Genomic DNA, 144,179 nt, shown 5'->3' with positions numbered 1-144,179 from the left:
AAACTGAGGGTTTCTGGAGGAGAGGTGGTGGGGGGGATGGGGTAATTGGGCAATGGGCATTAAGGAGGGCACATGATGTGATGAGCACTGGGTGTTATATGAAACTGATAAATTATTGAACACTACATCAGCAACTAATGATGTACTATAAGTTGGCTAATTGAATTTAAATATATATATATATATACTTGATGGAATAAATAGCAGAGTTATGAATTAATGAACTAGAAGACTGAGTAATTGAAAGTAATGAATCTGAACAAAAGAGAGAGAAAAGAATTATGGAAAATGAGAATAGACTTAGGGAATTCAGTGACTCGAATCAAGTGTAATAATATTCACATTTTAGTGATCCCAGCAGAAGAGAGAAAGTGGGGCAGAAAATTTATTTGAAGAAATAATAAGTGAAAACATCCTTAATATGGAGAAGGAAACAGATGCCCAAATCCAGGAGGCACATTGATCACCCATCAATATCAACAAATAGAGGTCCACACTAAGACACATGGTAATCAAAATGGCAAAACGTAGTGATAAAGAAAAAAAATTAAAGCAGCAAGACAAAAGAAGACAGTTACATAGAAAGGAAACCACATAAGGCATTCAATGGGTGTTTCTGCAGAATCTTTGCAAGCTAGAAATGAGAGGCATGATATATTCAAAGCCCTGAAAGAGAAAAATCTGCAGCCAAGAATACTCACTCTATCCAGCAAAGCTATCATTCAGAAAAGGAGAGATAAAGAGTTTCTGAGACAAACAAAAACTAAAGGAGTTAATGATCTCAAAACCAGCCCTACAAGATATATTAAAGGGAACAATCTGAGTTGAAAGGAAAGATCATATGTGAGAATATGAAAAGCAGGAAGCACAAAAGCAGTAAAAATAATATTTCTGTAAAAAATCAGTCAAGGGAATTCACAAAATAAAAGGATGTAAAATATGGTACCATATACCTAAAATGTGAGGAGTAGAGGGATAAAGAATGAGTTTGAACTTAAATGACCATCAATAATATAGACTGCTATATGCAGAAGATGCTATATACACACCTAATGGTAATCATAAATCGAAAACCACAAAGGATAAAGAGAAAAGAGTCCAAAATAAAACCAGCAAACCATGAAAGAGAGAAAGAGAAAAAGGGATCAGAGAAAAACTATAAAAACTACCACAAAACAAGTAAAAATGACAATAAAAACGTATCTATCAATAATTACTTTGAATCTAAATGGACTAAGCCCTCCAATCAAAAGACATAGGTTGACAGAGATTAAATGCAAGACACATCTATATGCTGCCTATAAGAGACTCATTTCAGATTGAAAGATATCTGCAGATTGAACATGAGGGGATGGAGAAATATTTATCACACAAATGGATGTCATAATATAGCTGGAGTAGCAATACTTACATTGGACAAAATAGACTCTACAACAAAGACTGTAACAATAGGGAAGGGAGGACACTACATAATAATAAAGGGGACAATCCAACAAGAAGATATAACAATTGCAAATATTTATGCAACCAAATGAGAGCAACTGAATACATAAAACTGTTAATAATAAACATAAAAGAACTAATTGCTAGCAATACAATATAGTAGGGGACTTTAACAACCTGCTTATATCATTAGATATATCATTCAAAGAAAAAACCAACAAGGAAACAGTAGCTTTGAATGACACATAGAAACAGATGGATTTAACAAATCCAGGACCTTACATCCAAAAACAGCACAGTACACAATCTTTTAAAGTTTGCAGGGAACATTCTCCAGGTATATCACATATAGGGCCACAAAACAACCTCAACAAATTCAAGAAGACTGATGTTATTCCATGCATCTTTTCTGAGAACAAAGTTATGAAACTAGAAATCAACTAAACACACACACACACACACACACACACACACACACACACACATTTGGAAAGACCAAAAATACATGGAGGTTTAATAACATGCTACTAAACAATGAATAGGACAACAAAAAAATAAAAGAAGAAATTAAAAAAAAAAACATTTGCAGAAAAATGAAAGTGAAAACACTCTGGTTACAAACATTTGGGATGCAGTAAAAATGATTCTATAAGGAAAGTTTATAGTAATACTGGTCTACTTCAAGAAGCAAGAAAATTCTCATACAAAAACCTTAAACTTGCCCCTAAGGAGCTAGAAAAATAAGAATAAACAAAACCCGAAACCATCAGAAGGAAGGAAATAATAAGGATTAGAGCAAATCAAATGATTTACAAACTAAACAACAACAACAACAACAAAACCAGATCAATGAAACCAGGAGCTAGTACTTTATAAAGTTCAACAAAATTGATAAAGCTATAGCTATCAAAACTAAACAAAACAAAAAATGGAAAGAACTCAAATAAACAAAGTCACAAATGAAAGAGGAGAAATAACAACCAACACCACAGAAATAAAAACAACTGAGATAGAATATTATGAAAATCTTTATGCCCACAAATTGGACAACTTAGAAGAAATGGTTAAACACCTAGAAAGGTATAACCTAACAAAACTGGAGAAGGAAGAAATAGAAACTTTGACACACCAATTATATGCAATGAAATTGAAGCAGTAATCAAAAAAACTCCCAACAAACAAAAGTCCAGGATGAGACACCAACATATAGAATTAATACATATTCTTCTCAAATTATTCCAAAAAGTAGAAGATGAAAAACTTCCAAATTCATTCTATGAGGACAGAATCACTCTGATACCAAACCAGGTAAAGACGCCACAAAAAAAGTGGACTACAGGACAATATCTCTGATGAGCATAGATGCAAAAATCCTCAACCAAATACTAGCAAACCTAATCCAACAATAAATTAAAATAATCATTCACCACTATCAAGTAGGATTTATTCACTGGATACAAGGATAGATCAATATTCACAAATCAATCAACATGATATATCACATCAATAGAGAAAGGATAAAAATCATAAAATCATTCCAGTAGATGCAGAAAAGCATTTGACACACTATATCCATTCATGTTAAAACCCTCAACAAAGTAGGTTTAGGCTGAACATACCTCAACATAATAAAGGCCATTTATGAATATCTAATGTCTAACAAAAGGGAACATAACACAAGAAAAACTGAGAGCTTTCCCCCTAAAGTCAAGAACAATTCACAGATGTCCACTCTCATCACTTTTATTCAACATAGTACTGGAATCCTAGCTACAGCAATCATACAACAACAACAACAAAAACTACAACAACAACAAAGGCACCCAAACTGGTAAGGGAAAAGTGAACTTTCACTATTTCCAGATGACATAATATTATACTTAAAAAACCCAAAGACTTGGGCTGCCTGCGTGGCTCAGTTGGATGCTTATCTGCCTTTGGTTCAGGTCATGATCCCAGGGTCCTGGGATCGAGCCCTATATCCCCATATCTGGCCCCATATTGGGCGATCTGCTCAGTGGGGAGCCTGCTTCTCCCTCTCCCTCTGTCTGCTGCTCTGCCTACTTGTGCTCTCTCTCTCTCTGCTAAATAAAAAAATATTTTAAAAAAGAATATTATGCAGCCATCAAAAGGAATGAGATCTTGCCATTTGCAACGACGTGGATGGAACTGGAGGGTATTATGCTGAGCGAAATAAGTCAAACAGAGAAAGACATGTATCATATGACCTCACTGATATGAGGAATTCTTAATCTCAGGAAACAAACAGGGTTGCTGGAGTGGGGGGTGGGGTGGGAGGGATGGGGTGACTGGGTGATGGACACTGGGGAGGGTATGTGTTCTGGTAAGCGCTGTGAATTGTGCAAGACTGTTGAATCTCAGATCTGTACCTCTGAAACAAATAATGCAATATATGCTAAGAAAGAAAAAAAGAAGAAGAAGAATGTAGCAGGAGGGGAAGAATGAAGGGGGGGATTCGGAGGGGGAGAAGAACCATGAGAGACAATGGACTCTGAAAAACAAACTGAGGGTTCTAGAGGGGAGGGGGTTGGGAGGATGGGTTAGCCTGGTGATGGGTATTGAGGAGGGCACGTTCTGCATGGAGCACTGGGTGTTATGCACAAACAATGAATCATGGAACACTATATCTAAAACTAATGATGTAATGTATGGGGATTAACATAACAATAAAAAAAATTTAAAAATGAAAAAAAAAAAAAAAAAGAAATGCAACTGATTTCTGTGCATTGATTTTGTATCCTGAAATGTTGCTGAATTGCTGTAGAAGTTCTAATAATTTGGGGGTGGAGTCTTTTGGGTTTTCCACATAAAGTACCATATCATCTGTAAAGAGAGAGAGTTTGACTTCTTCTATGTCAATTTGAATGCCTTTTATTTCTTTTTGTTGTCTGTTGGCTGAGGCTAGGACTTCCAGTACTATGTTGAACAAAAGTGGTGAGAGTGGGAATCCCTACTGTGTTCCTGACCTTAAGGGAAAAGCTCTCAGTTTTTCCCCATTGAGAATATTCACTGTGGGCTTTTCACAGATGACTTTTATGATATTGAGGTATGTTCCCTCTATCTCTACATTTGAAGAGTTTTAATCAGGACAGGATGCTGTATTTTGTCAAATGACTTTTCTGCATCAATTGAGAGGATCATATGGTTCCTGTCTCTTCTTTTGTTAATGTGGTCTATCACGTTGATTAATTTGCAAATGTTGATCCACCATTGCATCCCAGGAATAAACCCCACCTGGTCATAGTGAATAATCCTTTTAATGTACTGTTGGATCCTATTGGCAAGGATCTTGTTGAGTATATTGGCATCCATGTTCATCATGGATAGTGGTCTGTAATTCTCTTTTTGATGGGTTCTTTGTCTGGTTTTGGGATCAGGGTAATGCTGGCCTCAAAGAACGAGTTTGGAAGTCTTCCTTCTATTTCCCTTTTTTGGAACAGCTTCAGTAGAATAGGTCTGATTTCTTCTTTAGATGTTTGATAGAGTTCCCCTGGGAAGCCAGCTGGCCCTGGACTCTTCTTTTTTGGGTGGCTTTTGATTACTGTTTCAATTTCCTTGTTGGCTATTGGTCTGTTCAGATTGTCTATTTCTTCCTGTTTCAGCCTTGGTAGTTTATAAGAGTCCAAGAATGCATCCATTTCTTCTAGATTGCCTAGTTTGTTGGCATATAGCTGCTGATAATAAGTTCTAATAATTGCCTCTATTTCCTTGGTATTGCTCGTGATTTCTCCCCTTCCATTCATGATTTTACTAATTTGGGTCCTTTCTCTTTTCTTTTGGATAAGTCTGGCCAGAGGTTTATCCATCTTATTAATTCTTTCAAAGAACCAGCTTCTAGTTTCATTGATCTGTTCTACTGTTCTAGTTTCTATTTGATTGATTTCTGCTCTAATCATTATTATTTCTTTTCTCCTGCTTGGTTTATGCTTTCTCCAGGTCCATTAGCTATAAGGTTAGCTTGTTCATTTGGGATTTTTCTAATCTTTTGAGAGAGGCTTGGATGGCTATGTACTTCCCTCTAAGGACCATCTTTGCAGTATCCCATGGGTTCTGACCCGATGTATTTTCATTTTCATTGGTTTGTATGAACTGGTTAAGTTCCTCTTTAAGTCCTGGTTGACCCAGTCATCCTTTTTGCAGGATGTTTTTTAACCTCCAAGTGTTTGCATTCCTTCCAAATTTTTCCTTGTGGTGGAGTTCCAGTTTCAATGCATTGTGTTCTGAAAATATGCAGTGAATAATCTCAATCTTTTGGTATTGGCTGAGACCTGATTTTTGACCCAGTATGTGATCTATTTCTGGAGAAAGTTCCATGTGCATTAGAGAAGAATGACTATTCTGTTGTTTTAAGATGGAATGTTCTCTATATATCTATAAAGTCCATCTGGTCCAATGCATCCTTCAAAGCCCTTGTTTCTTTGTTGATCTTCTGCTTAGATGATCTGTATATTGCTGTGAGTGAAGTGTTGAAGTCTCCTACTATTAATGTATTATTATCAATATGATTCTTTATTTTGGTTATTAGTTGGTTCATGTAGTTGGCTCCTCCCATGTTGGGGGCATAGATATTTACAATTGTATTTTTCTTGTTGGATAGACACTTTAAGTATGATATAGTGTACCTCTACATCTCTTACTACAGTCTTGATTTAAAATCTAATTTGTCTGGTATGAGAATTGCTACCGCAGTTTTCTTTTGAGATCTGTTGGCATGATAAATCATTCTCTATCCTCTCACTTTCAATCTGGAGGTGTCTTTAGGTTCAAAATGAGTCTCTTGTAGACAGCATATGGATGTTCCTGCTTTTTTTTTTTTTTTTCCAGTCTGAAGCCCTGTGCCTTTTGATGGGAGCATTCAGCCCCTTCACTTTGAGAGTAAATATTGAAATATATGAATTTAGTGTCATCGTATTGCCTATAAAGTCTATTTCTGTAGATTGTCTCTGTAAATATCTGGTCTATATTACTCTTGAGGTCTTTCTTCTTTTATAGAATCCCCCTTAATATTTCTTGCAGGGCTGGCTTGGTGGTCACATATTCTTTCACTTTCTGCCAGTCCTGGAAGCTCTTTATCTTTCCGCCTATTCTGAATGACAGCTTTGCTGGATAAAGTATTTTTGGGTGTATGTTCTTCTCATTTAGTACCCTGAATATGTCTTGCCATCTCTTTCTGTCTTGCCAGGTCTCCGTTGATAGGTCTGATGTTATTCTAATGTCCCTCCCTCCATACATGAATAATCTTCCCTCTAGCTGCTCTCAGGATAGCTTCCTTGACTCTAAGATTTGCACGCTTCACTATTACATGTCAGGGAGTTGATCTATTTTTATTAATTTTGGGAGGATTTCTCTCTGCCTCTTGGACACAAATTCTTGTTTCCTTCTTCAGATTAAGGAAGTTCTTAGCTGTGATTTACTCAAATATGCCTTTTAGTCCTCTCTCTCCAACCCCTCAGGGATCCTGACAATTCTGACATTGGAATGTTTCATGTCTTCATTGATCTAAGTCCATTCTCATGAGCTTCTAGCTGCTTACCCCATCTTCTTTGACTTCCTTCCTTTCTATCAGCTTATCTTCTAAATCACTAATTCGTTCTTCTGCCTCATTTACCCTGGCTGTTAGAGTATCCAGTTTAGACTGTATCTCATTCATAGCATTTTTAAGTTTGGCCTGATTAGATTTCATTTCTGCCCTTAGAGATTCTATATTGTCTCTGATGTTTTTTTTCAAGCCTAGCTATTAACTTCATGATTGCTATATTGAAGTCTATCTCTGACATCTTGTTTATATCCATATCCATTAGATCTGTGGCAGAGAACATTGTCTCTGGTTCTTTTCTTTGTTGGGAGTTCCTCCTCCTAGTCATTCTGTCGAGGGATGGTTGAGCAAATGAACAGAGTCTGAAATACCAACAACAACCCAAGAAAATGCATCTAGGAAAAAATCTGAAGTGGTCAAAAGGTACCACAGATTCGCAACCAAAGCCAAGATGATCCAAAACAGTAAAAAAGAAAGAAAAAAAAGGGGGGTGGTGGGGAGAGAGATTATAATCTCTTAGGTCGGACAAAGCAGGGTGATCTGTCTGTTCCTGATAGATTTTTGGTCTGTGTGTTAGAAGACACAATATCCCAAAATTGCACAGAAATCATAACATATATATATATATATATATAAAGATAAAATTGAATAGAGTGAAAAATGGGATAGTATGGGGCATAAATCTATAAAACATATATGTGAAAAAAAAAGTTAAAAACATAAGTTAGGAAATAATCTATTTGAAATGGGAATAGGGTAAAAAAAAAAAGAATAAGAAAAGAAACTAAAAAAGAAATGTAAAATTTTAGCTGGAAGTATATATGAGCTGTGAGGGAACACCTGGAGCTCCCTATATTATTTTCCCCTGGTGCTGGAGTTTTATAGTCCTGTGGGAAATAAGTTCATCATTCACCTGTTCTTCCAGTCTGTCTTCTGGAGGAGGGGCCTGCTGCTGGGCTTCTCAGACATCTTTGCCTAGGTGGAGTTGCCCTACCCCTTGTCAGGGGGATGGGCTTTATGTGAGCTGATTGTCTGTGTGGTTTTTATTCCCTGGCATCTTTCAGCTTCTCTTTGGAGGGTCAGAGCAAATATGGCCATGTAGGAATCTCCAGCCCAGAACCACAATGTCATAGTCCCTCCCCTCAACAAATCCTCCAGGTCAAACCTTCTCCACCTCTGTGTATACCAAACTCCAGAGACATGCAATTCATGCCCACTGCATCTCTCCCAGGGGAGTCACCAGGACCCACTGAGCATCTCTGTGCTTTGTGACTGCAATTGCTAGCGGCTGTGGGCTTGCACATGCACCCTCTTCTACAGCTCCCAGGTCATGCTGGGTGCTGCCCCAGTGTCCCTTCAGGGGTTACACCACCCTGAAAGCTGTTGTACAGTCATGGGTGTGGGCTCTTTGTGTGCCAAACTGCTGAATCCCACAGCTTCCACTGACTGCACTTCTCCTGGTTGAGTTACCCTCGAGTGTCTCTGCACTTTGTGGTTCTGCAACTGCTAGTGGCTGTGGGCTCACATATGAACCCTCTTCTGCAGTTCCCTTGTCACACTGGGAGCTGCCCCAGGGTCTTTTTGTGGGCCACACCACCCTGAGAGCTGTTGCCTTGTCATGGGTGCAAGCCATTTTATATCTCCCCTAGGATGTTAAACAGCCTGCACCTTCTAGTCTTTTTCAGGGTGTCCAGCAGTGGGTGGTCTCTCTACTGGCTTGGCTCATGGTTTAAGGTGACCAGAGCTGAGAGTCCCTTCTGGGCTCGCTGACCATAACCAGTCTCCCTGCTCCACTGCTTGGGCACTATATCAGTTCCTAGCATCCTGAGACCACAATGATCCACCTAGAATTCTGCCCTATTCATCTCATGTGCCCTTTTCAGAAGGGGGTGCTTCTCACTAGAGCAGATTTCCACAGGTCCCAATTTTTTGCTCTGGTGTTATATCACTTTCTAGTGGCTGGCTTATGGAGGCTCCCTCCCCCCTCCGTTTATCTTCTGATATTTCCCCCAAAGATTCAAGGTTCTGCACCTTCTACCTTGCAAAAAGTAGTAATTTTTCTGCTTGTGGAGATCCAAATAAATCTTACATCTCAGGTTGAATTTGTGTGTGTTCAGAATGCTATATAAACAATTGGACAGAGCTCTTGGAGAATTCAATTCCAGCTGTTTTAGTTTATTTGCACTGACACCAGGAAAGGAGAGGACTTCAATAATTACTTGAAAAAAAATTGGCTAACACTAGCTACCATAACAAATGAGTCCACATCTCAATGGTTTAGAAAAATAAAGAAGTTTATTTTCATTCACACTAGATTCCATTCAATGGTTCTCTTGAGATGTCCTTTTCCATATGGCAACCAAGGAATCAAAGTTCCTTTCACTGTGTAGCTTTATTATCTCAGAGTCCTTTGATTCTAGTTGCACAGTTGGAAGAGAGAAAGATGAGAAGGATCTCATTGGGTATTGGCCTAGAAACACCTTATATTGCTTCCACCTAGATTCCACCTAGACATGGGAACTAGTCATTTGACTTACTTCAATGCAAGTGAGGGTGGGAATTGAAAAGGCTCTAATGTATAAATAAGGAAAATGAAAACAACATAGCAATATGCCTGTCAGACACATTAAGTTAAAGAATCCCTCTCTCCTAGGTTGCTATGAAAAATGCAATTCCTCCATCTCCTGCCCACAACTGGAGATGAAGCAGGTATAGTCTGTGTAACACTCTGAGTTAGGCACTGTTAGGTAACACTCTGAGTTAGGCACTGTTCTAGACTCTTGGGATTCCGGATGTGAATGAAACAAAGTTCCTGCCCTCATGGAGCTTATATTCTGCTAAATATACTATGTCAGGTGATTTTAAGTTCTATAGAGCAACACAGAGTAATGTGAATAGATAGTGAGTGGCTGAAAGATATCATTTGATATTGGGCTTTTATGGAAGTCCTTTCTTATAAGGCAACATTAAGCATATAAGGAAGAAAATGAGAGAATAGCACTGTGAATGAGGAGGAGGAATATTTAGGCAGGTATCAAAGCAAAGAGATCAATAAAGTGGGTACTGTAATAGTCCAGAGAAAACTGATGATATCTTAGACCAGAGTGATAGTGATAAAGGTGGTGGGAAGTCATGGGACTTGGGAGACATTTTGAAGGCAGAGAAGACAGAATTTATTGATTTTTGATGTATTGACTGTAAGAAGTGAGAAAGACACAAGTCAAAGATGACTCTAAACTTTTTGACCTAAACAACTAAAAGGCTAAGATTGGCATTAAATAAGGTGAGGAAACTGGAGGGAATATTAGGGGATATGAAGATATTATTCTTTGATATAAGTATGAGATGTCTACTAGACATCCAAAAGGAGATTTAGAGTATACAGTTGGATATTGCTACATAGTTTGTAGGAAGGGTTCTGGCTGGAGATAAAATGTGGGAGTATAGTGCACAGTATGTATATGTAATATCTTTTACTATACATATTTTGTATATATGTGTGTATATATTTACATATACATAAACATGAATTTAAATACATATATACATATATTAATTTTATGTACATATTTATGTATATACACATACATGTATATGTCAATGATATACTGATGAAAATGATGCAGCAGAGAAGGGAATGTGGGCAATGAAAGAGAGGGATAATTGCTGGATAAATGTCCATGAGTAACTAGGAGGGTGGGATTTAGTGTCTTTTGGTTTTTGGTTTTAAAGAAAAGGGAATGTTCAAAGGGGAATTTGGGATATCACATACTCTCAAAAGAAAGACCACCATTCCAACTGCCTGTGACATTTCTGAGAAGCTTTATCTAGAAGTTGAAACTGCTATGGATGAGATACCAATAAAATAATGATTTGTGTGAACTAGTACAAATGATTTTTTTTAATTTAATGAATAATTGCATATTAAAAGCAAAGATATACACTGGGATCAACACACTTCCAAAAGGGGTGTGTTTAATGAATATGGAATGAGCATCAAAACACCTGGAATCTAGTCTCTATTTTGTAACCTTGGATGAGTCTTTTTCCCTCTGTAGGCCTCAGTACCCTCATTTGCTGAGTGCAGATATTTGACTATAGGGTCTGTAAAAGCCCATCCTCCTCTAACATTCTGAGGATAATGTTATGGACTACATGTTTTTCTCCCCCTCAAACTCCACATGTTGAAGCCTTAACCCCCATTTTGATGGTATTTAGAAGTTGAGCATTTGAAAAGTAAATTTAGATGAGGTCATTGGGGTGGTACCGTCATGATGGAAATAGTACCTTTATAAGAGAAACAGACAGAAGAGCTCTCTTTTTTTCTTTCCATGCATATGCACTGAGGAAAAGCCATGCAAGCATATAGCAACAAGGGGGCTGTCTACAAACCAGGAAAATGTCCCTCAACAAGATCTAAATCTGCTAGCACCTTGATCTTGGACTTCCTAGCCTCAGACCTAGAAGAAATAAATAGCTATTGTTAAGGACACCCCGTATGTGCATTTTGTTATAGCAGCCCAAACTGACTAACACCAATCCCTGGTTCCATCCTTCATGTAGAGATGGTATTATTTGAAGCACACAGTATTTTAATTTTGAAGAAATCCAATTCATCCATATTTCTTTTGTAATTTGTGCTTTTGGTGTCATAATTAAGAAGTATTTGTCTAACAAAAGTCATAAAAATTTATTGGTGGTTTCTTTTAAGAGTTTTATGGTTTTTGCTCTTACATTTAGGTCTATGATTCATTTTTAGTTAATTTTTCTGTATGGTGTGAGCTTGGGGTCAGACCTCATTGTTGCACAAGTGGATTACCAGTTGTTCCAGAATCATTTGTTGAAAAGACTATTCTTTCTCCTTTGAGTTGTCTTGGCACCAGTGTTGAAAACCAATTGACCATAACTGTGAGGGTAAGTTTCTTGATTCTAAATTCCATTCTATTGATTTATATGTCTATCCTTTTGTCATTATCACATTGTCTTAACTATTATAGTTTTATACTTGAGATTGGAAAAAATGAATATTCCAACATGTTTCTACTTTTTCAAGATTATTTTGACTATGCTAGGTCCCTTGCATTCTCATATGAACTTAGATCTTATAAATTTCTGCAAAAAAAGAATCAAGCTGGAATTTTGATAAAAAATTTCAGTGAATATGCAGATCAATTTGGGGAAGTATTGCCATTTTAATGAGATCATTTTCCAATCCATGAACATATGCTGTATTTCCTTTTATTTAGTTTTTTTCTTTTCTTTCTTTAAAAAAATGTTTTACAGTTTTCAGTGTACAAGTTTTGTGCTTTTTTTGATTTTATTATTATGCTTTTTATTCTTTTTATCCTATATTTAATAACAGATTTACAGGCTTACAATTTATGTAATTCACCCATTTAAAGTCCATGATCAAATAGATTTTAATATATTCACAGAGTTTTGCAATCATCACAATCAATTTTATTTTATTTTATTTTAAAGAGTGAGAAAGAGCAAGCAGGGGAGGGGCAGAGGGAGAGGGAGAGAGAGAATCTCAAGCAGACTCTTCACTGAGTACAGAGCCCCACACAGGGCTCAATCTCACAACCCTGAGATCATGCCTGATCTGAAATCAAGAGTCCAGTGTTTAACTGACTGAGCCACCCAGGAGCCCCCGTCACAATCAATTTTGAAACAGTTTTATCATCTTGAAAGGTACCACTGCATTCATTAGCAGTTACTCTCTATTTTCTCCTCATTCTTTCAGCCATAGGCAACCAACAATATTTTTTTCCTTCTTTTTTCTATGGATTTATCTATTTTAGCATCTCATATAAATGGAATTAGACAATATGTAGTCGTTCATGATTAATTTCTCTTTTACTAATATAACATTTTCAAGGTTCAGCCATGTTGTAGCATTTATTAGGACTTCATTTGCTATATTGTCAAATAATATTTCATTGCATGAATAAACTACATTTTATTTATCCACTCACTGACTGATGGTTATCTGGGTGACTTACACTTTTTGGTTATTATGAATAATACTGTTATTAACATTAGTGTGGGATTTTTGTGTGGACATATGTCATTAATTCACTTGGATACATGCCTAGCAATGGACTTGCTAAGTCATATGGTAACTCTATGTTCAATCTTTTGTGAAACTTCCAGACTCTTTTGTAAAGTATAAATCCCATTATAAAATATTATGAGCAATGTATAAGGGTTGTGATTTATCCATATCCTCACCAACATTTGTTAATGTCTGTTCTCTTATTATTACTTATTTTAGAGATCATTAAGTGGTATTACAGTATGATTTTGATTTACATTTTCCTAATGACTAATGATTTTGAGTATCTTTTTGTTCTTACTATTTGTATATCTTTACAGAAATCTCTATGTAAGTCGTTTGTCCATATTTATATTGGGCTATTTATACTTGAATTGTTTAGTTGTAAGAAATCTTTGTGTATTCATGCCACAAGTCCCATATCAGAGACATGACTTGCAAAAATTATTTACCATTCTGTAGGATGTCTTTACATGCTATTGATGTCCTTTGAAGCACAAAAGTTTTACATTTTTATGGGTTTTTTTAAAGTTTTTTTTAATTTAAATTCCAGTAAGTTAACATACGGTGTAATATTAGTTTCAGGTGCACAATGTAGTGATTCAACACTTCCATACAACACCTAGTGCTCATCACAAAAAGTGTACTCCTTAATGCCCATGACCTATTTAACCCATCCCCCCACTCACATCCATTCTTTTTTTTTTTTTTTTTGATGAGGATTTTATTTTTTAATTGTTTTTATTAACATATAATGTATTATTTGTTTCAGGGGTACAGGTCTGTGATTCATCAGTCTTACACAATTCATAGCACTCACCATAGCACACACCCTCCCCAATGTCCACCACCCAGCCACCCCATCCCTCCCACCCCCTTCACCTCCATTCTGTTAACCACCAGTTTTTTCTCTATAGTTAAGAGTCTGTTTCTTGGTTTGCCAATCTCTCTTTTTTTCCCTTTGCTCATGTGTTTTGTTTCTTAAATTATACATATGAGCTTTCTACAGAAGATGGTGGAGTAGTAGCGGGACCCTGAGCTTGCCTAGTCCCTCAAACACAGCTAGAGCAACAACTAACTATTTTGAACAACTAGGAATATAAGCTGAGAATTAAGAAAACAACCTGCACAGTTGGAGGGAGAGAACATGGCAGATGCAAGGTTCAGAGCCATGAATTGGGGGAGAGAAAAGCCGCAGGGCTGCCAAGGGGAGTAAACCCTTTTTGCAGAGCAAAGTCAGGAAGAGGGAGAGAGCAAGAGAGAGAGCACAGCAGGTAAGGATTTCACAATAAGCCATGGTGAGGAGATCCCCTGGGTCTCACTGGGAGAGATTGCTACCCTTCTCAGAGCACATTTGGAATAGCATTATTTTGCCTCTCCAAGGACAAAAGGCCAGCTGGGAGCCATTGAGCAGCACTCAACAGCAGGGACAGAACTGTGTACAGAGGTCAAATAACCTCTTAACAGCTTTTCAGCATGAGCCACAATAGGCTTAAACCCCTGTGTACCCACCAAGTGGCTGCTTTTCTGGGACAGAACTGAGCAGAGAGCAGAAATGTAAGAAGACTGCTGATAACCTGGCCACTGCTTGTTGCTGTTTGCCGCAATAGATTCAAACCTCTGTGCAACTGCTTTTCTGGACAGAATGGAGTAGGGGACTGAGTTGCTGATTCCTGCTTTTCACTGAGCATTATAATAAACTCTAGCCTCTGTGTGCAAACTGTGACTGCTTTTCTGGGACAAGATGGTGCTGGGTGCACTGTGAGCCTCTCTTCTGGGGGCAGGGGAATGGGTCCACAACTTGACAGGCCCTTTAAAACTTGGAGTTTTGAATCCCAGCCATGGGCCAGAGATAAAATATAGGAGATCTGTGGTGCTGGGTGCACCAACAGCCCAGGAACATACAGGTTAAGGGAAGGGAACTAATGAAAACCCAGGATATAGGAGATTGTTTGCTTTTCTGTGAGGACCTCCTGAACAGCAGTGGCCAAGAGTTCCCTTCACTGGGAACAAGAGGGAGGGGGAATACCATATTTTTCCTCCTCCACCACCCCTCCCTCACCCCAACTATTAGTACAGTCTGACTTCAGAGAGAAACACGTGGAGGCTGGAGTCCCCTACACTAAACCCTGTCCCCCTGTGCCTGAGAGGGGCATCTTTACAAGGGCAAGTCAGCTTGTGAGCCAGCCCAGCAGTCCTATCCCACATAAGAACACAGCCACCCTCCCCACATTTACTAAGTCTACTGATTAAAGAGTGCTCCAAAATGTCAGTTTCTGTGGGAAAGAGGATGAGGTTTGCTTCTCTTTTTCTTCTTTTTTTTTTTTTCTTAATTTTTAAATTTTTATTTTTTTCTTTTTCTTTTTCTTATATTTTTATTTTTTATCTTTATGTATATGGATATATATATCTATCTATATCTATATCTATACTTTTTTCTTTTTCTCTTTTCTCTTCATCTTTTTTTTTTTTCTTTTTGGTATCAGGCTTATAATTTTTTGTTCATTTTTGGTTTGTTTCCTTCTCTTGTTTTTCAGATTAAGCTTAATTTTTTCTCTTTTCTTCTTTCCTCACACTTTTTTCCTTCTTTCTTTCTTATTCTTTGGATTCAGCTTATAGTTTTTTGTTTCTCTGTTTGTTTGCATTTTTGATCTTATTCTCTAGTCTTGGATCAGGACTTTTTTTTCCTTTTTTTTTTTTTCCCCAGGCTTATCTTCACAAACAAATCAAAGCACACCTAGTTAAAGATCCAAACACTCCCCACTACCAGGAAGAAGGACCTCTATAGATGACGGATCAGTGGGAAAGAGCAGCTAAAATGCAACAGCAGAGTATATACAGCTTATGCCAGAAACACTTCCTGAAGTTTTTGTTGTTGTTATTGTTATTTTACTTTTTTCTTTTTCTTTCTTCTTTTCTTCTCTAGACAAAATGAAGAGAAAGATAAACTAACCCCGGGGCGCCTGGGTGGCTCAGATGGTTAAGCGTCTGCCTTCGGCTCAGGTCATGATCCCAGGGTTCTGGGATCGAGTCCCGCATCGGGCTTCCTGCTAGGCGGGGAGACTGCTTCTCCCTCTGCCTCTGCCTCTCTCTCTCTCTGACTTTCATGAATAAATAAATAAAACATTAAAAAAAAAAAAAAAGATAAACTAACCCCAGAAGAAAGAACAGGATGTAGTACTTACTGATGAGGAATTAATTAATATGGATATAAGTAGGATGTTTGAACTAGAATTTAAAACAATGATTATAAATATACTAGCTGGGCTTGAAAAAAAAGCACAGAAGACACTAGAGAATCCCTTACTATACGGATAAAAAAACTAAAATCTAGTCAGGCAGGAACTAAAACTGCTATTATCTAGATGCAATCCCAAGAGGAGCCTTAAAAATTAGGATGAACAAAGCAGAAGAGTGAATCAGTGATATAGAAGATAAAATGATGGAAAATAAAGAAACTGAAAAGAAGAGGAAAACAAACGTTTTAGATCACAAAAGGAGACTTAGAGACCTCAGTGATTCCATAAAGCAAAGTAACATCCACATTATAGGAGTCCCAGAAGATGAGGAGTGGGAGAAAGGGGCAGAAGGTTTATTTGAACAAATTATACCTGACAAATTCACTAATCTAGGGAAGGAAACAGGCATTTAAGTTCAGGAGGCACAGAGAACCCCCCCACAAAATCAACAAAAATAGGCCAACACCTCGACGTATTATACTGAAGTTTGCAAATTACAAAGATAAAGAGAAAATCCTGAAAGCAGCACAGGACAAGAGGTCCTTAACTGACAAGGGTAGACAAATAAGGCTGGCAGCAGACCTGTCCACAGAGACCTGGCAGACCAGAAAGGAGTGGCATGATATATTCAACATGCTAAATGGGAATATATGCAGCCAAGAATACTTTATCCAACAAGGCTGTCATTCAGAATAGAAGGAGAGATAAAGAGTGTCCAGGACAAACAAAAACTAAAGGAATTTGTGAACATTAAACCAGCCCTGTAAGAAATATTAAAGGAGATCCTTTGAGTGAAGAGAAAGCCCAAAAGTAACAAAGGCCACAAAGGAACAAAGACAATCTACAAGGACAGAAACTTTACAGGTAATACAATGGCACTAAATTCATATCTTTCAATAATTACTCTGAATACAAATTGATTAAATGCTCTAATCAAAAGACATAGGGTATCAGAATAGTTTAAAAAAACAAGACCTATTGATATTCTGCTTACAAGACACTCATTTTAGACCCCAAGTCACCTCCAGATTGAAAGTAAGGGGGTGGAGAACACTTTATTATGCTAATAGACATCAAAATAAAGCTGGAGTAACTATAGTGTTATTAGACAAACTAGATCCTAAACCTAAGACTGTAATAAGAGATGAAGAAAGACACTATATCATAATAAAAGGGTCTATCCAACAAGAAGAGCTAACAATTGGAATATTCCTGCCCCTAACTTGGTAGCAACCAAATAATAAACCAATTAATAACAAAACTAAATAAACTCATTGATAATACTGCAATAATACTAGGGGATTTTAAGATCTCACTCACAGTAATGGACAGATCATTGAAACAGAAGATCAAAAAGGAAACAAGTGCTTTGAATGACGCACTGGACCAGTTGAACTTAACAGATATATTCAGAGCATTTGATCCTAAAGCAGCAGAATACACATTCTTTTCAAGTGCACATGGAACATTCTCCAGAAGAGATCACATACTGAGTCACAAATCAGGTCTTAACTGGTACAAAAATATTTAGATTATACTATGCATATTTTCAGAGCACAATGCTATGAAACTTGAAGTTAACCACAAGAAGAAATTTGGAAGGACCACAAATACACAGAGGTAAAAGGACATCCTACTAAAGAATGAATGGGTCAACCAGGAAATTAAAGAATTTTTAAAAAAATGAAATGAAAACATGAAAGTTCAAAACCTTTGGGATACAGCAAAGGTGGTCCTAAGAGGGAAGTATGTAGCACTACAGATCTTCCTCAAGAAACAAGAAAAATTCTCAAATGCACAACCTAATCTTACACCTAAAGGACCTGGAAAAAGAACAGCAAATAAAGCCTATATCCAGGAGGAGAAGAGAAATAATAAAGATTAGAGAAGAAATCAATGATATAGAAATTAAAAAAAAATAGAACAGATCAACAAAACTAGGAGCTGGTTCTTGGAAAGAATTAATAAGACTTAGAAACTCTTAGCCAGACTTAACAAAAAGAAAAGATAAATGACACAAATAAGTAAAATAATGAGTAAAAGAGGAGAGATCACAACAAACACCACAGAAATACAATTATAAGAGAATATTATGAGCAATTATATGCCAACAAATTAGGCAATTTGGAAGAAATGTATAAATTCCTAAAAACAAACTATCAAAACTGAAACAGGAAGAAATACAAAACCTGAACAGACCCATAACAGCAAGGAAATTAAATTAGTAATCAAAAATCTCCCCCAAAATAAGAGTCCAGGGCCAGATGGCTTCCCAGGTGAATTCTACCAAACATTTATTATTATTATTAATTTTCAGTTAGCCAGCATATAGTACATCATTAGTTTTTGATGTAGTGTTCAAAGATTCATTAGTTGTGTATAACACCCAGTGCTCATCACAACACCTGCCCTCCTTAATACCCATCACCCTGTTACACCATCCCCCACCCCCTCCCTTCCGTAACCCTCAGTTTGTTTCCCAGAGTCCAGAGTCTCTCATGGTTTGTCTCCCTCTCTGATTTCTTCCCATTCAGTTTTCCTTCCCTTCCCCTATGGTCTTCCGCGCTATTCCTTATGTTCCACATATGAGTGAAACCATATGATAATTGTCTTTCTCTGCTTGACTTATTTCACTTGGCATAATCCCCTCCAGTTCCATCCATGTCGATGCAAATGGCAGGTATTTATCCTTTCTGATGGCTGAGTAATATTCCATTGTGCATATGAACCATATCTTCTTTATCCAAACATTTAAAGAAGAATTAATACCTATTCCTCTACAACTGTTGCAAAAAATAGAAACAGAACAAAAACTTCCAAACCCATTCTACTTCCACATAATAAAGGCCATATATGAAAGACCCACAGCTAATATCACACTCAATGGGGAAAAATTGAGAGCTTTTCCTCTAGGGTCAGGAACAAGACAGGGATGTCCACTCTCACCACTGTTATTTAACATATACCTGTAAGTCCTAGCCTCAGCAAGCAGACCACAAAAAGAAATAAATGGCATCCAAATCAGCAAGGAAGAAGTCAAATATTCACTCTTTGCAGACAAATTGATACTCTGTTGAAAACCTGAAAGACCCCACCAGAAAATTGCTAGAACCGATACACGGATTCAGTAAAGTTGCAGGATTCACAATCAAAGTACACAAATCAGTTTCATTTCTATACACCAATAATAAAGTAGCAGAAAGAGAAATCAAGGAATTGATCCCTTTACAATTGTGTCAAAAATCATAAGATACCTAGGAATAAACCTTACCAAAGAGGTAAAAGATCTATACTCTGAAAACTATAGATCACTTATGAAAGAAATTAAAGATGACACAAATAAATAGAAAAACATTCTATGCTTATTAAAAAAATATTGTTAAAATTTCTGTAGTATCCAAAGCAATCTACACATTTAATACAATCCCTATCAAAATTCCACCAGCATTTTCCACAGAGCTAGAACAAATAATTCTAAAATTTGTATGGAGCCACAAAAGACCCCAAATAGCCAAAACAATCTTTAAAAAGAAAACCAAACCTGGAGGCATCACAATTCTGTTCTTCATGCTGTATTACAAAGCTGTAGTGATAAAGACAGTATGGTAGGGCGCCTGGGTGGCTCAGTTGGTTAAGCGACTGCCTTCGGCTCAGGTCATGATCCTGGAGTCCCTGGATCGAGTCCCGCATCGGGCTCCCTGCTCGGCAGGGAGTCTGCTTCTCCCTCTGACCCTCCCCCCTCTCATGTGTTTGCTCTCTCATTCTCTCTCTCTCAAATAAATAAAAAAAATCTTTCAAAAAAAAAAAAAAAAGACAGTATGGTACTTGCATAAAAACAGACACACAGATCAATGGAATAGAATAGAAAACCCAGAAATGGACCCACTAATATTCCATAAAGAAAATCCAAAGGAAAAAAAAGACAATCTCTTCAACAAATGGTGTTGGGAAAACTGGACAGCAAAATGCAAAAGAATGAAACTGGACCACTTTCTTACACCATACACAAAAATAAATTCAAAATGGATGAAAGACCTAAATATGAGACAGGAAACCATCAAAATCCTAGAGATCAGAGGCAGCAACCTCTTTCACCTCAGTTGTAGCAACTTCTTACCGGACACATCTACTGAAACAAGGGGAAAAAAAGCAAAAATGAATTATTGGACTTCATCAAGATAAAAGTTCTGCACAGTGAAGGAAACAATCAACAATACTAAAAGGCAACCTTCAGGGGTGCCTGGGTTGAGCATCTGACTCCTGTTTTTTTCTGCTCAGGTTGTGATCTTGGGGTCATAAGATGGAGCCCCAGGGTGGGCTCTGTGTTCAGCACAGAGTCTACTTGTGTTCTCACCACCTCTCCCTCTGCCCCTCCACCCTGCGCCCATATGTGCTCCTTCTCTCTCTCTCTCTCTCAGATAAATAAATAAATCTTTTTTTTAAAAAAAGGCTTCAGGATGGGAAAAGATATTTACAAGTGACATATCTGATAAAGTGTTAGTGTCCGAAATGTATAAAGAAATTACCAAACTTAATACCGCCAAAACAAATAACCCAGTTAAGAACTGGGCAGAAGATATGAATAGACATTTTTCCAAAGAAGACATACAGCTATACAGCTAACTAACAGACACATGAAAAGATATATATATATCTTATATATATATATATATAAGATATATATTTTATATATATACTTTATATATATATAAAATACATATAATGTGTTACTACTCAGCTATAAAAAAAAAGAATGAAGTCTTGCCATTTGTAACGGGATGAATGGGGTTACAGTATATTATGCTAAGTGAAATAAGTCAGTCAAAGAAAGACAAATACCATATGATTTCACTCATATGTGGAATTTAAGAAACAAAACAGATTAAACAAAGAGGAAAAAGAGAGGCAAACCATAAAACAGACTCTTACTTATAGAGAACACACTGAGGGTTCCTGGAGGGGAGGTGTGCAGGGGAATTTGTTAAATGGGTATTAAGGAGGACACTTGTGATGAGCACTGGGTGTTGTATTAAAGTGATGAATCACTAAATTCTACACCTGAAACTAATATTCTACTACATGTTAACTACCTGGAATTTAAATAAAAACTTGAAACTACAAAAAAACAAAAACAAAAAGATCTAGCGGCAGTTTAAAGAGCATTCCGTGCCATCTCTCCCTTGTTTGAGGCTTGAAGACTTTGTGTAGCATCTCTGGTGGAAAACCATCTAGCCTTTATGTACAGACCTCATGTACCATCTCCCAAGGTATCCAAGTCCATCTTAGGAGCTCAGCATATTGGATAGCACTCCCTTAGCTGCCACACTAGGACCCCGCAGAATCCATATGCTTCTTCTAAAGACAGAGACCAAGTGCCCCTGAGTCCATAGTGAGTCTCAGGCCCTTCCATTGTATTTTATTATCTGTTCCCTCTATATCTACTCTCTGCATAAGTGATCTTATCCAAACTCTTGGCTTTAATGATCATGCATATATTGAAATTCCCAGAATTAAAACTCTAGCCAAGTTATTCTTATGAACAGCAGACGTCTATATTCAACTGTCTACTTGGCTTTTCCACTCAAAGCCCCAAAAGCACCACTATCTCAATATTGCTCAACATGTTATTGCTCTCTAAATCTGTTTCTTTTCTAGAGTTTTGTTCAGTGAATGGATCCACCATCTATCTAGAGACCTGAAAATTATTCTCCAGATTTTGCTCTCCCTTACCCGCATATAATCTATCACCATATCCTGTCAGTGATACCTAACTCCTAAATATCTCTTAAATATGTTGTTACTATTTTGAATAATATTATTTCCAATTGCACTGGCACAACCTTAATCTCGTACTTTAATTAATAGAAGGACCTTCTACTAGTTATTTCTGAATTCATACTCCACATGTTCTCCACACTGCAGCCAAACTGGCCTTCCCAAAACATGAATTTGATCATTTCACACAACCTCGTCTTTTCCTAATAACACTTTAATGCTTTCTTCCTATTACTCTTAGAATGAAGACCAAAATCTTAACAAATTGCTACAGGCTCTGAGTGGTATGGCCTGACCCATTTCTCCAGCTCCATTTTCACCATATTTTCCCTCACTTAATTAATTACAACCTCATTGTCTTTATTTCAGTTTCTTAAATCGATTGTGTTCTTTCCTGCAACAAGGCCTCTGCACATGCTTTTCCATCTGGAAAAACTCTCTCCCATACATATCTTCCTTACCTTTGCTCTTTCTTGGGATCACAATATGTGCCACTCTCAGGGAAAACTTCCTTGACATCCTTGACTAAAAAAAGTCCCACTTTTCCTCCTGCCAAAAAATTCTGTACATTATTCAGTGTTCATTAGGACAGGTGTACTCCTTTTTTTAGACATGTTTTATTTATTTATTTATTTGTTTGTTTGTTTGTTTATTTATTTATTTATTTTTAATTTTTTTTTAGTTAACATATAATGTATTATTTATTTCAGGGGTACAGGTCTGTGATTCATCAGTCTTACACAATTTACATCACTCACCATAGTATATACACTCCCCAATGTCTATCACCCAGCCACCCTATCCCTCCCACCCCCCCTCTACTCCAGCAATCCTCAGTTTGTTTCCTGAAATTAAGAGTCTCTTATGGTTTGTCTCCCTCTCTGGTTTCGTCTTGTTTCATTTTCCCTTCCTTTCCCCTATGATCCTCTGTCTTGTTTCTCAAATTCCTCATATCAGTGAGGACACTTCTCTTTGTCTGATTGACTTATTTTGCTTAGCATAATACCCTCTAGTTTGATCCACGTCATTGCAAATGGCAAGCTTTCATTTTTTTGATGGCTGCATAATATTCTTATATGTATATATGTATATGTATATATATAGGTATATATATATATATATATCTCACATCTTCTTTATCTGTTCATCTGTTGATGGACATCTAGGCTCTTTCCATAGTTGTGCTATTGTGGACATTGCTGTTATAAACATTGCGGTGCATATGCCCCTTCGGATCACAACATTTGTATCTTTGGGGTAAATACCCAGTAGTGCAATTGCTAGGTCATAGGGTAACTCTATTTTCAACTTTTTGAGGAAACTCCATACTGTTTTCCAGAGTGGCTGCACCAGCTTGCACTCCCACCAACAGTGTAGGCAGGTTCCCCTTTCTCCACATCCTCGCCAACATGTGTCGTTTCCTGACTCAATTTTAGCCATTCTGACTGGTGTGAGGTGGTATCTCATTGAGGTTTTGATTTGAATTTCCCTGATGCCGAGTGATGTTGAGCACTTTTTCATGTGTCTTTTGGTCATTTGGATGTATTCTTTGCAGAAGTGTCTGTTCATGACTTCTTCCCATTTCTTGATTGTATTGTTTGTTCTTTGGATGTTGAGTTTGATAAGTTCCTTATAGATTTTGTACACTAGCCTTTTCTCTGATATGTCATTTGCAAATATCTTCTCCCATTCTGTCTGTTGTCTTCTGGTTTTGTTGACTGTTTCTTTTGCTGTGCAAAACTTTTTTATCTTGTTGAAATCCCAATAGTTCATTTTTCCCCATGCTTCCCTTACCTTTGGCGATGTTTCTAGGAAGAAGTTGCTGTGGCTGAGATCGAAGAGGTTGCTGTCTGTGTTCTCCTCTAGGATTTTAATGGACTCCTATCTCACATTTAGGTCTTTCAACCATTTTGAGTCTATTTTTGGTGTGTGGTGTAAGGAAATGGCCCAGTTTCATTCTTCTGCATGTGGCTGTCCAATTTTCCCAACACCATTTGTTGAAGAGACTGCCTTTTTTCCACTGGACGTTCCTTCCTGCTTTGTCGAAGATTAGTTGACCATAGAGTTGAAGGTCCATCTCTGGGCTCTCTATTCTGTTCCATTGATCTAGGTGTCTGTTTTTGTGCCAGCACCATACTGTCTTGATGATTACAGCTTTGTAATAGAGCTTGAAGTCTAGAATTGTGATGCCACAAGGTTTCCTCTGGCTATGCGGGGTCTTTTCTGGTTCCATAAAAATTTTAGGATTATTTGTTCCATTTCTTTGAAAAAAGTGGATGGTATTTTAATAGGGATTGCATTAAATATGTAGATTGCTCTAGGTAGCGTAGACATTTTCACAATATTTGTTCTTCTAATGCAGGAGCATGGAATGTTTTTCCATTTCTTTGTATCTTCCTCAATTTCTTTCATGAGTATTCTATAGTTTTCTGAGTACAGATTCTTTGCCTCTTTGGTTAGATTTATTCCTAGGTATCTTATGGTTTTGGGTGCAATTGTCAATGGGATCAACTCCTTAATTTCTCTTTCTTCTGTCACATTGTTAGTGTATAGAAATGCAACTGATTACTGTGCATTAATGTTATATAATGCCACTTTACTGAGTTCCTGTATGGGTTCTAGCAGTTTTGTAGTGGAGTCTTTTGGGTTTTCCAAATAAAGTATCATATCATCTGGATAAGGTGAGAGTTTCACTTCTTCTTTGCCAATTCAGATGCCTTTTATTTCTTTCTGTAGTCTGATTGCTGTGGCTAAGACTTCTACTACTATGTTGAATAGCAGTGATGATAGTGGACATCCCTGCTGTGTTCCCGACCTTAGGGAAAAAGCTCTCAGTTTTTCCCCATTGAGAATGATATTTGCTGTGGGTTTTTCATAGATGGCTTTTATGATATTGAGGTATGTACCCTCTATCCCTACACTGTGAAGAGTTTTAATCAAGAAAGGATGCTGTACTTTGTCAAATGTTTTTCTGCATCTATTGAGAGGATCATATGGTTCTTGTTCTTTCTTTTATCAACATATTGTATCACAGTATTTGATTTGTGCATGTTGAACTGAACTTGCAGCCCAGGAATAAATCCCACTTCTTCGTGGTGAATAATCCTTTTAATGTACTGTTGGATTCTATTGGCTAGTATTTTGGTGAGAATTTTTGCATCCATGTTCATCACGGATATTGGTCTGTAATTCTCCTTTTTGCTGGGGTCTTTGTGTGGTTTTGGTATCAAGGTAATGCTGGCCTCATAAAATGAGTTTGTAAGTTTTCCTTCCATTTCTATTTTTTGGAACAGTTTCAGAAGAATAGGTATTCATTCTTCTTGAAATGTTTGGTAGAATTCCCCTGGGAAGCCATCTGGCCCTGGGCTTTTGTTTGTTGGGAGATTTTTGATGACTGCTTCAATTTCCTTAGTGGTTATAAGTCTGTTCAGGTTTTCTATTTCTTCCTGGTTCAGTTTTGGTAGTTGATACATCTCTAGGAATGCATCCATTTCTTCCAGGTTATCTAATTTGCTGGCATATAGTTGCTCATAATATGTTCTTATAATTGTTTGTATTTCTTTGGTGTTGGTTGTGATCTCTCCTCTTTCATTCATGATTTTATTGATTTGGGTCCTTTCTCTTTTCTTTTTGATAAGTCTGGCCAGGGCTTTATCAATCTTATTAATTCTTTCAAAGAACCAGCTCCTAGTTTCGTTGATCTGTTCTACTGTTCTTTTGGTTTCTATTTCATTGATTTCTGCTCTGATCTTTACTATTTCTCTTCTCCTGCTGGGTTTAGGCTTTATTTGCTGTTCTTTCTCCAGCTCCTTTAGGTGTAGGGTTAGGTTGTATATTTGAAACTTTTCTTGTTTCTTGAGAAAGGCTTGTATTGCTATATAATTTCCTCTTAGGACGCCTTTGCTGCATCCCAAAGATTTTGAACACTTGCATTTTCATTTTCATTTGTTTCCATGATTTTTTAAAATTCTTCTTTAATTTCCTGGTTGACCCATTCATTCTTTAGTAGGATGCTCTTTAGCTTCCATGTATTTGAGTTCTTTCCAACTTTCCCCTTGTGATTGAGTTCTAGTTTCAAAACATTGTGGTCTGAAAATATGCAGGGAATGATCCCAATCTTTTGGTACTGGTTGAGACCTGATTTGTGACCCAGGATGAGATCTATTCCAGAGAATGTTCCATGTGCACTAAAGAAGAATGGGATGGAATATTCTGAATATATCTGTGAGGCCCATCTGGTCCAGTGTGTCATTTAATGCCTTTATTCCCTTGTTGATCTTTTGCTTAGATGATCTGTCCATTTCAGTGAGGGGGGTGTCAAAGTCCACTACTATTATTGTATTATTTGTCAATGTGTTTCTTTGATTTTGTTATTAATTGGCTTATATAATTGGCTGCTCCCATGTTAGGGGAATAGATATTTAAAATTGTTAGATCTTCTTGTTGGATAGACCTTTTAAGTATGATGTTGTGTCCTTCCTCATCTCTTAGTATAGTCTTTGTTTTAAAATCTAATTTGTCTGATAATAAGGATTGCTACCCCAGCTTTCTTTTGATGTCCATTAACATGGTAAAGGGTTTTCCACCCCCTCACTTTAAATCTGGAGGTGTCTTTGGGTGTAAAATGAGTCTCTTGCAGACAGCATATCGATGGGTCTTGGTTTTTTTATCCAATCTGATGCCCTATGTATTTTGATTAGGGCATTTATCCCATTTACATTCAGGGTAACTATTGAAAGATATGAATTTAGTGCCATTGTATTGCCTGTAAGGTGACTGTTACTGTATATTAACTCTGTTCCTTTCTGGTCTATGTTACTTTTAGGCTCTTTCTCTGCTTAGAGGACCCCTTTCAATATTTCTTGTAGGACTGGTTTGGTGTTTGCAAATTCTTTTAGTTTTTGTTTGTCTTGGAAGTTTTTTATCTCTCCTATTTTCAATGATAGCCTAGCTGGATATAGTATTCTTGGCTGCATATTTTTCTCATTTAGTGCTCTGAATATATCATGCCAGTACTTTCCGGCCTGCTGCCAATCTAATGTTTCTACCATTGTAGGTTACAGACCTCTTGTCCCGAGCTGCTTTCAGGATTTTCTCTTTGTCTCTGAGACTTTTAAGTTTTACTATTAGATGTCAGGGTGTTGACTTATTTTTATTGATATTGAGGGGAGTTCTCTGTGTCTCCTGGATTTTAATGGCTGTTTCCTTCCCCAAATTAGAGAAGTTCTCTGCTATAGTTTGCTACAATATACCTCTGTCCCTCTCTCTCTTTCTTCTTCTGGGATCCCAATTATTCTAATGCTGTTTTGCTTTATGGTATCACTTAACTCTCACATTCTCCTCTTGTGATCCAGTAGTTGTTTATCTCTCTTTTCCTCAGCTTCTTTATTCTCCACCATTTGGTCTTCTATATCACTAATTTCTCTTGTGCCTTATTTATCTTAGCAGTTAGAGCCTCCATTTTTTATTGCACCTCATAAATAGCCTTTTTGATTTCAACTTGGTTAGATTTTAGTTCTTTTATTTCTCCAGAAAGGGATTCTCTAGTATCTTCTATGCATTTTTCAAGCCCAGCTAGTATCTTTATAATCATCATTCTGAACTCTAGTTCTGACATCTTACTAATGTCTGTAGTGATTAGGTCCCTGGCAGTCGGTACTGCCTCTTGTTCTTTTTTTTTGAGGTGATTTTGTCCGTCTTGTCATTTTGTCCAGAGGAGAATAGATGAATGAGAGAACAAAATGCAAAAAGGGTAACCATGACCCCAGAAAAGTATATACTAAACAAATCAGAAGAGATCCAAAACCGGGCGGGGGGGGGGGGAAGAAGGAAAAAGAAAAAAAAGACTATGATCAGGTTGGTGAATAGAACCCCCAGGCGTCCCAAGAATGTATTTTTCAAATTAAAAAAAAAAAAAAAAAGAAAAGAACAGATTTTGCCAGCCTGCATTCCTCCCAAGAAGTCCTTGGGGACTAATTCAGCACAATGGAATGTTTTATGTTTACTTTCTATTTCAATTGAATATAGTTTGATAAACATTGAACATTTTTCTCATACAGGGCATGTGCCAAGAATAGAGGGAATACAGAGAAGCAGCAGTATAAAAATGAGCAACACCCAGGCCCTGCCCTCCAAGAACTAAGACTCTATTGTAGAACCAGCATGAAAAAAATTAGCCAACGTAAGCGATAAATGGACGTACATTTGCTGCTGGCTGAGCTCACACTGAGTCCAGTGTGGGTGGGCATGGCTACTGAAGGGAGGTGGTAAAAGGTTCATTATGCACCACAGAAGAGGAGCCTCCATGTACCAGTTTAACTACTGGTGTAGAATGGCTTTATTATGACTATTAAACTGACCCAAGCAGTAAATCACATAGGTAATTAATTCTACTTGGGACACCTGGGTGGCTCAGTCATTAAGTGTCTGCCTTTGGCTCAGGTCATGATCCCAGAGTCCTGGGATCGAGTCCCATATTGGGCTGCCTGCTCTGCAGGAAACCTGCTTCTCCCTCCCTCACTTCCCCTGCTTGTGTACCCTCTCTCACTGTATCTCTCTCTGTCAAATAAATAAATAAAATCTTTTTAAAAATTCTGCTCAATTTACACTATCCTTTCTAGGCCAGGGACTAACTCCTAACTTTCAAATATGCATGTGGGGGATGGGTAGGAACTAAGTAACAAAGGAAAGACCCTTTTTGCCCTTGAGATTTTAAATATTTTGCATTTAACAAGTGCTCTTTCTGGCACTTTTACTTTAAATCCAGAATTTTCTCTATGCATTTTTGCTTCTTAATGATTCTGTAATGTTTTTTCCTAATTTTAATGAAATCATTCTAACTATTCTAACTAAAACAAGTATTTTTCATACTCATATGGACCACTTTCAAACAGTGGGTCTCAAACATTGCAATGGGTTCTCAAACTTTGCTGCATGCTAGAATTACTTGAAGAGCTTTTAAAAATTCCTCAATACCCAGAGGCCAATTATATAAAACACTTTGGAGTTTGGACTCAGACATCAATAGTAGCTAAAGCTTGCCAGCTGATTCTTATTTGTGGCTGTTTAAAAAACAGTGGGATAACAACTATTTGCAAGGCTAATTGCCTTCCCATTTACTCCAATTAGAACAAGCATTTAAAAACCACAAATGCCACATTTAAACTTGGGAGCTATTGCAGTGCTTCTCAAAATTTATGTGCATATCAGTAACCTGGGAATCTTTTTAAAATGCAGATTCTGATTCAGCAACTTTGTAGTGGGACCTGAGGTTTTGCTTTTACAATGAAACCCCAGGTAATGTGGGTCCTTCTAGTCTAGGAACCAAACTTTGAGTTGCAAATGTCTAGTGCAAGGCGAGTTCCCTGAGGTAAAATGGGAGTGGAAAGAAGGAATTAATCACTGTCTTTGTCTGCTAGTAATCTTTCTTTTACTGTCCTTCATTTGGATCCCAGGTGTGAAGAGTTGAGTTCAGTCCAAGGCAGAGCCATTTCCATTATCAATAGCTCCCAATGGTTACTTAGAAAATAATTTCTGAAAAAAAAAAAAAGAATTTCTGAATTAAAAAAGTTGAAATGCTCATGGCAGAGAGCTGAGCATCTGAGAAAGAGAGTACAAAAATCAGACAGATGCTGAGCAATGGTCTGAATGCACAACAATAATAATGCCGGATCATTAAAAATTGTTTTTTTTTTTCTATATAGAAACATACATGAGCCTCACAGCCATCCTATGAGGCAAGGAAGACATAAATTATTATGCCTACTTTACTGCTACGGAAACTGAGACAGAATGCTCAGTGACTTGTCCGAGCTTGTCCCACCCCACCCCCCACTCCAACAACCCTCAGTTTGTTTCCTGAGATTAAGAATTCCTCATATCAGTGAGGTCATATGATACATGTCTTTCTCTGTTTGACTTATTTCGCTCAGCATAATACCCTCCAGTTCCATCCACGTCGTTGCAAATGGCAAGATCTCATTCCTTTTGATGGCTGCATAATATTCCATTGTATATATACACCACATCTTCTTTATCCATTCATCTGTTGATGGACATCTTGGCTCTTTCCACAGTTTGGCTATTGTGGACATTGCTGCTATAAACATCGGGGTGCACGTACCCTTTCGGATCCCTACTTTTGTACCTTTGAGGTAAATACCCAGTAGTGCAATTGCTGGATCATATGGTAGCTCTATTTCCAACTTTTTGAGGAACCTCCATACTGTTTTCCAGAGTGGCTGCACCAGCTCGCATTCCCACCAACAGTGTAGGAGGGTTCCCCTTTCTCCGCATCCCCACCAACATCTGTCATTTCCTCACTTCTTAATTTTAGCCATTCTGACTGGTGTGAGGTGGTATCTCATTGAGGTTTTGATTTGGATTTCCCTGATGCCAAGCGATATTGAGCACTTTTTCATGTGTCTGTTGGCCATTTGGATGTCTTCTTTGGAAAAATGTCTGTTCATGTCTTCTGCCCATTTCTTGATTGGATTCTTTGTTCTTTTGGTGTTGAGTTTGATGAGTTCTTTATAGATTTTGGATACTAGCCCTTTATCTGATATGTCATTTGCAAATATCTTCTCCCATTCTGTCAGTTGTCTTTTGGTTTTGTTGACTGTTTCCTTTGCTTTGCAAAAGCTTTTTATCTTGATGAAGTCCCAATAGTTCATTTTTGCCCTTGCTTCCCTTGCCTTTGGCGATGTTTCTAGGAAGAAGTTGCTGCGGCTGAGGTCGAAGAGGTTGCTGCCTGTGTTCTCCTTTAGGATTTTGATGGACTCCTGTCTCACATTGAGGTCTTTCAACCATTTGGAGTCTATTTTTGTGTGTGGTGTAAGGAAATGGTCCAGTTTCATTCTTCTGCATGTGGCTGTCCAATTTTCCCAACACCATTTGTTGAAGAGACTGCCTTTTTTCCACTGGACATTCTTTCCTGCTTTGTCGAAGATTAGTTGACCATAGAGTTGAGGGTCCATTTCTGGGCTCTCTATTCTGTTCCATTGATCTATGTGTCTGTTTTTGTGCCAGTACCATACTGTCTTGATGATGACAGCTTTGTAGTAGAGCTGGAAGTCCGGAATTGTGATGCCACCAGCTTTGCTTTTCTTTTTCAACATTCCTCTGGCTATACGGGGTCTTTTCTGGTTCCATACAAATTTTAGGATTATTTGTTCCATTTCTTTGAAAAAAGTGGATGGTATTTTGATGGGGATTGCATTGAATGTGTAGATTGCTCTAGGTAGCATTGACATCTTCACAATATTTGTTCTTCCAATCCATGAGCATGGGACGTTTTTCCATTTCTTTGTGTCTTCCTCAATTTCTTTCATGAGTATTTTATAGTTTTGTGAGTACAGGTTCTTTGCCTCTTTGGTTAGATTTATTCCTAGGTATCTTATGGTTTTGGGTGCAATTGTAAATGGGATCGACTCCTTAATTTCTCTTTCTTCTGTCTTGTTGTTGGTGTATAGGAATGCCACTGACTTCTGTGCATTGATTTTATATCCTGCCACTTTACTTGGCCTCCTGGCAGCATAGACTGTTATTTTCACTAAACAAAGAGATGATCAACAATGTGAGATAGGGAGGGAGACTGTTCCCAATATAAGTTTGGTAAACATTGCCTATTTATATTACAAAAACATACAAATTTTAGGATTGTTTGTTGTAGTTCTGTGAAAAATGATGTTGGTATTTTGATAGGGATTGCATTAAGTATGTAGATTGCTTTGGGTACTATGGACATTTTAACAATATTTGTTCTTCCAATCCATGAGCATGGAATGTCTTTCTATTTGTGCCCTCTTCAATTCCTTTCATCAGTGTTTTATAATTTTCAGAGTACAGGTCTTTCACCTCCTTGCTTAAGTTTATTCCTGGGTATTTTATTATTTTGGTGCAATTGTAAATGGGATTGTTTTCTTAATTTCTCTTTCTGCTGCTTCATTATTAGTATATAGAAATGCAATGGATTTCTGTACATTGATTTTGTAGCCTGTGACCTTATTGAATTCATTTATCAGTATTATTCAGCTATAAAAAGGAGTGAAATCTTGCCTTTTGCAACAACATGGATGGAGGTAGAAAGTATAATGCTAAATGAAATAAGTCAGCCAGAGAAAGAGAAATACCACATGATTTCACTCTTATGTGGAATTTAAGAAACAAAACAAATGAACAAAGGAAAAATAAGAGACGAACCAAAAAACAGAGTCTTAAATAGAGAACAAACATACGGTTGCCAGAGTGGAGGTGGTTGGGGGGATGGGTGAAATAGTAAGAGGGATTAAGAGTACACTTATCATTTTTTAAAGTTATTTATTTATTTATTTGAGAGAGGGGAGAGGGACAGAGGGAAAGAATTTTCAAGCAAACTCCCCACTAAACACAGAGCCCTATGCAGGACTCAATCTCATGACACTGAGATCTTGACCCAAGCCAAAACCAAGAGTCTGATGCTTAACCAATGAGCCACCCAGGTGCCACAAGAGTACACTTATCTTGATGAGCACTGAATAATATATGGAATTGTTGAATCACTATATTGTACACCTGAAACTAATATAACACTGTATGTTAACTACACTGGAATTACAATAAAATAATAAAAAATAAAATAAAATACAGAAATAAAAGATAATAACTTGCTTAAATCTCCATTTACCAGCTAAGGGAAGATGATGGGTAGATGGCTGTTTGGTGATCTCTCGAGCAAAGAATATGAATTATGTTTCTAAAGTTATTTGAAATCTTATGCTTCTGAGAGAGAGACTGCCAAGCACACTGCCCTCTCTGGACAGCACTCAGGTTGCTGCCTGAATCCATAACCACGTCTTATTTTCATCTAACCTCTCTCACCTGTCTTGATGACCCATGTCCTACCTGCAGCAATAAGGACCACCAAGATCAATATGGGTTGAATGCCCTAACATACACAAAAAGCCCACTTAACCAGTGCAGAAATACCTGGCTATGCTTTTTGCCTTACTGATCCCTTCAAGCTCCCAGCCCCACCTGCCTTTTAATTGGCTGGGTTTAGGGGGAAAATGTTGCAACATTACATGCTGCTGGAGGGGAGGAATATACCAGGCTATAGTGAAAAAGAATATGAGGCTATAAGGCAAAACAAAACAAACAAAACAAAAATTTCCCATGTTTTGGTAAATCCTGATGGTGCAAACAAGTGCATATCGCTTTCATATTTTTGAGTCTCACTTGCCTTGTCCGTGAAATGGGGATAACCTTATATGCCTGAAAAAGTCTCACTTGCCTTGTCCGTCAAATGGGGATAACTTTATATGCCTGAAAAAGTTGCTCTTAACATCATATAAAGTAATGATTAAGAAAGTATACTTGGAGGATTCTAAGATGCTCTACAGTGGTAAGGGCCTGCTATTATGATTATTTTTACCATTTGATAATGAGAAGAATTACATAAAGCCACTTTTCTCTTTGTTTATCACATTCTGTCCCTATGCTGGAAGACTGTCTCTGTGTTTCTTGAACACTTCAAACTTGTTCTTATCTCAGGACCTTTACACTTGCTCTTCCTTCTGCCTAGTATGACTCTCTGCACCTCCGATTTTTACTTGATTGGTTCCTTCTCATCAATTAGGTTTCAACTCAAAGATCACATTCCCAGACAGGCTTAGTTCATCCAATCTAAAGAGTTATAATAACCCTAGTCTCTCTCCTTATCACTTCAATCAATTGTATTTTCTTCATAGCACTTGTCATGATGAAATATTATTTTGTTTATCTGCTTTCTTATTTATTGTCAGTTATCCCCCACTGGAATGTAAGTACCACAAAGATAGGGACTTTGTCTATCTTGTTCATTGCTATGTCAGTATTACACAAATAGTGCCTGGCATATAGTGGATACATGTATAATGGAAGTTTGGCAAGTTATGTAGCCTTCACATTCAAGACAAAAGGGAGATAATGTGTTTGAAATTTTCCCAGACCTCATCCTAATTTTCCAATATTTCTGCCCTTCTATGCATCCTTCCAAAAGTGGATCCTATGCAGGGACTTTGTTTGCAGAGACAAATCAGAGAAAAGACTGGGATGCTACTTCCAGTTGCTATTATCATTGTTTCAGTTACTATTATAAGTATTTTTATTAGACACAAGATGCCTCAAAGAAACCCCTTTTCATATCAGGTACACTTTTCATATCAGGTACACTTTTCGGGGTTAATGATAGAGATGATTTCCTACATATTTGATTATTTTTATACCCTGTCTGCAGTTTGAAATATAAAAGTGAAAAATAGCTTAATTGTATGTAATGATAGTGATGAATATCACAAGATATTTGAGTTAGAAGGGCCCTTAGAAGATTGAATCCAATCCCCTCATTGTATAGATAAGAAAGAGCCCCAGAAAGGAGAAATGCTCACCCAAGATTATACTGCAAGTTAGGGAGAAAACAGGATTCAGAAGTTACTGTTCCAACTCCCAGCTGTGAAAAAACACAATTTGGGAGCTTCAGTTATTTCTACCAAAGAAATGAGTGGATTGATCAGATATCTCTCAGGAACTTTCTGGCTTAAATATTCCAAAATTATATGGCTATGAACAAGCATTCATTTAGCCATTTATTCATTCAAATTGCATTTATTGAAGCACTACACTGTGCCAAAGAAGATTATACAATGCCCACCAGCAAATCCTTCTCCATTTTCAGAGAAGGAGAAATAAGGTATGGAAAATGAGACAGAGTCCATAGTTATGGGATGGCATACTTGAGAACCTGAAGGCAGAGAAAAGAGCCCTGGGGTAGGCAGCAGTCATAAGACAGGAGTTCTAGTGCTGACTCAACCATCTCGTCTATTGCCCTTCCCTCTCTTGTTCTTAGTGTCTGCATCTGTGAGAAGGTGAGCTTAAAATGTTCTGTTTTTGTTCATGTGATTTAAATCCTGTAGGAGTACAAACATAATTATGAGTCAATGAACACTATCATGTCAAATAACTGATAGATCATTTGCTGAATTCCAGTTTAGTGGAACTGGGGAACTAAGAAAAAAGAGAACAGGATAGGGAAGCAACAGAGGACTAAGTTCACTAGATCTGGTCAGAAGTCTTCCTGAGCCTTGGTTCCATTACATTAATATTGAGAGGGCTGGATTAGCTGGTCTCTGAACACTTCTTTCCATACCTACTGTATCAACTTTCTCAGTATTCTATTATTGCTATGACTATGACCACAACTATTTGTGAAAGTATACAGGATTAACCTGCAGGAAGAGGCAAGAGACTTAGGTGGGAATCAGATTTTTATCTTCAAAAGCTAAAAGATTGTCATGTGGAAGAGAGATTGGCCTAATTGTAGTAGACTCTAGGAAAGAATTGTGACCATCAGTGGGAGAGAGGCAAATTTCAGCTCTTTAGAAGACTGCATTTGATAACATAAAGAGATGTTCTAAGTCTTAAAAGAGAATGGGATGGCTCTACAGTTAAAGAGCTCCCCATTACTGAAAGTATACAAAAAAGGATCAGAGAAAATCCCCAGGAACAATGATGAAACAAGTAATAAAATGGCAATAAATGCATATCTATTAATAATCATTTTGGGGGCACCTGAGTGGCTCAGTTGTTGGGTGTCTGCCTTCGGCTCGGGTCATGGTCCCGGGGTTCTGGGATCGAGCCCCACATCGGGCTCCCTGCTCGGCCGGAAGCCTGCTTCTCCCCCTGCTTGTGTTCCCTCTCTCGCTATGTCTCTCTCTGTCAAATGAATAAATAAAATCTTTATAAAAAATAATCATTTTGAATGTAAATGGACTAAATACTCCAATTAAAAGACATAGGGTGCCAGAATGGATTAAAACAAAAAACTCACCTATATGCTACCTACAAGAGACCTATTTTAGACCTAAAGACTCCTGAAATTGAAAGTGAGGGGGTAGAGAAATATTTTCATGCAAATCGATGTCAAAAAAAAAAAAAAAAAGCTGGAGTAACAATACCTATATTGGAAAAACTAGACTTAAAAACAAAGACTGTAACAAGAGACAAAGAAGGACATTATACTGGGCTCCTGGGTGGCTCAGTCAGTTAAGTGTCCAACTCTTGATTTTGGTTCAGGTTATGATCTCAGGGTCGTGAAATTGAGCCCCCCATCAGGCTCTGCATTAGGTGTGGAGCCTGCTCAAATTCTCTCTCTCCCTCTGCCCCTTCCCACTCTCTCTTAAAAAAAAAAAGAAGGGCATTATATCATAATGAAGGGGGAAATCCAACATAAAGATCAAACAATTGTAAATATGTATGCACACATATGGGATCACCCAAATATAGAGAATGATAAAAAACATAAAGGAACTAATTGATTATAATACAATAATAATAGGGGACTTTAGCCCCCACTTACATCAATGAGCAGGTCACATAAACAGAAAATAAACAAGGAAGCAATGGCTTTGAGTCAAACTGGGCCAAATGGACTTAACAGATATATTTGGAATATTGCATACTAAAACAGCAGAGTATACATTCTTTTCAAGTGCACATGGAACATTCTCCAGAATAAATTACATAATAGGTAGCAAATCAGGCCTCAACCAATTCAAAAAGATTGAAGTCATACCATGCACCTTTTCTGAGCACAGCACTATGAAACTAGAAATCAATCACAAGAAAAAATCTAGGAAGACCACAAATACATGAAGGTTAAACAACATGCTACTAAACAATGAGTGGGTCAACCAAGAAATCAAAGAAGAAATAAAAAAAAATACATGGAAACAAATGAAAATGAAAACATGATTGTCCAAAACCTTTGGGATGCAGCAAAAGTGTTCCTAAGAGGGAATTAAATAGCAATACAGGCCTGCCTCAAGATGCAAGAAAAATCTCAAATAAACAACCTAAATTTATACCTAAAGGAGCTAAAAAAAGAACAAAAAATGAAGCCTAAAGACAGCAGAAAGAAGGAAATAATAATGATTAGAGCAGAAATAAATGATATTGAAACTTAAAAAAAAAAAAAAAAAAACAATAGAACAGATCAATGAAACCAGAACTGGTTCTTTGAAAAAAAGAAATAATAAAATTGATAAACCTCTAGGCAGACTTATCAAAGGACCCAAGTAAATAAAATCCCAAATGAAAGAGGAGAAATAAAACCAACATCACAGAAATGTAAACTACTCTAAGAGAATATTATGAAAAACTATATGCCAACAAACTGGACAATCTGGAAGAAATGGATAAATTCCTAGAAACATAAATGGCCAAAATTGAAACAGGAAGTTTTCTATTTGAAAACTTGAACAGACCCATAACCAGTAAAGAAATTGAATCAGTAATCAAAAATCTCCCAACAAATAAGAGTCCAGGACCAGATGGCTTCATAGGCGAATTCTACCAAACATTTAAAGAAGAGTGAACACCTATTCTTTTCAAACTATTCCAAAAACTAGAAAAGGGAGGAAAACTTCCACATGCATCCTATGAGGCCAGGATTAGCTTGATACCAAAACCAAAGACACCACTAAAATAAGAGAATTACAGGCCAATATCCCCGAACATAGATGCAAAAATTCTCAATAAAATACTAGCAAACTGAATTGAACAATACATTTAAAAAATTATTCACCATGATCAAATGGAATTTATTCCTGGGTTGCAGAGGAGGTTCAATATTCACAAATCAATCAGTGTGATACACCACATTAATAAAAAAAAGGAAAAGAACCATGTAATCCTCTCAATAGGGGCGCCTGGGTGGCTCAGTCAGTTAAGCGTCTGCCTGTGGCTCAGCTCATGATCCCAGAGTCCCAGGATTGAGCCCTGCATCTGGTTCCCTGCTCAGCTGGAGTATGATTCTCCCTCTGCCTCTCCCCCTACTCATGCTCTCTCACTCTCTCTCTCAAATAAATAAACTCTTTTAAAAATTCCTCTCAATAGATGCAGTAAAAGTAATTGACAAAGTATAACACTCATTCATGATGAAACTCTCAACAAATTCGGGTTATAGGGAACATACTTCAACATAATAAAGGCCACATATGAAAACCCCACAGCTAATATCATCCTCAATGGGGAAAAACTGAGAGTTTTTCCTCTACAGTCAGAAACAAGACAGGAATATTCACTCTCACCACTTTTATTTAACATAGTACTGGAAGTTCAAGCCTCAGCAGTCAGACAACAAAAAGAAATAAAATGCACCCACATCAGCAAAGAAGTAAAACTTTCACTATTTGTAGATGACATGATACTATATATAGAAAATCTGAAAGACTCCACCAAAACTGCTAGAATTGATAAATGAATTCAATAAAGTCACAGGATACAAAATGAACATATAGAGATCTGTTGCATTGTTATACACCAATAAAAAAGAAGCAGAAAGAGAATTTAAGGAATCAATCCCATTTACAATTGCACCCAAACCAATAAGATACCTAGGAATAAACTTAAATAGATAGGTAAAAGACCTGTACTCTGAAAACCATAAAACACTGAAGAAAGAAATTGAAAAGGACATAAAGAAAGGGAAAGATATCCCATGGTCATGAATTGGAAGAACAAATATTGTTAAAATATCTACCCAAAGCAATCTACATATTTAATGTAATCCTTGTCAAAATGCCAATAGCGGGAACCCTCCTACACTGTTGGTGGGAATGCAAGCTGGTGCGCCACTCTGAAAAACAGTATGGAGGTTCCTCAAAAAGTTGAAAATAGAGCTACCCTATGACCCAGCAATTGCACTACTGGGTATTTACCCCAAAGACTCAAATGTATTGATCCAAAGGGGTATGTGCACCCCAATGTTTATAGCAGCAATATCCACAATAGCCAAACTATGGAAAGAGCCAAGATGTCCATCGACAGATGAATGGATAAAGAAGATGTGGTATATATATATACAATAGAATATTATGTAGCCATCAAAAAAAAAAAAAAAAACACGAAATCTTGCCATTTGCAATGATGTGGATGGAACTAGAGGGTATTATGCTGAGCGAAATAAGTCAATCAGGGAAAGACAAGTATCATATGATCTCACTGATATGAGGAATTCTTAATCTCAGGAAACAAACTGAGGGTTGCTGGAGTGGTGGGGGGTGGGAGGGATGGGGTGGCTTGGTGATAGACACTGGGGAGGGTATGTGCTATGGTGAGCGCTGTGAATTGTGTAAGACTGATGAATCACAGACCTGCACCTCTGAAACAAATAATACATTATATGTTAAAAAAAAAAAAAAGAAGATTGTAGGAAGGGAAAAATGAAGGGGGGGAAATCGGAGGGGGAGATGAACCATGAGAGACTATGGACTCTGGGAAACAAACTGCGGGTTTTAGAGGGGAGGGGGTTAGGTGGATGGGTTAGCCCAGTGATGGGTATTAAGGAGGGTACGTATTGAATGGAGCACTGGGTGTTCTACGCAAATAATGAATCATGGAACACTACATCAAAAACTAATGATGTATTGTATGGTGACTAACATAACATAATAAAATAAAATTTAAAAAATGCCAATAGCAATTTTTACAGAGCTAGAACAAACAATCCTAAAATTTGTATGGAACCACAAAAGACCCTTAATAACCAAAGCAAACTTGAAAGAAAAGCAAAACTGGAGGCATCACAATTCTGGACTTATATTACATTATAAGTTATATTACAAAGCTATATTAATCAAAAGAATATGGTACTGGCACAAAAGTAGACACATAGATCAATAGAACAGAATAGAAAACCCAGAAAGGAACCCACAACTATATGGTCAATTAATTTTCATCAAAGCAGGAAAGAATTTCCAATGGAAAAAAGAGAGTCTCTTCAACAAATATTGTTGGGAAAACTAGACAGCAAAATGCAAAAGAATGAAATTGGACCACTTTCTTACACCATACACAAAAATAAATTCAAAATGGATTAAAGACCTAAATGTGAGACATGAAACCATAAAAATCCTAGAAGAGAACACAGGCAGTAACTTTTCTTTGACATTGGCTGTAACAACTTCTTACTAAGTACATCTTCTTGAGGCAAGGGAAACAAAAGCAAAAATAAACTATTGGGACTATATCCAAATAAAAAGCTTCTGTACAGAAAGGAAACAATCCACAAAACTAAAAGGAAAGTTTTGGAATGAGATGAGATATTTGCTAATGACATATCTGATAAAGTGTTAGTATCTATAATATATAAAGAACTTACAAAACTCAGCACCTAAAAAACAAATAATCCAGTCAAAAAATGGGCAGAAGTCAAGAATAGATATTTTTCCAGAGAAGCCACAGACAGTCAACAGATACTTGAAGAGATGTTCAACATCACTCACCATCAGGGAAATGTACATCAAAACTACAATGAGATATCACCTCACACCTGTCAGAATGGCTAAAATCAAGAAGACAAGAACCAACAAGTTTTGGCAAGGATGTGAAGAAAAAGAAACCATCTTGCACTGTTGGTGCAAACTTGTGCAGCCACTGTGGAAAACGGCATGGTGTTTCCTCAAAAGATTAAAAATAGGACTACCCTATGATCCAGTGATTGCACTGCTAGGTATTTACCCAAAGAATACAAAAGTATTAATTCAAAGGGATATGTGCACCATGATGTTTATAGCAGTATTATCTACAATAACCAAATTATGGAAATAGCCCAAGTGTTCATTGACTGATGAATGGATAAAGAAGATTTGGTGTGTGTATATACAATGGCACTTTACTGAGGCATAAAAAAGAATGAATTCTTGCCATTTGCAAGGACATGGATGGAGCTAGAAAGTATAATGCTAGATGAAAAATGTGAGTCAGAGAAAGACAAATACCATATGATTTCACTCATACATGGAATTTAAGAAACAAAACAAGTGAGCACAAGAGAAAAAAGAGAGAGAGAGAAACCAAGAATCAGACTCTATCTTATAGAAAATAATGTGATGGTTACCAGAAGGGAGGGGTGGTGGGATGGGTAAAATAGGTGATGTGGATTAAGGAGGGCACTTTTTGTGATGAGCACTGGGTGTTGTATGGAAGTGTTGAGTCACTATATTGTATACCTACTGTAACACCTTCTATGTTAACTAACTGGAATTAAAATAATAACTTAATAAAAGAAGACGTCATTGAAGCTGTGGGTAGGGATAACTGAGAATGTGAAATTTGGATTAGAATAGGCTCCTTAAAACCTTTCTTCTCTGTTAAGGACACTTGTAGGACTCTATTAACTACACTGAGAGCAAAGGAACCAAGGTTGGACCTGTCACCAGGGGTCTGGTGAAAAATGTAGGTCCTTTATGCCTTACATATGTATAGTTTTTGGTTGATTGGTTGCTTGTTTTTATGTGTATATCTTAGAAGATAGAGTAGGGAAGTGGTGACTTTAGAGGAGAGAGGAAACTCAATGTGAAATGTAGTTGTGTAGAAAATGAATGGTCTACAGTGGCTATGACTGAGCACCTCCAGAGGGGCCAAGTTGTAAGAACTGGGGGCCATTTTGCCTGAGCAAAGCCAGAAGCTAGATGGACAGATAACTTGAAATGATCACATCAACTAATGCACCTATTCTGGCTCTTAATGTGCCAAGGAGTCTGCCTTCTTCCACTAATAATAGTAAAACTAGTTTCCTTAACTTTTAGTCACTCCATCTCTATGGAAACTCCTTAGAAAAGCCTGCAGTACTAGAGAAATGCATAGGAACAGCAACTACTAAGCTCTCCACTCAAAACTTTTTTTTTTTCCTTGTCTCTAGAACAAGCTACGAGCCTTTCCCCTCTTTGTGGCTTTGCTACTGCCTTCTGGGGGGTCAAGTTTCACCACCCTCTCTCCCTTCTCTCTGCTAATTTCTGCCCATCTGATAGTTTAAACCTCAGCTCAGATACTAGCTCCTCTACAAATCCTCCTCAACTGCCCAGCCTACACTACTTGCTCTTCCAGCACTGTTCGCATATCTTGTGCCTGCCTATTAACCATTCCTGAGTATGGATTCTTCTCTTTAGTGCAATTGTAAGCTGCTCAAGAAGAGATACTGCATTGAGTTCCCCTTCTTTTAATCCCTGTACAGTGCTTATAACCCAAGGATGGCCAGAAAGCCTCCTCTTCTCCTGATGAACTTGGTGCAGGAAGGAGCACCAGGCTTTCCTCTGTCTACTGACTAAAGATGTCTTGCAAGGTTTCAGGTAGCTCATGGGCTTTGAAGACATGTGGGTCAAGAAGTTCACATGTGCATCAGGGCCTGAGATGCAGAAAGAGAATGCAGTGGTGTCAAAAGTTTGAGGATGCTAGTATGATACAATCTGCATCATTTTTCCCTTTGTTGAATGCAGTCTAGCAATGCTGTTACATGGAACCCTCACTTCTCTGGGACCTAAGTATTTCTAGCCCTGTTTGGACAGATGCAGGAATTCTGGCTCAGAGAGGCCAAAGAGGATAAGGACCATAGTTAACAGGCTGGTGGAGGCCAAGGCCATGTCTCAACACTTGAAGTCTGCCTCTGCCTGTTTGAGCCTTCTACTCTGGCCCCTGCCACAGAACCTCCGCACTTATCCGGTTAGATTTTAGAAAAGTCTTATCTTTGACTAAGTGTCAATACATCCAAATATGGAGCCTTTTTGGGCCCTTGGGAAGCCAGCCCAGGTCCAGGCTCTAGGAGACATCCTCAGGGCCAGGCTGGAGGAGACATCCCCTGAATGTTCAGTTGATTTATCTTGGCAGTTTTCCTTTGGAAACTGTTGCAGAGGGATCAAACTGGAGATCAATAATTCCCAATTCCCAACTCAGTACCTGCTCTTGGGTAGATCTACATGGTAGAGCAAACATTTATTAACTCCTTCCCATCTGTTGATTTATGTCTCCCTGTTCTGTGTGCCATCCAAATAAGACACAGCTTTTTTTCCCCCTTTTCCTTTCCTCTTTTTCTGTCTTTTCCTTCCTTTATTTTTTTATGAAGTTACCCTACGTCACACCCAGCGTGGAGCCTAATGCAGGGCTCAAACTCACAACCCTGAGATTGAGACCTGAGCTGAGATCGAGACCTGAGCTGAGATCAAGAGTGGGATGCTTAACCCACTGAGCACAGGAGCCCCTATCATATGGTTGTGAAGTTGGTGGTTGCATATTGGAGAAAGCAGAGTATCAGCATGCTGAACTTGTCCCCTTCCAGGTGACTCCGGCCTGGGCTCATAGAGACTCTTGTTCAACCTCAAAACATGTGCAGGACATTCCTGGAGACCACTCAGCCACCAAAGTTGCTGTTACCGAATGAGGCATCGGGCTTCTTGGTCAGACCATGGTCCACTCACTACTACAGTATCCATAACCCCCTCTCAGTTTCTTGTGCCACAGCTCCTAAGCCAGTATTGTGGGCACTGGTGCAGAAGGAAAAAGGAGATTAAGGGAAAAGAGAGGTGATCAAGGCAGATCTTGGGGGTTGCAGGAAGAAGAGTGTGTAAGTCTGGGCTCTCTATTGTAGCAAAATGGAGGAGGCGGAGCCAAGGAAAAGCAGCAAAAGGAGGGGGGCTGAGACCGGAACCGCAGAGACTTTGCCAACCCCTTTGGCTCCCAAGCCTGGATAGACAGGGCGGATGTTCAGCTGCAGTTTCCCATTGTCTCTCATATGGGCCGCTCGACTTTCTATAAAGGGCAGCTGCAAGAAGTGCCGCCAGCACTGACTCAGAGCTAGTGGCAGAGCCTGGCTCCGCCCTGCCTGCAGCGCCGGCTGGCTTTAGAAACACGGATTTATCCACTGCGACACAAATTTACTTGGAACGACCCGGACTGCGTGGAAAGAGGAGCCATGCTGGAGTAACACTAGGTGCTGCTGTCCCCAGTTCGGAAGAGACGCTGTCTGTGCTCCCCAAGCTGCACAGCATTTGGAGCCCGCGGAGTTCGCCCGCTAGACTGCCGAGCTCAGTTCTGCACACTTGCCCACTGTGAGACGGTCCAGCAGTTTGGTCTTTTTGCCTTCCTTCTTGCCAGTGTCCCCGCGCTACCTCCCTGCCCACCCCCCACCATCTCAGGTCCTTGTTCCTGGACCCTGAGCAGCACTGGCCCAGCGCTCGGTGGAGACCCTGCCTTCCCTCACTCTCTCTTCCCCAGGCACTCCCTGACACAGTAGCTTCAGGACTTTGAGGTTCTTTAGAGGTGTCAAGCTGGATGTTCTGATTACAGAATTGCCCCAAGGGGCTTTCCTGAACCCCAGCCTCAACACTGTGAGCTATGGGGACAAGCTGATCTGAGAAGCTCTAAGTGCACAGAACTGCTTTGATGACCTAATCACCTCCATCACCTCCCAGGTTGTGTGGGCTATGAGCAATGCCACATCTGATGTGGGTTGCTCAATTTGGAATAATGTGCTCTCCATGATCCACAAGCTGCATGACTACATCCTGAACATGGGAAATCTGGCTGACTTAGGTCACATGGCTTCAGAGATGGTATTCCAGGAGGAGTGGGTGCAATTCTGGCTAGTAATAGGGTACACTATAACTGATTTGCTGGAATTTGGGCAATTGGGTCTCAAACCATGTGATTATGAAGTACAAAAAAGTGAAAAAGCAGTGCTTGGACAGGAAGGTGGTTAAGTTTTTTTGTGATTTGGGGTCTGAGCCTTCAACCTGGACCGTTTGTGTGGGAAGAGATGGGAAAGGTATGAGAGCTGCAGTGTGAAAATATTTCTTTGGTATTGAGACAATAATCTCAGCAGTTTGGTGAAACAAGGTTTTTACTTGTGTTTCTGGACTTGTAGGAGGGGAAAACTCAGGGCTAAGTTCCTGTGCCTCACTGTGCCCTTTCTATCACAGGTATGTTATCTGTGTAATTCCTTGGTGTTTGAGAAGATGACATGACATCTCAGTCATTTTGCTCTGTACTATTGTGCCTATGTAACTATGATAACTATGGCTGCTATTTCCTTGGACCAACATTGAGTATGTGTTTTCCCAGGCTCTTCAGGTCTTATGAAAGGGTAAGTTCCTCTTCTAGGTAGATGGAAACAGCTAAGAATACAAATGATCTAGTAATATTCTCTGAGTTCCTTGAAACAATCTATGTGAATGTATATGTATAATTTAGGAGGATTGCAAGATGGTAAAATGCAAACCTTCACCAAATCAAATCTTACATAATAAAAATGCCACCATATTTGATATGGTATTATGGGAACAGAGATGTGGCAGTAAGAAAGTGATTTATTTTTAAAAGTGCTCCTCTTCTCCATTGGATAACATTTTTTTTTTAATTTGCTGTATTGCAGGACCAGCTAAGGGAAGAAAGAGGGAAGGGAAGAATCAGATGAGGGTGTGGCTTCAGGGCTGATGGTGGGTTGAGTCTGGGAGGTGGCTGTGAAGTCTGTGAGTGAGGGCTGAGCAAATGAAGTGTGAAGATAGGGAGAGATTTGAGGAAGAAGGAGTTGGGAGGAGGGCTGGAAGTGATTTTAAAAAGGAAGGAGGTAGGACAGAGGGTAAGAAGCTGGGAGGGGTTACATTGTTAATCATTTGAAAGGGAGCCAGAAAACAAATGAGGTGGGAGAGACAAGGAGGGAAATGAAAGGGGGTGTGACTGGAACCAGATAAAAGGGGCCTTGGAGGGATCTAGGTGATAGGAGATGGGAAGGGGCACAGGTGAGGAGGAAGAGAGGGAGGGAGGAAAGGAGAGAAGAGCAGCCATGGAGGAATCAAGATGGGAGAAGGTTGAGGGAGAAAAAAAAGGGGGCATGCAGAAAGCCAAGTGGGAGGAAGAATGGAGGAATATGGGGATGCTTACCTATCCATATATGATAAAGGAAAAATAAGTCATGCTTTTGGGCATCCACCCCTTTTCTCCATTGAATGCCCTACTCAGAGACAGAAGTTTTTGATGTCAGTCCACTAGATTCCTGTCTTCCCACTGAAATATTTCTCTAAACACTAACTAATGTTGCTCTTTCATAAAATAAAATGACACTCATTTGTCAACTGAACTAGTTGGGCACATTACTCATCCACTTACAAAGTTTTTGCACCTTTACAAAAGAATGTCAGTTGATGAGTGGCTAATAAGTAACCTTAATTTGAATTGTGAAATTGGGCTGGGGTATTTTTTCTTCCAGGTGATGCTCTATCCCCTGAAGTCCCAAATTATTCTGATGTGAGGCAATCATTCTTATTTGGATTGTGACCACCTGTGCTGCTTTGCCACATGCCATTTTCCAAAAGCTTTACCAACTGGAGATTGGGTAAGAGGAACACAGGCTGGCCAGTGTTTGGATTTCAGCAACCCATGACCTTGGAAGCCTCATGGAAAAACTTATGGAACAGGGGCTCCATTTCAAAACATGGGTACAAAAATAAATTTCTCCAAATTGAAATGTATTGAGAGTACCCAAGAACTCTCATGACAAGTGGTCGCTAGGCATAGCACTTTCTGTTTGGGGTCCATGGTTTTCCTATATGTCATGCTCGAGTTCTGGGAAAGATGAAACTTAAAGCTTCCTACTTTATAATTCTAGTCTTCAGGCCCAGTGCAGACACAGAATAAATATGTCTCTTCCTTAAGGCCTGTCATATAATACCTGTCTGTGGGACTCAGGGAAAAGGCAAATAAAGTTTTTGTTTTTTTTTTTCTCTTTGACTCTTATAACCTAGAAACGTAACTGAAGAAACTGTCTGCCTCTTCGGTTTCCTGTACACTTCAAAATCCATGTGGAAATATCCTGACCTGAGTACATTTTTGCTCTTCTTTGTCTTGCCATTAATGGTGCTGGTGGTTGTCTATGGTCATGTGGCCTAGAAGCTGTGGATCCATAATGATGTGGGAAACAAAGGCAGAAGAAAAATTATTAAATTTTCTTTCTACCTATAGCCCATTGACAAGTCCTTGAAACAGGCAAAGTGACATTCCTCTAGGGATTCAACTGCCTTAATGTTAATACTTTGCTAAGAGCAAAAGGCAATCCTAGCCTGACCTCTCCCCACCAGTATCCTGTAAGTCTACTTTAACATGTAAAAATTCCTTTGGAAACTTCCTTTATCTCTAAACCCCCCAACATATGCATTGGAAATCATCCCCCAAGCATATGGCCCACTGATATACATCTGAAGGGTCTCATGACTAAGGTTTTACTGGATGGTAATAAATGACTTTTCTTTTTTTTTTTTTTTTTTTTAAAGATTTTATTTATTCATTTGAGACACAGAGATACACAGAGAGAGAGCATGAGCAGGGAGAGAGGCAGAGGGAGAGGGAGAAGCAGGCTCCCTGCCGAGCCAGGAGCCCGATGCGGGGCTTGATCCCAGGACTCCGGGATCATGACCTGAGCCGAAGGCAGACGCTCAACCATCTGAGCCACCCAGGCGCCCCAATAATAAATGACTTTTCCCAACAATACCTAGCCCCCTCAAGGTCCTGGAAACCTGGCTTCCAAAATTCCTTAGAGACTTACGCTATCCCTAACCCCCTCCCAATTTGAAAGTATATAATGGGCCACTCCTCATGACCCCATTACAGCTCTTTCTGTCCACGGGTCCTGTGGCTTAATAAAATCACCTTTTTGCACCAAAGATGTCTCAAGAATTCTTTCTTAGCCTTTGGCTTCGAACCCTAACATTGCCTTTCCTACATCAAATAATGCTGTTGATGACATAAATATCCACACCTACATCTACCAGTGTGGGAAGAAGCAGACCCTGAAGATGCTGATGACAGTGGTGCTTCTCTATACCATCTGCTGGCTTCCCCTCAACCTCTATTTGATGCTATTCAAGGAATCCATTGCAAGTTGCAATGGTCTCTACTTTTTCTTCCACTGGCTGGCTCCTGCTACAACCCCTACATCTACTGCTGGCTCAGGGATAGCTTCCAGATTGAAATTCAGAAGGCCATCATGGAAATCCAGAAGATGCTGCTGGATGGAATGGATGGAATCAGCTTCCTGAGAGGGAGCATCACCAACTGAATTCTGCCCCCCACCTCACTGCACTGCTTGGGGGGATCCTAATCCTGGAGTGCCCAAATTTCCCATGATTCAAATATTTCAATGAGCTACCCAGTCTCCCTCCCTTCCCAGAGGTGGAAATTTCTTTTCTCTACCCCCCAGTGCCTAGAGTTTAAACTGCCAAGATCACAATAGGTATCCATCTTCAAAATCTCTGAGATAGGGTGGAACCAAAATACTTAGATTTCATTCATTTTTCATGGTGGGGGTGATGAGGGAGCAAAAGGCAAGCTGAGGGCAAAGCACAAGCTGACACCCTGCAGCCACTCCCCTGGACTCCTGGGTGGGATATGTGTGATATTTCTCAGGCACTCCTGGCTGCCTTAAAACTAAGGGAAGGGGAAAACAAATGGTTAACTGACAAAGATCACAGTCCTGCAGGACACAGTCTCTATCAGTTTACAGATGTCTTAGTGATTTACAAGAAAAAAGCACTCTTATCAATAGCCTAACTCAGAAACCCGTAGACTCAATTTCCTGGAGCCCTAACATCAGGGCTTCCATAGTGATGTGGGCAACAAAGCAGAAGGAAATGTAAATAAAACTGAATCTCCTTATAACCTACAGCCCACTGACAAATACTTGAGATAGGTAGGGTATAACATCCCTCCAGGAAACTCCCAACTGTCTTAATGTTAATGCCTTCCTAGAAGGAAAAACAACCTTAACTTGACAACAGCCAGACCTCCAGTATCCTGTGAGTCTTCTTTAGTATATGAAAGTCCTTTGGGAAACCTCTCTTTTGCTTTATCTCCCCCAACTCCAAAGTATACAATCAGCCATTCCTCACAAACCCAGTGGAGTAGCTCTTTCTGCCCATGGTTCCTTTCCCGTGCTTTAATAAAATCATCTTTTTGCACCAAAAAAGTCTCAAGATTTCTTTTTTGGCCATAGGCTCTGGACCCCATCAACACTCCAAAACCACATTAGAGGGAATTGAGGGAAGGGTTGATAACTGAAGGATGATGACCTTGTGAAATACCATATGTATCTTACTTGCTCTCATTTTCTTCTCTGCCTTTTCTCTTGCCCCCCTTTCCTACCCTTTTCTCTCTCCCAGCTGTAAGTAAACTGAAGATATTAGATGTTTCTCCATCACTCAAAGGAAAGTTACACTTTAACTTGGGTCTCTTGAATTCCATCTCTGATTCTGGCCATTGTTGCCTTCTCCATTCTTTGTGTGCCCACCTGGCCATGGCACTTGTCTTCTGATATCATAGACATTGTCTTAGGAGCTGCAAGAGCCCCCAGAGGTTCTTACTTGTATTTTATTTAAATGTAAAAGAGAGCAATACCCCTATTGTGCCCAAAATATTCCCAGGGAAATGCCAGAAGAGTATAAAGTATAGTTCCTGAAATTTTATTGGGTGCTCTGGGAATTTAGAGGACCTTATAAATGCAAGTAAGTTATATCTTATCTCCTTACAGAAGAGTGAGAATGAGAAATCTTACAGGAAATGACAAGGCAGTTAGATGGCTTACCCCATGTCACTTGGGTTAGATTCCTAAGTTTCAAATATAGTAATTTGGTGATAGCTTCCCTTCAAATGTAGTAACAATTCAAGTGTTCAAGTTAACTCAGCAAAATTAAAAAAAAAAAAAACTTCATGTTTCTTGACCCCTACATTTAATATTATACTTTGTTTTATGTAAATTTGTACTATATAGTTTTGCCTTTCTTTTGCCTGAAGAAGAGAGAGGAAGAGTAATGTGTTCAGTGTTGATTTAATTGTTTACATCTCTCTAGCCTATGAGGATTTCAACTCAGCAGGAGAGAAGAGGAAGAAGTAATTATCTAATCCTCTGCCATTGCCTTTCATCTGGGGACAATGCTATTAAGGTGTTTTGAAGGGTATAGCTGACTGTGTGTGTCAGGATGATGCCAGGATAGGGGATGGAAAATCTTCTTTTCCTCCCACCCTCGTTCCATGTCTCTTTCATTCCCCTCCCCCTCTTCACTTTCTTTCCCCTAATTCTGCCAGTCTGTATTATCCCCTCCTCTTCACTCCTCCTCCCTTCTCCCAATTCTCCTCTTCCCTTTTCTCCTCTCCTTGCTCCACTTTTTGCCCCTCCTCTTCCTTCTCTCACTTCCTCCACTTTTTGCCCCTCCTCCTCCTTCTCTCACTTCCTCATTCCTCCTAGCCTGTCCCTTCTTTAGTGCCACTCATCTATTTTTCCTTTGTTCTTCTTATTTCTCTATTATCTAGTTGTTCATTCTTTACTTCTTTGAACTCTGATGTATAGTTTATTTTTTTTCTTTTTTTTTTAAGATTTTATTTATTTATTTGACAGAGAGAGAGACAGCGAGAGAGGGAACACAAGCAGGGGGAGTGGGAGAGGGAGAAGCAGGCTTCCCGCAGAGCAGGGAACCCAATGCGGGGCTCGATCCCAGGACCCAGGGATCATGACCTGAGCAGAAGGCAGACGCTTAACGACTGAGCCACCCAGGCGTCCCTCTGATGTATAGTTTAAACTACTGCTTCCCCATTGCATTCTAGATATTCATCAATTCCCTCCCATAATTGCTCCCCTCCTCTTCTCTTCTCTTCTCTTCTCTTCTCTTCTCTTCTCTTCTCTTCTCTTCTCTTCTCTTCTCTTCTCTCTCTTCTCCTCTCCTCTCCTCTCCTCTCCTCTCCTCTCCTCTCCTCTCCTCTCCTCTCCTCTCCTCTCCTCTCCTCTTCTCTTCAGAATTTGGATTTCTCTTTTACCCTTAGTGAAAGCCTAGGGAATTGGGAAGCAGCTGCCTCTGCCTCTGGGAAGCAGCTGTCTCTGCACTGCTCCATAGGCCTCTGTGTGGAATGTGTGATAGTCAGAATGACTGGTTGTCACTGATTACATTTTTCTTTTTCTCTTCCTCATTCAATTGTAACAATCAAAATGTGACTGTCCATTATGCCCTCCTAGGGGATAGAATGGCTCACTTTAGGATCATAAAGGAAATTGTACAGCTTTAGGCCATAGCTTCTGTGCCTTTTGGGAAGTTATTACCATGCAGTGACCCACAAGAACATAACCCTGTTCATTCTGAAGGAATTATACCCAGTTCAAGCATGTTTCTTCTCTAGCCACTCATTTTTTTTTTCCCAAACTCTTTCTGTTTTATAGCATTTTGGCTATTGCTCATTTTCTTCTCCTACTCCCTTTCCAATAGCCACCCCCAAAGAAGCAAAATAACTTCTAAAAATATAAAACTGTAGAGAGCAAAATTGAGTCTCTCCTGTTAAGCAGGAGCCTGTGTCAAGCAGGGGCCTATGTCATGTGATGACACAAGTAGGTAAAGTACTGCAGCTACAAGATATCGCTAGGACCAGCATCAGCTGGCAAACTAGAACTGATAACAAGCAGAACCAGAGGAGGTCTGCAGGGGCCCAAGACCTATTAAATCAAATCCCTTTAAAAAGGGGAGGATTTTGGCAGCAAACTGTCAGACTCTTCAGACATGATCCCTCTATGTCTGACCACTTAAAAAAGGCAACTGCTGCCCAAGGCTCTGCCCAATTGATCTCTGAACAGAACCAAGATCCTTCACTGCTTGAACATAATAAGCAGTAAGTGCCAAGAGTTGACCCTGACCAGAGGCCTTATCTCAACTGCGTGCCCACAGACTGACTTCACGTTTGATTTGTTAACTTCCTACACCCGTTCTGTTATCTTGTTTGTTGTGTTGTTTGTCTTATGTCCTGCTCTGTGTGCTGTGTAAGAAGCCAAGTTTAATCACATGGTGAAATGTCATTGAGTTTGGAATCTTGAACCTGCTTTATAATTGTAATTTAATTGCTTTATGACTGAATAAAGCTGACATTGTGGAAAGACACAACTCATGCATGTGCCATCATAGCGTGCTCATGACAATAACTAAAAACAACAACAATAACAACAATAGATTCTTATCAACACAAGATATCTGTGGAGATTCTTGGAAGTCCCAGGCTTCAGACTTTTGCTGCTGCCTTTGCTGTCAACTTCATAGCAGCTACACCACCCCATTACCTTTAGCAGTTTTGAAAATGGGTTATCATCATTTGGTTAGAGTTTATATGTGTATCTGCTTCCTCTTCTTTTTCCTCAACCATCTTCTCTTTCTTCTTCTACCTTAATCATTCTCTTCTTAATGAGGATATATTATTTTTTGTTAATTTCTTAAATTTTATTATATTGTGTTAGTCACCATACAATACATCATTAGTTTTTGATGTGGTGATCCATGATCCATTGTTTTTGTATAACACCCAGTGCTCCATGCAGTATGTGCCCTTCTTAATACCCATCACCAGGCTAACCCATCCCCACACCCCCATTCCCACTAAAACCCTGTTTGTTTCTCAGAGTCCACAGTCTCTCATGGTTCATCTCTCCATCCAAATTCCGCCCCCCTCCATTTTTCCCTTCCTTCTCCTAATGTCCTCCATGCTATTCCTTATGTTCCACAAATAAGTGAAACCATGTGATAATTAATGTTCTCTGCTTGACTTATTTCACTTAGCATAATCTCCTCCAGTCCCATCCATGTTGATGTAAAGGTTGGGTATTCATCCTTTCTGATGGCTGAGTAATACTCCATCGTATATATGGACCACATCTTCTTGATCCATTCATCTGTTGAAGGGCATCTCAGGTCTTTCCACAGTTTGGCTATTGCAGACATTGCTGCTATGAACATTGGGGTGCATATGGCCCTTCTTTTCACTTCATCTGTGTCTTTGGGATAAATACCCAGGAGTGCAATTGCTGGGTCATAGGGTAGCCCTATTTTTAAATTTTTGAGGAACCTCCACAGTTTACCAAAGTGGCTGTACCAACTTGCATTCCCACCAACAGTGTAAGAGGGTTCCCCTTTCTCCACAACCTCTCCAACATTTGTTGTTTCTTTCCCTGTCCATTTTTGCCATTCTAACTGGTGTAAGGTGGTATCTCAATGTGGTTTTGATTTGAATTTCCCTGATGGCTAATGATGATGAACATTTTTTCATGTGTCTGTTAGCCATTTGTATGTCTTCTTCAGAGAAGTGTCTTTTCACGTCTTCTGCCCATTTTTTTACTTCATTATTTGTTTTTTGGGTGTTGAGTTTGAGAAGTTCTTTATAGATCTTGGATACCAGCCCTTTATCTGTAGTGTCATTTGAAAATATCTTCTCCCAATCTGTGGGTTGCCTCTTTGTTTTGTTGACTGTTTCCTTTGCTGTGCAGAAGCTTTTTATGTTGATGAAGTCCCAAAAGTTCATTTTTGCTTTTGTTTCACTAGCTTTTGGAGATGTATCTTGAAAGAAGTTGCTGTGGGCGATGTCAAAGAGGTTACTGCCTATGTTCTCCTCTAGGATTTTGATGGATTCCTGTCTCACATTGAGGTCTTTCATCCATTTTCAGTTTATCTTTGTGTATGGTGTTAGAGAATGGTCGAGTTTCATTCTTCTGCATGTGGCTGTCCAATTTTCTCAGCACCATTTATTGAAGAGACTGTCTTTTTTTCCATTGCATGTTATTTCCTGCTTTGTTGAAGATTATTTGACCATAGAGTTGAGGGTCCATATCTGGGCTCTCTATTCTGTTCCATTGGTCTGTATGTCTGTTCTTGTGCCAGTACCATGCTGTCTTGGTGATCACTGATTTGTAATATAGCTTGCAATCGGGCAACATGATGCCCCCAGCTTTGTTTTTCTTTTTCAACATTTCCTTGGCAATTCAGGGTCTTTTCTGATTCCATACAAATTTTAGGACTGTTTTTTCCAGCACTTTGAAAAATGTCCTTGGAATTTTGATCGGGATGGCATTGAAGGTATAGATTGCTCTGGGTACCATAGACTTTTTAGCAATGTTTATTCTTCCAATCCATGAGCATGGAATATTTTACCATCTTTTTGTGTCTTCTTTAATTTCTTTCATGAGTGTTCTGTAGTTCCTAGAGTATAGATCATTTACCTGTTTGGTTAGGTTTATTCTGAGGTATCTTATGGTTTTTGGTGCTATTGTAAATGGAATTGTTTCTCTAATTTCTCTTTCTACAGTTGTGTTGTTAGTGTATAAGAAAGCAACTAATTTTTGTGCATTGATTTTGTATCCTGCCCCACTACTGAATTGCTGTATGAGTTCTAGTAATTTGGGGGTGGAGTCTTTTGGGTTTTCCACATAAAGTATCATGTCATCTGCGAAAAGAGAGAGTTTGACTTCTTCTTTGCCAATTTGAATAACTTTTATTTCTTTTTGTTGTCTGATTGCTGTTGCTAGGACTTCTAGTATTATGTTGAACAATAGTGGCGAGAGTGGGCATCCTTGACATGTTCCTGATCTTAAGGGAAAGGCTCTCAGCTTTTCCCCACTGAGGATGATATTCACTGTGGGTTTTTCATCGATGGATCTTATGAACTTGAGGAATGTTCCCTCTATCCCTATACTCTGAAGAGTTTTAATCAGGAAGGGATGTTGTATTTTGTCAAATGATTTTTGTGCATCAATTGAGAGGACCATATGGTTCTTCTCCCTCCTCTTATTAATGTGATCTATCACACTGATTGATTTTGGAATGTTGAACCACCCTTGGATCCCGGGGATAAATCTTGATTGGTCGTGGTGGATGATCCTTTTAATGTATTGTTGGATCCTATTAGCTAGGATTTTGTTGAGGATTTTGGAATCCATATTCATCAGGGATATGGGTCTGAAATTCTCCTTTTTGATGGGGTCTTTGCCTGGTTTGGGGATTAAGGTAATGATGGCCTCATAGAATGAGTTTGGAAGTTTTCCTTCTGTTTCTATTTTTTGAAACAGCTTCAGTAAAATAGGTATTATTTCTTCTTTGAATGTTTGGTAGAATTCCCCAGGGAATCCATCAGGCCCTGGATTCTTTTTTTTTGGCAGGTTTTTGATCACTGCTTCAATCTCGTTACTGGTTATTGGCCTATTCAGGTTGTCAGTTTCTTCCTGTTTCAGTCTTGGCAGCTTAGAGGTTTCCAGGAAGACCTCCATTTCATCCAGATTGCTCAGTTTATTGGCATATAGTTGTTGATAATAATTTCTAAGATTTGTTTCTATTTCCTTGGTGTTAGTAGTGATCTCTCCCTTTTCATTCATAATTTTATTAATTTGGGTCCTTTCTCTTTTCCTTTGGATAAGTCTGGCCAGTGGTTTATCGATCTTATTAATTCTTTCAAAGAACCAACTTCCAGTTACGTTGATCTGATCTACTGTGTTTCTGGTTTCTAATTCATTGATCTCTGCTCTAATTTTAATTATTTCTCTTCTAATGTGTGGCCTATGCATTGTTTGTTGCTTTTTCTCTAGTTCTTTAAGGTGTAGAGTTAGTTGGTGAATGCAAGATTTTTCTATTTTCTTGAGTGAGGCTTGGATGGGTATGTATTTCCCCCTTAGGACCACCTTTGCAGTATCCCATAGGTTTTGGACTGATGTGTTTTCATTCTCATTGATTTCCATGAATTGTTTAAGTTCTTCTTTGATTTCCTGGTTGACCCAAACATTCTTGAGCAGAGTGGTCTTTAGCTTCCAAGTGTTTGAATTTCTGCCAGATTTTTCTTGTGATTGAGTTCCAGTTTTAAAGCATTGTGGTCTGAGAATATGCAGGAAATAATCTAAATCTTTTGGTGTTGGTTGAGACCTGATTTGTGACCTAGTATGTGGTCTATTCTGGAGAAAGTTCCATGTGCACTCGAGAAGAATGAGTATTCTGTTGTTTTAGAGTGGAATGTTCTGTATATATCTATGAGGCCCATCTGGTCCAGGGTGTCATTCAAAGCTCTTGTTTCCTTGTTGATTTTCTGCTTAGATGATCTGTCCATTGCTGAGAGTGGAGTATTGAGTTCTCCTACAATTAATGTATTGTTATCAATATGACTTTTTATTTTGGTGAACAGTTGGCTTATGTAGATGGCTGCTCCCATGTTGGGGGCATAGATATTTACAATTGTTAGATCTTCTTGTTGGATAGACCCTTTAAGAATGATATAGTGTCCTTCTGTGTCTCTAACTACAGACTTTAGTTTAAAATCTAATTTGTCTGATATAAGAATTGCTACCCCAGCTTTCTTTTGAGGTCTGCTGGCATGGAAGATGGATCTCCATCCCTTCACTTTCAGTCTGGATGTATCTTTAGGTTCAAAATGAGTCTCTTGTAGACAGCATATGGATCGGTCCTGTCTTTTTATCCAATCTGCAACCCCTATGCCCTTTTATGGGAGCATTTAGGCCATTCACGTTGAAAGTGATTATTGAAAGATATGAATTAATTGTCATCATGTTGCCTGTGAAGACATTGTTTTTATAGATTGTCCCTGTAAATTTCCGTTGTATATCACTCTTGGGGTCTTTCTCCTTTTATAGAACCCCCCTTAATATTTCTTGCAGGGCCGGCTTAGTGGTCACATATTCTTTCAGTTTCTGCCAGTCTTAGAAGTTCTGCATCTCTCCATCCATTCTAAATGACAGGCCTTGCTGGATAAAGTATTCTTGGCTGCATGTTCTTCTCGTTTAGTACCCTGAATATGTCTTCCCAGGCCTTTCTGGCTTGCCAGGTCTCTGTGGATAGGTCAGACGTTATTCTGATGTTCCTCCCTCTGTACGTAAGGAATCTCTTCCCCCTAACTGCCCTTAAGATGGTTTCCTTGGTTCTAAGATTTGCAATTTTACTATTATAGCTGGGGTGTTGTCCTGTTTTCCTTGATCTTGGGAAGGGTCCTCTTTGCCTCAACGACACGAATGTTTGTTTCATTCCCCAGATTAGGGAAGTTCTCAGCTACGATATGCTCAAATACATCTTCTAGTCCTCTCTCTCTCTCCACTCCCTCCGGGATTCCAAGTATTCTGACATTGAAACGCTTCATGTTGTCACTTATTTCTCTGATTCTATTTTCATGGATTCTGAGCTGTTTTTCCCTGGCCTCCTCTTTTCCCTTTTTATCTATTATATTGTCTTCCAGGTAGCTTATTCGTTCTTCTGCCTCACTTACCCTAGCTGTTAGATTATCTAGATTGGATTGGATCTCATTGATAGCATTTTTAAATTCTGCCAATTCAGCTTTCATTTCTGCCCTTAGAGACTCTATGTTGCCACTAATTGATTTCTCCATTCTAGCCATTGTCTTCACAATTGCTAGTCTGAATTCTATCTCCGACATCTTGGTTATATCTGCATCCATTTGTAAATCTGCAGCATAAATCATAATCTCTGAGTCTTTTCTATTTTGGGGGTTCCTCCTCCTAGTTGTTCTGTTGATGAGTGGTTGAGGGAATGTATAGAGTCCAAATTATTGACCAGAACCCAAGCAAGATGCACCTGTTTTCTTGGGACCTTAGGGTTGCTGGCCTCTTGTTTTCCCAGCTTGTCTTCTGGGGGAGGGGCCTGCAGCACTGTTACTCAGGCAACCCTGTTTGGGTGGAGTTGCCCTGCCCCCCTGTGGCGGGGAATGGGCTCAGCAGGAATCAGTTTTTGGGGCTTTTGTTCTCTGGCAGCTTTCCCTGGCGGCTTTCTGCATCTCTTCCACAAGTCAGAGCAGAAGAGACTGTTTCCAACCCTCTGCCTCAGAGCAGAGAGACCGCAATCTGTTCTTCAGTGAGCTCTCCAGGCCACACTGTCTCCGTTTCTGTCCATGCTGCTATAAACTGCAGCGTCCTGGGTTGTGCGCCCCTCCGCAGCACCCCCAGTCCTGCCTCCAGGTCGGAGCATATCTCTGCCCTTTGTGCTTCTAAAACTGCCAGCTGCTCCCAGTTTGCCCGCGCGACCCCGCCGCTCCGGTTTCTGCCCCAGGGGCTCCCCTAAAGTCCTTTCCCCACCGCTACCAGTCTGCGAGTCTGTGCCCTGTCCCCAGCACACGAGGCTGTCACTCACCGGCGGTGTAGGATCCCCACGGTCAGGCACCCTCCCGCTGCCGTTTATCCTCCGATATCTGCCCGGGGAATCACGGCTCCCTGCTTCGTACCTCAAAACAAACCGCCCGCGATATTCTGCTTGTAGAGATCCAGATCTTCTTACATCTCAGGCTGGTTTCGTGGGTGCTCAGAGTGGTCTGGTAGATAACCAGCGCAATTCCGGGGACCAGTTGAAATAGGGTCCCTTACTCCTCTGCCATCTTTCCTTCCGCTCTTTATGTTTATTATTGATTGGTTTATATATTTGGGTGCTCCCAAGTAGGAGGCATAAATATATACAATTGTTAGATCTTTATGGATAGTCCCCTTTATTATGATATAATACTCTTCATCTCTTGTTACAGTCTTTATTTTAAAATCTAGTTTGTCTGATATAAGTATGGCTAATCTGGCTTTCTTTTGACATCCATTACCATGATAGATGGTTTTCTATCCCTGCACTTTCAATCTGCACATGTCTTTAGGTCTAAAAGGAGTCTCTTGTAGGCAGCATATAGATGGATCTTGTTTTTTTTTTTTTTTTTAATCCATTCTCATTCCCTATGTCTTTTGATTGGAGCATTTGGTTCATTTACATTCAGAGTGATTATTAAAAGATATGAATTTAGTGCCATTGTGTTACCTGTAGTGTTGGTGTCTCTGGTGATGTTTTCTGGTCCTTTCCAGTCTTTATTGCTTTTGGTCTTTTTTTTTTTTTTTCTCCACTCAGAGTCCCCCTTAAAATTTCTTGCAGGGCTGGTTTAATGTTCATCAACTCCTTTAGTTTTTGTTTGTCTGGGAAACTTTCTCTCTCCTATTCTGAATGACAGCCTTGCTGGATAAAGAATTCATGGCTGCGTATTTTTCCCATCCAGCACGTTGAATATTTCCTTCCACTCCTTTCTGGCCTGCCAGGTTTTGGTGGACAGATCTGCTGTCAACCTGTTCTGTCTTCCTTTGTAGGTTAAGGACTTTTTTCCCTTGCTGCTTTCCGGATTCTTTCTTTGTGTATTTTGTGAATTTGACTATGGCATGTCTTGGTGATGGCTGGCCTTTGTTGAATGTAATGGGAGGTCTCTGTGCTTCTTGGATTTTGATGTCTGTGTCTTTCTCCAGATTAAGGAAGTTTTCAGCTATAATTTGCTCAAATAAACCTTCTGCTCCTTTTTCTCTCTTCATCTTCTGGGACTCCTGTGATATGAATGTTATTCCATTTTAATAAGTTACTTGAGTTCCCTAAGTCTACCTTTGTGATCCATTACTGTTTCCCTCTTCTTTTTTTTTAGATTTTATTTATTTATTTGACAGAGAGAGACACAGCGAGAGAGGGAACACAAGCAGGAGGAGTGGGAGAGGGAGAAGCAGGCTTCCCGCTGAGCAGGGAGCCCAATGCGGGGCTCGATCCCAGGACCCTGGGATCATGACCTGAGCAGAAGGCAGACGCTTAATGACTGAGCCACCCAGGCACCCCATTTCCCTCTTCTTTTCAGCTTCATTATTTTCCATAATTTTATCTTCTATATCATTGATTCATTCCTCTGCCTTATCCATCCTCATTTTTATGGCATCCATTTAGATTTTCATCTGGGTTATGACATTTTTAATTTCAGCCTGACTAGATTTTAGTTCCTTTATCTTTGCAGCAAGGGATTCCCTAGTATCTTCTATGATTTTTTCATGCCCAGCGAGTGCCCTTATAACCATTGTTTTAAATCCTAGTTCAGACATCTTACTTATAACTGTATTGATTAAATCCCTGGTTGTGAGTACTACCTCCTGTTCTTTCTTTTGGGGTGAATTTCTCCATCTCATCATTTTGTCCAGAAAAGAAAACAAGAAAGAAAAAGAAAAAAACAAAATAGAACAACAACAACAACAACAAAACTAGATCCTGGGTGTGTTTTGGTCTGCTTGTGAAAGGAAACTAGTTGTGTGTGTGTGTGTGTGTGTGTGTAGTTTATATATATATTATTTTTAATGAAAGTATACAAAAATATATATTGAAATACGGTACAATGAAATAAAATACAATGAAAGTACACAAAAATAAATATATATAAAGTATATACATAAAAATAAAATAATTATAGAACTAAAAAGAGTTGAAAAAATAAGAAAATAAATGAAAAAATAATAATAAAAAATAAAGAATAAAAGTACAAATAAGGTTAGATCTATTTTCCCCTAGAACTGATGTTTTGCAGCCCTCTATGATTAGTAAACTTTGTGTGAGTGAGTTGTTTGTGCTGGTCTTCTGGGGAGGGGCCTGTTGCACTGATTCTCAGGTGGACTTGCCCTAGTGGAAATGCACCTCCAGGGGGCAAGGAGGCAGGGCTTGGTGTAAGCGGTGGCTCCAGACTCCACTAAGTGGCACTTTTTTGTTCCCTGAAGGCTTTCAGCACTGATGGGTGGGATGAATATGGTGGTGCCCTGCTCTCTAGCCCTGGAGTTGAAAATTCATGCCCCCCTAGTCTTCCATGAACTCTTACAGAAAAGCAATCATTCTTATTTCCCTGGTTTCCATCAGAACCCTGTGTTCACCCTACCTATGTCTGAGGTTTTTTTTATCTCAGTCATGCGACTAAGTTTCATAAGTCTAAATTTTAGGGACTCCTATGTCATGGACCCACGCTGTTCCTCCCAGGGATGGTCTCTCCATATTTCTGCTGTTTGCCAGACTCATCCTAGGAAAGTGGTCAAACAACCACACAGCAATTTGCAGTTTATGACAATACAGAGGAGAAACCTGGCACCCAGACTCGCTGTTCTCAGCTGGCTTCCAGGCTCCTATGCCTGGGAACAGGGCAGCACTTAAGCACCACCCGTTCTTCTTGCAACCCAGGGGATCCTCAGACCATGGTGTCCCACCTGGGATTCTGCCCGCTTCACCACCTGAGCACCTTTAAGCCAGGCACATTCCACACTGTAGCAGTCTTCTAAAAGTTCTGGTTTTGTACTCCGCTGCTTATAATACTTTGTGGTAGCCTCTGTAAGCATACTCCTTCTGCGTTGCTGTATCCAGAACTACATTGCCCTGGATTCAAGTTTCCGCACCTCCTACCTTCCAAAAGCTGGTCACTTTTCCACTTGCAGACTTGCAGTTTTTGTTCTCTCAGACCTCTGATTGATTTCTCAGGTGTTCAGAAGGATTTGATAACTAGCTATATTTGAGGGATGAGCAAACTTAGGGTTCCCCTAGTCCTCTACCATCTTAACTCCTCCCCAAACGTCTATTGACTAATGAATGGATAAGCAAGATGTGATACACACACACACACACACACACACACACACACACACAATGGGGTATTACTCAGCCATAAAAAAAGAATGAATTCTTGCCATTTGCACATGGACAGAGCTAGAGGGTAAGCAAAATAAGTCAGTCAGAGAAAGAGAAATATCATATGATTTCACTCATATGTGGAATTTAAGAAACAAAACAAATGATCCTAGGGAGAAAAAAGAGAGAGGCAAACCAAGAAACAGATTCTTTACTATGGAAAACAAACTGATGGTTACCAGAAGGGAAGTGGGTGGGGGGATGGGTTGAATAGGTGATGGGGATTAAGGAGTGCATTTGTGTGTTGTATGTAAGTGTTGATAACTAAATTGTATACCTGAAACTAATATTACAGCATATGTTAACTGGCTAGAATTTAAATAAAAGCTAAAAAAAAAAAGAGATATATGGATTTACAGATAACACATGAATGAGTAGAAAAATGCACAATGATCTATGTCTCTTTGTTCTTCCTACTTATGGCAAACTTCCTTTCTCAGAAGTAGCTGGAAGATCTGAAGATAATCTCTAGAGGTACATTTTAATAAAAGTTTGGTTAAAATGTCAGGAGACTAAAAAGAGTTGATTCCTAAAGGGAATGGAAAACATCAATAAGGTCCATAAGTTAAAAAAAAAAAAAAATCAAGTCCTTGTCATTCATTCAGTTGTTTTCTAGTAACCATTTCCAGTTATGTTCTTTATCCTCCCTCTCCTGCTGCCAAGAGTGAGTCTACAGCAAAGCTAGGTCTTGCATGTTCATTGCACGTTGTCAGTGTTGGAAGGCTCTTAGAAAGCATTGAGTCTAATCTCCTTTGTGCACCAAGAGGGAAACTGAAGCCAAGGAAAGGGGGAAGGATCTTAATCCATCTAGGGAATAATGGAGGTGAAATAAGAACTCAGATTTCTAAGATGCTCTTTCAGTGACAGCATTGTGGCCAATAAAACAGCATAATCAATGTGGTCATTCTAATAATATGGAAACGATCATCATGAGCTGATAATATTTTGACACTATTTTGTTATGCTTAGAAATTCCCAGGGAGACTCTTTTCATGTAGTTTCTTAAGCTGGGAACTATGAGAAATTCAGTGGGGTAAAGAGGATTCTCTTTTCTGGGGTCTGTCTTAGGGAGGCAACTGTGGCATAGTGGGAAATGCTTGTGCCTCAGAGTCAGACAGATTTGGGCTGGAATTCCAGCACAGCACTTACTGATGTATAGCCATAGAAAAAGCATTAAATCTGTTTGAGCTTCTTTTGTAAAATAAAGGTTATAAAGAACACCAACCACCTAGGAACGTCATGAGGATTGAATGAGACAACATATGAAAGTGAGAAAGCACGAGAAGTAATGTGTAAGAGCTCAAAATGAAAAGAACTGAATAGGACTCAGGTTCTGTCTCTTTCTTTTGTCCTGAATTGAGTAATTGGGTGGTGTGTATGTCTGTGTGTGTGTGTGTGTGAGTGTGTGTGTGCTGGGGTGGAGGAGGGAGGGAAGGAGAGAGGGAGAAAGATTGAGATTATTTGAGATTATTTCTGGCAATGCAGGTGTTTGGAAAGTAATCACATTGGAAAACACCAGTCTACTCATAAATCAGTGATCATAGAATATTTTTAAAAACAGCTTTATTGAGGTATATTTTACATATTATAAAATTCATTCACTTTGAGCATACATTTCAATGATTTTTATTAACTTTACTGAGTGTTGCAGCCATAATCATCGTAACTCAATTTTAGAACATTTTTATCCCCAAATAAGATCCCTCATGCCAATTTATATTTAATATTTTTTTCTCACTCCCAGCCCCAGGCAACCACTAATGTACATTCTGTCTCTATTAGCTTGCCTTTATGGACATTTTATAGAAATTGAATCATACAGTATGTGCTCTATTGTATCTGTTTTTTTTTTACTTAGCATACTTTGAGGTTCATCTATGACATACTGTGTGCCAGTTCAATCCTTTTTATGACTGAATAGTATTCCATTATATGTATATATGACAATTTGTTTATCAATACACCAGTTGACAGACATTTGGGTTGTTCCTACTTTATTGGTGTTATAAATAATGCTTCTATAAATATTTGTGTAAATATTTTCAGAAGGCCTAGTTAGAATATGCTTATATTTTTAAAATTTTATGATTGAAATTAAAGCACACACATACACACACTCCTAGAAATTTTGCAGACCTCAGAAGACATGTGCACAAGTCTCCTAGGGCCATGGAACCCTGCTTAAGAAGTATTAGTTTAGAACACAAAAATTTCTAGTAGATCTGTAGGCCAGATGAGAAAATAAATGTTATAAACAATTTAAAAAGATAGAAGGAGATCTTGGACTACAAACCAGATCTCCTGAGAGACAAGTCAGTGGATTCCACTACCCATGATGCTATATCCACTGTAAGAAACACATTTCCTTATTTCCCTGCTGTACTCACTGAGCAGAGGTACACCAGCCAAAGGAAGCATCTTGGTTTTTTGAAAGTAGGGGGGAAAAAAGGTGTTTGGAAGTATTTCTGTTTACTGGCTAATAAGAAATATTTCCAGAGCATCAAAAACAAAACAGAACTCTGCCATCTGTCAGTAGCCACACATATATATGGCTTAAGATTTAACAAAATATATATAAATAACCAATTTATGATGGAAAAGTAATTAAAATTTACCTACATTCAGTGTAAAACACCAAAGACCTTGATAATGAGGTGGGCAGGGGTTTAGGGGCATGAGAGATTATCTTCCCAGTGTAGTAGGGCTGTGTGTTGGGGACAGTGCTGCAGTATTGACACTCTTACCTAGCCTGGGTCTGAGAACCTTGGAGGAGAAAGTTGCTCTCCCAGATTCTTCCCTGTCAAAATCCAAATCCAGGTATACAGAGAGGGAAATAGTGAACCAAAAAGTAAACTCATTCCTTGGCAAAGAGCTACTCTCCCTTACAAACAAAAACAACTTACTTTGCTAGTTCAAATATAGACAACTCAACTATTATGTGGGCTCGGGGTCATGTTGAAAATGTTTTTATCAAGTGCCCTTTGTGCTTCCACTGACCAATAACTCTCCAGTAAAACAAAAATACATAAAAGCAAGGTGCTCAAAGAAAGATGTCCACACTTTAAAAGCAATGAAAAGGAAATCTTTAAAAGCACTCTCCAGGGACGCCTGGGTGGCTCAGATGGTTAAGCGTCTGCCTTCGGCAGGGTCATGACCTCAGTGTCCTGGGACTGAGTCCTGCATGGGGCTCCCTGCACAGTGGGGAGCCTGCTTCTCCCTCTCCCTCTGCCTGCTGCTCCCCCTGCTTGTGCTCTCTGACAAATAAATAAATAAAATCTTAAAAAATATATAAAAAATAGAACAAAAACTGAAGTCTCCAAACATTTAAAAATAAATAAATAAATAAAAACACCCTCCAAAAGCAAAAAATTGAGTGTGATATTTGCCATGGCCAAACAGCAATTACAAAGAAGAAAAATATGTTTCACTTCACCTGTACATAAGATACCTTAAAAAGCAAAGTAAAACTTCATTTCCCTATTTCCATTGCCAACTCCAATTTTTGAACTTTAAAAAGGAAGTTAGAACAAAGGTGATTCTGGGTATGGCTTGGGATGATCACACAATGTTCATACCATGAGCACTTTGTTCTTGGCTGGCACACCTGTGCACTGAGGTAACCCTGGCAACCAAGGCTAGTATCTGCATTGTTACAGAAAAAGTCAGTGCCAAGAAACTCTTTTAGAAGGGCTAGGTATTCCAGCCAGGAAGTTTGTTGTCTTTTGTGGGGCTCACACTAAGCTTTGTAGTTACTGTGTTTATAGACACACCACTGGGAGATTTTGCTACCTGGCTGGTTTTTTGTTTGTTTGTTTGTTTTTTTCCTGCAATGTTGCCCCAGTTCCACTATGGTACCTGTACCATCCTAAAGCAGTTGTTAAGGGGAAGCTTTGAAGCAGTGGAAAAAGCCTTGCTCTGGGAATTAGTAACATGAGCTGGCTTCCTCGTCTTTAAAAAGGGATAAAATAACACCCAATTCAGGGTCTTAGGAGGATGAAATGGGTGTAAATGAGCTTCATAAATTATAAAGTCTAGAACAGGCACAGTGAAGAGGGCTGTGTCATTTTTATCATTGTATTATTGTTATTATTGCTATGTACAGTCACTATCTTTCCCATAGAACAGTAGTGTTGGATTTGAACCACTGCCAGGTGTATGGTGACCTTTGAACACCTAAGGCCTGCTCAAGCTGGGTACTAGTTCTTACCCTACCAGAAGGTATAGACATGACTAATTAAAGCCAGTGAGAAGAATAAACTATCCCAGAAATAAAAGAACAGAGAACCTAAACGCCAAGGCCAAAAGCCTTGGCTCATACATATTTGCTAATACCTGTGTGATGTCAGGCTGCTTGGTGCAGGCTTGTAATTCAATTGCTTCTAATTCCCAGTCCAGTACAATGGTCCATTTTACTTCTCAGGTGCTTTTAGCACTCTCATCAATGGGTTGCCCCAGGAGCCCTTAATCAGTGATTATAGATGATTATCCCTAAAGATGCATTTAATAAAATCCTGAAAGCAGAGGTCTTGCTGTAGAGAACATTCCTTTTCCAGGGCTAAAACCTGGTGATGAAGTGCACACGGTGCCTAATGCACTTCATTAACCACTAAGTACTTGCGGGATGGGAACTAGCTTTACAGGATTCAGAAAGATAACCAGACAATAAAGTAGAATACAGTCTCCAAGGAACTTATTCCTCTCTGGTCATGGGATGTATAAGTAGGACCTAAAGCAAAAAAAAAATGGGGCTTCTTTTCTTCTCCCACTCAGCTGCCCCTAAGTTGATTGGAGGATCTTTCTGGGAGACAGCTGGGAGGTAGTTTAGGAAAATCAGCCCCCAGGGGAACCTGGGTGGCTCAGTTGGTTAAGCATCTTCCTTCCGCTCAGGCATGATCCCAGGGTCCTGGGATTGAGCTCCACATGGGGCTCCCCGCTCAGCGGGGAGTCTGCTTCTCCCTCTCCCTCTGCCTGCTGCTCGCCCTGCTTGTGCGCACTCTCTATCTCATATAAATAAATAAAAATAAAATCTTTTAAAAAATTGATAACTCTAAAAAAAAGAAAAAAGGAAAATCAGACCCCAGAAGGAAGGTCAACTTGGCTCAGAAATTTTCTGTAAGTTTCAAAAACAGCAAGACCCAGCCCTGCTCCCTGCTGGAGTTGGAGAGTTATACGCCTCAAATAAAGAGTGAGGCCCAGATAATCAACCCACTGGGAAATCACTTGCTTTGCCCTATGCTGCAATGGAGAAACATTGTTCTTCAAACATGCCCTAAGAATTTCCAGCTGACCCAGGAAGATGAAGGAATCTAGAGGAACCTGGCAGAAGAAGAAGAAAGCAGAGGAAACCTTATTGGTCATAGGAGGTAAGAACTACAGAGAGAGAAAAGAAACAAAACAAAACAAAATCTCTATATCTTGGATGCAGATGAAGTCATGTGCTATTTTTCAATGGAAGACCACTGTTACCTCAACAACAATTTACAGACTATTGGGTCAGATGGTTTTCCTGGTAGCAGGGATGAGCTGCCTTAATCCATCTCCTAAGTCTCTTCCCTAAGCTGCTTAGTGATCCTTTAGGGTTATCTAGGCAGTATCTAGTAGAGAGAAAGAACTATTGCCCTTCCCTGTCCTTCTTTCATAGCGAAGAGCAGTTTCTGCTCTACTTGTTCTTCCCTGGACTATACACTCAGCCATGGGACCCACACTTGGGTCTGGGAGTGGGGGATGGGTATATAGGGCAGGTTGTTTTTCCCAAATATGCATTGTTTTGGATAATTTACTAGTCTTTCTAGGCCTCACTTTCCTCATCTTTAAAATAGGCATAATGTGTGAATAAACTTTTTTAAAATAAACTTTAATAAAGTACTGAAGTTATAGTTGACGTATTTACTCCAATAGCTGCAATCTACCTGGAGGAAGCTTTTAAAGATGAAATAATTGCACTCCTCCCACCTCTAAATAAAGTAAAAGTCTCAAGTCTTTGCCCAAACTAAGATCAGAGACTTTTAAATTGGACAGTGGAATGTGGGGAGGGGGGCAATAGAATGGATATTCCTACTGCCTCCAGCCTTTATCCACTTTTTTCATAACCCTGGAGCAAAAATAAAATAAGATAGGCAGGTAGAAAGAGTCTTCTCTGACCTTGCAGCCCTTCTCACTTTTTGACCTCTTGAGGGACAGTGCTAAATGGAAAATCTCTTAGATTTACACTAGGGTCAGACCTGGCAGAAAATGTACATCAAGGCTGGCTGCAGGGTAGGGGTAGGGGAGTTGCTGGGAAGGGGAGAGAATAGGCTTGGTATATGGGCAAGAACATTACCTCATTCACATCCAGGTATAAGAGCCTTATTTGTCTCTCCACCGTTTTTCCTGCCAAAGATTGTTGTTTTCAGTATCTCCTTACTCCTTAATATTGTCTTCCAGAAAATTAAAATTTCAAGATATTAGAGAGGCCTTGCTATTCACCCCTACATCACCAAGTAACTTAAGGTTAGTCACTTTCCATCTATGGGCCTCAGTTTCCTCATCTGCAAACTGGGGATGGTAGTCCTTGCCTTGCCCATCTCAGGGTTTGTATAAAGATCCAATGAGGGATGCCTGGGTGGCTCAGTTAAGCGGCTGCCTTAGGCTCGGGTCATGACCTGCATCAGGCTCCCTGCTCAGTGGGGAGTCTGCTTCTCCCTCTCCCTCTGTCTGCTGCTCCTCCTGCTTGTGCTTTTTCTCTGTCAAGTAAATAAATAAAATCTTAAAAAAGATCCAAGAGATAATGGCTGTAAACACACATTGCAAACTATAAAGTGCAACACCTGTATATGCAGTACATTTCAGCATTTCCACCCCTAGGATAACTGTGCCCTATCTCCATCTTGGGTTTTTACAAATTATGTTACATCCAGCATTCTGGGCTATATACACTGTTCCCAAAGAAAGGAGATAGTTACTCCACTCATCTGAGAACTCTTTTTCTTCAAATCTGATCCACTGTGAGGGAGTGGGCATCAGTTCAAGTGGCCCATTATAGACATAAGAGGGACTCAAAAACAATCCGTGATGCTCACATCTCAGCCCTGAGGTTCTCATCTGTCTTGTGCCATCAGCCTTGGAGGGTGAAGTTCCACTTTATTCTGAGAAGCATGTGAAACTGGTGGTGAGGGCTCATAAACTAATTTTGTTCTACTCTAAACCAAGAAAGCACCAATGGTCCTTGAGCTGCCCTAAGGTCAGGCTTCAGTGAGAACCTTCAGTCCTCAGTTCCCCCACTGCAGACCTCATTAATTTCGCTGTCACTTCAAAGACCAAAGCTCTGAAGTGAGTTTGGCCGTTGAGATCTAGAGATTTAGCCTTGGGCTTTAGAAGACCAGGCACCAGGAAGGGACAAAAGAGGCAAAAGTAGGAAGATAAATAAAAATAAAAGGAACTTTAGGAAATACCATTTAAAAGATCAAAAAGACATTGAGTTGAATCTCCACTAAAGAAGGGTAAGAGACCTATCTGTGGGGAGGAAGACCCTGGCAAATGGGGTAGCTCCAGAGTTGTCCCAACCAAAGAAGTCTAGGAGATGAGTGGGGAATCAAGGTGTCAGGCCTCCCCCACGATGCATGTAGAGGTGTGTGTGTGTGTGTGTGTGTGTGTACTATAGAGGGGGGCAGTGTGAAGGAGCTAAAAGGGGAAGGGTTTGATTTTGTCCCTAAAGTGCTAGGTAGACATATCAATATCTGTACTGTACTGAGAGGCCTCCACCTCAGGTCCACCTGACCAAGATGCAAGCAGTAAAACTCTACCCCATTCATTGACATCCCCTCCCTTTTTCTCTATAATTAAGCTGAGCTAGGAACATGTCTGGTAGTTCCATGGCCAAAGAATCCAGCTCTCCAAGCTAGCTATAATAAGGAAGCAATAAATGCTACAGGTCAGTCTTGGGAAAATGGTAAAGAATCAACACTTTGGTGGGATGGGATAGGATATGCCCCATTCATAGAGTACTGGCTGTTGTGGATACCACATCCCAGGCCCCTGCTACTGTTGTGTATAGGAACAAAGCAGGAGAGTCCAGAGAGAATGACTGGGCAAGGTTGCCAGAAGCCCAAGAGACCTAGGGAGGGAGCAGAACAAGTTAGAAATCTGTGGAGCAATCTCATTAGTCTCCTGCTCTCCTTATCTCTCACAAAAAAACACAAAAAAACACAAAAAAACAAAAAAAACATAGTTTAGGTCAATGGTTGAAACATTAGAAACAGTAGAAATACATCACTTAGCTAGGTTGATGATAGTTCTACCCTGTTCTATCTTGGTGAGACCATTCCTCATGAAGCTGGGTTCAGCTTCAAGCCCCACATTCTCTAGAGAAACACAAAGTGGTACGTTACAGAGAGGAAATGTTCTCTTTAGACCTCTTCAGGGCTGTCACAAGGCAGAGAAAGCAGATGAAGTCTGTGTAGCCCATGGAACAGATCCAGGACCCATGAGTAGCTACTACAGGGAGACAGAAGGTTTTTCTTTACATTGAGCTCCAATCTACCAGTCATAGCTGCAATACACATTGGGCAATAGTAAGCTCTCTGACACTGTAAGTATGTGAGCAAAGGTGACACAAACATTTGTTGGGGATATTACAAAAGGAACTCAAACATGGATTGGAGGACTTGGAAGGGAAGTTGGACTAGATAACCTTGAAGATAACTAAGCTGACTGGTTTGATAGCAGTGTTAGATTTCACCTACATGTTGTTCACATTTTCTTAGGTAGATGTAGAGAAGGGGGAGTCAGAGGGCCTGGACAATATCTTAGCTGCAGAAATATGGAAAAGGGTTTTAAAAGGTAGTTGGTTAGTTGAAAAGTAGGAATCTATCCACTCTCCTGCCTCATATTGTCTCATGCTACTTAAGCCTCTGAGAAAGTAACATTGGCTATAGAATGGTCACATTGATAAAGTTAGACAAACTCTGGAATGGAGCCCCCAAACTGAGCTCTAGCTTAATTCTACCATTGATTTGCTCTGTGACTTTGAGCAAATCATTTTCCCTCTCTGTCTCAGTTCCTATCTTTATAAAACAAGGCTAACAAACCCTGACCTGCTTACCACAAAGGGGTGTTAGATCAGACAAGTGTAGTCAATATGGAGGGGTATATAAATTGGACTGGGGCTGGGTAAGGAAAGAAAATTAACATGATTTAAATATTTCTAATGCATCAGGCACTATAAAAGACGCTTGCACATACATTTCTTACTCAACCCTTACAAGAACTTATGAGGTGAGTAGTACTCTACTTTTTATGGTTTAAAGACCTGGGGCTCAGAGAGGTAAAAAGATTTACACAAGGTTCACATAGCTATTAAGGAACAGAGGTAGATTTCAGGCTGCCAGATGGCAAGGCTTACATATTTTCCCATTGTGTCATGGTGCTTGTACACATGAGCAGAGATAACTGAATATGACTATTAGACAGTGAGGCCCTGAGAAAGCTTGTAAAAGACCAGGATAGAAAGACCAGCATCATGTCAACCTGGCTACTTCCTTGACAATTGTAGGCCCAGAAATGTGATATTACCTGACAGACTCCAAAGATTAGCATAGCCACTGTTGCCCCTCCAGTGTTTCTAGCTTTCTCTTTCTCTACCCCTAGCCCTACTGAACAACAGTATTCCAGAGGAAAATTCCTTGGGGGTGGTCCCCAGTTTCTGGTCTTTCTGTCCCACCTTTCCAGCTCACCTCACTAGAGTTAAGGGCTGGGGACTTCAAAGGGCATATTGAACTCCAGTCTGTCTTCAGAGTTTTCAGCTGTGTCCCCCCTCAAGGTCTCAGCTCCAGTATAGGAGGCTGAACTGGAAAACGTTTGCAGGTCTAGCTCTGTGCATTCGATGGGGGTGTGGACCCAGTGGGAGTGGCTCTCTGAGGCACAGGAGGCCATGGTAAAAGACTCCTGTGTGGGGAAGCCACAAGTTGAACTGCAGTCATCATCCAGGATGGGGTTAAGTGGCTGGGTCTCAAAGATGCTTTCACTCAGTGGGGACTCAGGACTGGTCTCCTGGCCAGGTGGCATGGTGAAGAGAGATTCCTCTTCTGCTGCCTCATCAGCCTCAAACTGCAGCGAACCTCCTGCAACTTGAAGCAGAAAGCCACTGGGTCAACCAAAGGCAGGAGCTCCTTTCAGTGGAGCACCTGGTCCTGAGTACAAGATGGGCAGGGTCCGGGAAGTAGTGCTCTCCTTCCCCTCCCTGGAGATCTAAGTACCTAGCACCAGGCTGAGGTGATACAGTTGGGAAACACACTTACACTGGGGTATCAAATTGAGGCTACCTAGTGGTAGATCAAGAAAAAGGGTCAATTTCTCCAGAGAAAGAGAAACCCTTTGTGGGCAGCAGGATTTTGACCCTCTTCTTCCATGATCTTCATCCCTTGGTGTTATGCCTGTGTGTTATGTTGTGTCATATGGCAAGAGGCACATTGCAGATGGAATTAAGATTATGGACCTTAAAATAGTGATATTATCTTGTATTACCCAGGTGGCCCCAATGTCATTACATGTGCTCTTAAAAGCAGAAGAATAAAAGCAGAAGAGTCAGAAAGAATATCAGAGAGACATTACATGAACTAGTTTTGAAAATGAAAAGGGGTCATAAGCCAAAGAATGCAGGTGGTCTCTAGAAACTGTAAATGGCCCTCAACTGACAGACAGCATGGAAATGGGACCTCATCCCTATAACTGCAAGTAACTGAATTCTTCCATCTTTCTGAATGAACAAGGAAATGGATTCTCTCCTCCAGTTTCCAGAAAGGAACACAGTCCTGTGAACACCTTGAGTCTGGCCTCGTAAGACTCTAAGAAGAGATCCAGCTAAGCCTACAAAGCTTCTGATCTATGGAAATGGTGAGATAATAAATGAGTTTTGGTTTAAGCCATTAAATTTGTGGTAATTTGTTACAGCAGTGATAGAAAAGTAGTACATGCTTCATGCATAAGTTTGATACAGCATCAGGTTATAAACTAAGAGCCCACAGAATGTGTATTTGTTTGACCCTCTGCATTGTGGTTGTTTTATTTATTTATTTATTTATTTATTTATTTATTTATTTATTTTCTCATTCATTCATTTATTCATTCATTCAGTATGTATGTATATATGTATTTTGTTATTAGAATTCATCATCAGAGCTTAAAACTATCATACAGAAATTCAGATTTATGGATTCTTTTGAAAATTCAGAAGATCTTAAAACATTGAATATTCCCCCATGGTAAAATAAAGAGAAAGAGAAAGAAAGAGAAAGAAAGAAGAAAGAAAGAAAGAAAGAAAGAAAGAAAGAAAGAAAGAAAGAAAGAAAGAAAGAAAGAAAGAAAGAAAGAAAGAAAGAAAAAGGAAGGAAGGAAGGAAGGAAGGAAGGAAGGAAGGAAGGAAGGAAGGAAGGAAGGAAGAAAGAAAGAAAAAGAAAGAAAGAAAGAAAGAAAGAAAGAAGAAAGAAAAAGAAAGAAAAGAAAAGAAAGAAAAAAGGAAAGAAGGACGGAAGGAAGGAAGGGAGGAAGGAAAAAAGGAAAGAAAGAATGAACCACCTGGAGCTGAGTAGCAGATTCCCCTTTGGACAGGAGATCAACTAACTCTTTAGTTTGCCATAGTCCCTACTCCTCTCTATTACACCATATATTGGATCTAATTCACACGCTGATTTCCCCATATGACTCCAGTATGCATGTTAGTCAGTGACTCCTGATAAACACCCTCTCCAAATGGAAAAAAAAAAAATCTTATCCTCTTTCTCCTTTGGAGACCCTGAGGGAGCTATCTGCCTTCATATCCCCAGAGAAGGGTACTTCATTATTATCTTGAAGAGAGGGGAGGAGCAGAGACGGGTTACACATTTCTCCTTTCCTGAGGCAAGAGGAGGGACAAAAGCAACTCTCAGATGTTGCCTCATCTTCATCTTTTTGGGCTGTGGGGACCAAATTCTTCACTGCCCATGTTTCATGCCCATGCCCAGGGACTGGGCAACAGCTTTCTTATTTAAGAAACTGGTTCCAAAGTCAGAAACAAGATGGTCCACCCTGAACCACAATGTTCCAAGATCCACCAAATAGTAGAGGAGAAAGAAGCAGAGCTTGAGAGGAGTCATAAAGGGATAACAGTGTTCCCTTTGTGTTCCTGTAGCCCATGAAATGCTAGATTCACCACTACTTAAGCCAAACCTATATGCTAGGCCTTTTATAGATTATCTGGCATGGTCTAAAGCCAAACATACCCAAGGAGGTCTATGTAAAAGAGATCTTCCCACATAGAGAGAAGTTAAAAAAGTGATATTGTTTTGGGCCCAGTATCCAGTGGGCTGAAGAGGAGTCTGAGCACCAGTGTATCTAAGAAACTTTATCCTCCCCCTTTCTTACTAAATAAACTCTATTCACTAGCCTGGATTCCTGTTTAGGTGTCTCTGCCTAGCTCTCAGTAACTCAATGACACTAAAGCTGCACTGAACCTTAGTACTCTGGGCTCCTGCTTTAACCCCTTGCTTATTGCTGGCCAGCCCATCATCCTATCTCCTCCCATCTTTACCTTCAGTGACCTGGACTTTCTGTCCCATATTTTTGGCTAATGGCTAGAGTTGTGCTGAAAACAGATCACAATGGTACTCCTGACTTTAAATATGACCTTCCATCTGCAATTTCCATGGCAATCTCCTATGGGCTGGGCCTGACCTCTTTGGGTGTCAGTATTGTCTGGGGGAAAATGTCTGGGTCCACCAACTCCTCTGGAAACTGGGCTCTCAGTTACCCCCATTTGGGATATTACTATACTGGTAACTGTTGCCCAAGACCTCACCCACTTTTATTACAGTCATGTCTCAAAACCAGCCATTCATCCTCCATTCCTGACAAGCTCCAGAATCTATACATATAAGTAGAAATGAAGAATTAGAAAAGAACTTAGAAACCAACTAATCCAATACCAACTCTCATTTTAAAGATTAGGGATAAAGAGGCCCAAAGAAGCTAGATGACTTGTCTAAAGTTGCATAGTTATGTATAGGTTGATTTAGAACCTAGGTATCCAGATTCCTTCCCCAAGGGTTTTCTCATGATGTTGTGTTCCTTTATGAACCCCTGTACCTTAATGAATCAGGTTCCATAAACTTGCAGGGTTGGCCTCAGTTGTCTCTGAAGCCCCGCCACCCACAGATAGTCCACCCCTGAAGTTTTTCAACACTGTAGGGAAGGCCCATTAACTCTCAACCCCAGAAAATTCCTCTCTTCTGCTAATCAGAGCCTTGCTCTTGATACATGTAATATGTGAAGCAGCTACCCTTACCACGCTGGCAATGTCTGTTGAAGAACTGCTTGCAGTAGAGGAAGAAGAGCCCCAGGAAGGCCAGGGTAAACACCACGAGCAGACTGCTCATCAGTGCAACAAGTGTGGCCTCCTGAGGGGGCACTGTGGGTACATCTGCTTTCACTAAGCTCAACTGGAAGGCACCTGTGAGACAAGAAAGTGGGGGAAGTCAGTCACTGTGGGCAGTCAGTAGTCACCCTGACACTGGGCCTGAACTTCCTTAGGCCATTATCCTCTTCCTAGGACCTTCCCCAGTTAGGGCTGCTAAGCTGGTTTTAATTCTTTGTAGAGAAGGCAAAAACATAAAGAAAAAAATGGAAGAACTTGCATATACTGTTGGTATGGTATAAGTTAATATAATTATTTGAAGATACACATATTTTATGGTCTTTCCATGTCACATCTAGTTATATAACCTAGAAAACTGGAAACAAACTAAAACGTTCATCAGTAAGGTACAGGATAAATAAATCATGTAATGATATAATATTATTATATAACTTAAAATAAAAGACCTGTATGGATCAATATAAATAATCCAGAAGGGAAAAGGCAAATTGGGGAAAGTGAGTAACTTGAAGTAATTTATATAAAACATCTATCACCAAAAAATACAAGTATTAAAACATGGGTGGAGGGTTTGGTAGAATCATAGTGCTCACCAATTATCCACATGCTTCCCTGCATTTCCTATACACCCTTGTAGTTAGGCCATCAGAGTACTTCTGGTCAATGGACCATGAGTGAAAGTAATGTGTGTCCCTTGCAGACTGAAGTAGTTAAAAACCACTATGTGTCTTCCATATCTTCCTTGTTCCATCAACCTAGGAGCCACATGGTCTAGATGGTATAGTCACAAGATGGAGGAATGTCTTTGTATAGTGAAAAATAAGCTTTTGTTGAATTAAGTCACTGAGATTTAGGGGTTTATTACTGTAGCATAGCCTACCAACAGGATGCATACAATTTTATGACAGTGGTTGCCTCTGGGGAAATAGGGAGAGAATGAAATTCAGAGAGGATCCAAAAGGGAATTCTATAGGGGTGCTTGGGTGGCTCAGTCGGTTAAGCATCTACCTTTGGCTCCGATCATGATCCCAGGGTCCTGGGATGGAGCCCTGCTTTGAGCTCCCTGCTCAGAGGGGAGTCTGCTTCTCCCTCTCCCTTTGCCCCTCCTTCATGATCTCTCTCTCTGTCTCTCAAATAAATAAACAAAATCTTTAGAAAAAAAGGAATTCTATTAAACCTGTGGAATCTTTGTTCTTTTTAAGAAAATCTGAAGTAAATAGGCAAAATGTTAAAATTTATTAATTTTGGATGTTGTACAACTAACCTTTTTTTATAAAGATTTTATTTATTTATTTTTGAGAGAGAGAACACGAGCAGGGGATAGGGGCAGAGGGAGAAGCAGACTCCCTGCTGAGCAGGGAGCCTGAGGTGGGACTCGATCCCAGGACCCCAGGATCATGACCTGAGCCAAAGGTAGATGTTTAACCAACTGAGCCACCTAGGCGCCCGCAACTAACCATTTTTATATTTTTCTTCATTTTAAATATTTCTACATATTTGAAGTATTTCATAATATAAAAATATCAATAATTTTAAAAGAGTGAGTATATATATAGATGGTAAATAGATAAAAATGATAGATAGACAGAAAAATGGATAGTGGTATGGGCATAGACTAGATCCTAGTACTTCATTCAGGCTTTTACTATTCCTAAGCAATAGAGACTCTTTTAAACCTCATATTATCATCATCATTATCATCTATAAGTGCACAAATATTATAATTTATAGTGTTTTATAAATCTATTAATTCATTAGACCTAGACAGCCATCTCATAAGGTATGAAGAATGGTGATTATCGTGACTTAAATTCTTTTCAGATGATGTAAAGAGGGTTGGGCAGATAATGTATTGTGAAATAAGAAATCAAATCTAACTGTTTTCCTTGCCAATCTGCTCTACAGGAAGGAGTACAGGGGGTAGGGGAAATCTTTACTATCCTATCTTGCTACCACTCAATGGGTTGGAGGAAAACAAGAGAAGAGAACTGGATACACACACTGAACCTCAGAGGTGGGTGTCTGTCTTGTGCATGGGATGCACTCTTGGTCCTGCAGTCCTCCAATACGTGTCTTTCGGTAGAATCTATGGTCAGAGCAATAAGGAATGGCAAGGTAATAAAATAAGCAATGCACATGGGGTGGTCCTTACTGAGACCATAAGCAATTTCTAAAAGTCTTGCCCTCCTGGAAGCCAGCACCCATCTGCAATCCTCATGAATGCTCTGCCTCTATGTCTGATTCTTAATCAGAGTCCCAGATGTTCCACCTCCTTCCCCATTCACCATACCTGATAGCTAAAACGGGAATTAGTCTTACAAGAGAGGGGAGAAGTGCTTTGAAATCCACTGCTCCATAATCTACAGTGAGATTTATCTTGAATCTTGGGCCTTGGCTTAAGCATGCCAGCATGATGAAAAAGTTGTTAAGTATTCATCTGTGGCTGACCATGTGCTAGGCACTTTGTAGGCAGATCATGAGAAGACACTGCTTCTCTCTCATGGGAGCTTAAGCTCATCATGATATGGACAGTTAGAATACTTCAACTAGACTCTGAGAGGTAAGGATGAAAAAAACCTCCAAGGAATATAAAAGTTCTAGGAAAGCTTGGTCTCACACAGCAGGCTCACCTAGGCAGACAGTCCCCACAGACAGCATTAGAGGTAGCTGTGCAGTTGGCCTTCTGGATACGATTGATGACAGCACAGGTGATGCAAGTCTGACATCTATGGTGGCCCCAGCTGCTTTTGAATCTGCGGGCAGGGCAGGCTGTGCAGTATGCATCCCCACCTTCTCCATAACCACAATCCTGCAGAGAGATGGGGATCACTAACATTGCTCAACAGAAACTTGGAGAGAGGATCAGCTATGGGACAAATGGACATCATATAAGTAATGTTTTACAAACTGCAAGTTGCAATACATTTATGAATCATAAAATAAATTTACTAGTTTGAGATCAGCACTGAAATTGAAAAACAAAACAAAATAATGATATAAATATCAGAGTGCTTATACTAATGCTAAGTATCAGTCAGCATAGGCTAGGTTATGCTAAGGCAAAAAGCAAATTCCAAATCTCAGTGTCTTAAAAGAACAAAAGCTTAGTTCTCACTCACCCTATTTGCCTACCAGAGGTCTAGTAGGAGTTATGTTTTACATTATTCTCACTGGGCTACACGAGGTGGCAGAGGTTTTATCTTTGTGTGGCCATGATTGGAGCATCAGGGAAAAGAGAACTTTGTGAATTGCCATGGCTCTTACTTTCTTCCAGAAATGATCCATTTCACTTTGCTCACATGTCTTTGAACACACATATCATCTGATTATTAGTAACTACACAAGTAAAAGAAAATGCAATTCCACAATGTTCTAGAAGGTGGGGAGGTGGAAATATTTGAGAAATAGCTGTAATCACTACCAATACCTCAATATTATATTGTAAAACTTTTACAGATAAAATATATGCAAGTATGTGTTAGGTTGTGATAAAAAAAATGTATTCCTTACTCTTGGTAATGGTAAAAAAATGTTTGAATGCCAATGATATAGAGGAGAGATGAGTGATCCAGCTCTTTCTTATCTCAGGTCTAATATTGACTTAGTGTGACTCTAGCCAGCCCCTCTCCATTTCTGAGCATCAAAAGCCCCAACATCTGAAGAAGCTGAAGTAGATAGTCTCTAAATATTCTTCTAGCTCTGACATTCTAACTTAGGTACAAGGCACCTGCCTGATATATCATAGCTTTTTCTCAAAATACAACTCTAGTTATCAGGGGATATTAACTATTTGCTAGTTGTGGCAGAATTCGGCTGATTGTTTGCCAAACTAAACCTCCTTTCTTCCTGAGAATACCACTAGCCAACATTCTCTAACCCCACTGTAGTTAGGGGGGGTCCAGGTGCCTAATTTCTAGCTAATGGAACATGGATAAAATGATGCATGCCTCTCTCAGGCCTGGCCCCAAGAAAACTGCCTGTTTTTTTTTTTTTCTTTTGTACTTATTTTATATTTAAAACTGCCTTAATTTTATTTATACTGTGATTTTCTGGTACACAGTAACACCCAGAGAAATGCTGAAATCAATATATTAAAAATGACAAGACATCAGGAAAATGGAGGAGGTGGCAGCTCCAAGCCTTCATTTCCTCATAGTAACAGAAAAGCATGCAGAGGGGCACCTGGGTAGCTCAGCTGGTTGAGCGTCCAGCTCTTGATTTCAGTTCAGGTCATGATCTCAGGGTCCCAGGATTGAGCCCCACATCAGGCTCCATGCTCAGCAGGGTGTCTGCTTGAGGATTTCTCTACCTCTCCCTCTGCCCCTCCCCCTGCCCATGTGCTCTCTCTCTCTCTCTTTCCTTCTCAAATAAATAAATAATTCCTAAGAAAAGAAAAGTATGCAGAAATTGTCAGAATCAAAGTTGTCAGAACTCTGGGAAACAAAGATTTACAGTGATTAAGCAAATGCTGAACCAAGAAAAAGACAACTTGAAAATGAAAGGAAAGTTTTATGCCATTTTTGTTTGCCTTTATTACACAAGTCTCCTGAGCAGCACCAGCCCTGAAGTGGAGGCAATCTTAAAGTGGCAGCAGCCTGTGTTCTTAGTGGGAGGGCTTCATCCCTAGTTTCAGAGTGAACTGAGCAAAACTTATTAATAAATTATTGTGTATGACTGTTCTAACCTGTCTGTTGGCTATCTGAAAGAGTGGTATGAAGTGTTCACTTCTGTTTCATTCAATTCAGAATTCAGACTGGAAAAGGGTGGGCATTTATTTAAAAAATGCTTCAAAGCAAACTAACAAACCACAGATATCTGGGGCAAGAAATTATGAACAAAGAAACATGATAGACTTCCTAATCTTGGAAGGGTTAGAAAAAATGAGAGAAATGTGTTGGGAAACGAAAACATTCAGAAGCACCCATATATATGGGAGAATTTAGAAAGGCACATGCATTCCTAGGTCAAGAGACATGCTTATAAAAGGAGAAGACCCAAAGCTTACACATTGGGCTGATCCATAGGCTGAGTGCCAAGTTTGGCTAATTGTTGAAGAAGTGCTTCAGCACAGACCCAATCTGCAAAGACTGGGAAAGGTGCGTGGGTTTATTTTATTTTATTTTTATTTTTTCAAATTTCTGGCACTCAAGGAAAACTCTATCAAAATATTAGTGGGGCACCTGGATGGCTCAGTCCATTAAGCATCTGCCTTCGGCTCAGGTCATGATCTCAGGATCCTGGGATCCAGCCCCACATAGGGATCCATGCTCGGCAGGGAGTCTGCTTCTCTCTCTCCCTCTGCCCCTCCCCCCTGCATGCTCTCCCTCTCAAATAAATAAATAAATAAATAAATAAATAAATAAATAAATAAAAATATTAGCTAACCATGATCTAAATAAACACAGATTAAATGACCACCTATGGGAAAGAATACAGTGTTTGAAAAAAGATTTTGGAAAAACACCTAAATAAATGAACTAATATAGCTTTTAATAAATACAATTTTTTAAAAAAGCTAAATGTGAGGAAGGAAAAAAAAAACCTGATTAACGCCACATTATAATGATTAGTTTTGAAGAAAAAAGTGACAAAGCACATAAAGAAACAGGAATGTATGGCTCATTTAAAGAAACAAATAAAATTGATGGAAAGTATTTCTGAGGAAGTCCAGACATTGGACTTACTAGACAAAGAGTAGAAGACTGATATCTTAAATATATTCAAAGAAAAACATGAACTAAAAAAATCAGAAATAAGTGTATGAACAAAATGGTAATATCAAAATTATAAAAAGAAACCAAACAGAAATCCTGGATCTGAAAAGTAAACTAACTGAATGAAAAAAATCACTACAAGAGTTAAATAGCAGCTCTCAGCAGGTAGAAAAATGAATGAGCAAACTTGAGGACAGTTGAAATTATCAAGTGTGAGGAACAGAAATACAAAAGGAATGAAGAGAGTAAACAAAACCTAAGAGACACCAACAAGTGGACTAACAAACAATTGGGATTCCCAGAAGGAAAAGAGAGAAATAAAAAAGCAGAAACAATATTTGAAGAAATTGGCTAAAAACTTACCAAATTTGATGAAAGACATTAATAAACACATCCACAATGCTCAATGAACTTTAAGTAGGAAAAATTCAGAGACCCATAATAAGACATATTACAAATAAGATGTACAGAGACAAAGACAAAGAAAAAATCTTGATGCAACAGGTGATATAGAAGATAAAATTATGGAAAATAATGAAGCTGAAAATAAAAGGGAAAGAAAACTATTAGATCATGCATGTAGCCTTAGGAAACTCAGTGAGTCCATAAAGCAAAATAATATCCATATCACAGGAGCCCCAGAAGAAGAGTGGGGGAAAAGGGGCATAAGGTTTATTTGAACAAATTATAGCTGAGAACTTCCCTAATCTGGGGAAGGAAATACACATTCAATTCCAAGAAGCACAGAGAACTCACCTGAAAATCAACAAAAACAAGTCAACACCAAGACATATCATAGTGAAACTTGCAAAATACAAGGGTAAAAAAAGAATTCTGAAAGCAGCTAGGGAAAAGGATCCTTTTTTTTTTTTTTTTTTTTAATTATTATGTTCAGTTAGCCAACATTAGTTTTTGATGTCGTGGGAAAAAGGTCTTTAACTTACAAGTGTAGACACATAAGGTAGCAGCAGACCTGTCTGTTGAAACTTGGCAGGCCAGAAGAGAGTGGAAGGAAATATTCAACATGCTACAAGGAAAAATATGCAGCCAAGAATACTTTAACCAGCAAGGCTGTCATTCAGTATAGAAGGAGAGATATAGTTTCCAAGCAAAACTAAAGAAGTTCATGAACACTAAACCAGTTCGGCAAGAAATATTAAAGGGGACCATTTGACAGGGAAAGAGAGACCAAAAGCAACAAAGACTAGACAGAAACAGAGACTTTACAGGTAATACACTGGCACTAAATTCATATATATCAATAATTATTCCGAATGTAAATGGAATAAATTATCCAATCAAAAGGCATAAGATATCAGAATGAATAAAAAAAAAAGACCCATCAATATGCCACTTATGAAAGACTCATTTTAGATCCAAAGACACCTGCAGTTTGAAAGTGAAGGGGTGGAGAATCATTTACCATGCTAATGAACATCAAAAGAAAGCTGGAGTACCCATACTTATATCAGTCAAACCAGATTTTCAAACAAAGACCATAACAAGAGATGAAGAAGGGCACTATATCATAGTAAAGGGGTCCATTCAGCAAGAACATCTAACAATTTTAAATATTTATGCTAACTTGGGAGCAGCCAAATATATAAATCAATTAATAAAATACTTAAAGAACCTGATTGATAATAATACAATAATAGTAGGGGACTTTAGCACCCCACTCACATCAATGGACAGAACATCTAAGCAGAAGATCAACAAGGAAACAAGGGTCTTGAATGACACACTGAACCAGATGGACTTAACAGATATATTCAGAGCATTTCATCCAAAAGCAGCAGACTACACGCTCTTTTTGAGTGCACATGGAATATTCTCCAGAATAGATCATGGACAGGTTCACAAATCAGGCTTCAACCACTACAAAAAGACTTGAGATCATACCATGCATATTTTCAGACCACAGTGCTATGAAATTTGAAGTCAACCACAAGAAAATATTTGGAACAACCACAAACACATGGAGGTTAAAAATCATCCCAGTAAAGAATGAATGGGTTAACCAGGAAATTAAAGAAGAATGAAAAAAAATACATGGAAGCAACTGAAAATGAAAACATGACAGTTCAGAACCTTGGAGATGCAGCAAAGGCTGTCCTAAAACGAGAGTATATAGCAATAAAAGCCTTTCTCAAGATGCAATAAAAGTCTCAAATACACAATGTAGCCTTACACCTAAAGGAGCTGGAGAAAGAATAGCAAATAAAGCCTAATGCCAGCAGGAGAAGGGAAATAATAAAGATTAGAACAGAAACCAATGACATACAAATCAATAAAACAGTAGAACAGATCAAGAAAACTAGGAGCTGGTTCTTTGAAAGAATTAATAAGACTGATAAACCTCTAGCCAGACTTATCAAAATGAAAAGACAAAGTATTGAAATAAATAAAATCATGAATGAAAGAGGAGACATCATGAACAATGCCATAGAAATACAAATAACTATAAGAGAATATTATTAGCAATTGTATGCAAACAAATTAGGTGATCTGGAAGAAATGGATAAATTCCTAGAAACATATAAACTACCAAAACTGAATCAGGAAGAAATAGAAAGTCTGAACAGACACATAATCAGCAAAGAAATTGAATCAGTTAAAAAAAAAAAAATTCCCAATAAAGGAGAGTCGAGGGCCTGATGGCTTCTAAGGGGAAACCCATCAAACAGTTAAAGAAGAGTTAGTATCTATTCTTCTCAAATTGTCCCAAAAAATGGAAATGGAAGGAAAACTTCTAAACTCATTCTATGAAGCCTGCATTACCTTGATCCCAAAACCAGATAAAGACCCACTAAAAAGGGGAATTATAGACCAATATCCCTGATAAACCTTGATGTAAAAATTCTCAATGAGATACTAACTAATGGAATCCAAAAGTACATTAAAAGGATTATTCACCAAGACAAATGGTATTTATTCCAGGATGGCAGGGGTGTTCAATACCCCCTAAAAATCAATGTGATACATCACATTAATAAAAGAAAAGATAACAACCACATGATCCTCTCAATAGATGCAAAACATGCATTTGACAAAATACAGCATCCTTTCTTGATAAAAACCCTCAAGAAAATAGTAATAGAAGGAAAATACCTCAACATCATAAAGGCCATATACAAAAGACCCACCAATAATATCATCCTTAATGGGGAAAAACTGGGAACTTTTCCCTTAAGGTCAGGAACAAGATGAGGATATCCACTCCCACCACTGTTGTTCAACATAGTATTGGAAGTCCTAGTCTCTGCAATCAGCAAAAAAAAAAAAAAAGAAAAAAAAAACACGAACAAAATGCATCCAAATCATCAAGGAAGTCAAACTTTCAGTCTTCACAGATGACATGATATTCTATGTAGAAAACCCAAAAGATTCCACCAAAAATTTGTTAGAACTGATACAGGAATTTAGCAAAGTTGCAGGTTATAAAATCAATGCACAGAGGTCTGTTCCATTTCTGTATACCAATAATGAAGCAGCAGAAAGAGAAATCAAGGAATCAAGCCCATTTACAATTGTACCAAAAACCATAAGATAACTAGGAATAAACCTAACCAAAGAGGTAAAAGATCTGTAGTCTGGAAACTATAGAACACATATGAAAGAAATTGAGGAAGACACAAAGAGATGGAAAGCATTCTATGATCATGGATTGGAAGAACAAATATTGTTAAAATGTCTATACTTCCCAAAGCAATCTACACATTCAATGCAATCCCTATCAAAATAACACTAGCATTTTTTCACACAGCTAGATCAATGAATTCTAAAATTTGTATAGAACCAGAAAGGACCCTGAATAACCAAAATAATGTTGAAAAAGAAAACCAATGCAGGAGACATCACAATTCTGGACTTCAAGCTGTATTACAAAGCTGTAATTAACAAGACAGCACGTTACTGGCACAAAAACAGACGCATAGATCAATGGAACAGAATAGAGAACCCAGAAATGGACCCACAACTCTATAGTCAACTAATCTTTGACAAAGCAGGAAAGAATATCCAATGTCAAAAAGATAGTCTCTTCAACAAATGGTGTTAGGAAAATTGGACAGCAACATGCAGAAGAATGAAACTGCACCACTCCCTTACACCATACACAAAAATAAATTCAAAATAGATCAAAGACCTAAATGTGAGACAAGAAGCCATCAATATCCCAGAGGAGAACACAGGCGGCAATCTCTTTGACCTCAGCTGCAGCAACTTCTTACTAGACACATCTCTGGAGGCAAGGGAAACAAAAGTGAAAATGAACTGTGGGGACTTCACCAAGATAAAAAGCTTCTGCACAGGAAAGGAAACAGTCAATAAAACTAAAAGGCAACCAAAGGAATGGGAGCAGATATTTGCAAATGACAAATCAGATAAAGGGCTAGTGTCCAAAATAAATAGAGAATTTATCAAACTCAACGCCCCCCCAAAAAAAATCTAGTTAAGAAATGGGCAGGAGCCATGAACAGGCATTTCTCCAAAGAAGACATACAAATGGCTAACAGACACATGAAAAAAAATGTCAACATCATGAGGGAAATACAAATCAAAACCACAATGAGATACCACCTCACACCAGTCAGAATGGCTAAAATTAACAACTCAGGAAACAACAAATGTTGACGAGGGTGCAAATAAATGGGAATCTTTTTATGGTGTTGGTAGGAATGCAAACTGGTACAGCTACTCTGGAAAACAGTGTGGAGGTTCCTTCAAAAATTAAAAATAGAACTACCCTACGGCCCAGCAATTGTACTACTAGGTATTTACCCAAAGGATAAAAAGAGAGTGATTCAAAGGGGCATATGCATCCCAATGTTTATAGCAGCATTATCCATAATAGCCAAAATATAGAAAGAGCTTAGATGTCTATCCACTGATGAATGGATAAAGAAGAGGTGCTATATATACACATATATGATGGAATATGATGGACTATTACAAAACATATATATATATATATATATATATATATATATATGTATGTATATATATATAATGGAATATTACTCAAAATCTTGCCATTTGCAATGATGTGGATGAAATTAGAGTGTATTATGCTAAGTGAAATAAATTAGTCAGAGGAAGACAAATACCATATGATTTTACTCATATGTGTAAATTTAAGAAACAAAAGAGATGAACATAGTGGAAGGGAATGAAAATTAAAATAAGATAAAAGCAGAGAGGGAGATAAACCATAACAGACACTTAACTATAGGGAGCAAACTTTGGGTTGCTAGATGGGGGGTAGGTGAGGGGGTGGGCTTAATGATTGATGGGCATTAAGGCAGGCATTTGTTGTAATGAGCACTCTGTTATATGGAAGTGATGAATCACTAAATTCTATCCCTGAAACTAATACTACACTATTTGTTAACTAACTTAAATTTAAAAACAGTCTTGAAAAAAAAAAAAGAAAGAAGAACATCTATATTTAAGGAGGAACATATATTAATATAGGATCACTACATCAAGAAAATACAATTATGAATATATATAAACCAGACAACAGAGCCCCAAATTTGTTAAGCAACCATTGACAGAATTTAAGTGAGTGATAGCACTTCTACAAAATTATTTGGAGATTACAACACTCTACTTTCCAAAATGGTTTGCATATCTATAGAGACTAACTATAATGATATAGAGGGCTTTAAATGCCATAAACCAATTAAACCTAATTGACATATAGAACATTACAAACAATAAAGGAAGAATGTTCATTATACTCAATTGCACATGGAACATCCTGCAGAATAGACCATATGTTTGGTTCCAAAACAAGTCTAAAAAAAAAAAAAAAAACCAAAATCATACAAACTGTCTTTTCTGACCATGATATAATAAAGCTCTAAATCAGTAACAGAAGGAAAATGGGAAAATATATACATATGAAATTAAACAACACACTCTTAAAATAACCAATGGGTCAAAGAAAAAAATCACAAGGAAAACTAGAAATTATTTAGAAATGAATGAAAATAAGAACACAATTCAAAAATATATGGGATACAGCAAATAAAGTAGTACTTAGAGGGAAGTTAAAACCAGTAAATGCCTACATTACAAAGAGAAAAAACAAGATCTCAAGTCAATAACCTAACTTTACACCTTGAAAAATAGAAAGGTAAACCAAAAATTAGGAGAAAAAAAGGAAATTATAAAACTTAGAGATAAACAAAATACTGTAGAAAAACTATATAATAAATGAAACAAAAAGTTCACTCTTTGAACAACAAAATTGATCAACAAAATTGATAAACTTTTAGGTATACCACAAAAAAAAATAATAAGGGCTATATAAAAATAACTAAAATCCAAAAATGAAAGTGGGGATACTACCAAATTTACAGAAATAAAAAGGATTATTAGAGAATAATATGAACAATTATACACCAACAAAGTATATAATCTAGATGAAATGGACAAATTCCTAGAAATCCACAAATTACCTAAATTGACTCAAGAAGAAATAGTATCAACAGATCTATTACAAAGAGATTAAATGAATCATCATAAACCTCTCAATGAGGAAAAGTCCAGAATGAGATGGCTACTCTGGTGAATTCTACCAAGCATTTAAATAATAAACACTAATATTTCTCAAAATCTTCCAAAAAAAATTAAAGAAGAGAAAATATATCCTAACATCCAATGAGGCAGGCTAATTAAACACCAAATTAAAACTACATCACAAGAAACTAAAAGGCAACCTACTGAATGGGAGAAGATATTTACAAATGACGTATCTGATAAAGGGTTACTACCCAAAATATATAAAGAACTTATATACAACTCAACACCTAATCTATTACACAATGGGGAAAAACAGCTTTTCTTATATGGCCTTTATTTCTTTTTTCTTCTATAGTGAGGAACAAGAAAGGAATGTCCACTCTCACCAATGTTATTTAACATAGTATTGGAAGTTCTAGCCACAACAAGCAGACAACAAAAAGAAATAAAAAGGTATCCAAATGATCAAGGAAAAAGTCTAAAGTTCACTATTTGCAGATGACATGATACTCTATACAGAAACCCTGAAAAGCTCCAAAAAAAAAAAAAAAAAAAAAAAAAGAAAAACCTGCTAGAACTGATACATGAATTCAGTAAAATTACAGGATAAAAATCAATGTATAGAAATCTGTTGCATTTCTATATACCAACAATGAAGCAGCAGAGAGAAAGCAAGGAATCAATCCCATTTATAATTGCACCAAAACCCATGAGATAACTCTGAATAATCCTAACCAAAGAGGTAAAGGACCTGTATTCTGAAAACTATAAAACACAGATGAAAGAAATTGAAGATGAAACAAAGAAATGGAAAAACATTCCATGCACATGTATTGGAAGAACAAATATTGTTAAAATGTCTCTAGTATCCAAAGCAATCTACACATTTAATGCAGTCCTATCAAAACACCAACAGCATTTTTCACAGAGCTAGAACAAACAATACCAAAATTTGTATGGAACCACAAAAGACCCTGAATAGTCAAAACAACCTAGAAAAATAAAAGCAAAGGTGGGGGCATTACAATTCCAGACTTGAAGTTATATGACAAAGATCTAGTAATCAAAACAGTATGGTACTGGCACAAAAATAAACCAATAGATCAATGGAACAGAATGGAAAACCCAGAAATGGATTCACAATTATATGGTCAATTAATATTTGACAAAGCAGGAAAGACTATCCAATGGAAAGAAGACAGTCTCTTCAACAAATGGTATTGGGAAAACTGGACAGCAATATGCAAAAGAATGAAACTGGGCTACTTTCTTACACCGTACACAAAAACAAACTCAAAATGGATTAAAGACTTAAATGTGAGACTTGAAACCATAAAAGTCCTAGAGAAAAACACAGGCAGTAACCTTTTTGACATTGGCTGTAGCAACTTCTTTGTGGACATTTCTCCTGACACAAGAGAAAGAAAAGCAAAAATCAAGTATTGGGACTTCTTTAAAATAAAAAGGTTTTGCAGAGTGAAGGAAACAATCAACAAACCTAAAAGGCAACCTATGAAATGGGAGAAGATATTTTCAAATGGCATATCTGATAAAGGATTAGTATCCAAAATGTATAAAGAGCTTATGAAACTCAACACCAAAAAAACAAAAAAGTCCAATTAAAAAAATGGGCAGAAGACATGAATTGACATTTTTCCAAAGACGTACAAATGGCTAAAAGACACATGAAAAGGTATTCAGCACCACTCATCAGGGAAATACAAATCAAAACTGCAATGAGATATTACCTTGCACCTGTCAAAATGGCTAAACCTGTAGCCCAACTCATCAAATAGAAAGTGCCCAAATAAATAGAAACATAAAAGGGTAAGTTACAATAGACACCATAGAAGTACAAATGGTCATAAGAGATTACTATGAATAATTATACACCAACAAACTTGAAAACCTAGAAGAAATGGATAAACTTCTTTAAACATACAACCTTCCAAGACTGAATCATGAAGAAATAGAAAATGTGAATAGACTGACTACACACAATAAAATTGAATCAGTAATATAAAAACTCCCCAAAAAAACAAAAATCAATGACCAGATGGCTTCACAGGTAAATTCCACTACGCATTTAAAGAAGAGTTAGTACCTAACTTTCTTAAATTATGCCAAAAAACTGAATAGAAAGGAATGCTTCTAAGGTCATTTTACAAAGTCAGAATTATTAGGCTACCCAAACCAAAGATACCATAAATAAACAAAAATTATTGGCTAATATTCCTGATGAACATAGATGCAAAAATCCTCAACAAAATATTAATGAACCAAATCCTATAATACATTAAGAGGATCATAGGGCTCCTGGGTGGCTCAGTTGGTTAAGCAACTGACTCTTAATTTTGGCTCAGGTCATGATCTCAGGGTTGTTAGATTGAGCCCTATGTCAGGGTGTGGAGCCTGCTTGGGATTCTCTCTTTCCCTCTCCTTATTCCCTTCCCCACTGCTTGTGTTCTCTCTCTCTCCCCTGTAAAAAAAAAAAAAAAAGAAAAAAGAAAAAAAACCCAAAATAACAAAAAGAGTTTCTCTTCCTTTCTTAAAATAAAAAATAAATAAAAGGGTTATACACTACAACCAGGTCGGATTTATTCCAGGAATGCAAGGATGGTTCAGCATCTACAAATCAACATGATATACTACATTAACAAAACAAAGGATAAAAATCATATGGTTGTCTCAATAAAGACAGAAAAAAATTTGAAAAAATTCAACATACATTTATGATAAAAATACTTAATATAGTGTGTACATAAGGACAGTACTTCAATATAATAGGCCATATAGGACAAACCTACATCTCACCTTTTATTAAATGGTGAAAAAGCTTTTCCTATAAGACCAAGAACAAGACAAAAATGTCTACTCTAACTTTTATTCAACATACTATTGGAAGTCCTTGTCAGCTCAGTTAGGGAAGACAAATAAATAAATACCATCCAAATTGGAAAGGACAAAGTGAAAATATCACTATTTGCAGTTGACATGATATATAAAAATATATGTATAGAAAACCCTAAAGACTCCACCACACAACTATTAGAACTAATAAATGAATTCAGTAAAATCACAGGATACAAAATTAACACTGGAATTGGTTTTGCTTCTATACACTAATAATGAACTATCAGAAAGAGAAATTAAGAAAAAATAATCTTATTTACAATTGCTTCAAAAAGAATAAAATACTTAGGAATAAATTTAAGCAAAGAAGTGAAACACCTGTACAATGAAACCTATACGACACTGATGAGAAAAATTGAAGAAGACACATGTAATTGGAAAGATATTCTGTGCTCATGGATTGGAAGAATTAATATTGTTAAAACATGTGTACTAACCAAAGCAATCTACAGAGTTAATGCAATCCTTATCAAAATACCAATGGCATTTTACAAGAAGTAGAAGAAAGAATCCTACAGTTTGGATGGAACCAGGGGATGAAACCAAGGATGCCAAACAGTAAAAGCATCCTTGAGAAATAACAAAGCTGGAGGCATTACACTCCCTGGTTTCAAACTATACTACAAAGCTATAGTAATCAAAATAGTGTGGCACTGGCATAAAAACAGAAACATAGATCAATGGAATAGAATAGAGAGCCCAGAAAACACACACACACACACACACACATATATATATATATATATATTCAATTAATCTATGACAAAGGAGGCAACTGCATAATACAATGGGGAAAAGAGAATCCCTTAAATGAATGATGGGAAAACCAGAGAGCTACATGGACAGGAATGAAATTGGACCACTATCTTATGCCACATACAAAAATAAATTCAAAAGGGATTACAGACTTGAAGGTAAGACCTGAATCCATAAAACTCCTAAAAGAAAACACAGTCAGTAAGCAATTTGACATTGTTCTTTGCAATATTTTTTGGACCAGTTTTCTCAGGCAAGAGCAACAAAACTAAAATAAACAGATTGAATTACAACAAACTAAAAAGCTTTTGCACAGCAAAGGAAACCATCCACAAAACAAAAAGGTAACCTACTGAATGGGAAAAGATATTTGCAAATCATACATCTGATAAGGAGTTAATACCCAAAATATATATAAAGAACTTACACAACTTCATACAATAAAATAACTTGATTAAATATTTGGCCCAAGACTTGAAGAAACATTTTTCCAAAGAAGATGTAGAGATGTCCAGCAGGCACATAAAAAGATGCTTGACATCACTAATCATCCAGGGAATTGCAATCAAAACCAGAATGAGGTACCACCTCATACCCATCAGATTTGCTTTCCTCAAAATAAAAATAAGTGTTGACAAGAATGTGGAGAAAAGGGAACCTTCATATACTGTTTCTGGGAATGTATATTGGTACAGCCACTATAGCAAACAGTGTGGCGTTTCCTCAAAGAAAGCATAGATAGAAATACCATACAATCTAGCAATTCCACTTCTGTGTGGTTATCTGAAGAAAACAAATACCTCAATATAAAGAGATGTATGCACCCTCCAGGTTTGTTGCAACATTATTCATATTTGCCAAGCTATGTGGCTTATGGAAGCAAACTATGTGTCCATCCATAGATAAAAGGATAAAGAAGATGTGGTGTGTATGGAAAATTAGCCATAAAAAATAATGAAATCTTAACATTTACAACAATGTGGATGGACCTAGAGGGTATTATGCTAAGTGAAATAAATCAGACAGAGAAAGCCAAATACCACATAATTTCATTTTTATGTGGAATCTAAAACAAAACAAAACAAGTAAAAAAACAAATGGAAACAGACTCATAGATACAGGAAAAAAACTGTTGATTACTAGAGAAGGAGGCATTGAAGGTGGGGAAGAGGTGAAGCAGATTAAGTGGTACAAACTTCCAGTTATAAAATAAACAAGTTATGGTGATGTAATGTACATAATAGGAAGTATAGTCAATAATATTGTAATAACTTTTTATGGTGACAGATGGTAAGTGGACTTTGTGGGGATCAATTCATAACACATAGACATATGCAATCACTATGGTTTACAGCTGAAACTGATAAATGATAGCATGCCAATAATTCAATAAAATTTTAAAAATTAAAAAATAAAAGTATATTGCTGTACTTTTTTTTTACCTATCAGATTGACAAAAATCTAAAATGTTTGACAACATTGTTGCTAAAGCTGCAAGGAAACAGGCATATTGTTGGTGATAGATGTTGGTTAACTGAATGTAAAAAAAAGAATAGGAGAGGTACTGGGGTGTATGGTGGATACAAACTGACCATATGATAAAAATCACATTATGGGAAACATAAGTATAAGCCAAATGTAATAAAATCCTTTATAACCTTAAAAAAAGAAAAAAAAAATAAAATGACACAGCCTCTCAGGGGAATTTGGCAATATCTAACAAAACTGCATAAGCGTTTACTCCTCAACCCAACAACTGTACATTTAGAAATCTATCACACAGATACAATTGCAAAAATACACAAAGGTGTGTGCGTAATTCTACTCATAGCACTGTTTTTAATAGCAAAACTGTCCATCAAGAAGAGACTGGTTGCATAAACTGTGAAACATATACAGTGGAGAAATTTGCAGGTATAAAGGAATGCAGACTATATATATAATGGAATAGATGATCTCCTAAACGTATTGTCCATTGAAAAACATGAAGGTAGTGAAAAGCATGATATCATTTATCTAAATGGTGGGTTAGGTAAACTTGGTAACAGTTCATATACATACACAAACACACACACACACTTTTGCTTATATTACAGAAATAAACAATAGAATGATAAACCATAAAACTAAAAATGAAAAAAAAAAAAGGCAAGAGGGGAATTACCTTTAAAAGGAAGTAAAGAATAGGCTGGATAGGACAAGGATAGAAGTGAGAATTTGAGAATATGCTTTGTTTTATACATTTGACTTCAGAATACTGTATTTTTACATAATTATAAAACAAAATTAAATTAACAAAAAAATCCCTAAAATTTTAAGTTAAAAACGTAACCTAAAATGAATGAAAGAGAGAAGTGTTTGCAGATGGTGGTTTGCCTCATCCCTCGAATACTACCTGAGGACTGATAGAACAATCTGAACAAATACAGGGAGAGAAGAGGCCACTTTGAGGAAGGTAGGAAGTGCAGAGACATGGTTTGAGGGATAAATGGATCTTGGGTGCTGTGGAGGGGAGGAATCCCTGGTTACACAGAAGAGAGACAGCAGAGTGCTTAGGGATACACACAAGGTAAACACTTCCCCAAAGCATTTGGCAGGGAAAAAGAGGTGCTGAATTTCATGAGTTTTTGCAACCAGTGGGGCTCAAAGCCTGGAGTTTTAGAGGTCCCCAGGATTGACTGGGATGGAAACCTGAGGACCCTACCTTACTCCTGGGGCAGAGGCAGGAAAACAACCCCAGGCCAGACTGTGTGACCTCGGGATTACCAAAGGGACATGGGGAGTGACTATTCATACTTTTTGAAGCACATCTGTAAGAGGTGGCATTGCCTCTCTGGGGACAAAAGAAACAGCAGCACCATTTACCTCCCCTCCACTCAGCATAGGTGTAGAGACACCTGCTGAGGGCAGCTAAGCCAGATACTGGCTATTTGGCATGCTTGTTCCAAATCCACACCCCTGCACTCTGTTGTGGCTACCCTTCTGGGTCAAACCTGCATCAGTCCCAGCAGGTCAAGAACCTTTCCAGGGGGCCAGTGCAGGTCCCCACACTCGTGTGGAATTTTAAAAGTCAGCAGGCCTAGCTAAGGTAGAGCCCAAGGTGTGCTACTCTACTCCAGACAGGCATGTAACCCAGAGACAGTATGAAGTCAGCAATCTGAAAAGTGTCTGTGATACATAAGGGGAAATTATTTGCTCCTCTGAATGTGGTTCCTTGAGTAAGCAGCAAACATGGACTCCCCTCTCCAGGGACAAAGGAGCTGACTGGTGCCATTTCTTTCTCCCACCCCTCATTATAAACCAACTTCAGTAAACAGTATTGGGCCAACATTTGCTGCCTAATTTGCTTACACCAAGTTTTTACTCCTGTCCTCTGCCTCTACTACTTTTCTTGGGCAAGTGTGCCCAACAACCAGCACAGAGGTCCCCTCTCCCAGAAGACCAGAACAAACCACCACAGGCACCATGTCTACTAACCAGAGTTCTGCAAACCTTCAGTTCTAGAGGAAATAACATCAGATCTCTTTTAACAAGCAGACAAGAGCACACCTAATTAAGACTTGCCACACTCTGGCCAAGGTCCAAACACTCCCCACAGCAGGCAAAGAGAAACTCTGCAGATGACTGACCTGAGGGGTAAAGCAACCAAAACACAGCAGCAGAGTGCACACACCACACGCCAGAGACACTTACTGAGTGGCAGGCCCTGGATATTATACGACCTCTTCTTAATAAAGCCATTACTCTCAGGAGCAGGAAACATAACAGGCTTTACTAACACAGAGAACACAGAGACCTAAACAAAATGCCAAAATGAAAGAATTCATCCCAGAAGAAAGAACAAGAAAACATCACAGCCAGGGATCATATTGAAACAGATATAAGTAAACAGATATGCCTGATCCAGAATTTAAAGCAACAATCATAAGGATACTAGCTGGGCTTGAGAAAAGCATGGAAGACATCAGGGAGACATTTACTGCAGAGATAAAAGAGGTAAAAAAAAAAAAATCAGGCCAAAATGAAAAATACAATAACCAAGATTAGAAACTCACTGGACATAATGACCACAAGGATGGAAGAAGCAGAGGAACATATAAGTGATATAGAAGATAGAATTATATAAAGTAATGAAGCTGAACAAAAAAGATAAAGAAAAATTTTGGATTACGAATGCAGACTTAGGGAGCTCAGTGACTCCATCAAACATATGAACATTCATATTATAGGAGTCTCAGAAGAAAAGACAGAAAAGGGGGCAGGAGGTTTATTTGAGGAAATTATAGCTGAATGTTTATTTGAGGACATTATAGCTGAAAACTTCCCTAATCTCGGAGATTAGGGAATGTAAATGACTAAATGCTTCTATCAAAGGGCATAGGATGTCAGAATGGATAAAAATAACAAGACCCATGTATATGCTGCCTACAAAAACTTGTTTAGACATAAAAACACCTGCAGATTGAAAGTGAGGGGATGGATAAAAAATTGTCATGCAAGTGGACATCAAAAGAAAGCCAGAGTAGCAATAATTATATCAGACAAACTAGATTTTAAAACAAAGAATGTAACAGGAGATGAAGAAGGACACTATATCATAATAAGAAGATCTAACAATTTTAAATATTTTGCTGCCAACATGGGAGCACCCTATTATATAAAACAATTAATAACAAACATAAAGAAACTCATTGATAAGAATACAATAATATTGGGGACTTTAACACCCCATTTGCTTTAATGGACAGATCATCTAAGAAAATCAACAAGGAAACAATGGCTTTGAATGACACACTGGACCAGAAATATATTATTTTGAACATTCCATCCTAAAGCAGAAGAATACACATTCTTTTCAAGTGCACAGGGGACATTCTCCAGAATAGATCACATACTAGGCCACAAATCAGTCCTCAACAAGTACAAGAAGATTGATATCATTACCATGAACATTTTCTGACCACAGTGCTATGAAACAAAGTCAACCACAAGAAAATATTTGGGAAGACCACAAAAGCAAGGTGGTTAAAGAACATGCTACTAAAGAATGAATGGGTCAACCAGGAAATTAAAGAAGAAATTAAAAAAATATATATGGAAACAGATGAAAATGAAAACACTATGGTCCATAACCACTGGGATGCAGCAAAAACCATACTAAGAGGAAAGTATATAGCAATACTGGCCTACCTCAAGAAGCAAATACACAACCTAAACTTACACTTAAAAGAGCTAGAAAAAGATCAACAAATGAAGCCTAAAAACAGCAGAAGAAGGGAAATAACAAAGATTAGAGCAGAATAAATAATGTAGAGGGAAAAAACAAACAAAAAACATTGGAACAGATCAATGAAACTGAGAATTGGTTCTTTGAAAAAATTAATAAGATTGATTAACCTCTAGCCAGATTTGCCAAAAAGAAAGATAAAGGACCCAAATAAATGAAATTACAAGTAAGAGAGGAGAAATAACAACCAACACCACAGAAATACAAAAAATTATGAGAATATTATGAAAAATTATATGCCACCAAATTGGACAATCTGGAAGAAATGGATAAATTCCTAAGAACATACAAACTACCAAAACTGAAACAGGAAGAAATGGAAAACTTGAACAGACTGATAACCAGCAAAGAGATGGAATCAGTAATCAAAAATCTCCTAACAAACAAAAGTCCAGGGCTAGATGACTTCCCAGGAGAATTCTACCAAACATTTGTGGAAGAGTTAATACCTATTTTTCGCAAACTATCCCCCCCTCCAAAATGTAAGGAAAACTTCCAAACTCATTCTATGAGGCCAGCATTACTTTGATTCCAAAATCAGACAAAGATTCCACTACAAAAGTGGAATACAGGCCAATATCCCTGATGAATATGGATGTAAAAATTCACAACAAAATACTAGTAAATTGAATCCAACAGTACATTAAATGAATCATTCAACATAATCAAGTGGGATTTATTCCTGGGCTGTAAGAGTGGCTCAATGTTCATAAATCAATCAATGTGATATACCACATTAATAAAATAATAGATAAGAAACATATGATCCTCTCAACAGATGTAGAAAAAGCATTTTACAAGATATCACAAACATTCATTTGTGATAAAAACCCTCAACAAAGTAGGGATAGATGGAATATACCTCAACATAATAAAGACCATATATGGAAAAACCACAGCTAATATCTTCAAAGGGGAAAAACTGAGAGCTTTACCTCTATGGTCAGGATCAAGACAGGTATGTCCACTCTCACCACTGTTATTTAACATAGTACTGGAAGCCCTAATCTCAACAGTCAGATGACAAAAAGAAATAAAAGGCATCCAAATTTGGAAGAAGTTACATTTTCATTATTTGCAGATGACATGATACTCTATATTGAAAAACTGAAAGACTCCACCAAAAAAATTGCTAGAATTGACACATGAATTAAGTAAAATCATGGGATACAAAATCAATGTACTGAAATCTGTTGCACTTCTATTCACCAATAATGAAGCAGCAGAAAGAGAAATCAAGGAACTGATCCCATTTACAATTGCACCAAAAACCATAAGATATGTAGGAAGGAACTTGACCAAAGTGGCAAAATATTTGTACTTTAAAAACTATAAAACACTGATGAAAGAAGTTGAAGATGACACATAAAAAAATGGAAAAAAAAATATTCCATGCTCATGGATTGGAAGAACAAATATTGTTAAAATGTCTATATTACCCAAAGTAATCTACACATTTAATGTAATCCCTATCACAATACCACCAGAATTTTTTCACAGAGCTAGAACAAGAAATCCTAAACTTTGTGTTGAAGTACAAAAGACCCCAAATAGCCAAAGCAACCCTGAAAAATAAAAGCAAACCTGGATGCATCACAAATCTGGACTTCAAGTTATATGACAAAGATGTAGTGATCCAAGACAGTATGGCACTGGCACAAACATAGACACATAGATCAATGGAACAGAATAGAGAACCAAGAAATGGACCCACAACTATACTGTCAACTAATCTTCAACAAAGCAAGAAAGAATATCCAGTGAAAAAAGGACAGGCTCTTCAACAAATGGTGTTAGGAAACTGAACATCTACATGAAAAAGAATGCAACTGGACCACTTTCTTATACCACATAGAAAAATAAATTCAAAATTGATGAATGACCTAAATGTGAGACAGGAAACCATCAATATCCTAGAGAAGAACACAGGTAGTAACTGCTTTGAGATCGGCAATAGCAACTTCTTTCCAGATATGTCTCCCGAGGCAAGGGAAACAAAAGGAAAAGTAAACTATTGGGACTTCATCAAGATAAAAAGCTTCTGCACAGAAAACGAAAACTCAATAAAACAAAAAGACAACCTTCAGAATGGCAGATGATATTTGCAAATGACATACCAATAAAGGGTTAGTATCCAAAATATATAAAGAAGTTATAAAACTTAATACTCAAAAAACAAATAATCCAGTTAAAAAATGGGCAGAAGACGTGAATTGACATTTTTCCTAAGAAGACGTAGGGATGACTAGTAGACACATGAAAAGATGCTCAACATCACCCACCATTAGGGAAATACAATCAAAACTACAATGAGATATTACCTCATGCCTATCAGAATGGCTAAAATTAATAACAGAAGAAACAACAGGTGTTGGCAAGGATGCAGATAAAGGGAACTCTCTTACACTGTTGGTGGGAATGCAAATGGTGCAGCCTCTCTGGAAAACAGTATGATGGTTTCTCAAAAAGTTAAAAATCAAACTACCCTTACAATCTAGCAATTGTACTACTAGGTATTTACCCAAAGGATACAAAAATACAGATTCAAATGGATACATGCACCTGATGTTTATAGCAACGTTATGAACAATAGCCACAATACACAAAGAGCCCAAATGTCCATGGACTGATGAATGGATAAAGATGTGGTCAGGGTGCCTGGGCGGCTCAGTCGTTAAGCTTCTGCCTTCGGCTCAGGTCATGATCTCAGGGTCCTGGGATCGAGCCCCGCATCAGGCTCCCTGATTGGCGGGAAGCCTGCTTCTCCCTCTCCCACACCCTCTGCTTGTGTTCCCTCTCTCGCTGTGTCTCTCTCTGTCAAATAAATAAATAAATCTTTAAAAAAAAAAAAAAAGATGTGGTCTATTTATACAATGGAATATAACTCAGCCATCAAAAAGAACTAAATCTTCCCACTTGTGGGGATATGGATGGAGCTAGAGAGTATTATGCTAAGGAAAATAAGTCAGTCAGAGAAAGATGAATACCATATAATTTCACTCATATGTGGAATTAAAAAAGAAAATAAATGAATATAGTGGGGCAAAAAGAGAGTCAAACCATAAAACAGACTCTTAACTATAGAGAACAAACAGGGTTACCAGAGGAGAGGTGGGTGGAGGGATGGCTTAAATGTGTGATGGTTATTAAGGAGGGCATCTGTTGTAATCAGCACTGGGTGTTGTATGTCAGTGATGAATCACTAAATTCTACATCTGAGACTAATATTACATTGTATGTTAACTAAGTGGAATTTAATAAATCTTGGAAACAAAATGAATCAGAGAGAGAGAGAGGGAGTTGGAGAGGGAGAAGTGGAGGGATACAGAATATGAATGAATATAACATACTATCATCATGCCTGGCAGTAGTAAGTCCTGAGTGAACATTAGATATTTTCCTTATAGGAGGCAAGTTTTTATATTATCAACAGCATTGGAATCAGTATACACAAACCTGACTCATCACTTATTCACTTACTAGAGAATGGAATGATGGGAGCAAACTAGTATTTACTGAGAATCAACCATATATCAGCTACTTCTCCTCATTTTATTAATTCAGAATAAATTATTGGGCAACTCCTATGTGCCAGGATGCTATTCTGGATGTTGTGACTAGGTAATTGAATTTATTAATAAGACCAAAATTCCTGCCCAATGTACTTACATTCTTGTATATTCTCCATAAAACTCTATATGATGTGCATTATCATTTTATGTTTCAGAAGTAAACAAACATGAGACACAAATGGTTCTGTCACAAGTGGTCTGGCCTGGGAAGCTTCTTACCTGCAGCCCTGAGTCTCCTCATCCACAACCAGAGACACCAGGCTGCCAGGGTACTGTCCAGATGGATCTCAAAGCCACCAGTGCCCAGTCCAAGAAGCCTCTTTGTCCTTTAGGTCTGAGATTCTTCTTCCCCACCTAGAGACAGGTCACCACGGTGCACTGGCAAATGGTATCCTACAACAACAAGTAGTCTGACCAGGGAAGTGTTCTTCCTCTCTACAACTCAGAGACTTCCTTTTTGCAATAGAGAAGCACCAGTTAATGCCTAGCCCAGGGAAATTCCTTTTACCCCTCTGGCAGCACCAATAAAGAGTAGTGAGAGCCACAGCAGCACAAGATAAACTATATAGACTAAAGTCATACTACAAAGACCCTTAAAACTAAACTGTCATTAGAACCATACTCACAAAGTAGGTCAAAGCAGATGTGCTAAACCAGTGATCACCTATTAAAATAAAAGATTTACTAGAACCCTTAGACTCTTAACATGATTATCAAAATATCCAAGATATATACTTTTTAAAAAATCTCCTATCATAACAAGAATCAGGAAAATCACATAAATGAGAAAAGGCAATCAACTGACACTTAAATGAGTCAGATGTTGGAATTACCTGACAAGGATTTTGAAGCAGCCATCATACAAATGCTTCAACAAGCAACTACAAATTATCTTGCAATAAAAGAATTAGAAAATCTCAGCAAGAAGTTATAAAATAGATATTTTCACATAAAAACTGTAAAAATAAAGAAATGAAACAAAAAACTCACTGAATAGTAGAAAAGAACTGACAGATGAAAGAGTTACTGAACTTGAGGACAGAGCAATTGAATTTATGCAAATGAACAGGAAGAAAGCAGACTGAAAATATAATGGATCTGTGGGACAATAACAAAATATTAAACAATTGTATTATCAGAATTTCATGAAAAGAAAAATAAAAGAACAAGTATCTGAAAAAAAAATTCAAATAAATAAAAGCTAGAAACTTCACAAATTTGGCAAAAGACCTACAGATTCAAGCAGGTGAGCAAATCCCAAGTAGAATAAATTCAAATAAATATATAACAGTAAGCATTATAATGAAACTTCTGAAAACCAAAGACAAAGTAGGTATCTTGGAAAAAATTGGCATTACCTAAAGACAACACCAATTGGCATGACAGTGGGTTTCTATCTGAAAGCATGGAGGCCAGAAGGAAGTGACCAACATTTTTCAAGTAATAAAAGAACTGTTGCAAGTGTAAATTCTACACCCAGCTAAGCTTCCCTTTAGGAATGAAGGGGGAAAAAAAGACGTTCTAAGGCAAAACAAACAAAACTCAAAACAACAAGAAAAAACAAACAAAAAACCAAATAATTTGTTGGTAGTAAATCTACACTTAAAGAATGGCTAAAGGGAGTTCTTCAAACAAAGGAAATTTCAAACAAAAGAAATGATAAAATTTTAAAAGGAATTTGGAGACAGGAAGGAAGAATAAAAATATGGGTATAACAATAAATTGTTCTCATGAGTTTTATAAATTACGTTCCACGTTCAAAAGAAAATCACACTATTTGATACTCAAGGCAGTATTTAAAAGTGGAGAAAGTAAAGAAACCTAAATGGAAGAAATGTTTTGAAACTTTACTCAGTATGGTAAATTTCTACCAGTTTTATTGTGAAATAATTCACATGTGTCACTGTAGAAGTTTAAGGTATACAGCATGATGGTTTGATTTACATATATTGTGAAATGATTACAACAGGTTCAACAAATATCCATGTTCTCATACACATACAATAAAAAGAAGAAAAATCTCTCCTTGTGATGAGAACTCTTAGGATTTACTCTCTTAATAACTTTCTTATATATCATATAGCAGTGTTAGTTACAGTCATCACATTGCACATTATGTCCCTAGTGCTTCTTTATCTTATAACTGGAAGTTTGTACCGTCTGATCATCTTTATTCATCCCTCACCCTGACTCTGGTAACTACAAGTCTGATCTATTTTTCTATGAGTTTTTGTTTTAGATTCCACATATAAGTGGGATTATACAGGATTTGTCTTTCTCTGTCAGACTTATTCCACTTAGCATAATGCCTTCAATGTCCATCCATGTAGTCACAAATGGCAGGATTTTCTCATTATTCATGGCTTAATATTCCATTGTGTGTGTATGTGTGTGTGTGCCACAAAGTCTTTATTTATTCATTCATCCATGAATACTTAGGTTGTTTTCACATCTTGGCTATTGTAAATAACCCTGCTATGAACATGGGGGTAAAGATATCTTCCCAAGTTAGTGTTTTTGTTACCTTTGGATATACTCCCAGAAGTAGAATTGCTGAATTATATGGTAGTTCTATTTTTAAGTTTTCGAGGATCCTCTGTACTGTTTTCCAATGGCTGTACCTTTTTACAATTCCATCAAAAGTTCAGAAAGGTTCCTTTTTTCCACATCCATGCCAGGCTTTATTTTTTGTCTTTTTGATGATGGCCATTCTAACAGGTGTGAGGTGTTATCTCACTGTGGTTTTATTTTGCATTTCCCTAATTACTATTGATGTTAAGCATCTTTTCATCTATCTTGTTGGAATTTCATATATCTTCTTTGGAGAAATGTCTGTACAGCATTTTTGCCCATTTTTTAATTGGGCTATTTCTTATTATGCTGTTGAGTTATATGAGCTTTCATATGTTTTGTTATTAACCCCTTATGAAATATATGATTTGCAAATATTTTTTTTCCCATTCTGTAGGTCATCTTTTCACTTTGTTGATGGTTTCTTTTGCCTTGCAGAAGCTTTTTAGTTTGATATAGTCCCACCTTTGTGTTTGTTGTTGTTGCCTGTGCTTTAGGTATCATATAAAAAAAAAATCATTACGAAGACCCACATCAAGACACTTTGTTTCTATGTTTTCTTCTAGAAGCTTTATGGTTTCAGGTCTTACATTTAAGTCTTTTATTCATTTAATATTATTTTTTGTGAGTGGTGTTAAGATAATGGGTTCAGTTTAATTCTCATACATGTGACTATCCAATTATCCCAGCATCATTTATTGAAGAGATTGTCTTTTCTCCATTGAGTATTCTTGGCTCCCTTGTCAAATATTGACTATATATTTGTGTTTCTTTCTGGGCTCTCAATTTGGTCCCATTTGTCTATGTGTCTATTTTTACAGCAGTACTATACTGTTTTGATGACTATAGCTTTATAGTATAACTTGAAATCAGGAAGTGTAATACCCTCTGCTTTGTTCTTTCTCAGTATTTCTTTGACTATTTGGGCTCTTTTGTGGTTCAATATAAATGTTATGAGTGTTTTTTCTACTCTTATACAAATGTCATAGGTATATTGATAGAGATTGCATTGAATCTATAGATAGCTTTCAATAGTATTGACATTTTAACAATATGAATTCTTCCAATCCATGAATGTTAAATAGCCTTCCATTTGTTTATGTCTCTTCAATTTCTTTCATCAGTGTTTTATAGTTTTCAGTGTAGATATCATTCCCCTCCTTAGTTAAATTTATTCCTATTTTTTTGGGGGGGGTGCAGTCAGTTAGGTATCTGACTCTTGGTTTTGGCTCAGGTCATAATCTCTTGGTTTTGGCTCAGGTCATGATCTCAGGGTTGTGAGATCAAGCCCCACCTCAGGCTCCATGCTCAGCACAGGGTCTGCTTAAGACTCTCTCTCTCCCTCTGCCTCTGCCCCTCCCCCATGCTCTCTCTCTAAAATAAATAAATCTTTAAAAAATTATTTATATTTTATTGCTTCTGATTCTATTGTGAATGGGATCAATTTATTTCTTTTACAGAAATTTTATTCTTAGTGTGTAGAAATGTTATTGATATTTGTATGTTAATTTTGCATTTTGCTACATTATTGAATTCATTGATCTAACAGTTTTTGGATTGAGTCTGTAGGATTTTCTAAGTATAAAAGCATGCCATTTGCAAATACAGACAATTTTACCTCTTTCTTTCCATATCTGATACATTTTATTTCTTTTTCTTGCCTAATTACTCTAGCAGGGGCTTCCAGTACTATGCTGAATAGAAATGGTGAGAGTGGGCACCCTGATCTTACAGAAAAATCTCTCATTCTTTCCACCATTCAGTATAATGTTAGCTGTGGATCTGTCATATTTGGTCTTTATTATGTTGAGATACATTCCTTCTATGTCTAATTTGTTAGGAGTTTTTCATCATCAGTGGATGTTAAATTTTGTTGAATGCTTTTTTCTGAATCTATTGAGATGATAATAATTTTCTTTTATTAATGTGATGCATCACATCAATTGATTTGCAATGTTAAACCAACCTTGCATCACAGGGATAAATTTCACTTGATTATGCTAAATTATCCCTTTAATGTGCTCCTGAATTTTGTTTGCTAGTATTTCATTGAGAATTTTTGCATCTATATTCGTCAGAGATATTGGCCTGTAGTTTTCTTTTCTATTCATAATCTTTTCTGGGTAATCAGGATAATGCTAGCCTTGTAAAATGAGTATGAGAGTGTTCCCTACTCTCTGGTTTTTTTGAAAGAATTTTAAAAGGATTAGTGTTAATTCTTGAAATGTTTGGTAAAATTCACCAATAAATCCATCTAATCCTTGGCTTTTCTTTATTGGGAGATTTTTTTTTTTAATTACTGATTTAATCTCCTTTCTAGTAATTGGTATATTCAGATTTTTTTTTTTATTTCTTCCTGAATTCAGTTTTGGTAAGTTGTATGTTTCTAAGATTTGTTCTCTTTTCTTCTAGGTTGTCCATTTTGTTATAATATACTTTTTAATATAGCCTCTTATGATCCTTGGAATTTCTGTGCCATCAGTTGTAATTTCTGCTTTTTCACTTATAATTCTGTTAGATTTATCTTTTCTCTTTTTTCCTTGATTATTCTAGCTAACAGTTTATAAATTTTGTTTATCTTTTCAAAGAACCAACTCTTAGTTTAGTTAATCTTTCCTATTTCTTGTGTGTTCTCTATTTCATTTATTTATTTTTTAATATTTATTATTTCTTTTTTTCTACTAACTTTGGGCTCAGTTTGTTCTTTTTCAGGTTCCTTAAGCCATAGAATTAGGTTGTTTGCTCTTAATATAGGCATTTATTGCTAAAAACTTCCCTCTTAGAGTTACTTTTGTTATATCCCATAAGTTCTTGTATGTGGTGTTCCTATTTCCGTTCGTCTCAAGAAATTTTTATCCCCCTTTATTTTCTTCTTTGAGCCATTGGATGTTCAAGAGGGTGTGTTTTAATTTCTATGTATTCATGAATTTTCCAGTTTTTCTTTTGTTATTGATTTCTAGTTTCATACCATTGTGGTCAGAGGACCCTCGGCATGATTTCAGTGTTCTTGAAATTATTAAGACTTCCTTTGTGGCCTAATACATAGTCTATCCTAGAAAATATTCCATGTGCACTTCAGAAGAATGTGTATCTGCTGTAATTGGATAGAATGTTCTGTATATATATCCATTAGGTTCATTTGGTCTATAGTGTTGTTCAAATCAACTGTTGCCTTATTGATTCTCTGGATCTATCCATTGTTGAGAGTGGAGAATTAAAGTCCCAATCTATTATTGTATTACTATGTATTTCTCCTTTTAGCTCTGTTAGTTTTTGCTTTATATATTTAGGTGCTCCAATACTGGGCACATAACTATTTACGACTGTTATATTTTCTCAATGTATTGACTCCTTTATCATTATATAATTAACTTGTCTCTTTAACATTTTTAAAGTCTATTTTGTCTGATATAAGTATAGCTACCTTGTTGAGTTTTTTGTTTGTTTGTTTGTTTTTTACATCATTTGTTTGAAATGTCTTTCTCCATTCTTTCACTCCCACTCTCAGTCTATATTTATCTTTAAGGCTAAAGTGAGTCTTTTGTAGGCAGCATATTGTGGGATCTTGCTTTTCTATCCATCCAGCCATTCTATGTTTTTTGATTGGAGGATTTAATCAATTTTTAAAGTAATTACTGATAGGTAAATACTTACTATTGTCATTTTGTTAATTGTTCTGATTGTTTTATAGATCCATTGTTTCTGTTTCTTATCTTCCTGTCTTTTATTTGTGTATTGATGTCTTTTAGTATCAGTATGCCTTAACATTTTTATTGTGTTCTTTTGTGTTTTTATAACAAGACATTCCCTTGTTGTCATTACGAGGCTTAAATAAAATATCTTAAACTTCTGACACCTTATTTTAAACCGGTAACAACTTAACTTCAATAAAATTCATATACTTTATACTTTTACTTCTCCCTCTCACATTTTAGGTTATTGCTATTACAATTTACAGATCCTCCTCAATTTACAATGTGGCTATATCCAAATAAATGAATCATCAGTTGAAAATATTATAATAAAAAATGCATTTAATACTCCTACTGAAAATCATAGCTTAGTCTACTCTACCTTATATGGTCTCAGAATGCTTACACTAGCCTAGAGTTGGGCAAAATCATCTAACACAAAACCTATTTGGTAATAAAGTGTTGAATATCTCATGTAATTTATTTAATACTGTACTGAAAGTTAAAAAAAGCAGAGTGATTTTATGGGCACAGAATGGTTGCAATTGTATTGGTGGTTTAACCTCATGATCATGTGGCTGACTGGAGCTGCAGCTTACTGTTGCTGCCCAGCATCACGAAAGAGTATTGTTCCACATATCAATAACCAAAGAAAAGACCAAAATTCAACATTTAAATTACAGTTTTTACTGAGTGTTTATCACCTTTCCACCATCATAAAGTTGAAAAATTGTATGTCAAGCCATTGTAAGTTGGGGAATATCTGTAGATGTTTTTATATTGTGTAACTAATAACCATAACCAATAATATGGTTATTTTTGCTACATTAATTTTACTTTTAAACTAGAGTTGTGAGTAATGCACCACTATTACCATATTATAGAATTTAACTATGACTGTATGTTTACCATTACCAGTGAAATTTATGTTACAAAATAATAAAATCTTGATACCAAGTAGAGAATGTTAAGTTGCATGTGTATATTTTAGTACCCAGAATGACCTCTTTCTTAGTGGTCTATACAAAACTACACAAAACACTAACATAAATCAAGATGGAATCCTTAAAAAAAATGTTCAATTTACCCACAGGAAGGCAAGAAAAGACAGAGGAATAAGAAACATAAAATAAAAAATAATAATAAAATGGCAGACTTACGCTCTAATATATCAATCATTACCTTACATATAAATGGTCTAACACACCAATTAAAAGCAGATATTGGCATAATGGATAAAAATAAACACTATCAGGGGCACCTGGGTGGCTCAGGTCATGATCTCAGGGTCCTGGGATCCAGCCCTGCATCAGGCTCCCTACTGAGTGAGGAGTCTACTTGTCTCTCTCCCTCTGCCCCTCCCCCCCACTCGTTCTCTCTCTCTTTCTCAAATAAAAGAGTAAAATATTTAAAAAATTAAAAAAAATAAACACTATCAAATTGTCCTCAATAATAACTTCTTGGGGGGGGGGAGGAAAAGATGGCAGAGGAGTAGGGGACCCTATTCCAACTGGTCCCCTGAATTGAGCTGGATATCTACCAGACCACTCTGACCACCCATGAAATAAGCCTGAGATGTAACAAGATGTATCTGGATATCTACAAACAGAATTCCACAGGTGGTTGGTTTCAAGGTATGAAACTGGGAACCATGATTCCAAGGGCACATATTGGAAGATAAACAGAAGGGGGAGGGAGCCTTTGGAATCCTGCACCACTGGTGGGTGAAAGACTCCCACAATGGGGTCAGGGCACAGACTCACAGTCCGGTAGTGGTGGGAAAAGGACTTTAGGGCAGCCTCCTGGACTGCAACCTGGAGCAGTGAGGGCACCCATGCTAACTGGGGGCAGCTGGCAGTTTTAGAAGCACAAAGGGCAGAGAGGTACCTGGACCTGGAAGTTGAGGGACACACAACCCAGGGCACTGCAGTTTTTAGCAACACACACAGAAACAGAGACATCGTGGCCTGGAGAGCTCACTGAAGAACAGACTGAGATCTCACAGTTCTGAGGCAGAGGGTTGGAAATGGTTTCTTCTGCTCTCTTGGAAGAGATGTGGAAAGCCGCCAGAGAACAAAAGCCCCAAAACACAGGTTTTCACTGAGCCCATCACCCCCACAGGGTGCAAGGCAACTCTGCCCAAACAGGATTGCCTGAATAAGAGACCAGCAAGCCCATCCCCCAGAAGACAGGCTGGGAGAACAAGAGGATGACAACCGTAAGGTCCCTACAAAACAGGTGCATCTTATTTGGGTTGTGGGAAATAATTTGGACTCTGTACATTCCCTCAACCACCACTTAACAGAATGATTAGGAGGAGGAACCCCCCAAATAGGAAAGACTCAGAGACTGTGACTTCTGCCACAGATTTACAAATAGATATAGATATAAGCAAGATGTTGGAAATGGACTATAGGGTAACAGTTATGAAGACGATAGCTAGAATGGAGAAAATGATTAATGACAACATAGAGTCTAATAGAGGCTCTAATGGCAGAAATGAGAGCTGAACTGGCAGAACTTAAAAATACTATCAATGAGATCCAATCTACTCTAGATACTCGAACAGCTAGGGTAAGTGAGACAGAAGATTGAATTAGTGATCTAGAAGACAAATAGATAGAAAAGAAGGAAAAAGAGGAGGCCTGGGAGAAACAGCTTAAAATCCATGAAAACAGAATTAGAGAAATAAGTGAAGCCATGAAATGTTCCAATGTCAGAATTATTGGAATCCTGGAGGGGGTGGAGAGAGAGAGAGAGGATTAGAAGATATAGCTGAGCAAATTGTAGCTGAGAACTTCCCTAATCTGGGAATGAAACAAACATTCATGTCCTAGAGGTAGAGAGGATTCCTCCCAAGATCAAGGAAAACAGACTAACACCCCAGCATGGAATAGTAAAACTCCCAAATCTTAGAACCAAGGAAACCATCTTGAGGGCAGTTAGGGGGAAGAGGTTCCTTACGTACAGAAGGAGGAACATCAGAATAACGTCAGACCTATCCACAGAGACTTGGCAAGCCAGAAAGGGCTGGCAAGACATATACAGGATACTAAATGAGAAGAACATGCAGCCAAGAACACTTTATCCAGCAAGACTGTCATTTAGAATGGATGGAGAGATGCAGAGATTCCAAGACTGGCAGAAAATAAAAGAATATGAGACCACTAAGCCAGCCCCACAAAAAATAATAAGAGGGGTGCTATAAAAGGAGAAAGACCCCAAGAGTGATATACAACAGAAATTTACAATCTATAGAAACAAGGACTTCACAGGCAACATGATGACAATAAATTCATATCTTTCAATAATCACGATCAATGTGAACGGCATAAATGCTCCCATAAAATGGCACAGGGTTGCAGATTGGATAAAAAGACAGGACCCATCCATATGCTGTCTACAAGAGACTCATTTTGAACCTAAAGATACATCCAGACTGAAAGTGAAAGGATGGAGATCCATCTTCCATGCCAACAGACCTCAAAAGAAACCTGGGGTAGCAATTCTCATATCAGACAAATTAGGTTTAAGTTAAACATTGTAGTTAGAGACACAGAAGGACACTATATCATTCTTAAAGGGTCTATCCAACAAGAGGATCTAACAATTGTAAGTATCTATAGCCCCGACATGGGAGCAGCCAACTACATAAGCCAACTGTTAACCAAAATAGAGTCATATGGATAATAATACATTAATTATGGGAGACCTCAATACTCCACTCTCAGGAATAGACAGATCATCTAAGCAGAAAATCAACAAAGAAACAAGAGCTTTGAATGACACACTGGGCCAGATGGACCTCATAGATATATACAGAACATTCCACCCTAAAACAACAGAATACTCATTCTTCTCGAGCACACAGGGAACTCTCTCCAGAATAGACCACATAATGGGACACAAATCAGGTCTCAACTGATACCAAAAGATTGAAATTATTCCCGGGGCGCCTGGGTGGCTCATCGTTAAGCTTCTGCCTTTGGCTCAGGTCATGATCCCAGGGTCCTGGGATCGAGCCCCGCATCGGGCTCCCTGCTCAGCGGGAAGCCTGTTTCTCCCTCTCCCACTCTTCCTGCTTGGGCTCCTTCTCTCACTGTCTCTTTCTCTGTTAAATAAATAAAAAATCTTAAAAAAAAAAGATTGAAATTATTCCCTGCATATTTTCAGACCATAATGCTTTAAAACTGGAACTCAATCACAAGAAAAAATTTGGCAGAAATTCAAACACTTGGAAGCTAAAGACCACTCACCTTAAGAATGTTTGGGCCAACCAGGAAATCAAAGAGGAACTTAAACAATTCATGGAAACCAATGAGAATGACAACAAATCAGTCCAAAACCTATGGAAACTGCAACGGTGGTCCTAAGGGGGAAATACTTAGCCATCCAAGCCTCACTCAAAAAAGTAGAAAAATCCTGAATTCACCAACTAACTTTACACCTTAAAGAACTGGAGAAAATGCGGGCGCCTGGGTGGCTCAGTTGGTTAAGCGACTGCCTTCGGCTCAGGTCATGATCCTGGAGTCCCTGGATCGAGTCCCACATCGGGCTCCCTGCTCGGCGGGGAGTCTGCTTCTCCCTCTGACCGTACCCCCTCTCATGTGCTCTCTCTCATTCTCTCTCTCTCAAATAAATAAATAAAATCTTTAAAAAAAAAAAAAAAAAGAACTGGAGAAAATGCAACATATGATGCCTAAGCCATGCATTAGAAGAGAAATAATTAAGATTAGAGCAGAGATCAATGAATTAGAAATCAGAAACACAGTAGGTCAGATCATTGAAACTAGAAGCTGGGTCTTTGAAAGAATTAATAAGATCAATAAACCACTGGCCAGACTTATCCAAAAGAAAAGAGAAAGGACCCAAATTAATAAAATTATGAATGAAAAGGGAGTGATCACGACTAACACCAAGGAAACAGAATCAATTATAAGAAATTATTATCAACAACTCTGCCAATAAATTAAGCAACCTGGAAGAAATGGATGCCTTCCTGGTAACTTATAAACTACTGAGACTGAAACAGGAAGAAATTGACAACCTGAATAGGCCAATAGCCAGTAACGAGATTGAAACAGTGATCAAAAACTTCCCAAAAAACAAGAGTCCAGGGCCTGAGAGATTCCCTGGGGAATTCCACCAAACATTCAAAGAAGAAATAATGCCTATTCTCCTGAAGCTGTTTCAAAAAATAGAAACAGAGGGCGCCTGGGTGGCTCAGTTGGTTGGGCGACTGCCTTTGGCTCAGGTCATGATCCTGGAGTCCCTGGATCAAGTCCCGCATCGGGCTCCCTGCTCGGCGGGGAGTCTGCTTCTCCCTCTGACCCTCCCCCCTCTCATGTGCTCTCTCTCATTCTCTCTCTCTCAAATAAATAAATAGAATCTTTAAAAAAAATAGAAACAGAAGGAAAGCTTCCAGACTCATTCTATGAGGCCAGCATTACCTTAATCCCCAAACCAGGCAAAGACCCCATCAAAAAGGAAACTTACAGACCAATAACCCTGATGAATATGGATTCCAAAATTCTCAACCAAATCCTACTAATAGGATCCAACAATACATTAAAAGGATCATCCACACTACCAAGTGGGATTTATCCCTGGGATGTTAGGTGGTTCAACATTCACAAATCAATCAATGTGACAGAATACATTAATAAGAGGAGAGAGAACCATATGGTCCTCTCAATTGATGCAGAAAAAGCATTTGACCAAATACAGCATCGCTTCCTGATTAAAACTCTTCAGAATATAAGGATAGAGGGAACATTCCTCAAGTTCATAAAATCCATCTATAGAAAACCCAGAGTGAATATCATCCTCAATGGGGAAAAGATGAGAACACTTCTTTTAAGATCAGGAACACGTCAAGGATGCCCACTCTCGCCACTATTGTTCAACATAGTACTAGAAGTCCTAGCAACAGCAATCAGATAACAAAAAGAAATCAAAGGTATTCAAATTGGCAAAGAAGAAGTCAAACTCTCTCTCTTTGCAGATGACATGATACTTTATGTGGAAAATCCAAAAGACTCCACCCCGAAATTACTAGAACTCATACAGCAATTCAGTAACGTGGCAGGATATAAAATCAATGCACAGAAATCAGTTGCTTTCTTATACACTAACAACGCAACTGTAGAAAGAGAAATTAGAGAAACGATTCCATTTGCAATAGCACCAAAAACCATAACATACCTCGGAATAAACCTAAACAAGGAGATAAAGGATCTATACTCTAGGAACTACAGAACACTCATGAAGGAAATTGAAGAAGACACAAAAGATGGAAAAATTTTCCATGTTCATGGATCGGAAGAATAAACATTGTTAAAATGTCTATGCTGCCCAGAGAAATCTTTACCTTCAATGCCATCCTGATCAAAATTCCAATGACATTTTTCAAAGTGCTGGAACAAACAATCCTAAAATTTGTATGGAATCAGAAAAGACCCCGAATCACCAAGGAAATGTTGAAAAAGAAAAACAAAGCTGGGGGCATCACGTTGCCTGAATTCAAGCTATATTACAAAGCCGTGATCACCAAGATCACAAAGTACTGGCACAAAAACAGACATATAGACCAATGGAACAGAATATAGATTCCAGATATGGACCTTCACCTCTATGGTCAAATAATCTTTGACAAAGCAGGAGAAAATATCCAATGGAAAAAAGACAGTCTCTTCAATAATTGGTGCTGGGAAAATTGGACAGCTATATACAGAAGAATAAAACTCAACCATTCTATTACTCCATACACAAAGATAAACTCAAAATGGATGAAAGACCTCAATGTGAGGCAGGAATCCATCAAAATCCTAGAGGAGAACACAGGCAGTATCTTCTTTGACATCGCCCACAGCAACTTCTTTCAAGATATATCCCCAAAGGCAAGTGAAAGAAAAGGGAAAATGAACTCTTGGGACTCCATCAAGATAAAAATCTTCTGGGGTGCCTGGGTGGCTCAGATGGTTAAGCGTCTGCCTTCGGCTCAGGTCATGATCCCAGGGTCCTGAGATCGAGTCCCACATTGGGCTCCCTGCTCCTTGGGAGCCTGCTTCTCTCTCTCTCTCTCTCATGAATAAAGAAATAAAATCTTAAAAAAAAAAAAAGATAAAAAGCTTCTGAACAGCAAAGGAAACAGTGAACAAAACAAAACTGTAACCCACAGAATGGGAGAAGATATTTGCAAATGGCACTACTGACAAAGGGCTGGTATCCAAGATCTATAAAGAACTTCTCAAACTCAACACCCAAAAAACAAATAATCAAGTCAGAAAATGGTCAGAAGTCATGAACAGACACTTCTCAAAAGAGGACATACAAATGGCTAACAGACACATGAAAAAAATGTTCATCATCATTAGCCATCAGGGAAATTCAAATCAAAACCACATTGAGATACCACCTTACACCAGTTAGAATGGCAAAAATGGACAGGGAAAGAAACAACAAATGTTGGAGAGGTTGTGGAGAAAGGGGAACCCTCTTACACTGTTGGTGGGAATGCAAGTTCTTACAGCCACTTTGGAAAACAGTGAGGAGGTTCCTCAAAAAATTAAATATAAAGCTACCCCATGACCCAGCAATTGCACTACTGGGTATTTACCCCAAAGACACAGATGTAGTGAAAAGAAGGGCCATTTGAAACCCAATGTTCATAGCAGCAATGTCCACAATAGCCATACTTTGGAAAGAGCTGAGATGCCCTTCAACAGATGAATGGATAAAGACGTAGTCCATATATAGAATGGAATATTACTCAGCTATCAGAAATGATGAATATCCAACTTTTACATCAACATGGATGGGACTGGAGGAGATTATGCTAAGTGAAATAAGTCAAGCAGAGAAAGTCAATTATCATACGGTTTCACTTATTTGTGGAACATAAGGAATAGCATGGAAGACATTAGGAGAAGGAAGGGAAAAATGAAGGGGGGCGGGAATCGGAGGGGGAGACGAACCATGAGAGACTATGGACTCTGAACAAACTGAGGGTTTTAGAGGGAGGGGGTGGGGGGATGGGTTAGCCTGGTGATGGGTATTAAGGAGGGCACGTACTGCATGGAGCACTAGGTGTTATACAAAAACAATGAATCATGGATCACCACATGAAAAACTAATGATGTATGGTGACTAACATAACATAATAAAATAAAATTTTAAAAGAAGCAAAAAAAAACTAATGATGTACTGTATGGTGACTAACATAACACTTTAAATTAAAATAAAATTAAAAAGAAACAGAAAAAAATAACTTCTTGAATGAATAAGTTGTTTTCTAGGAAATTAAAAAAGAATAAAGTATCATGCAAAGTATTATATTGAGAATCTTTCCTAATTAGGAGGCAAAAGTAATTCTCTCAAATGATTATGGCCCCCAAAACTGTTTTATAATTAGAAGAATATCAATATTCTTAATTAATTTTACCTAGTTAGCACAATTCTTATATAAATTTTGATGCTGATAGTGCTGTAAAAGTATTTACATATTATAAAATATGAACTTTTAAAACATAAAAGCATATGCAACCCAAAATCACAATCAAAATTGGCTTATCCTAGAAATGCAAGATATTTTAATTTTTGGAATTTATTGATATATACAATCAAATTATTATGTCAAGAGGAGAATAGATGAAATTGTCAATAGATGCTGATAAAATGAAACAAAATTCAAAACCATTTCTGATTTTTGAAAGTATTATATAATAAAAAGAAAATTTAAAAAACACTCCATATTCTGCTATACTGTCTGTCTACTCTAGTTTCTTAAACTACTAAAGAATAAACAATAAACAATGAAGAGTAAAACAATCTGAAATAGTTCACAAAATTGAAAATGTAAATAGACAATAAACACAAAAAAGTTTTTTCCCCATCAAATAAAAAAAAGTAAAATAATATAAAGTTCTCATAAATTGGGGTGCCTGGGTGGCTCAGTTGGTTAAGCGACTGCCTTCAGCTCAGGTCATGATCCCGGAATCCTGGATTGATTCCCACATCGGGCTCCCTGCTCCGTGGGAAGCCTGCTTCTCCCTCTGACCCTACCCCCTCTAGTGCTCTCTCTCTCTCTAATAAATAAATAAAATCTTTTAAAAGAGAGTTCTCAAATTAGTAATTTAACATTACAAAAGAAGGTATAAAAGTAATAGATGATAGAAACATGCATTATTCATGTGTGGTTTGGCTTTTAGGATATAAGAAATCCATGCACTATTGAAAATAAATATATTTGTAATGGAAATTAGTAAAAAAATTCAGAAGTGTTATGTTAATATATTTCAAGAATTTCTAAACAGTCTGCATTATTTTGCATGGTAATTACACTTCTAAAAATATGTCCTGAGGAAAAAGTGTTGATTTTCTGTAAAGATTTATTTATAGTAATGTTTACAATCCATAAGAGTGAATTCTAAAACTAAATAAAAATAACTATAAATACAAGGCTGTGTCAGGTGATGTTAGCTCCTTATCTAAAAGTTATTGCCCAGTTTCTTATTTACTAATAGCACATTGATTTCATTCTCAGTTGCAAGGTGACCAGTCTCAAGAACTGATTCTTGATTGGTCTTAGTTAATCATGGCAATCCCATTCCCATTTGCCAGGTATTAATTTCCTAACCTTTCTTGCAGTTTAGAGATACAGCAGTCAATTTGCACCCATAAGATATAAGGGGGAATCTGCTGAGGAGCTTCTAGGAAAATACTTCTTCCCTAATAAAAGTCAAGGTACTTTGTCCCTGCCCCTTCTTCCTGACTTTGACTATGCTGTGAAGATGTGATGCTTTGAGTTGTGGCAACCAAAAGGACACAAGCATGAAGACAAAACAAGATACCGAAGAATAAAAAGAGCCTGGGTCCTTGACAACATTGTTGATCAGCTCAACCAACCACAGTCTCCTGACCTCTAGACTTCATTAAATAAATAAATGTGTTTATGGTTCAAGTCACTGCTGCTTTATGTTACTTTTAATTTAGCACATCCTAATTGAGTCAGAGTTAAACTGATTTCCCCACAGCAAAGCTGAGGCTCAAACCCTTGTTTATCTGGCTCATGTTTATTTTTACTGAACCATTTTGACTTTGGGAAAGTCATGCATCCTCTCCAAGTCTTAGTTTCCTAACCTAAAATGGTGTTCTTAATACCTCCTTGGTGGGACTAAGAGCCAAATTAGATAATCTACATGAAAGTCCTTTACAAGGTACAGACTGCTATACAAGTACAATCTGTTTACATATAAAGTTTTTGCAGGAACACAACATTGCAACTCATTCATTTTCTCTGAGCTTTCTAGTGGTGCTGAAATACACAAATGTACATTTCATCATGGGTCATGTTTTTAAGAGTTTGGTAACAGCAGTTTGATACATAGAAAGACCTATTTTTCTCCCTTGGAGAAGTTCAGGTTTGTAAACATGGAGGCTTTAAACATAATAGCCATGTACATGATAGAAACATTTGTAAGAGATTGTTCTTAATGAGAGTGCCAAGACTTTTTAACATGAAGATCAATGTAATACTGAAAATAGATTATGTTAAGCCAAGCAGCTTAGTCCATCAGGTCCATCCCAATGCCCAACATGATCTAACCTCTGATGACCTTTCCTGGGTCCTGAGATTCCTTATCAACCATGTGGACACTCCTCTGTGGTACGGAATGTTACACGTAAGGAGTTAAAATTAGAGTTGGTGCTTGCATTTGTTGGTGTCTCTGGGACTTTGTGAAATAGAGAGATAGGAATGTGGGCTAAATAACTGCTATATTTTATTTTACTTATAGGATCATGTCACTCTTCTAACCAAAACCCCCCAAAGGTTCCCTGGTGTACTTAGGGAAAAAATGAAAATTTTTCATCATAGATTTTAAGACTCCACATAGTTTGGCCCATACCTCCTTCTATGACCTCACTGTGTACCATTCTCTATTTCACTTAACATACATCAGCTGCACTAAACTTCTTCTTCCTTGTATATGCCTAATTCATTCCCACCTTGGGACTCTGTACTAGCTATATTGTCCCCAGAAGACACCTCCTTAGAGAGGCCTTCCTCTGCTACCTGATCTAAAGTAGCTCTGTATCAGATCAGACCTAACATCTGGCTCCCGAATCCCAAGTGGGTGGACCCTAATTTTGTTGACAGATTTCCCTAATGCTAAATAGTCTTCCTAGGCCTCTGAATTCCTTATTTCCTCTTGATATATGCCATTATCTCATGGAACCCTCCCCTGACCCTGATCCTGTCAGGTGGGCTTTTTGTGGGCACTGTCACTGCTATTATCATAATCTTTGGATTCCATGTTTTGCCTGCTAGACTGGATTAGACACAGGTGGGGTTGACTCTCTTAATCTTGGACCCACTCAGTTGTGAGGCTGGTTCCTAGAATGTGACAGAAATAAGTATCCTGACCAGGGGTACTTACCTTGGAGAGTTCTTGTCCAGGCCCACACAGTTGGCAGGTGACACACTGTCCCCATTGGTCCCAGTACTCATTTTCTTGGCAATCCATGGTGGGAAGGCTGTGGGTACATAACACAAAAACTAGGGAGCTAGTGAAAATGGAAAGTGGTGGCTTGGTTTATGGGTCACTTGGTTTATGGGTCCACTTAATACAGTCTCTGGCTCTGAGTTACAGGGGTTGAGGAAGCCAATCCAAAACAGCTAATGCTTATATAGCCCTGGCCATGTTCCCAGAACTCTTTTAAATGCTTTATATTTAAAAATAATTCATTCAATACTTTACACCACCATATCAGAGATTATTATTATCCCTAACTTACATATGAGGAAACTGAGGCACAGAGGCCAAAAATTTGCCAAAGTTCACACAGTTACTTGTTGTACCACTTGCTGACCTGGAAAGAGAGTAAGACAAGGAGCTAGCTTCCGTCTGGGTGGGTAGAGGATAACCACAATTTTTCACATGTGACCAGCTATTAACAGTTTAGAAAGCACTTTCACATCCATTATTATTTGATCCACACAATAACCATGAGAGGTAAGCACTATAGGGATTATTGTCATTTGTTTGGGTGGATAAGAAAACTGAAACATGGTTTTCTTTTGCCAAAACTGTCTTGAATACCTTTGAGGGTCACTAGCTGTCATTGCTTCTGCCCTAGGGAAGAGTGGGAGGGGAGGTGACCCACCATGAAGAAATATCCTGATACACTAAGGTGTAGAGAAGAAGAAACACTACTCAGATAACAGTTCTCAGAATACAGATGGCATAGGGCAGTATCACTAGCATTGACCTGAGAGCTGGGAAATACAGAGTTTAATCCTGGGTATAGGGTAACCAATTATCCAGGTTTGCTCAGAACTAAGAGGCTTCCCCAGCATATGGGGTTTTCCGTACTAAAACTGGGACAGTTTCAGGCAAACTGGGTTAGTTGTTCAACTTACCTAACTCTTCTTCTTTTAACCTATGCCCTTGGATGAGTCACTTTATCTTTTCTGGCCATAGTTACTTAATCTGAAAAAAGGGGACAGTATGTTTCTCACCTACCTTATATAGTTCTTGGGAGGATTAAATGAGCTATAAGGTCCATCAAACCATTACGAAGACTTGAAAAAGCTACACAAAATAAGACAGAGTTAAGTACAAAGTTTTCTACAGAGATGAATTTAATGAGGGAGACTCAAGTAATTGATACACACGACTTGCACTATTCAAAGACAAAGGTGGTGTGAGATTCTTTTGCTTGTTCCTTAACCTCATACCAAGGTGAACTTCAGGTGGCTATTCAAAGTGCTGAAAATCCTAAGTATGTATGTTGGAAGAGAGGAGAGTGAATGTGAACCCTGAGAGGCCATCACTCTTCCCCTCAAAAGTCCCCAGTGGTGTTAGGGTGAATCATCCTGGCTGGCATTCTTGCTTGAATGTGTCTTTTCTCACCATCAACTGGGCCATTCTTCCTCATTCCTTCATTCAGAAGAAAGTGGGCTACAAAATTCATTTTTGCACAAACTAAAAATGTTCCCTCTTGTGTTGTTTCAATTACTGGCCCATAGTTGTCAGCCTCAATAAACATAGTCCCCTCCATACCTACCCTTCTTAGTAAGGACCAAAACTATCAGTGGTCCCATAGGCCTTATGACAAGGGAATTAAGTGTCATGGGCACAGAGCCAGCATACTGGTCTGGACAACTACCCTGTATCTTTTTCTTACCCACAAAAGCAGAAAAACATTGTCAGAAGCCAAAGAGTAGCCCTGCCCTTGAGATAAGCTCCTGACATAGGCATCTGAAATCTCCACAGCAGCTGCTTCTAGCCTCTGGGTGTCCAAAACACTCTGTTTTGTTTGACTTCCAGACCCCCATTTATCTAATAAATGTTATTTGTCATGAATCTTAACACATCCCTCTAACACAGGCTTTGAGACATATGTTTAGGCAAGACAAGCTTATTACTAAATCCTCATAGCAGAATCCAGGGAATGAACAGACAGCCCCCCCCCACCCCGTTTTTGTCAAACTGCTTATCTAAAGCATACAAAATAAATTGTCTCTCATTATAAGCTTAACAAATTGTCTTTATTACAGAGAACAAAATAACATAGACTCTGGACTGTTTTGAAGTCAGGGCATACAGGAAAACTGTTTAATAATGGTTAAATGCTATTATCCAGGGGCAAACTCAGAAGTTATGTCAAATTCGTCCCTGTGGTCATCAGTTGTCCTCTGGCAGATGTAATTGCCTTTTTATTGTAAGAGAAGGTGAGAGATAATAATTAGGTTTTGAGAAAATTAGGGTTACTCTGAGGTGTCTCATAACTACATCTAGACATACTTCTAAAATGTCACAGAGGATGAGACTGAATCATCCAAAATCAAGTGGACAGGCCTATAAAAGTTTTACATATGTATATAATCACATAAACACTATCCAAATAAAGATACAGAATCTTTTCATTACCTCAACTGGCTGTCTCATGGCCCTTCCTAGTCAGTACCATCCCCTTCTCCCAAGTAATTTATATTTTGGCTTCTGTCACCATTATTAGTTTTATCTGTCCTTGAACTTCATATAAATTGAATTAATACAAGAACATTCTTGTTTCTGGCTTTCTTAGCTCAATGTTATTTCTGTGAGATTCATCCATCATGTGTGCAGCAACATTTGTTCCTTACCATTGTTGTTTAGCATCCCGTTATACGTATATGCCATAATTTATTTATACATTTTTTTTTTTTTTTGGTTGATGGACATTGGGCTTTTTCCAATTTGTGGCCATAATAAATAAAGTTGTTATGCTATGGTCAATTGATTTTCAAAAAGAGTGCTAAGGCAATTTAATGGGAAAAGAACAGCTTTTTTTTTTAAAGGTGTTGTGACAAATGGTTCACATAAAAAATGATCAAATTGGACACTTCATACTATATGCAAAATTAACTCAAAATGGACCAAAGCCCCAAATGTAAGAGACAAAACTATAAAACTCTTATTTATAAGAATTTTCTTTATAAGAAATCTTTTTTTATAATTTTTCATTTTTCTTATAAAAATATAGGTGTAAATATGTGACCTTGGACTAGGCAATGTTTTTTTTTGTTTGTTTTGTTTGTTTGTTTTTTTAGATATAGCACTAAAAGCACAAGCAACAAAAGAAAAAATAGACAAATTGTATTTAATGAAAATGTAAAATTTTTGTGCTTCAAAGGACGCTTAAAAAATAAAAAGACAATCTATGTAAATGGAGAAAAACCCTGAAAATTCTAGAGATCTGATAAAATACTTATATGTAGAATATATAGTTATGTCTGACAACTCAGAAATAAAGACAACCCAATTAAAAATGGGCAAAGTAGGGGTGCCTGGGTGGCTCAGTCAGTTAAGCATCCAGCTCTTGGTTTTGGCTCAGGTCGTGATCTCAGAGTCTTGGTACTGAGCCCTGAGTGGGGCTCCACACTCAGTGGGGAGTCTGCTTGAGGAAAAAGGAATCTACTCCTCTCTCCCGCTCAACCTCTCAATCTCTCAATCTCTCTCTCTCTAAAATAAATTAAAAATAAATAAATAAATAAAATCTTTTTTTTTAAATGGGCAGAGTATCTGAATATATATCACCCCAAGAAGATATACAAATGGCCAATAAGCACATGAAAAAAATGCTCAACATTATTAGCAATCAGGGGAATGCAAATCAAAATCACAATGAAATTCCACTTCACATCCACTAGGGTGGTTGTAATAAAAAATAAGGGAGGTAAGTGAGTGTTGGCAAGGATGTGGAGAAATTGGAACCCTCATATATTGCTGGAGAATTGGGACTGCTTTATGTTTTCCAACTGATCTATAAGGTATCTTTTTATTCCTGCTTTAGTGGGTTAAAGTTGTTTAACTCAGACAAGTAAAAAGGTGAAATAACTGGCTGCTGGGTCCTTGCATGTGGTAACCAACTGCTAGAAGCCTAAAAGAATCAAAGGTCTGCCACAACCTCTCTTTATCAGATTTCTTGCTCAGTAATTCATATACTCATTAGCCCTATGCTCTCAGATGATATATTTTGTTTAGACCTATTTTGCTCCAGAACTCTTAAGCCTACACAAAGTAACTGGAATATCTATTAATAATTTTATTCTGAGTCAAAACATTTTAACTAGCTAATCAGTTGATAATTTAACTTTTTTTCTTTTTACTCATCAGCTACAAGCAAAATCTTGTAGTTTTTAATCTTAAACACTGACGGGTGCCTGGGTGGCTCAGATGGTTAGGTGTCTGCCTTCAGCTTGGGTCATGATCCCAGGGTCCTGGGATTGAGTCTTGCATCGGGCTCCCTGCTCCTTGGGGAGCCTGCTTCTCCCTCTGCCTCTCTCTCTCTCTCCCTCTGTCTCTCATGAATAAATAAATAAAATCTTTAAAAAAAAAATCTTAAACACTGAATAAAAAAAGTCTTTTCCAAAAAATTTGTAACAAATATAATGCAAAATGTAATGTAAAAAAGAACATGAAGTGGTACAATCCTTCTGAAAAATGTTTTTACAGTTCCTCAAAATGTTAAGCATAGAGTTACCATGTGACCCAGAAATTCCACCCATAGGTATATACCCAAAATAATTGAAAGTATATATCCACGTAAAAATTTGTACACGGGCGCCTGGGTGGCTCAGTCATTAAGCATCTGCCTTCGGCTCAGGTCATGATCCCAGGGTCCTAGGATCAAGCCCCACATCTGTCTCCCTGCTCAGTGGGAAGCCTGTTTCTCCCTCTCTCACTCCCCCTGCTTGTGTTCCCTCTCTCGCCGTGTCTCTCTCTCTGTCAAATAAATAAAGTCTTTAAAATAATTTGTACACAAATGTTCCTAGTATCATTATTCATAATAGCCAGAATGTAGAAACAATCTGAATGTCCATCTCTAACCACACAACGAAATATTATTCAGCCACAAAAAGGAATGAGGTACTTGATACGTGCTACAACATGGATAAATCTTGAAAACATTATGCTAAGCCAGGCACAAAAAAAGAAATATTGTATGATTACATTTACATGAAATACCAGAATAGACAATTTATAGAGACAGAAAGTAGACTAGTAGTTGCCACGGGCTGGGGCAGGGAGAGAATGGGGAATGACTGTTTAATGGGTGAGCTTCATTTTGGGGTGATGAACTGGTGGTCTAGAACTAGATAGTCATGATGGTTGCACAACTTTGTGAATATGTTAAAAAACCAGTGAATTATAGATTTTATAAAGGTGAGTTTTATGGTATGCAAATTATATCTCAATTTTTTTTTAGAAGCTGGTTCTTCAGCTTTTTCTTTAATTCTATACTATGAACTACCCTGTATTATTCCAGTAGTTATTACCCACCTAAGTTAGCCCCAAAATTAAAATTTTAAAGAGCGACTATGAATATTCTGATATGTGCCTCTAACTGTGATTTTTTTCCACTCAACTTTTTTCACCCAAATTTATCTAGTGTTGTTTGGGTATATTGATTGGATTTAACCAGAGGGGCTGACAAGTGGCAAAATAACTACTGTCTCTTTATTTTGTCTCTTTGTCATGTGGCTACTCTCCCTGCCCATCCCTCTGTCTTGATTCCAAAATAATAATAATTAATAATAATAACAATAACCTAGAGGAGTAAGAATGCAAGTAGACAGGGAAGAGGAGAAGCAATGAGACTGACATTAATAATAATCCTCACAGGGAAGAATGAAGGGGGGGAAATCGGAGGGGGAGAAGAACCATGAGAGACGATGGACTCTGAAAAACAAACTGAGGGTTCTAGAGGGGAGGGGGGTGGGAGGATGGGTTAGCCTGGTGATGGGTATTGAGGAGGGCACGTTCTGCATGGAGCACTGGGTGTTATGCACAAACAATGAATCATGGAACACTATATCTAAAACTAATGATGTAATGTATGGGGATTAACATAACAATAAAAAAAATTTAAAAAAAATAAAATAAAAATAAAAATATTAAAAAAATAATAATAATAATAATCCTCACATTAGCTCACTGTGCCCTGAATAATCAGTGTTGGCCAAGTTTCTGGTAGATGTAAGGTACTCAGGCTGCTGCCGGTGCAGCTGCCTTTGGACACAGCTTGCGGCTGCTGCTCTTCTCAACTTGCACATGCTTGTGGGGTGAAACATGTTCTTTGTATCTAGGACGGGTGAGCAGGACAGGATGACAGGTCTAAATTAAGAACTCAGGACTTCAGGGAAGATATTTACTTTGCCTGAGCAGTGCAGGAGGTGTGGTATTAAAGAGGGTGAGGAAGACAGCAGCTGGTCCATGCACTGTCCATTCCTCTCCCGTGGCTCTACCTAGTGGCCCACATGCATAAGACTGGCAAAAATCAAAGCAGTTGCTCAGCCTGGCCTTGAGAACTCTGCTTTCTTTGAAAATTAAGCTTCTAATCTCATTATAATAATGAGTGCCTTCATTATTTCCAGACATTTGGCCTATAATCCAGATGTTGCTTTATCATTTGGTGCTAGCTCTCAGCCCTTCATTTCCTGGCCTTACCTACGGCCACTCCTATCCTAGCTTTCTCTTGCTTATAACCTGCTTCCAAACTACCAAGTATCTTATCTTCCTCCTGCACCACTATCTGTGAATTTTACATTCCTCAGTAGGGTGATGATCCCAGGCCCAGCTCTCCCATCAGAAGCATGTTCCTCCCCAGGGCTAGACTTAAGGTCCCCATTCATACTATGAGTTTGGCCAATCTCTTTGACTAGTGGTTCTTTGTATAGGTTGCACCTTGGGAGCTTCAAAAAATACTGATATTTGGGCCCCATTCCTGAGATTCTAATGTATCCAGTCAGTGGTGTGGCCTTAATATTTGGAATTTTTAAAGTTCATCAGGTGATTTTCACATGGAGCCCACTTTGAAAATTACTAGTTTAAGGTTTTTTTTTTTTTTTTTTTTTGGCTCTTCTCTGTGTTGCCTGACTATAAGGTGTAGTCAGAAAAAGTTTTTTGTTGTTGTTGTTTGGTTGGTTGGTTTTTTTGTCTCTCCCACATTCAAAGGAAACTTGGTGAGGGAGTGAACTGGGGCTTACCCATTGTTTTTTGTTTGTTTGTTTTGTTTTGCTTTTAGAAAAAAATGGGTGATAAAGACAAAGGGGTTGAGGGTGGAGAGTTAGTTTTAAAACATGCTAGATCATGTCATTTCCAATCTCAAAATCTATTGATGGCTCTCCACCTCACGCAATACAATTAAAGTCCTTAGAATGGTCAATGAGATGATCTGCCTATTTCCCCTTATACCATTACCTCTTTGACTTTATGATCTACTATTCTTCCTCTTAATCTCTTAACTCCAGCCATGCTGGCCTCTTTCCTATTCCTCAAACTAACCAGGACTGTTCCCAACTTATAAGTTCTTCACACTTGCTGCTCCCTCAGTCAGGCAGGTTTTCCCCTAAATATCCACATAGTTCCCTCCCTTATCTTCTTCAGTTCTTTATTATACCATCTTCCTAGTGAGGCTTTTCTGACCATTCCTTTAAAACTGTAACTTCCTTCCATATCTCCTATACCCCTTTGCTATTTCATTCTTCTCAACCGTACTTATAACCATCTAGCATCCTATATATCTTATTTATACCTTTATAGCCTGCTCCTCCTCCAATTAGAATGTAAGTACCATGAGATCACACTGCTTTATCTCATATACTTATAACAGTGCCTGACACATAGTAGGCACTAGATAAATATTTGTTGAATTAGTAAATGGTTAAAGACTACAAAGTAATGATCACAATCTTCTGCCTCAGTGAAAGGTTTCACAATTTATAAAAGGTTTCTTATCAGTCAGCTCAATGGATTCTTACAATAACCCCAGGAGTAAGCCAGAGATTATTATCACCAATTAATAAATTTTAAAAAACCCTGAGGCTCAAAGAAAAAAAAAGATTCCTCTGAATTTATTTATCTAGTAAGAAACAATACCAAACCACAGGGAATTTAGGACCCATGAATCTGGCATGCTTTCCAAGGCAGTGAACTCTAAAATAGGTAATTGAGGTCCTCCCAGACTGTCACTGAAATTTAATTTTTTATCATTAATATCTTTGTTTGGCAAAAAGGTATTTCCTGAATGTTAATCTGATTGTACTTTATTTTTTTTTAATTTTATTTTATTATGAAAGAATGGTTAGACCAGGTTACTTCCCAAGCCTTAAGAGATAAGGGCCAGGACATGGGTGGTAGCAATAATAGAAAGAAAGTAATGGTGAGGGGAACAGACTTTACAAAAAGCACCACTAGAACCTTACAATTCCATGGATGTGAGAGTCGAAAGAAAAATATGAGTCAGAGAAGACTCTGAGGGAAACCAGAAGAACCTCAAGGACATGAAGAGTGTGAACGGAGAGTTCATTGTTAGAAAAAAAGTCAATATACTTAGGTTTTCAAATCATTTTAAGTATGGAGGGGATAAGAAATGTCAGTGGTGGTGCCTAGCAGGCAATTAAAATACGTAGAATATAGGTTGGGCTTAGAGATAAGTCAAATGCATAAAAAGACCAACTCATGGGTGCATATCAAAATCATCAAGAGGACTTTAAAAAAATACTTATATCCTAGATCAATTAAATCAAAACCTCTGAGAGAGGTTGAGAACCACTGGTATAGGTAAATTATGGTGGAGGCTTAGATGAACAAAGAAAAATATCAAGAACAAAACATTGAGGGACATCCATATTTGAAGCTAGAAGAGGAAGAAGAACCAGCAGCAACCAAGAGGAAGCCAGGGAAGAAAGAATAAAACCCAGATAGGGTAGTACAGGAAAAAGTTTTCAGAAGTAAGAGGTGAGGGGCGCCTGGGTGGCTCAGTCATTAAGCGTCTGCCTTGGGCTCAGGCCATGATCCCAGGGTCCTGGGATCGAGCCCCGTATCAGGCTCCCTGCTCCACAGGAAGCCTGCCTCTCCCTCTCCCACTCCCCCTGCTTGTGTTCCCTCTCTCACTGTGTCTCTCTGTCAAATAAATAAATAAAATCTTTAAAAAAAAAAAAAGAAGTAAGAGGTGAATGACAGTATCAACTGTTGGTACAGGGTGGTGGAGGATCATCAAGACTGGGGATGCATTATTTTGATTTTATTTTGTGGGCATGTGATAAAAGTAAATTTTCTTTTAATGTTTGAGTAGATGATAATACCTTCATAGATGTGATTCAGATACCACGGGTGGTAATTATAGTTTTTAACAGGCTTCTCTTTCCATTTCCAAAGTGACTAAAGAATTTCAACTGTTAGTGATAGCACCAACTGGTCCAGTAATGTCAGGATTATCAACAGAAGAGAATGAAGGGAGTCGTGCAAAATTAAAGAAGCCTCACCTATTTACCTTGTCCTTTATTCCAGTATACAGAACAACAGACAATGCCTCTGTAAGAATAAAGATGCTGGGGTAGACAAAAAAATTCTTATTAAAAGCATATTGTCATTTTATAGATAGAATTAATAACCAACTGAACTGGGTCATTTCCACTCAGCCAAAAGCAAATGCTAACCATATGAATTAAATTATTTCTCCTTCAAAACATGTGTGAGCACACACATTCACAAGAACAACAGCAACAAAAACGCACAAACCTAAAAAGATAAACATAACTTAAAAGACTATAAATTAAGGAGAAAAAGCTATAAAATATATAAATATTTTTTATTTAGCAACTGCTGAAAAAAATGTTAAGGGAAGGGGAGAAAAGAACTGTGTGCCTAAGAATATAGCAATATAATTAATAAAATGAATGGGATGAAATTAAGACCTGCAAATTTTGGGCTGATTATGAGGGGAAAATATCATTTTAATGATTGTTGAAACAGTCTTCTCAAGTGGGAGCAAAGGCACAGAAACTGCCCTGGATGATGTTCAAGGGGAAAATGAGATAATGCATGTGAGAGTGCTCTGGAAACTCTGGCTTGTGCTACACATGTGAGGGTTGCTATGATTTTTGTTACTATTCCACCCAGAGCGGGGGAGAAAAGGGAATTGGAGACAAGCCACAGGCCAAACACTTAGCCAATATCCAAAGCCCCTGCTTTGCTCCACTGTGATTTTAGCCAAAATGAGTCATTTATTAATGTACCAATGACCACAGACACCATCAAATTATGGTATCATCAAAAACTAGTTATACCACCAGAAGGACTGGGGATAAATATCTATTCACTTCCCAAGGAAGATATGCTTTTGGTTGAGTTATCCCAATTGGGAACTGGATTCATGGTATGATTTCTTTGCAGGGCTGGGAACTGGATAAAACTCAGTCAAGGGTACTAATTTCTGATTTCTATTAATGTTTTTTTTTGTTTTTTGTTTTTGCCTCACATTCTCTCCACCCTGTCTAATTTACCAAGCAATCTGGAATAGCTATATCTCTCTGAAGGTGTCAGTAAGAACAGTGCCCTATTTCCCGAAGCAATCTAAATTCAATCAAGCACACTATCCCTTCCTCATCGGCCAGAGAATAAAATATCGTAAAGAAGCAGACATACAACCTGATGAGCATTTCAGAGTATAGCTCAGGTCCACTTATCTTTCCAATAGAAATGGGACAACCAGTCCGAAAATGTAGCCTGCCTTTACAGGGTATGAGATATTGATACCAAAATATTTTTTTGCCTTTTTTTAGGGTGCCCAATAAAAAGAAGAAACATTAATATAAGACTGGGCAGGGTAGTGGGAGAAAGGTGAGACATACAGCAAGAAGCCTATGATCTCATATGTAAACACACATTCTGTAAGACAATTTTCAGAATCCTATAATCTTAAGAGTTAGAAGGAAGTTTAAAACTCTTCTTAGCCACAACTGCCTGTTGTCCAATAAGGAAATGCCATCTAGCTCTACTTGATTTTTTTTTTTTTTTTTTTTTTTTTTTTTTAGAAATAGGTACCTCAGTATTCACATTCATAGTGTCACATATTCCATTATTGTTTTTTTTTTTTTTTTTCCTCTCTGGCAGCTGGTTAAAACTTCAAGCCACAAGATAATTGAAAACATATTATGGAATCCCAAAAGGATTCTTCAAGGCAAACTAACCCCATTCCTTGATGATCTAGATGGGGCGACTAAGGCCCAGAGAAGGGATAAAATTTTCCCAAAGTCACATAATTGGTCAGTGGCAGAGACAGGACTACAATCCAAGTATCCAAATTCAGGGCTTAGTGGCTTGTCTATTTCCCATAATTAAAGAAAGGGTGGGCCCAGGTTTAAGACTAATTACTTGGTGAGTAATTAGGTTGTAGCTTCTCCTCCCCCCGCCTCCCACCACACTCACACCGCCTAAACTTGGCTCAAAGGAAAAAATTCCAAAATGTAGGTTGGGTCAGGAAGATGTGGCCCATGGAAGGGAAGTGGTCCTTTTGGCTTACTCACCTTACCATGGTGACTAACAATCTCCTGTAAGTGAAGACATCTTAGTCTTTGATTCCGCCATATATGTTACATGACAATTTCTTTATTTTTGAAAATGTCATGATATCTTTTAGGATGCTTAAGGGATATCATAACTGTAGTCACCCTGGGAAGGGAAGGATGGATTTCTGGTCACTCAAAAAATACTTAAGTGCCTTCTGTGCTAGGCATTCTGTTAGGACATGGTGGCAAGAGGAAAAACCAGAGGTGAATAAAACATCTTCTCTACCTTTAAGAAATCATAATCAATCTTGTGAGGAACATAGAAAACATATGTAGTTAATTCTAACCCAAGACAAACTATAGCCATCCTCATATTTCCCATGAACACAGAAAAATACCTTCCATTTTCAGACTAGTGGTGAAGCTGAGTCACATCCCTCCTGTCACATATCCAATGGGAAAACTGATAGATGGAGCTAGTCTCCAGAAAGGAAGCAGAGAAAAGTAGTTTCTGCTTCAACCTCCAGCTTCAGCTCTGAGGAATAGCTCCAAAAAATGTTTCACTCTCTGCAAAAGGCATTTAAGTAGAGCAGGTCAAGAAGACATCTAAAGGAAGGTTTTATGGCCTAGCTTGTGCTCCCTGGTAGTGGTATTGCTTGCCTTTCCTCTGGCACTAGGGACTTTTTCTCCCTTAAAGAGCCTTTCTAAATGAGGTCTTTCAAAGAAAGAATAACTAGTATAAAGCAAGTAGATAACCCATTCTCTTCTAGTCTCTTTCTCTAGTGTCAAATTTGGCCTAATTGCCCAGCCTATATTTTAAATACAAACAACTGTGGAAAATGAAAAAAAAAAAAAGAATGACATTAACCTTGGAGTAAGAAAAATTTAACTTCCAGTTGTGGCTCAGACACTCACTAACTAAACAATCTCTAGAAAGTTTTATTTTCTTTGGCCTGTTTGGCCACCTGTACAATAAAGATAAGACCTATACCTTTCCTAGTTGGGGTGAGGAGTCAGTGAGATGATGGGTTTGAAAATATCTGGCACATAGTGGGAACTTAAGAATTAATAAATTATAAAAGGAACTTGTCACAGTCACTCATCCTGCTCCTTATGCAGTGTTTCTCATCACTTTGAAGGTACCATCACCCCAATTTATATAGCTAAAAACCTCACAGTCTTATTTGACTTGACAACATGCCATGTGAGAAATGGTAGGAAAAATGGGCTCTTTGACCTGGGATCAGAAGATGCAGGAGAATCGGGTCTCTGTCCTTCAGACCTATAAAGAACTATCATGGAAAAGAATAAAGAGACTGCTCTGAATTGCCCCAGGGAGAATGACTAAGACCTCAGAGTGGAAACCATAGGGAGAATGAGTTCAGTTTAACAAAAGGAAGAGCTTTTGAAGAGTCAAGGCTTTCCATGAAGGGAATGGACTCTCTCAGAGATTACTAAGTGCATTCCCTCTGGAAGTGTTGAGAGACTAACAAGGATGTTTCAAGGTGAAGTCAACTGCAGTGAAAGAAAACTATGATTCATGAAAGCCTACCATATGTCAGATATTGTGCTAGTACTTTACAGGGATTATCTCCCTTCATCCTCCCAATAAAACTATGATTTAAGTACTATTGTCCCTGCTTTTCAGAGTAGAAAACTGAGGCTCAGAGAAGTTCAATATTTCTCACTGGACTTACAGCTGGTATTATAAGTGGGTGGGAAGAACAACTCTTCGTTGTTGGCACTAAATGCCATAGTGCCTCAGTCATTTATATATATATGTGCCTGGGTGGCTCAGTCAGTTAAGTGTCTGCCTTCGGCTCAGGTCATGATCCTGGGACCCTGGGATTGAACCCTGCATTGAGCTCCCTGCTTGGCAGGGAGCCCCCTTCTCCCTCTCCTCTGCCTGCTGCTCCCCCTGCTTGTGCGTTCTCTCTCTCTGTCAAATAAATAAATAAAATCTTTAAAAATTAAAAATTAAAAAAAAAATCATGCTTCCCACACATATTTCTAAATGCTATATAGAAATTTCCTGACTAGGAATGATGGATAAATAATATGTTTAGGATCACAGACAGCAGAGAAGTAGCAGACTCAGGACTTGAACACAGCTGTCTAACTCAGAAAATGGATATACGGGGCACCTGTGTGGCTCAGTTTTTAAGCATCTGCCTTCAGCTCAGGTCATGGTCCCAGGATCCTGGGATCAAGCCCCACATCGGGCACCCTGCTGGGCGGGAAGCCTGCTTCTCCCTCTCCCACTCCCCATGCTTGTGTTCCCTCTCTCGCTGTGTGTCTCTCTCTGTCAAATAAATAAGATCTTGGAAAAAAAAAAAAAAGAAAGTGGAAATACTTTCTATTGTACCATCCAGAGAAGTAGATGGAACTGGGATTGGAATGTACAACCTTTTTTTTTTTTTTTAAAGATTTTATTTATTTATTTGACAGAGAGACACAGCAAGAGAGGGAACACAAGCAGGGGTAGTGGGAGAGGGAGAAGCAGGCCTCCCGAGGAGCAGGGAGCCCGATGCGGGGCTCGATCCCAGGACCCTGGGATCATGACCTGAGCCGAAGGCAGACGCCTAACGACTGAGCCACCCAGGCGCCCCGAATGTACAACCTTTTTAAAGCTTAAGCCAGTCCCAAGAGATTCTGATTCTTTTCATTCCTCCTTTTTTAATCTCATATAGTTTATCAACTTTTAATTCTGTAGATTCAACTTTGTGATGTCTTATAAAATGTATTACCTCCTTTCTATTCCCAAAGCCACCATCTCAGCTCCAGGGTCTCATTCCCTCTCTGCATCTGGTTTATCCACCTCTCGTGCTTTCCTACTGCAATCCAGCTGACTCATATTTACCAGATTATTCTTCTGGAAACATAAATTTGACTTTTTTTCTTTAGCTCAGAAATTTTCAATGGCTTTCCAGTTCTTGTCCAATTAAACAGAAAGTCTAGCATCCAAAAGTTTTCCAATTTGTCACCAATGTACCACAGCAAACTTAACTTCCACTTTTCCCTAATTGTACTCTAAAATCCAGTTCAGCCTGTGTTCTTTTCACATGCCTTGATCTTCCCTGCCTCCAAACAGTTGTTCCTGTTGTTTTTCCTGCTTCAATTGCCTTCTCTCCTATCTCCACCTGTTGAAATCCTATCTGTGCTTCATGGTCCATCTTAAATAATAATAATAGTTAACATTTATTCAGCGCTTATTTTGGTGCACTGTGCTAAGTGTGTACAAATATTTTACACGGATTATCTAATTTAATCCTCACAAAAACGATGAAGTAAGCACTATTATTGTCTCCATTTTAGCCTGCAGTAAACCAGAGTTCTGAAAGGGGGAAGTAGTTCTACTTGCCCAATGTCACACAAGTTAATAAATGGTGGGGATGGGATTTGAACTCAAGTAGTCTGTCTCTGGAGCCTTAAAAGTTGTGACAATGTCAAAAATGTCTTTCTGATTATCCCTGGTTCAACTTGAAGTGGTCCTTATTTGACAACCTCAAAGGATTTTGACTAAACCTTTAAAGCTTATCTTTGTTATATATATTTGTTCTTATACCCATGATGAAACTGTCAGGTCCCAGTGCATTTTAAGTATCTATCTCACATAGTGGTGACAAAGCAGAGTTGCTCAGTGAGCCTGTTACATTGGACTGAAGGTATATTGGGGTAAGGGAGGGGATAGGAGAGTTATACAGGGGAAGATGCTCCACACTCTCTTGCCTTAGTTACCCTACATGACAGGGCACTGGCCAACACTGCTAACATCAGTCCAAACTTTGCAGTCTCTGCTTTCCCAGGTTGCTGGCAGGTCTCTTCTTGTCCCCCAGGTCTCACAGCTGCCTTAACCTTGGCCAGTGTTTGGGGTAAAGCAGGATCAAAATATCACTGCTCTGGGCTTAGCTTCCAGGAGTGAGGGATCAAGTAAAAACCTAGTGGGTGAAGGGGCAGACTGAAAGCCCCCAAATAGAGCCCAAGTGTTCTTTACACAAGCCCTGACTTGCCCAGGGGCCACGTGGGTGGGCTGGCAGCTCAATTTCCCTGGGGATGCTTCACATGTCTGATCCAACCCCTCCCTCCCCTAAGCTCCCAGCCTCCTTCTTTTCCTTAACTCTAAACCCCATGTGCTCAGGGTGTTTGGACGTGTCCAGGCATGTTCCCAAAGGCCATACAGGTCCAGTAAAAGCCTACACAGGGGCACACTGGCCCTCCAAAGCCATTGGACTATTAACTCAGGTCCCTGGCACCTTAGACAGCATTCTCGGGATACCAATGGATGGACAGACAGACCACCGGAATGCCTTCACAGACATTCTGATTTTGTAGCTCCTCAGTAGGGTCATCCTAACCTGATCCTGAACTTCCACCCCTATGTCCCACAGATCTGAGCAGCCTTGTCATGCCGGGGAGTGTTCCCGCACTTACCCTGTAAATATATGGATGGATGGATCTTGTTTCAGCAACAGAATTCCTAGACAAACACACCTCAGCGCAGGCCAGACATACCACCAAGCAAGCCCCCACCCCTCAGCCCCCAGCCTACATACCACACTCACAGTAGATGAAATCCGTTGCAATCACTCAGGCTAATTTCACATCCCTGTGTAGCAGCAACAGCCTAAACCCATTCTCCTTTTCTTTTATGCTACGTCTATTTCTCCGCCCCCCTGAGGCTCCCAAAGCAGCTACTAGGCTACCCGAGTGTCTAGGCGTGGCTATGCAAAGAAGTCCCACCCCTGAGACAGACACAGTGCTGTTGGGAGGCGGGGAAGGGGAGGTAAACAGAGACCAAGCCACTCCTATGGAGGGAATCAAAAAGCTCTAGGGACTGTGGGCAGACAGGGAGTTAGGTTTTGCCTGGTCTGTGGGAACAGAGAGAGGGTCAAGTGGTCAGAGGCACCGTGCAGACTTCTTTTCTTGTAACTGTTGCATGGTAGGATGCCGCTAGCTTTTCAAAGTTCTATACATGAATGTTAGCAGGCCTGGAATTTTTCAGAAAATTAGTGTTGGAAAAGTAACAATTTTCAGACACATGGAAAAGCCACTTCCCAGCTTTGGCCCTCTTTTTTTTTTTCTCTCCTTTGTTCAGAAAGTTAGGATTTGGACAGGAGGAGAGAAGACATAAAACAGGGGAAAGATCACTCAAAATTAAGGAGAATTCGATTGTGGAATCACCTTCTTTGGGCCCCAGAGTCTCTATACAAAGAAGGGGTTGTACTAGAAGGACTAAGAGTTTTTTTCCAGCAATGACACTCTGGGAGTTTAGAAGTTTATAATCACAGAGTCAGCAGTGGAGAAGTATTGGAATGTTACTAGTACCTGACCCTGAAGAACTTGAAGAGGAATAGGGAAGATAAGACAGACTGGACATAGTCAGAGAACAGCACACAATACTGAATGAGGGGCTGAACTATGAGGTACAGGCTAGAAGGGTAGTAAGGGAACAGAGAAAAGGGAAAAATAAGAGAGAAAATATGGCCAGCGAAGGGAAATGCTCTTCAATAGAGTGAAGGGGCCTAAAAAATTGTGGCATACCAAGTTGCATTATGGGTAGAGGGAAAGGAAGCTTAAGCCAAGGCATGGGGGAGGGTCCAAGCAATGTGCCATGATCAGACTCTGAGGGGCCTTACCTGGTGTGAGCAGAAAGGCTGTATGCTTGGAGCTTAGGGTAAGGTCTTGGTACATAGGCTGCAATGCCTTTGGTGAAAAAAAAAAAGGGCTGAATAGGCTCTGAGGTGACTTTGAATAGGTCCTGAGTGAACTCCAAACATGGCCCCTGGTTAGAGCTGGGACCAGAATGTGGCCTTTTGACTGGTACTGTGGGCTCAGACCTAGAAGGAGGGTAAACTGAGTTAGAATCCTAGGTTTGCCCCTCCTAGCTGTGTGGCTTTGGGGAAATTACTTAACTGCTCTGTGGTTCGGTATCCTCATCTGTAAAATGGGAACAATAGTAATCACTTTTTCATAGGGTTGTTTTGAAGATTGAATGAATTAATACATGTAATAGCACCTGGCACATGGCAAATGTTATATAAGTATATGCTATCATTATTTCCTTGGGTCTACAGTCATTACACAATAGAAAAAAATACAAGTTTAGGAAGGCATCTGGAAGGAATACAGACTCTAGAATCCACAGATCTCTATTCCAACTCTGGTTCTAATATCTACGAGCTGTTGGCTCTTTAGCAGAGGACTTATCCTCTCTGAGCTTTAGTTGTCCCATCTGCAGATAGAGGCTCATAATACTTTCTTTATGAAGTTGTGAATTTAAAGTGAGCTAATGTTCATAAAGCAAAGAGAATATGGTAGGTGTTCAAAGGATATTCTAGGTCCTAGAGTTTAAAAAGAATGGGTGTGACTGCAGGATAGGAAATGAATTGGTGGAGTAAGGGCTGGTGGTAGATACTGATTAGGAGATTACTGAGGGGCTGATCTATGGTGATGAAAAAAGGGGATGGAAGCAGGAGAAATTGTGAAGCTAAAGTTAAAATCTGTGATGTCAAGGGAGGATCTGAGTCTTCACAGCAGAGTGTCACTTCTTGATATAAGCCTCACTTGGCCAGTCTAGCCCCTGTCCCCCTCACCCTGTTTATTTCCTTACTGACACTAAATTAAACCTGTAATCATTTAATTAATTTGCTTACTTGTTTAATGACTGTCCTTTCCCTCCCACTAATTGGTAAGCATCATGAGCTAACAGTAATTCTTAGAGAGCATTTGTTATTTGCCAGGCACTCTTCTCAGTATTTTGCATATATTAACTCGTTTAATACTTGTAACTACTCTAGTACTATTCACAATGAGGAGATGAGAAAACTGAAGCATAGACTGACTTGCCCAATGTCAAGCAGCTAGGAAATGGCAGGGCTGTGAAGGAGCCTGATACACAGCAGAAGGAACAAAACAAATTAATGAAAGGACCAGGATGCAAAAGACAAAATGGAAGAGGCCAGGAAGACTTTGAATATATTGAACTTCAGTTGCCAAGGAGCCCCACATGTTGAAATGTTTCACAGATGAAGAAATGTTAGTTGGGAGCAAGAAGGACCCTTTGGCCTGGGGACACTCCCCCACCTGGCACAACCAGGCTGTCTTTTATTTTTTAAACACAAGTCCCTTCCAGCTAAGATAGGAACATCGTTCAAGGCCAGGATTAGGGGCCTTTCTACAACCTCAGTCTCAAGGGCTTACCCAACTTTTGTGCTCTCAGCTACACTGCTCTACCTCTTTTGATCCTACTTAGCAAACTGAGTATATGGACAGGGAGCCATGTTAGGCCATTGGTAACGCTTACCTGAGTGAACTGAGCTGAAAGGACATTTGCTGGTACATTAGGTAGGGGACAGCATAATCAAAATTCTTCTTTGAAGAAAAGATAGGACGGAACCTTTACCTAGCATTTATCAATCATGCAAATGTGCTCAGTTGTAGCTTACAACAGTCCTACAAGATAGGGATTACTATCCCCATTTTACAGATTAAGAGGCTTGTACTCCATAATGCTTCTTTTCCTGGAGGGTAGGAGGAAGCCTGAGATAAAGGTACCAGGGAACCTTCAGAGCCCACAAGCTGTTGTTTCATTATCTGGAAAGTGACCTTAGGCAGCATGTATGAAACTACTGTCTTCCACCATAACTTGTCTAATAATATTGTAACAGTGACTAACCTTCACCAAGCACTTGCTAGGTAGTGTTCTGAATGTTTTATATGGATTAATTTATCTCATCTTCACAAAAACCCTATGAAGCCAAAAGCACTGGAATCATCCTTGCCTCTTCTTTTTCTCACATCTCACATTCAATCCCTCAGCACAACTGATCAGCTTTGTCTTCAAAATATACTATGAATCCCCCAACTTCTCAGCACATTCACTGCAACTACTCTGTTGCAAGCCACCATCACTTTTCAGCTAGATTACTGCCATAGCCTACAATTGGTCTTGCTCTTGACCTTACTCCACTCCAGTCAATTCTCAGCACAGCAGTCAGAGTGATCCTTTGAAAATGCAAATCAGCTCAAGTCTGTCCAAACCATTCCAATGGCTGGCTTCTAATTCAGAGTAAAAGCCAAAGTCCTTAACAATAGCCTACACTCCACCCAACTCCATCCCACCTCCACCACCCTACCTTTATATCTCTAATCTCATCTACCACTGCCCCTTGGCCACCATATCCAACCACATTGGCCTCTTTGCTGTTTGTTCCAACACTCAAAGCATTCTCTATACTCAATCTTTGTACTTGTTCCTTCAGCCTGGACAACTCTTCCCCAGATATCTGCATGGATCCTTCCCTCACTTCCTCCTAGTATCTGCTCAAATTTTACTTTATAAGAGAGAACTTTCCTAAAACCCTAATATAGAGTAATGGAATTGCCAGGGTCTTTTGGACTTTTCCTCAGCACCAGCCCCCAAGGACCTGAGGTGGGATGTGGGGGTGAGTAGATTTAAGGCTCTCAGCTGTGCTCTCTATGGGGGAGCCACTCTGGCCCCCATACCTGAGTGGTAGAAGTGAGGTTCAGTCAGCTCATCTCTTGGGGGATTTCTCATTCCCTACTCTTAAGATGGGCAGGAGTCACTTCATGAACTCAAACCAAGTACTCCCAGGTAAAGGGTCTCTCTGATTACACTTCACTGCTGGAATCAGCCTGAACTTATCTCTGGGGCCAGAGATGTTATTCTGGGTCCCAGTGAGAGATTCAGGGCTCCCTGATGCCATCCTCAGCTCTCTCAGAGGTTACCTAAGGTCACTTAGGGGAATGCTGACACACCTTGGCTGTGTCTGAGAAAAGCCAGGTCAGCCTCTAATTCTAGATTTCGATGCACGCAGAGTGACCTCTCATGTGAGATATAGACACACTGGGCACTTTAAAGCCCCTCTGGAGACTAGTAACAGAGAGCAGAAGCAGAGACTGGAGGCTCCAGGAGATACTGAAGCATATGGGGCCGTCCCTATGGAATCCAGCATCTATAGGGATGTATGTACCTGGATACCAAGATCAGCTCCTGGTGCCCTTTCGTCAGCTTTTGTGATATGTATAATCATGGCCATAGATGTCTGAGGCAATGGCATATACAGTCTTGGATCTTCTGAATTAGAAATGTAGGACATATAAAAGAGCTCCTCCTAGCCCTGGGATTTTTCAAAGTTCAGTTGGGTCATAGTTTAGTTCAACAGTCTTTTCTTTCATCCTTAATCATCTTTCTTTTCACCTGCCCAAGATGGCTATTTCAAACTTACTCCTCTTACTCAAGCACCTAACACTAATATATCCTATTCAGAACTCCTAGTACATAAGACTTCTCCATTTTCACTGAAACCATGGAATAGCACCAGGCTAAAATCCTCTAAACAACTTCTGATCCCTCCACCTTCAAGCTTATTCTTGTCTTTTATATGAGAGTTCCTTTCTGTTCCAGACTAATCTATCTGTGCTTACTTCCCCCATCTACCCTGCTTTGCTTTATCTGGCATCTTCACAGTCCCTCTTTCTCTGGATCATTCCTCTAAACTCGTCCATTTTGAGCCAAGATTCTGGAAAGGGTTTTCCATAGTTATTGCTTCCATATGCTTACCCCCATCTCTTAATTTTTAAATTCACTCTACATTCTGATCTCCTCAGGATCACCCATGAATTTCTTTACTGTCAAACCCATGGCTTCTTCCTGTCTTATTTGAATTCTCCAAAACATCCAAAATTATGTTGTTGTTGTTTTTCCTTACTAACTCTTGACTTTCAAGGAATCCATATCTCCTGGTTTCATTCTTTTCTTTATAACTTTTCCCAGATTCTCCTTCTCCATTTATCCCTCAAATGCTGAGGTTTTCCAAAGTGTAGCCCCCTCCACATTGCCATTCTTTCTTGATTCTAATTTTTCTCACTGGAACTTACGTGTCAGAGATCTTACCTGTCATCTGACTGGTTAATTCTCTCACACAAAACAGAACCTAAAGTATACTAAGGGTTCAATATATCTTTGTTAAATAAATGAGTGAAAAAATAATTGAATGGAGAATGTTACCTTTGAATTTACCCTTCTTTCTTTATTTATTTATTTTAATTTTATTTTATTATGTTAATGAACTCCCTGACCCCAGGTAAGCGACCATACAAAGAAGATAGCCAAAACGAACATCCATGCCTGCACCCAAAATACTAACAACAGCCAACACTTGATCAGCACTTGGATTAACTCTGTATGTCAGGCCCTGTGCTAAGGGTTCTACATGCAATACCTCATTTAATCTTTACAATTACCCTATGAGGTAAATATCATATCCTTCCTATTTTATAGATGAAGAAATTGAGTCACAGAAATGAGAGGTAATTTGTCCATGGGGCCACAGCTCCTCGTTAATATAGTGGTTAGTATCCCCGCCTGTCCATGGGGCCACAACTAGTGACAACTGACGCAAGACTCTCAAGAATAGCTGATGCCTGAATTATTCATTATTACACTCAAAAGGAGAATCTTTCTTTCCCAATCTGAGGCTCTTCCCATCTTCCCTGGACAGCTATTCTAAACCACTACCTTTTTTTTTTTTTTTTTTAAGTCCTTACTCTGGCAGTTAATTCCCAGTCTAGAAAATGGACTCCTGTCCTCTTTATCAAAAAACAAAACAAAAACAAAACCAAAACCAAACTAAAACAAAACAAAACAAAACAAAAAACAGATTCTGTTAGACATGAAGTCCCTCTATCCCCTCCCCTTATGCTTATAATGTTGTCTCTCTCTTCAGCCACTCTGGTTTTTCCTCTGGGAGGACAGGAAAAGAGCATGAGCATCTTCCCCTTCCCCTGCCCTTTATGGACCATTCTTCATTTTTTAACCTCTCTCTCATTGATATCTTTAGTATTCACCTTCCCTCTTGTGTCCAGCCCTTTTATCCACAAACATATTCAAATTCCTCCCACTGCAAAATAAAATCAAACCTTCTTCCACACTGCCTCTTCCTCAAATAACAGCCCCCACTTTCTTTATTTCTCAGCCAAATTTCTGGCCACAGTAATCTCCATTCACTGTTTCCATGTCTTCACTTTCCTTTAGATTCCCAATCTACTGCAGTCTGGCTCTTTTTTCTCTCCTCGAGTCACAAGTGACCTCTTTCACTGACAAATTTTAAGGAACATTTTCACTCATTTTTAAAATTTATTTGCAGTGTTTTTTTCCCAGTGTTGGTCACTGTTTTCTTTGGGAAACTATTTCTTTTGCTGGAAAACATCATGGTCTCCTGGCTTCCCTCTATATCTCTAACCCCTCATTCTCAGATATTGTCACTGAATATTCTCTCTTACCTCACTCCATGACATTGTGAGGTTGGGGCCCTTACATTTTATACATATGATCTTAATTACCCATAGAACAACCTTTTGAAGTAGGTATGATTTCCCTTATTTTACATATGTGGCAATTTAGGACCAGAGAAATTAAGTGAATTTCCCAAGGGCACACAGCCAAATACAAGCTTAATCCAGAACTAGAGCCAGAGACTAACTCTAAGCATGCCACATCATGCTGTCTTGCTCCAGTAAATAAGGACATGGCACAGCATTAAAGTGGCTTTGGATTTTGAATTGGGATCCTAGGTCTATCACTTACTAATTCTGTGTTCTTTGTGATCTTAAGCAAGTACTTTAACCTCTCACAGCCTCAGTTCCTTCATTTAGAAAATATGAAAAGGAACAAGGTGGCTGGGAATATTAAAGGGGAACATTATGGGCTTCCTAACCCAGTTCCAGATACAGGAATTTAATAATTGAGATCTGTTAGGATGGTAGTTATAATGATGACTATAGTTATTAATCTTTTGTCCCCCAACTAATTTTCCCACACTTTTGTCTAAACTTATTAGTCTAATTTTTGTCACTAGTTTCTGTTTTGTTTGTTTTGCCTGATGCAAACCTCTTTTGAGAGAAATTTGTAATTTTGACTGAGGCAAGTAGACAAACCCGTGTCTTTTTTCCACTCCCTCTGCAGGCAAAGGCTTGGAAGCTCAGCATACACACTGACCAGAAGGCTGTGCAACTCTGACTCTTCTACACATGTATTTGTTAATACTGTTACTTTAAAATAATGGGTAGTATAGCCCTTTAGAGTTCTGTACACATGTACAAATCTCATCTAATCTTTATAACCACAGTAGAGCAGTATTATTATTATGCCACTTTACTAATTGGAAAGGTCAGAAATGCAATCTCTTGAATGTGTACTTATTGCAGGCACTGTGATGGACAATTTATAGGTTACCTCACAAACACTAGAGCACTTTAATCATCTGGGGATTATTAGCTTCATTTTTTAAGTGAAAAAAATGAACTAACATTACACTGTATGATAACTAACTGCAATTTAAATTAAAACTTTAAAAGAAAAAAAAGAAAGAAAAGATATATATAAAAATTGAGTGACAACCATATGAGTATAAGACTCCTAAGCAGAAGTGTTGAGATTTGAATCTGAGTTTTCTAAGGCTATCCAAAGCTCTTTTCACTGCATGATGCTACTTCTTACCCACAGAGAGCCTTGTGGGGTTAAAAAAATTATCAATGAGAATGCAAAAAAAGGTTTAGATAGTTCACTCTAAAATCCTACTTATAGGAAGGCTTTACAGCAGCATTTGTGCAAAATGTCAGGATTGTTTAGCTTGATTTAATTTCCAAAAAAAAAAAAATCTGCAACATGATATGCCTGGACATAAATAAATAAATAAATAAATAAGGAAAGGGTAAAAGTTATCATTGTGAGTGACAATATTAAGAGATACTAATATTATAAAAGATTCATAACCAGGAAGAAAAGATGGTGGAAGAGCAGGGGACCCTATTTCAACTGGTCCCCAGAATTGAGCTGGATAGCTACCAGACCACTCTGAGCACCCACAAAATCAGCCTGAGATGTAAGAAAATAGATCTGGAGCTCTACAAAGAGAATATCATGGGTGGTTGGTTTCGAGGTACAAAACGGGAAGCCATGATTCTGCAGGCAGAATCAGAGGATAAACAGCAGCAGGAGGGAGCCTGGCCATGAGGATCCTACACCAGTGAGTGAGAGCCTCACGCGTGGGGACGGGCCATAGACTAGCAGACCAGTAGTGGCGGGGAAAGGAATTTAGGGCAGCACGCAGAACAGAAACCTGGAGCGGCAGGGTTGCGCGTGCAAATTGGGAGTGGCTGGTGGTTTTAGAAGCACAAAGGGTAGAGACGTGCCCCATCCGGAGGCAGAGCTGGGAGCACTGCGGTGGGGTGCACAACCCAGGACGCTGCAGTTTATAGGAGCACAGACAGAAACGGAGAGTGTGGCCTGGAGAGCTCACTGAAGAACAGACTGTGATCTCTCTGCTCTGAGGCAGAGGGTTGGAAATGGTCTCTTCTGCTCTGACTCTCAGAAGAGACGCAGAAAGCCAGCAGGGAAAGCCGCCAGAGAACAAAAGCCCCAATAAACTGATTCCTACTGAGCCCATCCCCTGCCACAGGGGGACAGGGCAACTATGCCCAAACAGGGTTGCCTGAGTAACAGCACGGCAGGCCCCTCCCCCAGAAGACAGGCTGGGAAAGCAAGAGAGCAGCAACCCCAAGGTCCCTAGAAAGCAGGTGCATCTTGCTTGGGTTCTGGTCAATAATTTGGACTCTATACATTCCCTCAACTACCCATCAACAGAATGACTAGGAGGAGGAACCCCCAAATTAGAGAAGACTCAGAGATTATGACTTATGTTGCAGATTTACAAATGGACACAGATATAACCAAGATGTCTGAGATGGAATTCAGGCTAGCAATTGCGAAGACAATGGCTAGAATGGAGAAATCAATTAATCAATTAACATAGAGTCTCTAAGGGCAGAAATGAAAGCTGGATTAGCAGAAATTAAAAATGCTATCAATGGGGGCACTTGGGTGGCTCAGTCGTTAAGCATCTGCCTTCAGGTCAGGTCATGATCCAAGGGTCCGGGGATCGAGTCCCACATCGGGCTCCCTGCTCAGCAGAAAGCCTGCTTCTCCCTCTCCCACTACCGCTGCTTGTGTTCCCTCTCTCGCTGTCTCTCTCTCTGTTGAAAAATAAATAAAATCTTTTTTTAAAAAATGCTATCAATGAGATCCAATCCAATCTAGATAATCTAACAGCTGGGGTAAGTGAGGCAGAAGAACGAATAAGTGACCTGGAAGACAATTTAATAGATAAAAAGGGAAAAGAGGAGGCCAGGGAAAAACAACTCAGAATCCATGAAAATAGAATCAGAGAAATAAGTGACACCATGAAGCGTTTCAATGTCAGAATTATTGGAATCCTGGAGGGAGTGGAGAGAGAGAGAGGACTAAAAGATATATTTGAGCAAATTGTAGCTGAGAACTTCCCTAATCTGGGGAATGAAACAAACATTTGTGTCCTAGAGACAGAGAGGACCCCTCCCAAGATCAAGGAAAACAGGCCAACACCCCAGCATGTAACAGTAAAACTCACAAATTTTAGAACCAAGGAAACCATCTTAAGGGCAGTTAGGGGGAAGAGATTCCTTACATACAGAGGGAGGAACATCAGAATGTCAGACCTATCCACAGAGACCTCGCAAGCCAGAAAGGCCTGGCAAGACATATTCAGGGTACTAAATGAGAAGAACATGCAGCCAAGAATACTTTATCCAGCAAGGCCTGTCATTTAGAATGGATGGAGAGATGCAGAGCTTCCAAGACCAGCAGAAACTGAAAGAATAAGTGGCCACTAAGGTGGGCCTGCAAGAAATATTAAGGGGGGTTCTATAAAAGGAGAAAGAACCCAAGAGTGATATACAACAGAAATTTACAGAGACAACCTATAAAAACAATGTCTTCACAGGCAACATGATGACAATAAATTCATATCTTTCAATAATCACTCTCAAAGTGAATGAACTAAATGCTTTGATAAAATGGCACAGGGTTGCAGATTAGATAAAAAGACAGGACCCATCCATATGCTGTCTACAAGAGATCATTCTGAAGCTAAAGATACATCCAGACTGAAAGTGAAGGGATGGAGATCCATCTTCCATGCCAGCGGACCTCAAAAGAAAGCTGGGGTAAAAATTCTTATATCAGACAAATTAGATTTTATTTTTATTTATTTATTTATTTTTTTAAAGATTTTATTTATTTATTTGAGAGAGAGAGAATGAGAGACAGAAAGCATGAGAGGGAGGAGGGTCAGAGGGAGAAGCAGACTCCCTGCCGAGCAGGGAGCCCGATGCGGGACTCGATCCCGGGACTCCAGGATCATGACCTGAGCCGAAGGCAGTTGCTTAACCAACTGAGCCACCCAGGCGCCCGACAAATTAGATTTTAAACTAAAGTTTATAGTTAGAGACACAGAAGGACACTATATCATTCTTAAAGGGTCTACCCAAAAGAAGATCTAACAACTGTAAATATCTATGGCCCCAACATGGGAGCAGCCATCTACATAAGCCAACTGTTCACCAAAATACAGAGTCATATAGATAACAATACGTTAAATGTAGGAGACCTCAATACTCCACTCTCAGCAATAGACAGATCATCTAAGCAGAAAATCAAAAAGGAAACAAGAGCTTAGAATGATAAACTGGGCGAGATGGACCTCACAGATATATACAGAACATTCCACCCTAAAACAACAGAATACTCATTCTTCTTGAGCGCACATGGAACTTTCTCCAGAAAAGACAACATACTGGGTCACAGATCAGGCCTCAAC

General features: G+C 38.6%; 1 protein-coding gene and 1 pseudogene across 4 annotated transcripts; one reads left to right on the top strand and one right to left on the bottom strand.

Moving 5' to 3' along the window:
• Positions 1-42,197: 42,197 nt before the first annotated feature.
• On the top strand, positions 42,198-48,124 carry LOC118532067 (G-protein coupled receptor 83-like; annotated as a pseudogene).
• A 22,799-nt stretch (positions 48,125-70,923) lies between these two features.
• On the bottom strand, positions 70,924-117,148 carry EDA2R (ectodysplasin A2 receptor). 4 transcript variants are annotated; one of them, XM_078064219.1, is made up of 7 exons: positions 117,062-117,148; positions 77,218-77,396; positions 76,588-76,673; positions 74,498-74,662; positions 73,888-73,889; positions 71,478-71,532; positions 70,924-71,306 (listed from the first exon to the last, which is right to left on the bottom strand). In XM_078064219.1, the coding sequence occupies exons 1-7, from the start codon at positions 117,146-117,148 to the stop codon at positions 70,924-70,926; spliced, it is 957 nt and encodes a 318-aa protein (XP_077920345.1). The 4 variants fall into 4 exon arrangements, with proteins under 4 accessions (XP_077920345.1, XP_077920346.1, XP_077920347.1 ...); XM_078064220.1 differs by lacking the exons at positions 71,478-71,532; positions 73,888-73,889; XM_078064221.1 differs by lacking the exons at positions 71,478-71,532; positions 73,888-73,889 and having other exon boundaries at positions 70,924-71,300.
• Between the last annotated feature and the right edge of the window lie 27,031 nt (positions 117,149-144,179).

Source organism: Halichoerus grypus, chromosome X (genome assembly GCF_964656455.1).
Source record: "Halichoerus grypus chromosome X, mHalGry1.hap1.1, whole genome shotgun sequence".
Lineage (NCBI taxonomy): Eukaryota > Metazoa > Chordata > Mammalia > Carnivora > Phocidae > Halichoerus > Halichoerus grypus.
The sequence above is the reverse complement of the archived record's forward strand: the minus strand, read 5'-3'. Positions and strand labels throughout refer to the sequence as shown.

Bases quoted from the DNA above. Each gene is read 5' to 3' on its own strand.
- EDA2R (XM_078064219.1), bottom strand. From the start codon at position 117,148: ATGGATTGCCAAGAAAATGAGTACTGGGACCAATGGGGACAGTGTGTC. The intron at 76,674-77,217 runs GTGAGCCTGCTG...CTCTGACCATAG, and splicing joins TGTGGGGACTGTCTGCCTAG to ATTCTACCGAAAGACACGTA. The intron at 71,307-71,477 runs GTAAGTGTGTTT...TTCTGCTTCAAG, and splicing joins CCTCAATTTGATACCCCAGT to TTGCAGGAGGTTCGCTGCAG.